Here is a 121,926-nt window from a genome sequence, read left to right as displayed (position 1 = left end):
TCAAGAAGTCTGCGGATTTGGAGTGAAAATTTTAGAAAGATGGAAATTACACAGATATTTCCTTAGATGCAAAAATTGTGGTGGCATATATCAAATTGACCCAAGTAAATAAGATAGACAAAACACAATCTAATCTTTTTCATATATTCTCATGCAAATAAATGCACCACCCATCCATTTTTTCTACAAATTGAAGAGCCATTGGTCGATATGTTGCCTCTCGGCGTCCACGGCAAATGTGCATGCATGTACTCCCTCCGATCCTAAATTCCTGTCTCAAATTTGTCCAAATATGAATGTATCTATTCTTAAAAAGTGTCTAGATACATGTAATATTTTGACAACAATTTAGGATCGGAGGGAGTACAAGAGTAAATGTCAGCTTTGCTAATGAAACATGAAATCACATGGCCTCGTTTTATACATTGTGGTGGGAGTTGGTCTTGAAAAAAATGCTTAAAACCACACATAACACTATGATTAGGTATGAGGGAATAGTATAATATACAATATTCAATCATTTTAGCCATCTACGACATGTGGGCTTCATCCAAAAAAGGCACTTTGGGTAGGTTTCAAAAAAAAAACTCAAATTTTGGCTTAAACATTGTAAAAAAATTAGTTTGTTGTAGCATACAAGGTGAGGCCGAGTTTATGATCTAATACGTTGGGAAGTGAGAGGTGGAGATGCGCTAAACACATGGGCTGCATCCAGGCATCTATGGATATCCGTCCCTCCGTTCTGTAAAAGAGCTCATGTGTATATATATATTTTTCTCATTTTTCTCTAATATAATTAAACTTTTATTGGTTTCTGCACCCGGCTAATAATTGCTCATACTCATTTGTTTCTAAACCAATATGAATGGGTACACATTATAAACGATAGTTGTCTTGATCTAAGTGCACAAATCTACTACTAGCTAGGTGCACACAGAGATGAAAATGAAATGCTAAGCGCACATGAGTAAAACATGGTAGTAATGCATTTAATGTGCGGATTTTCAGATGCTCAAAATGTTTTTTGGTGCAAACGGTCTGCCCACTTACAATTCGTCTTCACCGTTGTGCTCATCTTGATCTTGACGAGTGTTTGAAAATTACGTCCCACTAGATTATGTTTTCACAAACTATTTTTTGTTACCATGCTTGCACGAGTTACAATCTTACTTTCAAAGAGTTACTGAGACGGTGATACTCATGTATTATTTGGTGACAGTTTCGAGTTACAACTATAATTTATACGAAGTTGACACATGTCACTAATAAAGTGTCAACTACGTAGTATATTAGTGGGTGGTAACAAGTTAGATCCTCTTTGGCCATAGAAATTTTAGAAAAGAAAACGCTAAGGATTTTTCATACATACCCTTTGGATCAAGTATTGAATTAAAAGATTCTCGTAAGATTTTTTCTCTCTCTCATATCTAGAGGGAATCTTTAGGAACATAGATGGACGAGGTCATCATAGATGTTTTTTCGCTACACTCAATTTGCATTGTAGGGAACCTGGTAGAGATGCTCTTGCTCTAGCTGAATACCTAATCTCGACATTCATGTGTTTCATCCAGACACTTCTTTGAAACATTTCTGTGTATTTTGACATTAGTGTTTTCCGTGTTCCTGCAAACCGAAATGGCAATAAAATGGCTATTTCCTTGCGACGTGTACGGTGTACTCAACGAATGCCACGCTGGGACCCACCACAATAGACCGCTTGAGTCTTGAATGGGTCCGTACATTCAGGAATCAGGAACAGGATGCTCTGTAGACTGTAGTCTGTACTCCATAAAGAGGATTACCGCCGGCGGCCGGGCTCTCCTGCTAGATACGCACAGAGCTGAGACACCAGCTATCTAGCCACCGGCCCAGCATGGAAACGGAGCAGCCGATGAGGATAAGCTGCAAGGCGAACAGGAGCTTGAACGCGGCCATCCGCGACGGTAAGGTGATTCTCGTCCGTGCCGACCCCAGCGATAAATCTCAGGTAACCAACCTATCTGTGGCCTAGCTATCATACAAAATCGATAGATCCCGTCGATAATCATATGGGCCGCGGATTATTTCTCGCATGATTAGATAGATCGCAAAGGAATTTCTCACTTGGTCATGGGATGCAAAGTCCCAGATTTGGCTTGTTTGGGCGCGCGCTCCTCTAAGCCCGGCTAGCTCGGCTGATACAGAAGACTCACCGCCGGCCTAGCGGAACCGCAAATTCATCCGTTTCTCCATCTTGAAGCTTCTTCCTTCTGCGCGCCTGATCTGCTCGCCTCCCCCACTAGCTACGCAGTAGGCAAAACATCTCCATCACGGCCGCTTCTATTGATCCATCTGCTCTGCTAGCCCCCAAGTCCAAACTGGCCAGTCTTTCTTTCCCCTCCAGATCTCAACAGAAACTGGGTTTAGTTCTTCAACTTTTGATGCACTCTATTTAAACCTCGCTCACTAGTCTAGTTGCTCCACCAGAACCCATATATAAGCTAGCTAGTGGATCCAGGAGTACTAGATGATGTTCCGATTCGTGCGCGTGAGATCTTCTCTTTGGTGTGTCTGTTTTGCATATGAACAGCACTGGATCCAGGACTTCGACAAGGTCGGGAAGGTGACCGATGACCAAGGCCGCAGGGCGTTTTCATTGGTGAACAGAGCCACAGGGCAAGCCCTGGTGAGCAAAGGCTTCAACATGGAGCTGGCCGACTACAAGGGAGGCCATGAACGCGTGAAGCTCTCGATGCTATGGTCGCTGGGCGTGAAGCTCGACGGCGGCTTCAGCGAAGTAAGGGTGCTCAGAAACTTGGCCAGAACGCTCAACGCCTTGGGCGGAAGTCCCATCAAGGAAGAAACTGACGTTGGGATCTTTAATTCGGAACCGCATTATGCTCATGCCCTCTGGGAGATTGTTCCCATTAACAAGGTGTGATCCTGAGCTACCTTAGCTAAGTACTGCTTGTGTAATAAACGTGTTCTCGCACTCACCCATGTTCACAGCAAGCTTCGTTTTGGACATTGATTGATATATGGTCTGGAAGATGATACTCCGTATAACTTTGACCACCATTTCCATTGTTATATACTCACTCTGATTCTAAATTTTGACTCAAATTTGTCTAAATATGGATGTATCTATTTTTAAAAAACGTTTAGATACATGTAATATTTCGACAACAATTTAGAATCTGAGGAAGTATGAAACCTAAATAAAATTACAGTTTCTGTTGGAGTACTTTTTAAGCCCTGTACTATGTGTTGTCTTCTTCTGAAATACTCCCTCCGTTCCTAAGTTTCTTTAAAAACAATGACAAGAGTAAATTTCACAAAACCACACCTTTTGAGGCTAGATTTTCAGTCAGGTACAACTCTAGGGGTTTGCAACAGAAAACCACAACTTCAGGGGTAATCATTTTCAGAAAACCCAAATCCGCCTGATTAGCAATTTTGACAGCAAAACTGACAAGTCGAGTCCACATGTAATGTCTGATTTGGCATTTTTTTCTGAATACATTTATCAACCACCCCCCTGGCTTCCTCTACATTCTTGATATGAATCCTCGGAGCCTCCCCATGGCCATCTTCCTCATGTTCGGCAAGGTGCGCCGCAGCCGCCATCGACGGCCCATTCACACGGCCCGCCGCCCCCATTCATCACGGCCTGCAGCCCCCATCCTCACCGCGCGAGACCTTACATGTGGACCCGATTGTCCATTTTGCTATCAAAATTGCTAATCAGGCGAATTTGGATTTTCTGAAAATGATTACTCCTGAAGTTGTGGTTTTCTGTTGCAAACCCTTAGAGTTGTGCCTGACTAGAAGTCTAGTTTCAAAAGGTGTGGTTTTGTGAAATTTATTATTTTTTATTATTTAAAACAACGATAAGAATTTAAGAACGCAGGGAGTGCCTTTAAGCCGTGTAAACTAAGACCGATCCAAAGTGCGTCGGTCTTCTCTTTATTAATCAAACAATAACCTATGGAGTACGAGTGGCGCTCTTGTCAGGGCATGGGCGGAGCCAAGGCTCGACCACCCTCTGAAGTTGTCCAGGCTCCACTAATTAATCTCTCTTTAATCAAGTTTTTTTTTGAGTGGCTCTCTTTAATCAAGTAAACAAGATGATTAACGTAGTAAAAAGAATTGGACAAACTTTAGGTTTTTTTAGGGGGATTGGACAAACTTTAGTTTACGATGCATTTTGCCCCGGCTTTCATAATGGGCTAGCACCGCCAGTGAGTCAGGGGTACGCGTAACAAGCACAGGCCCAAGCTCGGTGTTTTCTTTCGCGCAAAGCCCAAGCTCGGTTAAAAACACTCGCAAGTCATTGCCAACAGCCCAACCCATGGCCCAGACGATCTGGAAGAAGGCGTAGCCCATAACTCAAGCAGCAAGGAAGCGGGCGATGCCTTTGCTCGGCCCAACAGGAAGAAGAAAATGCCGATCCGCTCGGAGGCCGCGAATACGAATGGGTCAGTTGACACTATGTAAACTTAGAGCAGGCTGCCATGGCGACGTAGGCTACCGTGATTCACGGATCCAGCCGATACTTCGTGTAATCAACTCGCTCTTCGTCCGAAAATGCCTTCGCGCTCCCGAGAGTCTGGCATCGTGGAATCAGGTACGCTGATCCTGTTGCCGCTTTAGGCTCTTTCCGTTTACACATACGCCTAGAGAGGATTTTATTTTTTGTGTGACCACGGACCACATAGTCAATAGAGAGGATTTGTTTTGATTAATAAAGAGAAGACCGATGCACTTTGCGTCTTAGTTTAGACGGCTCGCCGTCGGCAAGATTCCAGGACTTGTCGGCCATCCCGTTGCACCAAATCCTGGTTCTGGTCCTCTATCGGAAGGTACAAAAGCGGGTGGAGAAAATCTTGCGGGGCTTCCTTTGGTCTGGCCGAGCTGAGACTCGTAGCGGACACTGCCACGTCAGTTGGTTCAAGGTTTGCAGGCCACTCTGCTTTGGTGGCCTTGGCATTCCGGACTTTTCTTGACTGGCTGTCAGTCTCCAAGTACGCTGGATGTGGCGGATGCGAACTGACCCTCTTCGTCCTTGGCGTGTACTGGACTTACAGTTCTCTCGTTTGGAGCGAAGTGTTTTTTTCGCCTCCACCAAGATGGTGGTCAAGGATGGCGCCTCTGCTCTGTTTTGGACAGACCGTTGGTTGGACGGTCGTGCAATTTCGGAACTGGCCCCAAACCTCGTTCGGTTGGTTCCAAGGCGTACCCAAAAAAATCGCACCGTTCGCGAGGCCCTTGCTGATAGAAGTTGGATCCGCGACATCCGGGGGATTATTGATCCTGTTGCCCTTTTGCAATACTTCCGAATTTGGGAGCGGTTGCGTATGGTCCAGCTTTCAGATGCGGCTGATACCCTGTACTGGAATTGGACGGCTGACGGACGGTACTCTTCTAAGTCATGCTACCGCGATCTCTTTCATGGGGGTGTTTTTTCAGACACTTGGAGGCTGACTTGGAAGTCTTGGCCGCCGCCACGTGTCAAAATTTTCATCTAGCTCACCCGCCAGGCGGAGAGGAGGGCACGCCACGGGTTGTCTCATGCCCCACGGTGCTTGCTGTGCGACCAATCAATGGAGACCATGAATCACCTTATGGTCGACTGCCCCTTCTCCCGCTCCCTGTGGCATGAGGTGCTTTCTTGGATCCGATCCACCGCCGCCCCTCCTGCGGCTGGTATCCTCTTTGCGGATTGGTGGCACGCGACAGTCAGCACCGCACCTTCTTCGGCTCGGAAGGGCACTGCTTCAATCATCATGCTCACGGCCTGGTGGATTTGGAAGCATCGCAACGCGGCGGTCTTCGACAGCGTGACTCCTAGCATTGCCTCATTGACCAAATCCATCAAGGCGGACGCCAGGCTTTGGGCTCGGGCTGGGGCGAGTGGGCTTGGAGCGCTACTCCCATCGGTCACTGGTTCCTAAAGGTGTTGCGTTGTATTATGTGGGTGTTGCCCTCTTGGGCTTGTAAATAATTCTTTCTCTCTTAATATATGCATCGAGACGCAAAGCTTTTGCATTTTCTCGAAAAAAAAGATTCCAGGACTGTGGGCACTTACAATGCATAGTATCTTAAGCTGTATCTAAGTGCATTAATCAGACATGTGTTAGATGCTTTAGGATCATCTAGGTGTAGATCTACACGGTAGTGTTCTTTCTATGGGATTTGATTTGAGTTTTTGGGGAGAGAGAAAGAGAGATGGAGAGGAAGAAAGGTACCTTCTCCCTGACTTGACGAAGGGGTACTGGTCGACATCGTGAGACTTATAGTGTGATCCTGAATTTTATCTTTCACAACATAATACTTTATCTCTATTGGTTTGGTAGCATTACTCGACTTGTTGTTGTGAGTATAAAATACCGTGGGCTGGTTGTCGCAGTACATCTTTAGTGGTTTGTCGATACAATCCACCACTTTCAAGTCGGGTATAAATTTCTTTAACCATATCGTCTGCCCCGTGGCCTCATAACATGCTATAAATTCTGCATACATCGTGGATGATGCAACTATTGACTGTTTGGAGCTTCTCCACGAAATAGCCCTGCCTGCGAGAGTGAATACATATCCAGACGTGGATTTTCTATCAACTCTGTCTCCCGCAAAGTCTGCATCTGAATACCCTCTTATCTCTAGCGAATCAAATCTTCTAAATGTTAGCATGAGGTCTTTTGTGCCTTGCGCATAAGGCAATGCTTTCTTTACCATTTTCCAGTACTCTATGTCTGAATTTTCTTGATATCTACCGAGTAACCCGAAAGCTAAGTCAGGCGAGTGCACACTTGTGCATACTGTAGGCTTCCAACAACCGAAGCATATGGAACCGCTTTCATTTGATCGATCTCGTATTGGCTTTTGGGACATTGAAATTTTCCAAAACTGTCGCCCTTGACTATATGAGCAGGTGTGGCATTGCTCGCATGCATATTGTATTTCTTTAGAATATTTTCTAAATATGCCTTTTGCGATAGTCCTAGAACCTCATTATTTCTATCTCGGTGAATTTTTATGCCCAAAACATATGATGCCTCACCAAGATCTTTCATATCAAAACTTGAGGACAAGAACTTCTTTGTTCTAGTACTAGACTGACATCACTGCTTGCAAGCAAGATATCATCCACATACAAAATTAGGAAAATATATTTCCCACTTTTAAACTTTGCATAAACGCAGTTATCCTCAACATTCTCTTTAAACCCAAATTTCTTAATAGTCTCATTGAACTTTAGGTACCACTGTCTACAGGCTTGATTTAATCCATAAATGGATTTCCTTAGGCGGCATCCCATGTTTTCCTTGCCTTCCATGATAAAACCCTTAGGTTGTTTCATGTAGACTTTTTCTTCTAAATCCCCGTTTAGAAATGCCGTCTTTACATCCATCTGATGTAGTTCTAAATTAAAATGCGCCACTAGTGCTATTATGATTCTGAAGAAATCCTTTCATGAGACTGGTGAAAATGTCTCGTTGTAATCTATTCCTTCTCTTTGTGCAAATCCTTTTGCCACGAGTCGTGCTTTGTACTTTTCTATATTCTCTCTAGAGTCATATTTGGTTTTGTAGACCCATTTACAGCCTACCGTTTTGGCTCCTTTAGGAATTTCCTCTAAGTCCCAAACTTCGTTGGAACTCATCGATTTCATCTCGTCTTCCATGGCCTCCAGCCACTTCGATGAATGAGGGCTACTCATGGCTTCTTCATATGAAGTGGGATCATTCTCCATATGAACTCTTTCTGTATTATGAACTTTATAATATTTAGGAATGGCTGATCTTTTAACTCTTTGAGGCCTGCTAGGGACCTCAATTTCTGGCACATTCTGTATCTCTATATGTGGCGTATCTTCTGGAGGTGGCTGCCGCGGCTCCCTTTCATGTTCAACAGTGCGTTGAGTCGGCTCCTGACGGACAGGTTCCGGACCTTCACTCATTGTTGCCATGGGTGGAGTTGCAACAGGTGTTGGCACCACAATCTCAGGAATTGTCGGTGCGGCAACAACAGGTAGTGAAAAGAATGGCTCATGAGTCATCAGATTAGGTGCATGCACCCTCTTCTCCTCAAGATCAACTTTTCGAGCTTACCGTGCTCCCCCTCATCATGTTGTCCTCTAAGAAGACGGCGTGTCTTGTTTCTACAAACTTTGTGTATCTGTCTGGATAGTAGAAACGAAAACCTTTTGATTTTTCAGGATAGCCAATGAAATGGCAACTTACTGTCTTGGTATCCAATTTTGCAATATTTGGGTTAAATATATACTTTGGCCTCAGCTGGGCTCCCCCACACCCGCAGGTGTTGTAGAGAGAGCACTCTTCCTGTCCACAGCTCGTACGGTGTTTTGGGCACCGACTTGCTTGGTACTCTATTGAGAATGTGAATGGCGGTTTTTAATGCCTCCATCCACAATCCCAATGGTAATGTGGAATAACTCATCATACTGCGCACCATATCCATAAGGGTACGGTTACGCCTTTCAGCTACTCCATTTTGCCGAGGCTCGTCCGGTATTGAATACTGGGCAACTATGCCAGTCTCCTATAGGAACCTTGCAAAAGGTCCAGGGACTTGGCCATATGGGCTGTGCCGACCGTAGTACGCCCCCCCACGGTCAGATCTTATTATCTTTATCTTTTTATCATGCTGATTTTCAACTTCAGCCTTGAATATTTTAAATTTATCCAACGCTTCTGATCTTTCTTTTATTGGATAAATATAACCATAACGGGAGTAGTCGTCTGTGAATGTTATGAACGAATCATAACCATCCACACTTTTCACAGGAAATGGTCCACAAATGTCAGTGTGAAAAATTATTAGTGTGCTGGTGCTACGTGTTGCACCCTTTTTAATTTGCTTTACATACTTTCCTTTAACGCAATCTATGCATTGCTCTATTTATGAGAACTCTAATGGAGGAAGAATTTCGGTTTTGATAAGTCTTTCTATTCTCCCCCTCGAAATATGGCCTAAACGACAGTGCCATAGTTTCGATGATTCATGAGTCCTCTTTCTTTTCTTTTGTGCTTTCTCCGATGCGGCAACGTGTTCATTCACATTACACACAGAATATACTTTTTCACGTATGGATAATAAATAAAGCTCATTCTGGAGGAAGGCAACACCCACACAATCATTATTAAACCATATGGCACACTTGCCATGTCCAAAATGACATTCATAATCAACTTTGTCCAAACGTGAAACACTAATCAAGTTTCTGTGTAATGAAGGAACATATTAAACATCTCTAAGCAGAATCGTGAATCCATCGGCAAGCTCCAAAGGGAAATCACCGACAGCTTCAACGTCCGCTTGGACTCCATTTGCAACTTCAATGCATCTTTCGTTTCTTTGCGTAGTCCGCGTTGAAAGAAATCCGTATAAAGAATTTGCAACATGAACAGTTGCACCTGAGTCAATCCACCAAGTAGATTTCAAAAAATGTATATACAAGGATTCATTTACAAAGGAAATGTAGTTTATACCATTCTTTGCCATTATTGACTTTAGCCATACGGGGCAATCTTTCTTGTAATGTCCAGTCATTTTGCAGTGGAGGCATGTATCTTTGTCCACTGAAAAAGACTTTTGCTGATGCTGATGTTACATGGGAGCTTTACCATGTGGCTTTGAAGGAGAACTTTGGTTGCCTTGAGTGTTGTTCTTTTTCTTGTTGTCCCTCACATAGTTCTGGGAACCACCATATGAGTACTTAATTCTGTCATCCTCTTGTACACACATGGCTATTGTCTTTTCTATATCCCACCGCTCTGGCTGCATGTTGTAGTTGACAACAAAAGTGTCAACTCTTTTGGCAGTGAAGCCATAACTAGATGAACAAGAAGTGCAGGCTTGATCTCTAGATCAGCATCCATGGGTTTCAGCTTGGCTGCCATGTTGCTCATCCTGAGGATATGTTCTCTAATGCCATGTCCTCCTCCTGTATACTTTTCTGTCACCAGCCGTTTTAGCAGCTGGGTAGTGTATACCTTTGAAGAGCCAGTGAACTGGCTCTTTATCTTTTCAAGATACTCACCTATGGAATCACACTCTGCAATTGAGCCCACAATAGCGTGCTCAATTGTGTTCTTTATGAAAGCCATGCACTTTTTGTTGGCGATGAGCCACGTTTTGTTTTCGAGGGTGTATGACATTTCGAATGGAGCATACTGCCTCTTCTTTTTCTCCCAAGCATCATCATCATCATGATCCTCTTTGACTGGCTCTGCCGGCTTTGTGGGCTATGGAGTGTCAACCACCCAGTCCACCTCAGCACAGACGAAAGCTAGGTCAACTTTTTTTCTCCATTCAGTGTAGTTGTCACCTCTGAGGGTTGGAACATCCTTGATGCATCCCATCAAGTAGTACCTTCCTGAAACCACAATGACGTGAGAAGATAACAACAATTGCATGCATTAATCCAACGTTGGTCAAACTTGATACATACAAATGTTTGTGCAATTTAATCTACATCACCGTTGGGCAGAAAATAGAAATAAAAGCACATATTAACTATTAATCATGATCGTGCTATTAATGACATTGGTCAAGGAAAAATAACACGATCACAATTACATAAACCCTTTAATCATGTTCTTTTAATTTAAACAACACTTTTAGACTGTTTGCAGCGGAAACTATGAACAAAAATTATAACTTTATATTTTTCAGAAGCAATTACTTTACACTTTTCTGTTTCCTAAAACAAACATCTCGTTGGTTCAGTTTGAATAGGAAAAAACTAGACAAAAAACAGCAAAAACTGAACTAAAACTGTTAAAGAAATGCTTCTGTAAAAAACAAAAGGGGTTTTTAGGCCCCTGTGCGCGTCCGCCCACGCCCGGCCGATCCTGGCCGTCCATCCGATCCGACGGCCGTGCGCGCCTTTCGGCCCGTATAAGAGCCGGTCGGCCGAAAACCCTAGGGAAACCCTAGGGCATTCCTGCCTCGTCTCGGCCGAGCTCTGCTCTTGGCAGCGGCAGGCTTTCGGCCGGAGGCCGTCCGCCGGTGCCGGCGAGGCGTAGCGCCGGCCACCACGACGACTCTTCCCCGCCGCCCGCCCCCCCCCCCCCCCACCTCTTTGCTTTGATGGCGGTGCCGCCCTTGGCCCCGTTGCCGGGGCGCGCGTGCACTCGTAGGTGCGCGCGTCGCCGTCAAGTGGCTCACCGGCGGCGCCCTTTTCCAGCGTCCATGCATCGACGGCGGTGAAGACTGTGCTCCTGACAACGCGCGGCCATGGAGACAGGGGGCCGACGGCCTCCCTCTTTGGGGTAAGAACTAGGGTTAGGGTTAGGGTTTCCTTTTCCTCTTCTTTTCTCCTTTTCTGTTCTACCCTCTAGATCTACTTCTCTAACATGCTCTGATACCAATGTTAGATTCTTTAGGATCATCTAGGTGTAGATCTACACGGTAGTGTTCTTTCTATGGGATTTGATTTGAGTTTTTGGGGTCGGGAGAGAGAAAGAGAGATGGAGAGGAAGAAAGGTACCTTCTCCCTGACTTGATGAAGGGGTACTGGTCGACATCGTGACGGCGAGAAAGAGCGACGGCGAGCTGGTGACGGTGGCGGGGAGCGACGGCGGCGGCGGAGCTTCCCGTCGCTTCTGCGCAACCCTAGATCGGTGGGTGTGTCGGTGGGGGGGTGGCTACGCAGACAAACCTTGTAGTGCGTGCCCCGGCCCCCCACCTCTTTATATGCGCAGCACGACAGGGGCCCGCCAACCATATTGGGTTGGGCGCCCCTGATCAGGGCGCGTTAGATCTAAGCCGGTGGGCCATTGGGCCCACACGGTGGGAGATCACTCTAACAACATGTAGATACAGTTTGCACAATGAATTGTATCTTAAAGTTGTATCTAAAAAGATCTCATTTAATATATTTTGTGATTGATACTAGCAAATCAACATTGTGGCATGTTTGTGGCCTGTACTAATGATTCAACTTGGAGAAGCCAAGGAACTATCACAATTGTAGTTTGGTTCCAGCTTCTGTTCATGTTGCTCGACTGAACAAACATGAATGAAATCAGTGAGTTAATCTTGTAATTCTGGCCAGACTGATATATGCACATATATACAACTAGCTAGTGTTCAGGTATATAAAACTGCATGCATATACGTCTTGGAATTGAATGCATCAAAAGTTGAAAACACACATATGAATTTCAGGCCAACATTCTGGAGCAAAGATTTGATTGGTGATGATCTACCGGCGGGCAGTGCAGCAACAGCATCTGAGTGGAAGCAGAACCCCTCAGATGTGGAGCCGCCAGAGCTAGCTAGCTATCCATTCGCCCTTCCTTGCTCCCTTTTCCCAGCGAGATATGTAGAGCAGAGTTGGTGTACGTGGAGCCGGCCGGGAGGAGGAGTTCCCGGCGTCTTGGGGCGAGGAGCAGCATGGGCCGCGGGCAGGGCAAGGCGGTAGTGACGGTGTCATGGAGAGAAAGAGATCGAGGTGGCGGCCGCCGGGCGCCGGCCGGCATGGCGGCAAACGGCCGGCCGCGCCAGGGGGAAACAGGAAACGATGTTGATTGCAGGATGAGGACATGACGACCATGGCGGTTCTGCAGTGAACGGGAGCACGGGATCGGCCAAGCAATTAATTCGCTTCGGTTACTGTGATAGGAGTGTATCGAGAATGAGTAAATTGCGTTGCGAAAACCACCGTTTTTAGTAATTTTAGCGCAGAACCACCATATTTCAGTGAAATAAATTATTGCACGTACCACTGATTATGTCGTATGTCGTTTGAGGCGTAGAAACGTGTTTCTGACAGCTTGGGCCTGCATGTCAGGTTGATGGGCGTTAGGAGTGTTTTGACCACGCCGTTAGCCTCGTGGGGATCCGCCTGGACCAGTTCTCCTCCACCTCCGGCGACCTAGCTGCCGCCGCCGACCTAGAAGACCTAGTTTGCCGGAGCTGCGGCGGTGGAGGAGGACTGGATGCCTCCATGGCGGTGGAGCTTAGGCGTAGCAGCCGGCGGGATGGAAGCACGCGGCGGTGCCGGCATCAATTTCAATAGAGAACGGATCACATGAATTTTCAATCGAGAACGGGTGACTTATCAATTTCACAAGCAAATTTCAGTCTAGTTATTCAGCACAGCATGCTCACGTCTCTTTTCGCAAGCAATTTTCAATCGATTATTCATTGCAGGCCCGGCTTGTTGGGGCCGAAGAGCGAGGTGGTGTAGATGGACTCGCCGGACAGGTTGTGGTTGCCGCCGGCGCCGAGGGACTCGAGGTCATCGAGAGACGCCGGAATGGCACCGGTGAGCTGGTTGGAGTTGAGGACGAGGGACTCGTGCGCCGTGGCATGGGCATGGGCAAGCGAGGTGGGGATTCTGCGGGCGGCGGGGCTAACGGATGGCGCTAACGACGGTTCGGACCGGTCAACCCGACACATGGGCCTGACCTGTTAGAAACAGAATCAGTGGTATGTGCAACAACTTCACTGAAATGCGGTAGTTCTGCATTAAAATTACCAAAATCGATGGTTTTCACAACGACTGTGTCAAATGTGATGGTTCTGGGCAATTTACTCTCAAGAATAGGATACGGTTATCGTCTCTCTCATCATTAATGAAGCTGCCACGTCTGAATTTTGCCGGCTCCTTTAGATACGGTCTGATGTCACCGCGTTGGGACTGCCCTAATGCTCGATTGGACCCCACCACGTCTCCACTGCCCAACACCTTTTTACGTTCCTGTTTCTCCCTTCCCAAGTAAATAAATTTGTAATGCTCGATTGGACCCCAGCATCTTAACTAATTACACAACTTGCGCAGACACACTGCTTGTTTTAAACACACTCACCGCTTAAACTTACCTAGATCCTGCTGGAGGGAACATAATCAATATATAGATGCATGTGACAGTTGAATTAATTTGTATCCCAGCGCCACCCACGCATATGCATCTAGGTCAATTTCATTAGTACAAGTTTTTGCTTTCGCGATTTTTTTAGTTTATTTTGTAATTGGATCAACGAACCTGCTGCTTGCCCTCCGAGAGGTTAGTTTCTCCCAGCGAAAACCTAAACTTTTTTCCCGGGACCACTCTGTGCAACCCTCTTTAACAATAAACGATCCGTTGTTGTATCCATTTCGATCGTAAGCAAAAAAAACTTGTAGAGGTTGTAGCCTGTAGGTGTCAAGCTGTAATATTCAGTACATGGCTCGTGCTATTCATTCCAACTTTGAATAGAAGAGTACGGATATGTGAACCCTGCAATGTATAGTGTGTTTTATCTCTTTTCAGCCTGAGCCAATTTTTTCACTATATACGGAGTATATATATTTCTTTTCTTCTTGCGAGGGCAATTTGTCCTGGATGCTGAAGTCTCCAAAATCATGTGCATACATACTCAGGCATCTTTCTCTTGGATTATGTGATACTGCTCTTCAGATAGTGACTTTCAAATGCTATATTTGCCTGTGCCGGCGCCGCCGGTTCGCTCGGCAGTGCAAGGGCATCTTCTACCACGCGACCCAAACGGACCCAAACGTATGAGTATTTGTCGTCGTTTGGGTCGCGGGACGGACATAATCCAGCCTCCAGTCCGTTTGGGTCGGGCAGTGCGGCCAGCTGGGCGACCCATTTTGGTCCGACAAACACATCAACTCCAAAATAGAATTCAAACAAATGTGCTGAATTATTACAAATCATACAATACAAATAGTACAATTAAACAAATATTGTTTCAAATATAGTTCAAACACTCAAATAAATAGGAAAAGTCACTACTCATTTCTTACATGTTGTCACATATGCTCAACCAAATCATCGTGAAGATGGTTGTGGGCTGTCCGATCTCGAATTTCATGATGCGTGTGGAGGAACTGTTCGAATGAAGTCGGTCCATGGTCCATGTTAGGGCTCAACCAAATCCCCACGGAAATCCCACTCCTTATCAAAAATGGAATCATCCCGCTCGTCCTCGACAATCATGTTGTGCATGATCACGCAAGCGGTCATCACCTCGGCCATGATCTCCACATCCCATGTTCTCGCAGGATGGCGAACAATGGCCCAACGAGCTTGCAGCACCCTAAATGCCCGCTTCACATTCTTCCTGGCACTCTCATGCTCTTTGGAAAACCTGCACCTCTTCTCTCCTTGAGGCCTGCGGATGGTTTCACAAAAGTCGACCACTCAAGATAAATGACGTCGACCAGGTAGTACCCCTTGTTGTACTGGTGGCCATTGATCTCATAGTTGACCACCGGAGCTTGGCCTTCAGCAAGCTTAGAAAACACCGGGGAGCGTTGAAGCACGTTGATGTCATTGTGAGAGCCCGCCATCTCGAAAAAAGAGTGCCAAATCCAAAGATCCTGAGATGCAACCGCCTTAAAAATCATGGTGCACCCACCGGCATGTCCTTTGTATGCACCCTGTCAGCCGAACTGAATGGACAGTTCTTCCACTCCCAATGCATACAATCGATGCTTCCAAGCATCCTCGGGAACCCCCGGGACTCATTGACAAACAACAAGCGGGCTGTGTCCACGGCCATCGGTGCTCTCAGGTATTGAGAGCCAAAAAATTGAACCACCGCGGTACAGAATCTATACATTGATTCAAGACAGATGGTCTCGCTCATGCGCAAGTACTCATCGAGACTGTCGCCAGCAACCCCATATGACAGAATCCGAATTGCCGCCATGCATTTCTGATAACTGGAAAACCCAATCCTACCGCAGGCATCCGGCTTGCAAATGAAGTAATCGTCGTATTCGACCACGTCTTGCATGATACGCTTGAATAGCGGCTGCCCCATCCGGTACCGGCGTCAAAACAGGTGGACAAGAAACACATGATTTGTGCGATGAAAGTAATCATTGAAAAGAAGAAGATGGCCGGCTTCTCTGTTGCGGGCCAGCGCGTAAGCACGGCCCCTGATCGATCCCCGATGAATTGGACGCCGGATCTGATTATTCTGACGGTACCAGAGAGCAGCACTCATCAGCAACTCGGTGTCGCCGTCGGAGTCCTCGCCGTCGCTGTCCATGAAGTGCCGGAAGAAGAACTCGGAGTCGATGTCGGCCATGGCGTCGCGACGGCCTGCGGCTGCTGCTGCTGTCCTCGTTTCCCCCCCGAACGGCAGCGAGACGGACGGTTGCGGCGGAGAAATCGGGCGGCGGCGACAGGCAGCAGCGAGGGCGGCGGCGACGGGGTTGAGAGCAGGGGACTGGGGATGGGGGCGTGGGAATGTGATCTGTGGCTGACAGGCGAGCCACTATGACGCTAGAGCGGACGAGACGACGCTCCGTCCGCGGCTGGGGCAACGCAAGCCCGGCCCAAATTTTGGATGGAGATGGGTCAATTCGGACGAAAACGCGGACGCCCGTCAAAATGCGTCGCCCCGCAGGACCATCCTTTTGGTCCGCTTCCCGCAAACGGACCATGCCGGCCCAAATGGGTCGCCCCGCTGGAGGGAGGGAGGGAGAGAGAGACCATGAGAGATGTCAGGAGAGAGGGATGGGGCCCATGAATCCGTGTCGGATTGACCACGCCACACGAAAAATGCACTTAGATGAGACTGCAGTGGACATTTTAGCATTCAAACAAAGCATCACGAATATCACAACAAACAACAAGAAAGCATTTTGCCTACAGAAGATACCTCAACACTCGAAGGAAAACGCAATTGCTTGTAAAAATGGATAAAATCATGCAAAAGAAGAGTTGCTCACTCAAACATGATTAACCGAACTCGCCAAAATCCTTATGCAACAGAGGAGACATTGCAAGTATTTTTGTGAAGACATCAAAACCAACAAAGCTACGAGAGCTGGATACGTCTCTGCACCCCGTCGGTCATCTCTCCACATAGGACATTGCTTACACCTGGAAAAAGCCCTTCTTTTTTCGTCTCCGAGTTCTTGCAATTTGTGTACCTGCAGGTGAAAATGAAACAGCAGCTCAACAAGAGGGTTGAACACAAGAAAGTGAGAAAACAAAGAAAGTGAGAAAACAATATTATACTAACTTACTTCCATAATACTGAACACACATTCTAAAGGCCCAAACCTGAACTCAGAAGCATAGCATTGTTTCTTCAAAAATCATAATGGAAGCAACAATAATATCACGAAAGTAGGATCATCAGAAAGTTTTCGTGTGGATCTGATGACATTCTGAATTAGTTATACTTTCAGTTCTTAAAGTTTTAAGGGTTAATGTGATATGACACTATAATCTTCGTGAATTCAAAAAATGCCACTACAATTGTCATCTTCCGCAAGATGTCGCCGCAAATCCGCAGATTTTTCCAAAAATGCCACTACAGTGGGCTGGAAGATGCCACTACGTAATGAACTAACGATGTTATTGACTGATATTGCTTTGAAGTTTTTAGTAAACCACTAAACGGTATAGCGCTTGCGGACGGGATAAGCAGAGCACGTACGTACGGTGTCGGTACCTTTTATGAGGTGTATTCCGGCTTGTCTGGCTTGGCGATCATTCCCCCGTGCGTCAACAAAGCCCAGAGCTGGGTGACGAGTTCACCGCCGGTGGCCAGCTTCTTGATATGGGCGGACACGTTATCCGAGGGCGCGACGCTCAGCAGCAGCTCCACCCACATCTCCGACAGCATGTTCCACCGCACGGCCTCGTCGGGCATCTCGTCGAATATCTGGTAGCCGAGCCTTATGCCGTCGGCCAGGATGTCCTTTTCGTACCCGCCGCCACCATCTAATTCTGCATCGCCGGAATGCAACCGGGACAACTCGTGGAACATGTCCTCGCCGGAACGGCAGCCTTGTTTTCCGTCATCCTTGAGAGCGAGGAAGCCCTGTATCTTGTTCTGCAGGGCTCCCATGAGTAGCCGCGCGTCGTAGATCTTGTCCGTCACCAGCTCCGGCGCCTGGTACAGCAGGTAGGCGCAGTAGTCGGACACCGTGGTGGCCACCTCGTGGCTGCCGGCGGCGGCGTCGTCCGGCTGCCTGGCGCCGCAAATGGCGGTGGCGACGTGCCAGACGAGGATGCTGCCGACGGCGCCGTACGTGTAAGTGGAGGTGGACCAATCGAAGCTCTGCAGCATGCCGTACCTCTGCAGCGTCCGGTCTCCGTACCTGAGATTGGACAGCCACTCCGAGCGGAGCAAGCGGTGGATGGCGCGCTTCACGGTGACGGGAAGGGTCTTGCGGGACACCGTCTTCATCCCCGTGAGGACACCCTTGATCCATTTGTGCAGCGGCACCCGCGCCAGGACGCAGGAGCGGTTGCTCCTGAGGCAGCCGTGGAGGAGGGAGTACTGCCCCACGGAGTGGCTCCAGTACCTGGTGGTCAGCGTCGCCCGGCACATGAGCCACAGGAGCCTCTCCATTATGGGGTGCCCCTGCCACGAAGGCTTGCACACGTACCGGCATAGCATCTTCACCTTGTGCCAGTCGGACAGCACCAGCGACAGGTACTGGTAGAGCTCCAGGACGAGGAACAGGGCGATGACGAACCTGGCCAGCCAGATGTCGATGCCCGTGGCCACGAATCTCGTGCTGCTTAAACCCGGATGATCAGGGTTACGGTAGCGCAGCATCGCCGGGGAGAAGAAGGTGGAGAGGCTGAGCGCCATGGAGGCGACGAAGATGACCGTCTCTGGGAGCAGGGACTGCTTTGGCGATGGGTAACGTGCGTAGAAGAAGTCGAAGAGGAAGCCCAACTCCGTCTCGATCACCCGGAACATCCTTTCGTGGTCGTCACCGCCAGCGAGGCCGTTTCGAGCGAAGACGAGCGTCCTGATATCGTCACGCTCGTGGATCATCGGGCTGTTGCTCCCGCCGAGGCGTCGCCGGAGCAGCTTGAACAGAGCGAAGGAGAGGCACAGGTCCTTGAGCTTCGAGCTTGAGCTTGAGGAGGAGGACGAAGCCTTGTTGCTTACCAGCAGGCCCCCGTCGCCGTGCTGCCATAGCCTCTCCACCGTGACGAGGTCGTCCGTGAGCTCCAGCTTGTACTCCGCGCAGCCTTCCTCCACGTCCTTGTGGCCGGCGACCACGTAGCGGTATCCCCTCATGGTCTCCGGGTCGAAGTCGCTGACGCTCCTGACGTGGTCGTGGGCCATGTAGTTGGAGATGAGCCAGTTGTCGGCGGTGAGGACGCGGTCGCGGCGGGCCGTGAGGAGGCTCCAGAGGCGCATCCCGAGCTTGGCGAGGTTGAGCACCCAGAGCAGCAGGAGCAGGACCTTGAGCTGCAGCGGCAGGGAGCCGACGTAGGAGAGCAGGAGGAGGAGCACGTAGATGACCTGCGTGGCCTGGTTGAGCACGGCGCGGGACTGCTGGTCGGAGTCGTCCACGCTGCACGAGAAAATGCCGTCGGCGCAGCCCAGCAGGAAGCAGGCCCACACCACCACCAGGTCGTTGCGGAAGGAACCCGACTGGATGAGCCCGATGGTGTAGGACACCGCCGGGTAGCACAGCATCAGTACCAGCCACACCACGAACCGGAAGGCGCCGCTGCGGCTCGTGCGGCGGCCGGAGCCGAAGAAGACCAGCGTGGCCAGCAGGGTGCAGCTCACCGTGACAAGCACCTCCACGCGGACAAGGATGCCCACCGGGGTGGCCGCCCACGCCGTCGCCGCGTCGGTCGCGTTCCGGACAGAAAACTTCTGCTCCATCTCGCCTGAGTTGAATCTGATTGTCTGTCTTGTCCGAAAAAGAAGAAAATGAAGGCAGTTATTGATTCTTAACGTCACATGCAGCCTATACGTACATCCGGACAAGACCAAAGACAAGTCAAATTATATACTCCCTCCGTCCAACAAAATATGTCTCAAGTTTGTCAAAATTTGGATGTATCTAGACATGAATTAGCATTTAGATGCATTCAAATTTAGTCAAATTTGAAACATCATTGGTTGAACGGAGGAATAGAAGAGTGAATTCCATTTTTTACCCCCCCTTTTTTCAATCTTGTTGATACAATATACCCATTTAAAGGATTTTTCAAAATCATACCCCATTTAACTAAACATTTGACACTAATTACCCCTTTTTGCATTTTCCGCCAAATCCCACGTTTTATGACAAGCGGGGCCCTTTTTCAGGCTTAGTTGGCGTGCCACGCTGGCCTTCAGGGTCCGGTTCGGTCGGTTCTGGACAGGTGGGTGCCGGTTCGGGCCGGACGTGTACCGCACCAATTACGGCGATGCGGTCGGCATTCCCGCCTCTCCCCGACCCGAGCGGATCAATCGCTGGATCAGACAGAGGCAACGGGGTTGGCGAATAAGGCAGGGCGGAGGCACAGGACGGTGATCGCCATTCGCCGGCGACTAACTTAATAGAGAACCGGTTTGTATTCCGCCTCGTCTTGCTATTCCATCGACCGATCTCCTCTCCCGTCCTTTAGCGGTATGTATGAGATGAGATTGGGGTTCTTGGGGTCATGGATTGAGGGGAAAGAACATACTGTTCATACGAGATGTGATGTGGTGACTGCAGATATGGGTAATTTGGTGCATGCAGCAGTCACATGTCCGTGGGATTAGGAGATAGGATGTCCGTGGGATTAGGAGATAGGGTTTATTGTATGAAGAAACATACTCCGTATGTAAAATTAGGAGAAGAAGTGTGTTTGAATTGTTTTGTTGAATTTCGTCCATACGTAGATCCATGAATTATGTTTGATATCTGACAAGGACATCATGACAACTTCTATGGGAAAAGGTAGCAGTACTTCCGAAAAGCTGATGGTCCATGCATGATTAGTATAATTGAATATTAGTACTGACAGCAGCATATGTTTTAGGTGCCTTCGTATCATTGGTATTTGCTTTCTACTAGTCTCTCTTTTCACACGGAACATTTATTAACCTTCGTGTATCTGCATTCCAGGTGCAAGAAAGCCAATCTGATTCTTCAGAATCTAAAAACTTATCTGCTGCTGGCCTAAAAAAAACTTATCTGCTGCTAGCTGGCATCTACTCAGGAAGTGACCACCGATTGTCAGGTAGCTAGACACAATTGATCTGTGTTGTTTCTATTTCCTCCACCTCGTCTCCTAGCGTGGAATATATGAATGTTCATATATTTAAGAAACTCATGCATGCATGGTGAGACATCAGACCTGAGGCATGTCACATTAATACTGGTTCTACATATAGAATTATCTCTCCATCACCATATATTTAGTGCTATCGGTTGGCAATCAATTTGCTAATTTTCTTTTATATTTATCCCTTTTTTGAGCTATTAATTTTTGTTATAAGATTTATTTTGAATTTTAACTATTCATGGATTTCACAAAGAGTGCACATAAAATCAATTCTTCAATTTTCCAATATTCTTATTTCAAATTTCACTAAAATGTAGAGTTGTATTAAGTTTAACTTTTCATTTCCATATAATACTATTTCATAGATTTTAGCTATTTACAAGGTTAATACAGAGTACGCAAAAAAACAATTTGTCAATTTTCCTCTATTTTTAAAAAAATTCTACATTAATACTTCCTCCGTCCCATACTAATAAGTGACTCAATTATTTGCCCAAATTTGGATGATATCTATACCCAAAAAGCATCTAGATACAAGTAATATTTCGTCACTTAATATGGGACGGAGGGAGTAGGATTTTACCCAAACTGCATTCTCACACAAAGGTAATTTCAAAATTTAGCTGTAGATGGATTTATATGCAAACGAAATTGCTTATTATTTTTATTTTTGTTCCATATTTCATATATAGGTCGAGTTGTATTTTCTAGACTAAGCAGAGTTGTACTCTTTGTTCACCTAATAAAGTTGTATTTTATGGTAGTATGTGTATTACAATATTGATACATTTAGCTTATTTGGACGAACATATGTACGCTAAGTTAAAATGGGGTCCATTGGCTATGTAGAAATCAAACATGCATGGTTAGCACCAGCCCGTAGCGTATGAATTTCTTTTATTTTCCTCTTCTTCTTAATTTCCTAGGTACCCTATAGCTCTTGGACACGAAGACGGCTTTTTGTTCTGAACCTGATTCTCCCTTTCTAATTAGCACTCTCCGTTTCAAAATAGTTTTGTTTACATTTTTAAAAATACTTGTACATTTAAATTTTCAAAGCCTAATAATCAATGTGCTTTCAATCTGTCTAGGCAAACAATTTTAAGGCTATCACCCTATTGGATTAAAGAAGATGGTGCTAACTAGAAATTGGAGAATGATTGAATACATGATGCAATAAATTGCGTTCGAATATAAGATAGAGATCAAGCAATATTTTGTCTCTTTGTCTTTTGCTAATTTAATAACTACTCCATCTGTTCCTAAATGTTTGAAATTCTAACTTTGTCCTGAGTTAAGCTTTTTAGTTTTAATCAAGTTTATAGAGAAATATATCAACATCTATAATATTAAATAAGTATACTATGAAAACATATAACATGACGTATTTAATAAAACTAGTTTAGAGTACTAGATGTTGGTAGATTTTGGAGTAATAAACTTGGTAAAAATTTAATTTTTTTAACTTAAGGCAAAACTAGGATTTCATTTAGGAACCGAGACAGTACAATTTTACGCGCGGTCAATGCTGGAGTTGGAGATGAGAGATTATTTGCTATTCATTGCTGACGTCATGATGTGATTATTTGGGATTTATTGCTGACGTCATGAATGATGCGATTGCAGACGTACACTGCTCAGATTTATTAGCATTGCCACTAGTTTGTACGAATATCTACTAACTTGTCTTGTTCATTAATTTGGTGGCATGGTACGGCCTGACCTGGTACGTCCTGTCGTCCATCGTTGCCGGTACGAACACAGATATTTCTTGCGCCGTGAGTTTGTAGTTTCTCTTAGTTTCCCCGTCCGACGGAAGATGGATAATGTGCATGCGTCCAGTGGCACCCCCCACAGGCCCACAGACGTTGACCAATCTTCGAATGAAAAGAAAACTTAGACTCTATCCTAAATTCTTGTCATTGTTTTAGTACAAATTTAAATTAAAATAATTGTTTCCCGATCCTCTCAAAAAAAAAAGGGAAAGAGAAAATTCCGAAGCTAGATTGGATTCATGCAATGCAAACCCTAGGCGACTAGGGCTCTTCCTACCGCCGCCGCTCTCCGTCGTCGACGGTCTACTCCCGCCGGTTGCCGCTCCGGCACCGGACGGCTACCTACCCATCTAGGGTTCTCTTCCTCGCGCCTGTTTTCGGTGTTCAGTTCGTTGATCGCTCGGACGACGTGTCCGTGTTGGTTCTCTAATATTCCTGTTACTTGGGGTGCTTTTGCCGTCAAGTTTTTAGACGATTCCAATCGGATCGATTTTTGTCTAGGACGTCTTCGGTCGTTCCTGGATTTTACGCCGTGCACCATCGCACGTGATGAAGCTCGTCAGTTGGAACTGCCGGGGCATGGCGAGCCGTCCGGCAAAGCGAGCGCTTCTGGATGTTCAGAAGCAGTGGAGCCCGGATGTGTTTTTCTTGTCCGAGACTCATCTGAACGAAGCAAAGGCCAGGAAGTTGATGAAAAAATTTGGGTTTTGAAAGATTAGCGATCCATGAAAGCAATGGAGCTAGCGGAGGCCTGCTACTTCTATGGAAGAAGCCGGTGAATATTCTGGTGCAAGACAGTAGTCCAAACTTTCTGGATGTTTTCGTAGAGTCCAGATAATGCAGATTGGAGATTGACTTGCTTCTATGGGGAGCCAAGCTGGGAGAATAGACACCGGACATGGGAATATATTGGTGATTTGCATAATAGATACGACATGCCATGGGTGGTAATTGGTGATTTTAATGAAATCCTTTATTCCTCTGAGAAAGATGGTGGTAATCCTCGACCTAACCACATGATGGAATCTTTTAGGAACTGTTTGACAGAATGCGGTCTTGAAGATATGGGCTTCCATGGGGACCCCTTTACTTGGCGTAGAATCCGCGAGAGCGTCTTGATCGTGCAGTCTGTAATGCTGCTTGGGCTGAGATTTTTCTGGGGGCTACTGTGACGAATTCAGAACATATTAAGTCGGATCATCGGCCGATTGTTCTTAGTACTGAAGAAGGAGAGGGTCCGATAATGACTCGTGTCCAGGGAGCGAAATCTTTTGAAGCTCGGTGGCTGCAGGAAGAATCGGTGGAAGAGATTGTCCGTTCTGCCTGGGAACGTGCGTCGCTTGCACCAAGCTTCGCAGCGAGGACGGATGCTGTCCATGTCGATCTGCATGCTTGGGATCGGGCCGTTTTAAAAGCTCCTCAGAAACGAATTAAGAAGCTGAAAAGGGAACTCGAAAATATTCGTAGGGGGCCAGTCTCTGAGGAGACGATTTTCAGGCAAAAAGAGATTCAAATTTTAATTGAGAATTTGTTAGAAAAGGAGGAAATTTATTGGTTCCAACGGGGCAGAACGGATTGGTTGAAACATGGTGATCGAAATACAAATTTCTTCCACAATACAGCCAGTGCAAGGAAAAAGCGAAATCACATTAGACGCTTGCTGGATGATAATGGACAGTGGAAGGAGGGGACAGACCAACTTGGTGGTCTGATTGCAGGATATTTTGCTAATCTATTTACTGCAGAAGTTTTTGATCCTGATGAGGAGGTTTTACAGAAAGTAAATTGCAAGGTATCGACGGCAATGAATGAGATGTTGCTGCAACCATACACGGAGGAGGAGGTGCGTAAGGCGCTCTTCCGTATGGGTGATTTTAAAGCACCCGGGCCTGACGGGCTACATGCAGCCTTCTATAAACGTTTTTCCCCTATGTTGGGGAACGATTTAACCAAAGAGGTGTTAGCGGCAGTGGCGCAATCCCACGAGGTTGGAATTCGATGACAATTGTTATCTACCCCTTAATAATAAAAGCAGCAATGCTTTCTTCGTCGTCGTCCGTTAGGCAAATTTGCACTTTAGCCCTTCCATTTTCATAGAATCAACCCATAGTGCAGATTGCGGATGGAACTGGGCTTTTCTGCACTGCGTCCCCTCCTCCTCCCGTGGCCGCCTCCACTCCACTCCTCCTCTTCCTCCCGTGGCCGCCGGCTCCCATGGCGCTCCTCCAGGACCGGAGGCATGGAGGAGTCGAGGAATAAGGACATCAAGAAGGGCTCATCGTCGGGTCCGACCTTGTCGTTTTCCCCAGGGCTTCTCGCTGGGATGCAGGCCGTGGAGCTCGCCCGCCCGGGAGGTCAACCGCCTCCTCGAGGAGATCGCCGAGGAGGAAGACGACGAGGAGCCGGAGGCCGCCGCCGGCGAGGACTGCGCGGCGGACTTCATGGAGCGCGCCAAGGCGCTCGCCGGCGCGTGCCGGGTGCGGGATGACGGGTCGTCGCCAGCCGCCGCGAGGTCGTGCGGCTGCATCGAGCAAAGCGCGCGCAGCACCACCAGCTCCAGCGCCGGGCCCGCCTCCATCGGCGCGCCCCGTCACAACACCATTCGTTCTGATCTGAGCTCTGGATTGCTTAGATTTGCTGTGTATTCTCAGGTTAAAAAGAATCCCTTCTTTTCCTTTAGTGTGCTACACTACATCCTTTGATTTGTAAATCACTACCACTGCCTCTTTGTGTAGTAGATGTAAGATTTCTGTCTGTAGAAACTTAACTTGGTTGGATTCAGATTAGTGTTGTTGTAAAAACTTAACTTGGTTGGATTCAGATTAGTGCTGTTGTTTGATCAGCGAGACAGTGTCAAGTTTGTTTCCTTCAAAGAAAAAACAAACCCCAGGCTGTTGTTGAACTTGTCAGCTCTTATCATCATCATCATCATCATGTAAAAAGTTGAGTGATCTTAATGATCATATTATCCTACTGAGATCAAACAGACTTTTAACTGATCTATCTGATTGACAAAAAGAAGAACTGGTCAATGAATCTGCAATCCAGTTGTTCCAGATGACCCCAAAATTTTGAGGGATATCAAATTGGTGGATGAAGTCTTGGAGAAGATGTGCAGCAATCAAATGGTTGACACATACAGAGACAGAGATTTCAATGGCCAGAGATATGCAGGCCATCACCACCAAGGGGGCCGTGCTGGCTGGCCACAGCCTGGGATGAGCTGTTTTAGAACTTTTGTCAGTTACTATGGGCCATTTTGTTTATACATGGAGCATTATTCTATGACTAATCGAACAACAAATCCTTAAGCCGCATAGATAAATCTCACAGGAGCATTATTCTTTCTTTAGACAAAAAAAGAAGGACGATGTGCTAGCTGCTGCCTGCTGCCATTTGCCCATTTGTAGGAGACAAAATCTCATTTTCTATGCTCTCAATTTGACTCCAAACATAAAAGGGATTGGAATGTAGATTTGGAGCAAGGTTTAGGCCTTGATTAAATAGGTGTGTACATGTAAATGCAATCCCACCAACTGCAAATGATGATACGGATTGTCTTGGCTGACTTGTTGTTGAAACTAGATAATACTCCGCACATTGCGGCAGAACTTTTTGCCCTTTTAATCTTTTATAACATGTTGGCCGTGGCAACGCACGAGCACTGTACTAGTGATACCTAAAGTTGATAACCCAGAGAAGGTAACTCAATTTCGTCCAATTAGCTTGTGTAATGTTGTTTATAAAGTTATATCAAAACTTATAGCAGCCAGACTGAAGATTTTATTGCCGGAGATTATTAGCCCCACCCAAAGTGCTTTTGTTCCCGGGCGCATCATTACTGATAATATTCTAGTGGCCTTTGAAACTTTGCATATGATAAAGAAAAAGAAGACAGGCAAATTCGGATTATGTGCTATTAAACTAGACATGCATAAAGCATATGACCGGGTTGAGGGGGTCTTCTTGCGTGCAATGCTGTTGAAGCTTGGTTTTGCTCAGGCTTGGGTGGATATGATTATGGCATGTGTTTCTTCGGTGACATATAAAGTGAGATTTAATTCTTGTGAAACTGAGGAGTTTGTACCTTCCAGGGGACTCAGGCAGGGAGATCCTCTATCCCCATATTTGTTTCTACTATGTGCAGAGGTCTCACAAGTCTTACTGAACATGCTGAAGCTCGAGGGTATCTCCTCGGGGTTAAGGTCTGTCGTAATGCTCCTTCTATTACGAACCTTTTATTTGCTGACGATTCTCTCATGTTAATGCGGGCAGATCAACAAAATGCTGAATGTTTGAGAGGTGTTCTAAATGACTATTGTTCAGCGTCGGGACAACTTATCAGTGAAGCAAAGTCTAGTATTTTCTTTAGCCCCAATACTCTGGTTGAGGTGAAGGAGAATGTGTGCAATATTCTGAATATTATGACAGAAACAATTTCTAAGAAATATTTGGGGCTCTCATCGATGATTGGTGTTGACAGAATTGACTGTTTCCAACACCTTGTGGATCGGGTAAGCCAAAGAATTAATGGCTGGAAGGAGAAGTCTCTATCCTATGGTGGAAAGGAAATTCTCTTGAAATCGGTTGCTCAGAGTATTCCTACATATGCGATGTCGGTCTTTAAGCTCCCCAAACAAATTTGCAAGGGAGTAACAGATGCGATGTCTCACTTTTGGTGGGGAGATGATGAAGACCACAAAAGGATTCAATGGATGGCTTGGTAGAAGATGTGTGTTCCTAAATTCAAAGGTGGTATGGGCTTTCGTGATTTATTCTGTTTCAATTTTGCTCTCTTGGCAAAGCAGTGTTGGCGGTTGATCACCAATGATGAATCACTATGTACTAGGGTGTTGAGAGCTAAGTATTTTCCGGATGGGAATCTACTTGATGTACCACTGAAGAAGAGAGCTTCATATTCTTGGCAAAGTATATGGGCGGGCATTCAAACTTTTAAGCGTGGTTGTATTTGGCGAGTTGGTAATGGAGAGAAGATCAATATCTGGACAGATCCATGGATTCCGAGTAGTCCCACACGTCGGATTATTACCCCAAGAGGTCAAACTTTGATTACTTCAGTGAGTGACCTCATAGATCCGACTACAGGAACTTGGGATAATGCTTTGATTCATGATATTTTCTGGCCGATTGATGCACAACGAATTCTGAAGGTGCCCATCGCAAGAACTTTTGTGGAAGATTTTGTTGCTTGGCACTTTAACAAGTCAGGATTGTTCTCGGTCCGTTCGGCTTATCACATGGAATGGGATCATCAGCATGGTGAGAAGTTACGAAGGACTAATGGAGCTGGGGCTGTGCAAACACACCCAATTTGGAGAAAACTACGGAGATTAAAGGTACCACTAAAAGTTAAATTTTTTGGCTGGAAGGGTCTCTACAATACTATACCATGTCTTGCTACTTTGGCAAATAGACATGTTCCAGTTAGTGCTCAGTGTCCTGTTTGCCCAAATGAAGTTGAGGATCTTAAACACGTTTTGTTCACATGCTCAAGGGCGCAGGAGGTTTGGCATTTTTTGGGAATTAGTGAACTGATCGGTGGTACTGTTGCTCCCTAACCGTTCCGGCTCTGCGGTGCGGTGCTTGAAGAGCTATGGGAGGTGGGCAATCTCAGAATATTTACTTGATCCTATAACTAATGGTGAATTAGTAGTTGTGGCCTGTTGGTACATCTGGTGGGAAAGAAGGCAGCTGCGGCAAGGCGAGTCGATTCAACTACCAGGGCGATCCGCCATGTCGATTCAGGCTTTGGCAATTAATTATGTGCGGGCTTATTCGAAGCCAAGTGGCATCCGACGCCATGGATGGCAGTGGCCTCCTCAAGGTATGCAGAAGCTTAATATTGATGCATCTTTTGATGCGGACCTGGAGGATGGAGCCATGAGAGCGGTGATTCGTGATGCTTCTGGAGCGTTTATTGGCGCGACTAATAGTTACTTGTCAGTGGTGTATGATGCGACTATGGCTGAAGCGTTGGCGCTCCGTAGAGGAATTCAGTTCACCCAAAGTCTGGGCTGTTCGAATCTTTTGATTCAGTCGGACTGCAACGACGTGGTGCAGGAGATGACTGTGCACAATGGCCTTCGTCTTCAGCGGCGGCTATCTACATCGAATGTATTGAAGCCCTTAAGGATCTAGGTAATGTTATCATTGAGCATTGTCCTCAAGAAGCTAACATAGTTGCTCATGAGCTAGCTAGAGTAGCAAGAGTTGATCCACTTGATGTTTGGTTGGACAAGTCCACTAGTTTTCTTATTCAATCTCTTATTGATGATGGTACTCTGGTTTAATTCGTAATAAAACTTGCCATGATGCTTTTAAGAAAAAAAAACTTGAACTAAAACAACGGCAATAATTTAATATCGGAGAGGGTAACAAAATAGACTCATTTGCTGTTCTACGTTCAATTCATGTTTTATATTGCTTCCCAAACTTCCTCCGCTTGCTCCACCAGCGGATATTTTAGTTAAAAGTTCTAATGTACTTGGAAATTTAGCTGACCGTCTATTATGGTTCATCCAATGGCCGGAGATGGATGGTACCTCCTGTTACAATCACGTGAATTTCGAGCCGACGAGTCGAGGTACCAAGGCGCAAGATCTGCAGTGATTGCTCATCTTTCCCTCGTGAATTTCTCTTACGCAACCGGCCATCGTTTGAATCCCGGCGAGTTTGTCAGCCGGCGAAAAAAGCCAAGCGTATCCAACGGCGGCGAGCACAGACTTCACGGCGCCAAGAAGGAACAAAAATAGATCTGAAGCCAAGATAGCTAGCAACTGCGTCTTGCGGTCAACTCCTTGGGCGTCAGCGGCTTCCCGTACAGCGAGCTAGGGCATCGCCAATGCGCTGGGAGGTTGGCCTGGGAACCAAGTCCATCCTCTGGATCTGCATCGCGGCCGATCCACACAGAAGCCAAAGCAGTCGACGGCCGGTGGCGGGATAGAAGCTGCACGCACCGCACGGCGGTGGTCCGCAGCAGATCTAGGCACAGCCGCCACTCCTGCTACCAGATTCAGAACCACCAGACAAACGAAGCTTGGTCGTTCCCCTTTCCCCCGCTACAGTAGGGAGAGGCGAAATTTCTGAACCCTTCCCGGAGACCCACCTCGCTCGCCGTTGGGTCGTCGATCCCTCGGTCTCCGGCGGCGGGAGGCCGGGGAATCGTCGATCCACGGCTTGTATTTAGTGTAGGGTTGTCTAGGTTGCTTGCCGGCGGCGCAGAGGAGGCGGTGGTGCGGTCGGCGCGGCGTTTTGTGGCGAAGCTCGTTCCCTTCGACGGCGGCGCTCTTCGGAGCTTCGCGTGGAGTCTTCGTCTTCCCCGAGCTCACGGGTCTTCGGATCCGTCGAGTTTGTCAAGCCCTCGCCAGATCCGGCGTGGCGGTCGGTCCGGAACTCGTCGAATAAGGAGGGGGCGGTGGTGTTCGGCTTCGCGTTGAAGATGGCGGCTCAGGGTGTAGGCTCTACGGGGCCGGTGACCGGCGACTACCCGTCCGCGGAGGGGCTGCACCTGATCCAAGCCATCAGGGGGTGCAGCAGCGGCGGCATGCGCCGCCGGCTCGTCCTGGGTCGTCTTCTTCGGCGGGATCCAGAGGACTTCGATGTAATTTCTTCTTTGTGCTGGGTCTTTCTGTAAGAACGGAGCTTAATATCACTTCTTCTTTTCCGAAAAAAAAAAAAAGATTCAGCACCACCACATCTTCGTTGGCCGGCGACCTCAACACCACCGCCACACTCATGTTGGCATTGAATCGGAGGGTGGACAGGAAAACGCTGGCTTTATTGAAGGAGAAAAAAAGAAGAAGGGAAGAGACGGCTGGGTCTAGACTTGGCAGATCTCATGGATTCCTGTTGACGACAGCCAGCAAATGGCTCGAATCGACCTCGCCATGGAAGTAGCCAACAACTCCCCAAGAAAAATAGCTGCCGAAGCAACAAAAAGAAACCTACGACTATAGGCAACAGAGAGCGCACATACTCCCTTACCCCTCACACTCCGTCCGTCGTTTCCGGCGGAGGGAGGAGGAAGGAGAGCAGGTGAAACGCACGGCACCTGGCCAAGCAACAAGGCTCCGGAAGACACGAGAGAGAACGGCAGGTCCGGTGAAGAGAATGTGAGCAGCAGAAACTGACGCCTCAAATTTTTGCAAAAGGTTGGTCGTGCACTCGTGCTTACCAACTAATTGGACGTCGACCGATGAAAACAAATAAATTTGACTTTGTGGTTTCACTTGGGCATCGTCGAAAATCTCAAAATAATACGGAGTCAGGCTGGCTTTTGACCGCCGTAGCCCGCTTCATAAAAATAATACGGAGTAATAATTTTGTAGTCTCTCCGATCGGTATTACTTGTCTCAAATTTGTCCAAATACGGATGTATTTATGTGTAAAAACGTCTAGATACATGTAATATTTCGACAAGTAATTCCGGTCAGAGGAATAGTACTATACTACTATTAACTAGTAGAAGTATTAAGTCATGACGTGGGTTAAAATACTCGTCCTAAGGGCATGTACACTCGTTCAGACAGCAGACCTCACATCACAGACAGCTGTAAAAACACCACGTACATTAGTGTGTTGTTTGGCTATCTTAGCACTCCAAATTACCAAGTTATGTTGATCAACCGCAAATTAAATCTAGTCAAAGCTCTGCCCAGCTAGCTGATCGTCGGTGGCAAAGTTCCTGTTGGTCTAGTAGAGATTAATTGTGGCCAAATCAACGGCTATACGAAGCTAGCCAGATTTCATAGGCTAGGAGCTGATTGATCCAGCTGAATCGATGAGCTCTGTCCGCTCTTGCGGAACAGCGAGACAAGCCTCCCGTCCGCGCAGGTGGAGGAGTTCACAGCCCCTCGTAGTTTGCTCGGCGGCCATCCAGTGGCGGATATGCAGAAAAAAATGAACTGGTGCACAATATATTGAATTGAATGTGTTAGCCATTTGAACCAAAAGTCCGAACTAATGAAAAGATGTTAGACAATTTACTTTAACACTTACCCTACATCTTTGCCTTTTTTTTTTGCTATTGTGACGTTTGTTTGGGGAGTCACAAATATTTCTTTAAAATACTGCGTTGGCCTGGAGTTGAAATTCAGACCTCCCGCTCTGATACCATATTGAATTGCATGTGCTAGCCATCTGAACCAAAAGCCCGAGCTGATGGAAAGAGGCTGACAATTTACTTCAATACAATAGTCTTTTTGTTTTGCTTACGCTATGAATTTTCAGGACATGGTGCACTTTTCTTGATCTAACCTGGTGGACATTGCAACCTTTTGTCCTAATTGCTAGTAAAAAAAAATCTGAAACCTGGTGCATGTGCACCAGGGAGACTATATGTAGCTCCGCCCCAGCGGCCATCCAAGCAGTGCCGGTAGAAGATTAGTGCGTCGTGGAGAAGAAAACACAGTTTGATCTAATTTGTTGTGCGCTACTCGAAGGAAAAAGGAATATTGTGTCCCGCGAAGATCAGATCCACGACAACAGACGCTCCGCGTACAACGGAAACGAGGCTGTCGGTAAGGAGCGATTTGCATGGAAATCGCCTATCTATATTTCAATCGACGGACTCCTTCTCTCTCCTCCCTCTCACTCCTCCACGTCAGCCAAAATCGGGCTTACAGACAGGCACAGAGTACAGACGGTGCATTGTACACGTCCTAATTGTATTTCCGGATCTGAGTTTCTCGTAATTATTTGAAGCCTCAGGGGCTTGCGTGCTACAATGTCAACTTTTCACCTCCCGACCGTTGGCCTGGTCCTGACAATGATTGTTTTTCTTGCTTTTTTGTTTTGTTTTGGCACGGACGCAATAATAATGTATTCTTGTGAGTTTGATAGTTACAGTTGCACGAGCATTTCTTCGGAACTGAGACAAAAAAAATCGTTGAGATTTGTAGCTCACTCACTTAATTCTTTTTCCAATTTTTTTTTTGACGGTCAGTAGATCAACGTTGAAATTTAAGAAAAACATCTAAGTTAATGGTCTGTATAATGCCATGGTAACAACCGTTTCGATGTTGATGCATCGCCTCTCTCACCAACTCACCAAATTTTTGCATGCTACACCTACAGCTCACATTGCTACAATAATACTACGTACCCCTAGGCCCTAGCTGACACACTAATACTTCACCAAATTAGGAAAAAGTACAGTATTACGGATATATAGAGAAAAGGAATCATGACGTTAAAAGTGTACTGATAGTGATATATAGGGCCGGTCTATTTGACTAATAAGCTATCCCAGACCTTACACGTGCGACTCTGGACCTGATGGGGTGGGTGTGCCTAGCACGATGAGATTGCTATGCTTCGTCAGCTCCGGCCTCGTAAGAGAATCCTCGGAAGTAAAATTAGTATCATTCACCATTTTACCTAAGAGCCGATGGTGATGACTCATATGATGGATTGTATACTTATGTCCAGCTTTATGCTGTTTGTCTGTCTTAAATTCTTATGACGTATAATGTTAATGAGGTCGACCGATCCTTAGCTGGCTTTTAGTGGACTCTTCGTGAACTGCGTATCAATTGTTTTAAAATAAAAGTTAGCTAAGACTTGACTTTCACCGATACTTCAAAATGCCTTGAAACTACAATTTGTGCCTACTTGGGTTCGTACCTCATATTTCAAGCGGTTTTTCTAAGCTTGCCAAAAGAGTGAAAAGGTTCATGAATCAAGATTAGGCTATATCTCGCACACTTGCAAAAATTCATCTAGCCTGCGCTAAAATACAAAAAGGAAATCGGCGCGTGGATAGTACAAATAATATGTACTTATCTTTTTTCTCTTCTTCTTTTATGCGTAGGTCGCATGTGGTCATATTTCTAGGCACACAAGATATATGTATATGAGTTAATTCATATATTTTTTGAAAACTAGGTAGTCCTATCTAATCTTCCTTCACCGGTTCCTCGATTAAAGGTATAAATTCGATTGATATTCTAGAGTCACCTTTTCTAGGATAGGTGGAGTTGCTAAGTTGAGGTCTCATGTTGATGGCGGGTTTGTCGGCATGGTCAATGCATGCTTGGTGTCAAGCTTTTTAGGGTTGACGTTGTTATTTTGTGTATCGGTGATCGAGCACTGAGGTGATGTTGTGATCGATGCACTTGGTTGGCACAGTTGAGTGGAACACGTACCTAGGATTTTGTGACTTTTTGTTTCGATAGGTTTACTTTGGTTGTCGTGGCTTGAAATCTATGATGCTTTTTTGATCATGTATGTTTTTGGTTCGGTTTTCCTCTAGTTAACCATGCAATATTATATGAGGCAATTTTACCTCCATTGTGAACTGTATCGATCCTTTATCTATATCTATATATACTACTATTAAAAGTATGAGTTATGGCAGATCAAAATGATCTTAGCCATTGAACAGGTAAGATGCAACATCCCACGTTGCTTCAAGGATTTATGTTGAACAACATGTTTTTATTACACACCAACACCAATGCCGTTGATGTATCAAATTCTCCTAAACCCATCAATTATATATGGAACCAGTTAATTGGAAATCAATCCTAATATGTAGTTCATTTTGCAACTAATCTAGAAAACTTTTAATCGATTAACTATGGTAATCCTCACTTATCCAGTCCTCTGCACAAAATTTTACTGTGATATTACAAAAGATGGACCACATTTTTTGTGAAAAAGCAAAACATGTAGCCATTAGTTTGGAGAAACCGTTTTAATTAACAGACAATGGCCTGTAAATGATTAATCTTTATAGCTAAATGTATCTGACTTGCTAGGCATTATTGTTTCTTACTTTATAAATAATAAATCTAACATATTACACATACGTGGAATGCAATTCAGATGATGCCGTAATATTAAGCACATATAACGACTGTGATATTTTTATATGTAGTTGTATCATAAATGGCATCGATATAATTTAACAGTATAATAGCACTTGCACTGATCGTCCGACGATCTTATGTGTACAAATATAATATCACATACAAACCAAACACATATAGTTTTAATGTTAGGTTTTTACAAATAGTATAATAGTAGTACTTAATTATGTGGGTCTGGAAAATTAAACGCTGCTAAAGACTTCTCCCACGCGATTAATTGCACGTGGCACTCTGCTAGTAATCTTTTTTTATAACAGAAATAGTTATCTCCTTTTCTAATTGTAATTCACTTTTGGAATGTTTTGGAAAATTAATCGCAACTAAAGACTCGAAGGTAAGCAATATAGTTTTGGCAAGGCGGTGAGCCATGAAACATTACTCTTTTCCCTATATTTAATATTTAGAAGCGCGCACATTTGCATATATACGGTTTTGTTATTTATTTTAATAACTATAGATTTACAGATTTATCTCTTTTCTTCAGATGCATAGATTTATTTGATTCCACGTATATCTCGTGACGATAAACCAAAGAGAACCCCTCGAAGGACCACATATATTCAGTATACCCCCTCAAAGTTCGCCGTCTCCGCTGCAGCCCTCCACGTCGCCAACAGAGACACCCAACCGCTCTCTCCCCCTCACGAGCGCCACCCGCGTTCGAAAACTGAGCTCAGAAGCCCAAGAAAAGCGACCCCTCGGGCCTCACTGCCCCCCCACCACTGCCGCAGACGAGGAGTCCACCCCCGATCCGGCCTTTCTACCCCCACGCCCCCATCTTCTCCTCTCTCCCAGGGTGCATACGGCGGTCGGGTCGCCGGAATCGGTGCTGGTTTGGGTGTCTTCGAGCAGGGTTCAGGGTCATGGCGGCGGAGATGGTCCCTGCGGTGGCGGAGAGCGGGAGCGGGATGCTGCGGAACCACGGGTGCGCGAGGGACATCGACGTGTCCACCCGGAGGGCCGAGGAGGCCGGTGAGTTATTGGGCAAATCACATGCGTGGTCGGATCGCGCTAATTGCGGGGCGAGAATTTAGTGTTCTGATGTCCTTGGTTTTCTGTGTGATTTGGGATCGTGAAATGAGTAGTCGAGTGGGGAAACTCTCATCCTGGTATTGTGGTGGACCGATTTCGACGTGTTGGCTTTTGGTTTAGCCTTTTAGGCGAGATGCGCCAGTGACCAGATGCCGTTTAATTCAAATTTCCTGCTGCAATCTGGGCCGTAAATTTCTAGTGGATACTAGATAGTAGTAGTTCAGACGTTTCTCAAACAGTATTTGCTTAAATTGAACTTCCGTTGAGCTCATAGTTGTGTTTTTGTATGCCTTTGCTCAAAGTGAGTGATTAGTTCATGATAATACTATGCTAAATTGCTAATTGTATTATACTGCTGTGCTGGACTGATGGTTGATGAGGTAATGTTTTCATATTTTTGTGGCAAGCCAACAGTGATCTCATTGACCTGTGTTTAAAATAGATAATGTATGCCTGTTATGGTTTTAGGATAGTTCTTATGATTGCTACAATATAGCGTGTGGCACAATGTGAATTTATGATTTACTGGGGTTGACAATGCAGCAATTAGACGGCACGATGCAGCCAGTTGGTTGAGAAAAACTGTTGGGATCGTGTGCGCAAGGGACCTGCCAGAGGAGCCCTCTGAAGAGGAATTCCGGCTTGGGATGAGAAATGGAATTGTCCTTTGCAATGCACTGAACAAGGTCCAGCCTAGTGCCATACCTAAGGTGGTTGCACTTACCAGCTTCATTATTTCTAGTTTATCTACCATGTCTGCTAATATATGACGCCGATTCTCTTGGTGTTGTTATACCTCTTTTAGATTGTGGAAGCCCCCGCAGATACTGTTGTGCCCACAGATGGATCAGCTTTGTGTGCATATCAGTACTTCGAGAATTTGCGGAACTTTCTTGTCACTGTACAAGATTTAGGACTCCCTACATTTGAGCTATCTGATCTGGAGAAGGTACTTATTTTGTTGTATATAGAGAGCTCATGTCGTAAACCTTATCTTTTAGCTTAAACATTGAATAATCTTTAGGAGGATTTATAGGCAGATTGATAAGGTACTTCAAATGAATGTGGCCTCTGCAAAATTAATATTTGGGTTACTTTTGCCATGACAAAAATTAATATATTTTATCTGCCATATAGGGTGGCAAGGGTGTTCGAGTTGTGGATTGTGTTCTTTCTCTGAAGTCATTCAGTGAAAATAAGACAGTCGGGAGACAAACTCCATGTAAATATGGTGGCAATTTAAAGCCTTCAACATCTGGAAAATATTTCATACTCAAGAATTCTGATGCCTTTATGAACAAGTTAATTAGAAGCCACACAGCAGAGCCAATTCAGAATATTTTTTCAGCTGAGCAAAACATAGCAACTGATCGTTGTCTAGAATCCACTGAGATGGTAAGTACTATAACATAGTATTGGTTCTCATTTCGCATTTACTCATGTGGCCTATTTCATAATGACCTTTGTCTTCTTCTATAGGCTACTCCAGATTCCCTCGGCATGCTTGTGCGTACGCTTCTCTTGGATAAGAAACCAGAAGAAGTCCCATTGGTGAGTCTACTTGCTTGAATGTTAGCTGATCACCGTGCAGTCATGATTGTGGACATCAAGAATGACACCAAAATCTTGGTTCCTTGTAGGTTGTTGAGTCACTTCTAAGTACAGTTATTAAGGAATACGAGTGTCAGGTTTCAAACCAGCATTTGGTAGGTTCCATTCCGCTACTGACATGAAAATGCTGCTCTGCTATTATCCAGAAAATCAGCTCGTCCAAATTCTCTGTGGCATTTTTTCTTAGTTGTATTATGTTGAACTTTAATCTGAGGATGAGGATTTATAACTCTACCCATTTACTAATTTGGACAAAAACATCACAGATGAAATGCATAAGTGACCCTAAAGGGACAGGGCCATTCTCCACACCTGATACTCTGGCGCTAGACCAAACTTCCAACAGTAATCGAATTAAGGTATATTATTTTTGTCATCTAGTAGTTGGATATACACAGTGAGCACTGGTTTTAAATTGGATGTAAACCACAGTACGTTTGGGGAAAATATACTTCTATATGGCTGGAAAGGTTAAATACTACTAAATATTTTTCATTGTTTGACCAATGAAATGAAGATGGATGAAGAGGAGTTAAGTTGCTTGAAGATGAAGAAAGATGTCGGCTCTGTAGTTCTGAATGGTGGTTGTACAGATCAACAGTTCCAATCTGGGGCAGAAATAAAATGTGATCTACAACAGAAACATATCCAGGTAGTTCATTTTATTTGACGTTCTTTTGATCTTGAAACTGAGCAGAAGCACCTGTGCTTGCCGAGCCCAAACGTTCCAGGCTGCCCACCAGTGCCTGTTGGTCGATTTTTATTATTTGATCTTGACTAACCCCCTCACATCCATCAATCATCATTATGATCCCTGTAGGAACTGAGAAATAACCTTTCTTCTGTCAAGTCTGGAATGGAACAATTGAGATTACAGTACTCCGAAGATTTTACTAAAATTGGTAACCTATAATTAATTTCGGCATCTATATTTTTTCTCCAGATGCATTTAAGAAACACCATATTATTTACTATATTGTAACAGGAAAGCATCTAAACATCCTCTCCAGCGCGGCTTCTGGCTACCATAAAGTTCTCGAGGATAACCGCAAGTTGTACAACCAAATACAGGATCTCAAAGGTACTATTTTGGGCACTGAAGGAACAATATATTAAGGATAATAGTCTACATCGTAAATTTTGTTTTCATTTATCTAGGAAATATTAGAGTATATTGTCGAGTGAGGCCTTTTCTATCTGGACAAGCAAGTTCCTCAAGCAGTATTGCTAGAATGGAAGAAAGAACTATCACTATAATCCCTCCCACAAAGTATGGAAAAGATGGGAGCAAATCTTTTACTTTCAACAAGGTCTTTGGCCCGGCAGCCACTCAAGGTTATATAACTTACTCCCAATTAGCTCAACTTTCTTGAGGATGGAATCTCATGCTTTCCTTTTATTAATGCAGGGGAGGTCTTCTCAGATATGCAACCTTTAATTCGTTCAGTTCTTGATGGTTTCAATGTTTGCATATTTGCTTATGGCCAAACTGGATCAGGGAAGACCTATACAATGGTAATAAGGTTTGCTAAGAAAACATCTCAATATGCTTAAGGAAAAAGAAGAAGCTGATTTCATTTTTGTGATGTTACGCAGAGTGGACCAGATGTACTGAAGGAGGAAAGCATTGGTGTTAATTACAGAGCATTAAATGACTTATTTAATCTTCAAGCACAGAGAAAGGGGACAATCAATTATGAAATTTCTGTGCAGATGATTGAGATCTACAACGAGCAAGTGAGGGATCTCCTTCAGGATAAAGGAAACAGAAGATATCCTTTCTACACTAGAAAATTCTCCGATGTTTCCTTTGATCTTAGTTTTTCGGAAAATGTCTTGAATCTCCTTAACTTTGAGCTACATTAGAAATTAGAAATACTTCACTGAAAGGGCTTGCTGTTCCAGATGCAAGCTTAGTTCCTGTCACATCAACCTCTGATGTTGTTGAGTTGATGAATCAAGGCCAAAAGAATCGTGCAGTAGGTTCAACAGCCATCAATGACAGAAGCAGCCGCTCCCATAGGTGTGGCATGACACACCTTGTTCATACTGAGAATTTCTTACCTGTATATTTTAGCTCTGTACTCAATTACTAATGACTGAAACTTATGTGCAGTTGCCTGACTGTTCATGTCCAAGGACGTGACATGACATCTGGGGCAACTTTGAGAGGTTGCATGCATCTTGTGGATCTAGCCGGTAGTGAAAGAGTAGAAAAATCTGAAGTTGTAGGAGATAGACTGAAGGAGGCACTGTACATAAACAAGTCACTTTCAGCACTAGGAGATGTGATTGCGTCTCTTGCCCTGAAAAACTCGCATGTCCCTTACCGAAACAGCAAGCTTACCCAGCTTTTGCAAGATTCTCTAGGTAGTCTGCAAAGTCAAAATCCTAACTTATCACTTTGTTAGTACTACAATCTCTGGGATAAATATCCATTTGCAATGTTCAGGAGGACAAGCAAAAACACTGATGTTTGTGCACGTAAGCCCGGAACCAGAAGCCGTGAATGAGACAATAAGCACCTTGAAATTTGCTGAGCGAGTTGCCTCTGTTGAGCTTGGCACCGCAAAAGCAAATAAGGAAGGTGGTGAGGTTAGAGAGCTGAAAGAACAGGTGTTTGCTTATTCCTGATTTCTGGTTTCTGTGAATTAGCTATTGGCGCCACTACCATTGAGATGTATAAGAACTTCTGTTATTTTTGCTCATTTCAGATTGCTTGCCTCAAGGCAGCATTGGCTAAGAAGGAAGGAGAACCAGAAAACATTCCGAGCACACATTCAAGCCCAAACATATGTAGAATTAGCAGAGGCAATGCAACACCTGCATTCCCCAAAAACAGACAGCCAATGGAAGAAGTTGGTAACCTAGAGGTAATTCTTTTCCAGCTCATGCGAGCTCTTCTATTGGAAAACTGAAAAAATATACTTCTTTTTACAGATTTTAGTTGTGGCTACAACCTTGAGGAAAATGACTAAATATTCTGAAGAAAGGGACATGCATCACTGATGCACTCAAATATCTAGAGGCCTAGGCCTATGACCTTGGGTAAAATGACTAAATATTCTGAAGAAAGAAACAGTGATCACCCATTCATGAAATATCTAGACGCCTAATCCTATAACTTGTCATTAAGTGGACATTGTTTTTATCAATAGAAGTTTCAGATATAGAACAGAGACGAAAGAAGTGATTATAGCCTTAGAGGTCTCCTACTGAAGAGAAATTCTAGTATCAGTAGGCTTTTAACATACTTGACATGCAAAACTTAATATATATTTTTCCTTTTTTAAGGTCCGGAGCACCCCGATGCAAAAAAAGCTAAAATTTGATTTGCCTGGCTCTGGCATCCTTGTCGAGAACAACTCACCTAACTGGGTTGACAATTGCAACGGTCTCCAGAAAGAAATTGGAATAGGTGGTTGGGTTGATAAGGCAACAGTTGTTGATAACCAATTTCAGAATGGCAATTCCATTCCAGAGCTGGAGCCTGATCTCACCACCCAGCTCCCGACTTGCTTCTATCAAAGATACACTCCAGGGAAGCAAAGGTCTAGGGTTGATTCAGTACCAGGCCAAGACTCGGATGAATTTGATGCTGCTACTAGCAGTTTCTCAGACCGAGAAAGGATGTTGTCCGCGAGTGGCCTGAAGGTTGTTGGTATTTCCAATGGAGGCCTTTCAAGTAAAAAGAAGCCTCAAGCAAACAATGCTAACAATATGGCAATGAGGTGAACTGAGCTGCCATTTTTTTCCTCAAATTAAACTATTTTGTGCACATGATTGGCTAACTTTAACCTGCTGTACTGATTTTGAACTACTCAGGACTACAAATCAGGCATGCAAGTCACCACCACAATCACAGAAAAGGCTACAAACACCAATCAGGAGTTCTGCTCAAAAGACACCAATCAGGAGCTCTGCTCAGAAAGCACCGATCAGGAACAGTAAGCATCTTTTCAGTGGTACAGACGGAAGAACTCTGAATTGTAGAATCAGCATAGCAAAGTAATCTATCAATGTGAAGTGGATTTTGTTTCCACCATCCTCCTCTGGACCAGCATCCATTTTAACAGAAAGCTTTTTATAGAAGTATCTTCTGGAAACTCTCTGGAAGGATCCACACTGTCCAGTGATTTACATTCAGTGGATGAATCATTTTATTATATCAAAGATAGATAGAAGATCTCCATGAGGACAGAAAGAAGACAAACAGGATGGAACGGATTTGAGACGTGTATCTTCCACACTAGAAATTACTGTTGTACCATTTGTTCATGAGCCATGACATCACCTTCTGCTTAGTTGCTTCTGATAGTCAGGCTATTTATAGCATTTTTACTTGTTTTCTTCACTAACATGTATCAAGTTAAAATGCCAATCTCAGGCAAAACTTCAGGAGCAAGAATGTGAGGAAACTTCTGCTTAGTCAGGCAATTTATAGCCTTTTACATTGTCCTGACTCCTGTGCTCATAAATAACAAATGATTCTTTGCTAACAAAATTACATAATTGTTTCTCAGAAATTACACTACAAGCTCCATTATGTACAGAAGAAACATGCCTATTTGACAACATGACTGCTATTTTCAACTAATCAGATGCATGAAGAGTATATACTTCAGCAATGTCATGGAATACAACAGCCAGGTGGATCTTTCATCCACACTTGATTCTGTTACTACCCTTATACATACTGTTCACTAGGGTCATACTGTTGGTACAAACCTTGGCCTTACTGGGGGGCTATGTGTACCCCTTCTTGAGGCCCTAGAGAGTCGCCCTACAGATGCTAGCTTCAATGCTGCCTTGATCTTGACCCACTTACGTGGCGAAAGAGGCATTGATGCTCCTTCGCTGCTAAAAATCTGAGAAATAAAGCTCTGTACGAGCTGATCATTTTCCGCTGAGTCAAAGCTGTTTGTTCTTGATGGCTGAAAGCAAGGGACAACTTGATGTGGCTGCATTGTTGTTTGGCCATTGCACGGTAGGTCAGGTTGGTTGCTGAAACTCTCTCCTGCAGATGTCATCCAGAGTAAGTCAGCATCAAGATGAAGTAATTAGCAGTGAAGGAAATGTGTCAAAGTAATTACTGATGCTTGTAAGCTGGAAATGAGGCTGCAAGGACGTATCCATGGACGATAAACTACTGACCGAGAGGCTCTGCAGGTGCAAAAGGATTTGATTATGTTCAGTTTATCCTCTAAGGATATGCGAATGAATCATCCAGTTTCAATCTATAAGATAAAATCCACACTTTTGTACAAGAAATGTAGCCTTACACTATATGATTCTTCAGTGAAATGAGACTGCTTAAATCCATACTGGCCAGATTGCATAGCAACCTGATCTGCCTGAATGTTGCCATGAACAACAGCACGAGTAGAATCTGGATCGAAATCTCTTCTTCCGTTGTTTGGTATACGCAACTGTGTGATTCTTGGTCCAGGTAATGAAATTCCTTGACTTGAACTATATGGAATAAAGTTGTTTGCGACTAATTCATGGTTAAAACCATTCAAACTCTGGCCCAGCAGAAATCTTGACATATCCTCTGAAGCCTGCTTGCAAATTGATGATGCTATATTAGAGTAACCTATATATGTTTCTTGTGCTTTACCATAATTTATCGTTTGAACCCTTTCAAAAAAATAAATATGGTTTGAAGTATTACTACTTACATCAGTGCCTCGTTGGAAAGAACAGAACCTCTCTATTGGTTCAAAACCTTGACTATTTGGGACATCTCCTTGAGACAAACTGTATTTACCTGCCAACGAATAGAAATCGGTGATTGAACATTGAAGTTCCTAATGAATTGTTACACCCTAGTGAATGGAACTCATAGATCAGGCAAGATCTTACCATAATTCAGCATCTTCTGGTTTGAAAGAACATTACTCAACCCAGAAACACTCTTCGTGTGATAATTATCAAGTGGTTCAGGATAATTGTTGATCATCCTATGAGCATACTGAATATCCTTCATATTCTGATAGGCCAGTTGCTTCAGTGTCTCAACTAAATTCTGTGAATAAAGAAAAACAAATCGTTAAAGCATTGGTGAGGAAATCTCTACTATTTGAAGCAAGTGAGAAAACAGTACCTTCTCTGCTTGGTGAAGCTGATCTAAGGGCTTGTAGCAATCACCAAATTTCACCCCAACAAGCTGAACTATGTCATCAAAGAAAAGTTCCATGTTCTTTTCCTTAATTTCATACAAGCAGAGTCTGTTGCTGACTTTGCACGTCATGGCATGTCCTATGATTCTTTTCCAAGCTGCCTGGGACATCTTGCTGAAAGTCTAGAGGTAGAGAAGAAACCCAAAGATCTTCTGTCAGTCCAACATCAATAGCTTGTTTTATGTAAAAATCAGGTGGCGAGAAATCTATAGAACCTTTACCTGCAATAGCTTCTGTTCATTCTTCACATAAGATTGTAAGAACTTCTGCACAGTGTCAATTCCACTGTTTGACAAGGCTTGGTGGTAAGCCCCGTTCCTGCCAATCTTTTCCAAACGCCAAACTTCGTCGTGCAGCAATGGCGGGTAGTGCTTTTCAAAACCTGCAAAAAACAGTAAGGTCCATATGATCGAATATCAGTACTCGGCTCTAAATGAAATGAATAATCTGAGCGTCTGGCAAATAACTATACCCTCAACCCTGCGCTCCTTCACTCGAAAAGGATCAGTGATTCCTTCAAGAACTCTCTCTCCGGAAGGATTTACAAGCCTCAGCCCCAACCTGAACTTCTTAGTGCTGGTGAAGCTGGAGTTATCAGTGAAGTTAGCATTTTCAAGGGAAGCCACCCCTTCGCTGAGCTTCAGCGTCAGATCACCGGTGAGGAGCTTCCGGCTTTTCTCTCGCCCCCAGACTATATGTTTACTAAATTCTTCAGGGGTCCAGCATTCCTCATTCTTGGCATTGAAATTGCCATGGAGGACTACAACCTCAACTCTAACTGAACAAAGATGACCAGACCTGACGATTCTTGTCTGATCGTTTTCAAGTTTTTCGACCAAGGCCACCTTAAGAGCTGATCCATCCTTGGCTTCTAACTTCATCATGGTGTAAACAGGTTTTAGGCCATTCAGGAACATGAGCTGGTATGTTGGACGCTGGCTCCGGCCTATTAGTAGCCTACAAATAGATTAAAGAGCATTTAAATTGAGCAAATGAAATTATATTGAAGCATCTCAACATGATTGCTAGGATTGCTGAGACTAACAAACAATTTTTGGCAAAACGGAATCTAATTTTTATCCTAACCTTGGGGGTGCTGCTTGTGCATGGAAATGTCTGAACATTGCTTTCTCTACCTCCTCTGAAACCTGAAATGCTCCAACGTCAGAAAGGTTCTAAAATTTCTAATTTTCATGCTGATGTTTTAAAATACCTACCTAGATAAGATTAGTATCTTTGAAGAACCATATAAAGATAGGAAGAGGTACTAAAATAAATCCTCAAGAAATAAAGACCAGTACTTACCACTCTCTGAACCATATGACCAAAAAATGGTAGGAGCATGGTCATGAACTCCTCCCCAACAATCTCTCTGAAGCCAAACACTCCCCCCTCCATGGTTCCAGTCCTCCCCCTCACCTGCCTGCAAACCAAAACGAATCAGCTCAGGATCGATCATGGAAAATATAAGTTGACCAGGCGTTGACTTGTGCCCCCCAAAAAAGAAGAACTAAAAGCCAAAGGAAGCAACTCACATGACAAGTGATCTCCATCGCTTGGAAGGACGGGAGAGCTCGCCGCCATCGCCGGTTGCTTCGTCGTCGCCGGACCAAGGAAGGAGCCGCTTGGAAGAAGCCATTGGGAGAAGATAGGAATGAACAAGTCCATTGGCAGGGAGGGTGATATAGAGGAAGAACGGAAGGAGACGAATACGGAGGAAGCAAAGGAATGGAGGGAACCTGGGAAACCTCCAGGAACGATCTGGGAAACTTCCTCCCCTGGTTGCACTGGCTGGGTTCTTGTTTCTCTTAGCTGATAAGACGTGGCAGGCGTTTGAATTTTCGATGCTAACAACACTTTGTACTTGTCAACGGTGTTCTGTGTTGTGCTTTGGTCCTCTGTTCTTGTTTTTGTCAGTGGCCATGCGTTTCCAACATATACCGTTTTATTTTCTTTCGGGTGACATATTATCTTACAAATGTAGAAAAAAGTTTTAGCTTCTCAAACTTGCTTCGTAGTACTTAAGTTTCCACAAAAAAGAACTTGTTTGTACCAGTTCTGGACAAGAAGAGAAGAGAGGGTTGAGAGGGAAGAAGAGAGGAAGCTGCTGCTAAATCTGAGTGCTGACTGCTGACAGAGTGACAGTATGCAAGCCCTCTCACATCATCGGCCTTGACAGTGGCGAGACCGCGGAGTTTTGTGCGAACTGGGACGCTGTCCGGCTGTCCCGGACGAAGTGACAAGACGTAGAAATTAGAAAGATTAGATCGATCCACCCGTAGGCAACTAGGCATATATGCTGGGAATTTTCTGGGAAGAATCTTGGCGTGAGAGGCCGACAATTAAACGGCCGCCGCAACCTGTCAAGGAGTACGAATTAATCTGAGATCAGTGAGCTCACTTAGTCAACTAATATGCTTATACTGTTTTGGAGCTTCCTACGAAGAAGATTCAGTTAACTATAAACTGCCAGGAAGGTGAGATATCTGTCGAGTCGTCGATCGCCAGCTGGCAGGCAGGAATCTCTGTGCTATCCCGAATGGATGATTCGTGATTTTGCTGATTGATCATTTGCTTCGAAAGTTCAGAGTGAACCCTTTTTTATCAACAGGAGAAATAGAGGTACCAGGCTTACGTCAACTATGTAGTGACGTCCACTTGTGCGCACAAGAAGATACTGCAACTTTATACCATGCACGTATCCTTCATACAGAGTTTTTTTTTCTGGCACCTTTCCCTCATGGTAAAAGTAGCCTATCTTCTCTCACCTTTAGAGCCCAAATGCCTGTTCAATTTGTTTTTAAACATTCTGACGGGAGCAGTTGCCAATTGACATTTTGATGAGGACTATTACCTCTTGCCATGTGTTTATGACAAGTTTTTTTAAAAAAAAATCTGGTGAAAATGATGTCTGTGAAATAACCTGAGGTCAATTTGTTTTGTAATTTCAAGCCAACTTTAAGAAAATTGGAATTCATTTTTTTCTATAAGGGCTTTAACACCCAAGAAAATGTTGAAGAGGATTAGTTTTTACTCTCTCCGTTCCATATAAAGTGACTTTCTATTACATGTATTTAGACATTTTTCAGATATAGATACATCCATATTTGGACAAATTTGATCACTTAATATGGGACGGAGAGAATACTTTTTACACATCTAAAAAAATCTACCCTCTCCATTTCTAAATGTAAGAAGTTCTAAATTTGTTTTAAGTCAAGCTTCTTAAACTTTGACCAAATCTATAAAAAAATCTTGTAATATCTACAACTTTAAATTAGTTTTATCAAATTAACTATGATATATATTTGTATAAACTTGATCAAACTTTAATAAGTTTGACTTCTTGCATTTGGGGACAGAAGGATTATATTTTAGCGGCAAGACATGATATCAAGTCCTTTTTTTTTCAGTAAAAGAAAAGAAGTCGTTGTAGCTTCCTGGACGAATTTCCCGACCACCGTACCAGCCCGTTTGGGAGCCCATCTATCTCTCCCTCTTTTTTTCCCTTCCTGGGCCGTACGTACCCCTCCCTCCTCCTGGCCCATCTCGCCGCCGAGCGCCCCACCACCCCTCGCTCGTCTTCCACCTCGCGCGCGAGCGCGACTGACTCCAGCAACGCAAGCGCCGCCGCCGGTTGAACTCCCCTTCGAGTCTCTCGCTCCCGACCGTTCCTCCCCCCATCACCCCACGAACCGATTCTGCCCTTTTAGCTCCCCGTTCCATCTCCTTAATCCTTAATCCCCCCCAATTCGTAACTGACGCAAAAATCAAGGTAGGGCGGCCGCCCTACTGGGTCCTCCGCCCATGCGATGATGATGAGGACGATGCGAGGAGCGGGGCTGCTGGGTTTGGCCTCTCGGGTCGCGGGGACGAAAGGTTTCAGCACCGAGATATTCGTGAGTAGTAAGTGAATAATCCCTGTGACATTTACCGTACCAGTCAGACCCTGTGTGGTTCGCCGTGTGGAATGCTTCGATTTGTGCGGGAAGCAGTGCGTGATGCGTTGGTGCTGTACGATTATAGTGCTAGTGATTTTCATGCGCAAGTTTTTCTTTTCCTTGCTAGGTTGGATCATTTTTTTTATTGCCATCATCTTGCTTGTATGCGCCTGAATACAGGCTACAAAAGTAGTTGGCCATGATTCCCGTCTTCTCCTGGCTGTGAAGCTTATTGAGTATGAACGACAAGGTAGAATAGAATTTGTAGCCACAACTTGTGGGAAACAGAACTAGGGCTCTTGTGCTTTCTGTTTGCTCCAGAATTTTAGTTGCTCTCTTAGCGAGGTGCTTTTCCATCTTGGAATGTGGTTGTGCTTCATAGATGCTGCCCATTATTTGATATGTTTGAAAACGTGCTACAAAGAGTAATATTGTGGTAGGTGCTTACAACTTGCCCCTACATTTGTTAGAACATTGCCATATTCGTCCTACTGTTTGTCCACCTTGAAACCGTACGATACATCATTCTGTCTGGTATACAATTTGTTCATTCTTCTATTTTGGTTTTTGCAGAGCTATCATTTTACACAACAGAGGAAGAACTTAAGAACATATTTTCACCATTTGGTGCCATAGAGGAAGGTACTATATCTATGCTACTTCAGGAACCGTTTCATCCTGTTTGCGACAGGGTAATTAATAAAAATCTTCAACGTGGTTCTTTTTGCTGGTTTGGATTATTTTTTTATGTTCCATGGAAGTATTTTAGTCACATTTTGCTTTTTGTATCTTAACTGAATATAAGCTCGATTGATGAGAGACAATCAAACTGGAAGGCCGAAGGGATTTGGTTTTGTAAAATATTCATCCCAAGTGGCAGCAGAGAAAGCTGTCAAGGCGATGGATGGAAGGGTATGTGCTCCTCTCACTCACTCTCTTGGTTATAACATTCCAAAATTAGTCACTGTTGACTTGTTATTGATACAATGGCAATTCCACACATGGAGAGTCACCAGGGGCTATTTCCAACATTGATTAGACCATGGATAGTGGGCTAGCCAGGCTTGGTCGATCCTCAGCTCTACTCTTTTTTTTTCATTTATCTGATAGGTAGATATTGAAATTCCATAAAATAGAATTGTCACGATAATTTACGCACTTCACTGCAATGAAAGTACTTTGCTAGGCAGATGCACTAGATTCTTGTTACTATTGTTGACGCATAGAGGTACCTAACACACTTTTGATTCTGAAAATCTGTATACCTGTTTTTAATAGAATTGAAGAGATACCTAAGTTTTTTCTGCTTTAATCATTTGATGCATACTCCCTCCGTCCACAAATAAGTGTACTTCTAGTTTTGTCCTAAGTCAAAAGTATCAAAGTTTGACTGACTTTATTGTAAAACGTATGTGGCAACATTTATGACACTAAATTCGTATCATTAAATCCGTTTTGAAATGTAGTTTCATAATATACCGATTTGATGTCATATGTGTTGTTGCTCTTTTCAACAAAGTTGGTCAAATCTTAAAAAGTTTTGACTTAGGACAAAACCTAGAAGGACACTTATTTGTGGACGGAGGGAGTATGCTTCTATTTTGTATCATGATTTATGAGAACATCTTTTGTGCTGCAGTGGGTTGAGCTAACTCATTCTGTGGTTTAGACTTGTTTGGTTCTTTCTTTACGGGTTATTAGAAATATCAATGTAACACTTTTTTTTTTGTTATTGTTGTTGTGCCACTTATGGCCCTCCATTCTCTTAGGTGCTTAACTAATAAAAATGCACTAGATAAGGCATTTACCTGGAGCACTGCTAAAAAAACTGATAATTGTCAGTGGAACCCTTTGCAGGTACAATTAACACTTTGCAGGTACCCTAACTAGAATTCAGAAAATTGATCTAGCTTTTTTTAACAACTGCATGTTAATACGGTACAGAATTGTAGCAAAAACACTACATATATAAGCAGGAGTTAAATGCATGTTTTGTATGGTGACGCAAATACTAAATTGTACATTTCCTGCTAGAATTGGTCAGGCTCGTTAGCATTTTGTGCAATCCAAAGTCAGAAACTGGATGTAAATTGGCAAGTTCCCAGTGAAAGCTCTCCCATTCAGAGTTATGTGTTGTCTTTGTAGTTATTTTTGTCTTTTAAATCCAATTGTAATGTGTTCCTTGCAAAATCGCTTCAAAATTGGCCAGAATAGTTGCTTTCTTCTTCATGAGTAGATAGAGCTCCTGCTGGTTTTCTCTACAACAAAAGAAGAAGAAGAAAAACACCAGAACTGCTGTAGCCATATCCATTATCATTTAGTTTACTGGCCTTCCTGAATTCTCCAATTCTACCACTGAGTAATGCTTCTATTTTTTGGCATCATGAGCATCTCATTCTGGTCACTTTTGGGTCGGCATATTCACATTACCTGATTGGTGCTCTGTAATGAAAATCTGCATTCTCTTAACCGAGTCTTTATTTTTGTCAGATTATTCGTGGCAGAATAATTTTTGTGGAGACAGCAAAGGAACGCGACACTGGGTAGTGCAGATTGTGTCTCCAAGATTACAAAAGTACGTCCTGTTTGTTGGGTTAAAAGTACTTGTATCTTCCTATCTGGTTCATAAGAACGAGAGACCGATCAGCAACAGCGTGTTCCAAATTTTACTCTGAACAAGTGCATTTGTGAACGAGAGAAAATGTGTAGTTGAGTTTCTTTGCTTTGTACCAGAATTTAGGACATAGGAGTAATGCGTATACATTTTAGTTGCTTCCAGATGCTAACTTATGATCCAGAAATTATGATTCGAATACGATGAAGAAGGAATTTGGGCATTTGCCTTTGAATCATGGAGTCCTGAGATTTCTTTGGAACGAATCATTCTACAGTTCAAATTCTGATAATATGATAGTTTTGAAAGCTCTATGTCCCCTGATAGCCTTTGATGTTATCCTTTTTTGAAATTCCGTAAGAATTAGTTCAACACAACATTTTCCTCTTTAATTGATCAGAGTTATTAAGGATTAGAACTGCTTCTCGGTAGAGTGTAAAGTTGTGGGCACAGAACTCTACTAAGCAGTACTAACCACTTAACCAAGGTTCTAATGTCGTGACCTCCATCTATAAAAATGTTTGACCTACAAGCATTTCAATAGATAGAGAGATCTCCGTGTATTTGATATAATGTGTTTCCTCATGGAAGACTGGAAGAGGATGCTATTTGTATGCTAGTATTGGATGTTTTGTGTTCCTGCCTTACTGGTTTAGTCTCACTTTGCGGCTGATGAAGTATGTTGCGTTGAACTTATTTTATAATCAGTTTTGAAAAATATACACGAAAATAGGAAAAAGTTTATTATCCAAACAATAAGATAAAGTGGAATGAATGAGATTACAAGAATTCATAGGTTTCCTCGTTATGCAACAATTGCACACAATTGACCGAAACATAACACTCCTGTACATGTGTATGGTGTAATAGGTGCAAGCCTGAAACTTAGAAAGTTTGAACATAAATATATAGAGTTCAAATATGTTAACTTTAACTATACTAAGTTGACTTGAAAGTAGATTTGTATGCAGATTTGCCTACTTGCATTCTAATGCAGGGTAGTACACACTTAGCCAGTTTGCGATGTATGAATCGCATGAATATTATCAATCTCGTAGTCGAGAAAAAGCTCTCGAACCACATTCGTAATAAAAATTCACTGGTCGACTCACTTTTAATTTGAAAAGTGGATAAGGCTCTCATGTAACAAGAATTCAGTGAGTGGATTAACATTTTATTTTAAAAAGTGAAACCATCCAAAAAAAAATTCATATGTTTGGCTTTGATGAGGCTCTCAACTTGAAAACTGGATATTTTTAACTCGAAAAATTTATATTCTCAGCCGTTCATCCAAATATTTTTAAATTTAACATCAAAAATTTAAATTTAATGATATTTCGATGAACGGCCGAGAATTTAAATTTAACATAGAAAATTAAATTTAACTCGAGAATAGGTTTTAACAAGTGAATGTTTACAAAATCCCCAAAAGGGTGAGAATCCAACAGATATCCGCTTTAAGAAAGTGCAGGAGAGTGGAATCGGACATGTGGCCCCACCAATTCATTTTACCAAAAGAAGAATATTTTCACAGATAATAATACTGCCAGCAGTAAACTTGTAAACGGAAATCAGCTGATGCTCTCTCTCTATGAAAAGAGCTCTCCCCTTCTCTTCCTCCTCGCTGACTCAACCAGGATTTCCGTTACACATTTTCACCGGGAGAAAGAATAGCCGTTACAGCATTGCCTTTCCGGAAAGGGAAGGAAACCCTCCCCTCTCTCTCTCCTCTCCGGCGACCGCCATGGTGGACACTCGCCCGAGTTCCGCCGACGACAGTGGCAACGGCGGCGGCGACGTTGGGAAGGGCCAGCCGTCGTTGTCGCCGACCTCGTCTCCCACCAATAGCACCAAGGTGAGCTCCTCTCCCGCGCGAGGATTCCGTGCCGATTTTTGGATGTTTCTGGTTTGACCCGCCCTGGCTTCCGCAGGAGAAGGGGGGCGCGGAGAAGGGGGTGCCGTGGGCGAGGCTTCTGTCGCAGAACTCAAAGGTGCGTGAATTCGAGTCGTTTATTGACTTCTTTGGTTCTCCCCCATTCTCCTCGAGATTCTGTAGGCGGCAACGGTTCGCTAGGATTCCGTCGTCTTGTGCTCTGTTTTGGAGCGAATGCTCTGTTTCTTGATGGTTCTTGGCGTTCGTTGCCATTCATTTCTACACTTTAGAGCTCCCGTGCATCGGCTTTTGATGGTTTGGCGCCTCCTGGCTGGTTCACTCGTGAAACGAATCTAGTGCAGTTTCTTGATGGTTTCTGGAGCTTGCTTGCGTCAAGCACACGAGATTGTACTGATTCTTGGGGTCGGCTGGCTGCAGATATCTAGCATTTGACGATTTCCATGGTTTGGCTTTCTGCAATCTATGTAACTTTTTTGTTGCCTTTGGTTCTGTTATTGGGCTGGTATTATCCATTTTTACCATTTTAATGCATGCTATTGCTAGCCTGCTGTGAAGATTTGGTTCTTTATGAACTTCACAAGTTACCTTCTTTCCATTTTGTGAATGTCTCTAGCACTATGAGTCTCTGTTTAGCACGATTTGATAATTGGTAATATGAATTGTAAAAGTAACAAGATTTTCTGTTCTTCACGATTGTTGGGCTGGTATTTGTTTGTAGTCTGTCTTGCACTCTTGCTGTGCCTCTGTGCATCATGTCATTTTTTTTTGCGGATGTTAAAATTTCTCGATCTTGTTGCGCCTTTTTTAGGAGTATAATGGCTCTTAGGAGTTGGGCTCATCGAAATATTAAAGACCACCATTTCTGATTCAGAATTAACCACTCACTGAAATGTGAACTGTTAGTGGACTTCTGGCAAAAAAAAAATTCTCAGTTTGAGGATTGCAACTTAGAGTTGCAAGCCGTTCTGTGTAGTGTAGTGTTGCAAATTTGGTCTTAACATCTTGGTAGGACTTATTAAGCTTTTTGAATTTGAAATACATTGTATGTGCGCCATCTGTTGACTCTTATATAGTTATATATGCATTTCTTCTCTATTGTCATATATGTGTGAGTGTAAATCACCTTTTGTTTTAGATAAGGGGAGAGGTTTATGGCCTCCCAGCCTCTCCATCGAGCTAATGCACACAGACGCATGCATGAACCGCCTTAATCACTACCTAATATCAACCATCACTGGTTGCAGAGTCCTCATCTTTCCATCAGTGCAAGTCAGTTTCTTGTCGGGCGAAGGGAAGATTGTGACCTTTATGTGAAAGACTCTCTTGTTAGCCAGGGCAGTATTCTATGCAAGTTGCGGCGTGTTGAGGTACTGGTAACCTTGTTATGGTTCAGCAATGATAGAGTTAAGGCATGTTGCTACATTTCCTGGCTTCTTTCATAAACATTGTGCTGTCTATTCTTCCAGCAAGAAGGTCTATGTATGTTAGAAGTCACAGGGGGAAGCTGCCAGGTTATAGTAAATACTAGGAGATTTTATGAAGGAAGATATCCTCTTATAGGAGGGGAGGAAGTTGTCTTTGGTTCATCGGGCATGCATGCCTATGTATCCTTTTTGTCATACTTTGAAAGTGCACTGTAGTTTACCATTTTCTGTCCTCTGTACTGACTCTATAGATTTCATTCACTACTAGTAGTAGTAGGTACCCCAACAATGATGAAGTCTGTGAGATTTTTTAGTTTAATTCTTTTCTTTAAATCTTGAGAATGAACCTTAACCTGCTTGCAGATTTTCCAGCATCCTTTAGATGTCAACCAGAACAATTGCAACAGACCCCCAAGCGATTATCAAACCCCTAATGATGTACTAAAACAAGGAATTCTTAGTCCAGATGCTATTCAAGATACTCTGGAGAATTTCCCGCATTATCTTAGGTAACATGCAAGCTGTGGGTTAATGTTTAAGTGATTAGTTTCAACAGCCACCCATTATTTACGAGCCTTTTCTCAGCATGCTATGTCAATGAACATTTTGCATTATTCTGTTTAAGCTGTTGTTATTTCCCCCAAAACTGAGGGCAAACCTGCTTAACATATTTGTTTAGATCACCTTTTTCTGATTATTCATCTGTCCTCATTTTATGCAGTGAGAACACAAAGAATCCACTCTTATGTGTTGCAACCGTTCACCTGGAAAAGAAGTTCCACCCAAGCTTGTCAGCAATTAACTCTACAAACCAGCGAATTCTATTATCTGGTCCATCCGGTATTTTTCAGCATTTCTTTGTTTTTTTCTCAAACACAATTTCTTTGTTTCTGGGATTAACTAAGGCCCAGGAGATGTGCTAATGTACTGCACTGTTGGCAATTTCCTAATGTTTGGTTGCTTACCTAACTACTTTGCACAAACATGCTTCTAGGGTCTGAAATTTATCAGGACAAATTGATAAAAGCCCTTGCAAAGAAGTTTGATGCTAGCCTTCTCATTGTTGATTCTCTTCTGCTGGCTGGTGTAAGTTTGCCATGAGTTGCCTAGTACTAAATATCAATCTAACATCCTAAGAAACTTGTGCTGTTTGAATATCAAAGGGACTTTATGCATTATTTGTGGAATAAAATTCTATTCAGGCACCTTCCAAGGTTCCAAAAACCCTGAAGGATGTAAATATGAGCAGACCAGGTACACCAACTTCTAGTTCAGAATCTTATAATGCGAGGGCATCTTGCCCAAGCAGGATTCTTTCACAGCAACATCAAAGAAACACCTTTTTAGAAATCGTTTTTGACCCTTCCATTTTATTTCTTTATCTGCTAAACTGTTATCATAACCTTTTATTGAACCTTTATCTTTTTGTGCAGGGGATAGGGTAAAGTATGTTGATCGATATCAGAGGTATCTTCACCCACGGCAAAAAAGATATCAGAGGTATCTTTGTAGCTTTGTGTTTTTGTTTCACATTGACATAGTTTTTGTGTATCTTGGATCTTCCTTGATCTTTGTCAGTTTTGGGTGATATTTTGTTATATGAATTCTGAAGTTAAATATCACATATGCAAGAAAAATCAAAATTCCATGTGTCTTCGAGCTCTAATACTAAAAAGATTCTTAATATGAGTGAGAACTAATCATGTGCAAATGAGTTTAAACTGACCAATGGCTACTTCCTAGGGTGCACTTCGCACACTTATATGGCGTGGACTCACATATACAATATGGTGTACTCACTCTTTATATAGAGAACAAAAAATCTCGAGCCATGGTGATCACTTCATTATATTGTTAACAAAGTAATATTTTTTGGCATTCTACAGTGTAAATTTGTCTTATTCGCAGGGGCCAAGTAAAGGTGATCAGGGCAGAGTGTTGCTTGCCTTCGAAAATAAAATATACCCAAAAGTTGGTGTCAGATTTGACAAGAAGATTACTGACGGTAATGATCTTGGTGGTTTATGTGAGGAAGATCATGGTTTCTTTTGCCCTGGTTAGTCCGAACTTTGCAATTATTATTTTGGTTACCTATAAATGCTCTTTTGATCTTATTTGCGATACAATGTTTCACTACAGTAAATGAACTCCGCCCAGAAGTTGAGAGGTTTACTACTGACGAGTTAATTGAGGTGCTGAATGTTTTAGGTGGTTATATATTTCTGAGTTTAATCTTCGAGCCTGCAAAAATACCATTTTCATTGCCTTCAGGTCATTTCAGAAGAAAGCAAAGCTAGCCCTTTGATTGTGCTAGTTAAGGATGTAGAGAAAGCATTCACCGGAAGTACAGAATTGCATGCATCTCTAGGGAATAAAGTTCTATCTGGTGTTCTGATAATTGGATCTCACACTCAGACAGACAGCCAGGAAGATAAGGTATACTACACAATCCTCTTTAGGATAAATTGAAATTTAGCACAAGGTTAAGATGCCTTGAGTTTTGGCGTTTTTGAGGTAGACTTCGAAAGAAGGGTGAGATAGGTTGAAACGCCTGAATGGTGTGGCCTGCTCTGGTCTGTTTTTATTTAAATGTTTTTCGAGATTGGTGACCAGCTTGCTGCTTGGTACTCTGGTCTGTTATGTAGCCACATCAAACAGGACTTTTTCTGGGGTTTGGTGGCAGCCAGGCCCTAATTGACATGTACTCGGTAAACTATGCTCCTTCTTTACATTATTGTCTGTGGGTGTATAAAAGTGCATGATGTAGAATGCTTGAGAGCTACTCTAATGTATGCATGAAAAAATGCAGGGCTTATTTGGAAGTAAATTGCAAGAAAGAAACAAAGAGGCTACAGACTCAATGAAGCATCTAAATAAGCTGTTCCCTAATAAAATTTCTATTGAACTTCCGAAGGTAGTGTCAGCTGTACCACTTCTGTTAACCATTATCTTGCAGATAATACTTTGTCTAACTTAGAGAATCATGTTTTTTCCCACTTCTTTACAGGACAAAGGGAAGCTCTCAGATTTGAAGCAACTACTAAAACTTGATGCTGAAAACCTTAGATCTAAAGCCAATGTTCTTAATATTCAAAAGGTAAGATACAATAGGGATTCTTTGAAGAAGTTCACATGAATTTTTATAGTGGGACACAACAAGTATATCTGTAGATTTGTTTGCTCGAGAAACTATTTGCATGGTTTCATTTCTAACTTGCTATCTGATTGAAATTTAACCTTGTGTAGTTTTACTCCCTTGCAATCAATGTTTTTTTTTCTATTTGCTACTTTCATTATCATGCATTCCACGGTTCCACCATTCTTTTTGTCTTCAGAACTATCAACTTTGCTAGTAGCACTTCGATAATGATATGATTATTCCATTGTGTTATTATGTAGTTTCTAACTGACCGTGGAATAGAATGCAACAATGTTAAAGAATTAGTCATCACGGACCGATTACTTACTGATGGTGGTAAGTTGTTCCTTCCACTGTCAGTTATGGGCCAACTGTTACTATTTTTTTCAATAATAACATATTTACTGAAAACTTATGATTTTCCAATTATTTTAGATGTGGATATGGTTGCTGGTATGGGTGCTACTCATTACCTTAAGCAGAATGGAACCAATATATACAAAACACTTGAAATTTCAGTACAAAGGTAAATAGAAGATGCCAATGTTCTATCGCACTTCAAAACAAACTTGAATTTGGTGTCCCTGTGGAACGCTAAGTTAACATTGTGTTTGCAGTCTCAAGTGTGGACTTAGCTTTGTACAGAGCAGGGACAGTGGTAGCTCAAAGGAAGCACTGGAGGTGCCCCTCATCCCTCTGTTGAGCTATGTAAAACTCCCTGATGCTTAAATTCATCTAATCTTAAGTTGTTTTTCAGGCTGTGGTCACAGAGAATGAGTTTGAGAAAAACCTTCTATCAGATGTCATCGCACCTAATGATATTGGAGTAAGCTTTCGTGACATTGGAGCCCTGGAGAATGTAAAAGGCACGTTAGAGGAATTGATTATGCTCCCTCTAAAAAGACCTGAATTGTTCAACAAAGGGATGTTAATAAGGTACTCATGTATATCCAATAAGGCAATTTGGTCTCGCTATATTGCATTGAAGCATAGTGTTCAGAATTCATCAAACGTAAGTTCAAGCATGATAAAGATAATTCAAACGTAAGTCCATCCATGGTATTAACTACCCAGTTCTCTTTTATCCATCAATGCGTGTATTTTCTCTCTTCAATTTTGAGGATGTCATAACAAAACCTAGAAAACATCATTCTACAGAACCAAAGTAGAACTAAATATTGTTCACCAAAAGGATTTATAGATATATGTCATCCTTGAATGTTCGAATTATAAATTTGGTTTTCTTCCAAAATGATTGATATTTGTGGTTAATTTATTAGCCAAAAAGATATCCATAATTTTAATGATTTGTTCACTGATATGCAGTAATTAGAAGTGTAGGATGGCTTTGTGAAAATTGTTGTTGTGGACTTCTTTAAAATATTTGAGCTGTGCATGATACTTGTGATGCTGAGTTATGTTGAGATAAAAGAAGTACTCCCTCTGATCCATAATAAGTGTCGCTGATTTAGTACAAAGGTTGTACTAGGCTTAGATCAAAACCGCGGCACTTATTTTGGGTCGGAGGGAGTAATATGTACAGCTGAATGAAAAAACGATGTTCTGACAGTAGCAGTTGTGTTTGGTTATGTTGAGATCTTGGAAGTGCCACCAATCAATTTCATTTTGTCAGCCTTCAAAGGGAATATTGCTCTTTGGACCTCCTGGCACAGGTAAAACCATGCTTGCAAAAGCAGTAGCTACTGAAGCAGGTGCAAACTTTATCAACATAACAATGTCAAGCATCACGTCAAAGGTATGTACAATCAAAATAACAATTGGTTGAATCTACTTTCCTGTCAAATTTTCTAGTGAATTTTAATAATTTTTTCATTGGCTTGGGGAAGGCGAGAAATACGTAAAGGCCATTTTCTCTTTGGCGAGTAAAATATCCCCTTGTGTAATATTCATTGATGAGGTGTGCAGGCAAAGGAATTTATAATCATTATTCAGTCTTTTTTGTTCTCTAAATGTGTTGTCCTCACATTTCTGACTTTCTTTTACAGGTTGACAGTATGCTAGGAAGGAGAGAAAATCCAGGAGAGCATGAAACCATGCGCAAGATGAAAAATGAATTTATGGTAAATTGGGACGGTTGCGTACTAGAAATAAAGAACGTGTATTGGTTCTTGGAGCCACAAATAGGCCTTTTGATCTTGATGAGGCAGTCGTTCGAAGGTTCTCTCGCAGGTAACCTCTATCGTTCCCTTGACCTGACAGTTTTAGGTTCTCACATTGATACTCATTGGTTCTGATTCTGCTGGCAGATTAATGGTGGACCTTCCTGATGCATCAAATAGAGAGAGGATTTTGAGACTGATATTGTCAAAAGAAGCGTTGGCACCAGATGTGAATCTTGAGTCACTTGCCAAGATGACTGATGGATATTCAGGAAGTGACTTGAAGGTAAGTTGATGTCGGTGTGACTTTCTTATGCTCTTCAGCAATGAGAAGGTATCAGCAACTTCTCATTGACTTTCCTTTTCCCCAGAATCTCTGTGAAACTGCTGGAAATCGTCCCATTCGTGAATTGTTGGAGAAGGAAAAAAAGGTGAGGTCATAATCCCCCGCCCCACAGCACACACAAACAAACATTTTTCTCTGTATGCGCTCACGCTGGTGTGGCTGAACCGCTGAAGTCCTACCGTTCTGCACAGGAGAAGAATTTAGCAAAAGCTGAAGGTAGGCCTGAGCCTCCGCTGCTTGGAAGTGAGGACATTCGTGCTCTTAGAATGGATGATTTCAAATCTGCCCATGAGCAGGTGAGAGAACTTTTTCTTTCTATCCATGAAAATGTCTTTTGCTGTTATTTGAGCAGCCGGTAAAACCAGTGGCATGGTTTACTGTAGCAGTGCGCTAGCACACCATCTGACTCAACAAACAGGAGTCAACTTATTGAATGGAACAACGAATATGGCGAAGGTGGGTCAAGGAGGAATAAAGAACTGCCGAGCTACTTCATTTAGGTAGACATAGAAACCACGCCATCTGTACAGTTGCTATACTGCCATCTCATCCTTGGGATGCCAAAGATCAGTCGGAATTTTCTCCGCTCCTCCCTGCAGGGGCCGCTGCCTCTGACATTTGAAATCATATTCTTTGATCTTCTTACTGAGATCTATTCATTGAGCTATAGGAATAGAATGAAAAAATTATATGGAATGATGCCTTGCCACCTAAAGTTGTATGTAGTGTGTTGTGGTGTGGTAAAATTTTGATCTGTACAGTGCCAGTTGTATGTAACTTCATCCATTCTTTGTATGTTCAGTGATTTTGTAGTAAACTGGTTCCCGTTGAGATGTTAATACTTTCAGTTGAGAGAAACAGATTTGTGCATTTCTGTTTAGAGGCATGGCTGAAAATTGGAATGCATATCAAATTACTGTATAACTGTGCTCATGTCCAAAACTTGAACCGCATAGTTATGATTGCACTTGTGCAATTATTTGGAAAATATATATATTGCTCAAAACATTTGCACTACTACAAAACGAGCCATAGGCGACCCCCATCAGTGGCGTGTGGAGCAAATCCGCCACTGATAGCCCTCTATTTTTTGTGTATGTATTTTTTGTGCCAATTCGTGTGTATCGTTGTAATGATTCTCATGTGTTAAATTTGATCTGAGAACTGCATATGTAATAATGATTCCATGTGTTAAATTTGATCTGAAAACTGCATATGGAATAAATAATTGCATCGACTGTGTATACAAAAATAATATGTAATTTTTTTTTCCTAAACGCCCATTAGTGTCGGATCTGCACTGACCGCCATTGATGGCAGAAAGTGTTAGTGGCGGGTGTGCCTTGAACGACACTGATAGGTCACCCATCATTGACGTGGTTTGAACCCGACACTGAAAGCATGACTATCAGTGGCCAGAAGTCAATGACGGACGGACAACACGCCACTGATAGCTTTTTTTGACCGACACTGATAGCATCTTTTGTACTAGTGTTGCATGCAATTAGATACAAGTTTCATTGAGAGGAAGGGAATGCTAACATCTAAAAGATCAGTCAATAGAAAAGAACTCATCGAGAGGATGAGCCTAGGAAAGTTGGCCGCTTAGCATCATGAACAACACTGTTGAAGTAAATTGTCTAGCCTCTTTCCATCAGTTCGGGCTTTTGGTTCAGATGGCTAGCGCATGCAGTTCAATATGGTATCAGAGCGGGAGGTCTCAAGTTCAACTCCTGACCAACGCAGTATTTTAAACAAATTTTTGTGGCTCCTCAAACAAATGTCAAAATAGCCAAAGAAGACAAAGACGTAGGGTGAGTGTTGAAGTAAATTGTCTAGCCTCTTTCCATCAGTTCGGACTTTTGGTTCAGATGGCTAGCGCATGCAGTTCAATATGGTATCAGAGCGGGAGGTCTCAAGTTCGACTCCTGGCACAGTATTTTAAACAAATATTTGCGGCTCTCCAAACAAACGTCAAAATAGCCAAAGAAGACAGACGTAGGGTCAGTGTTGAAGTAAATTGTCTAGTCTCTTTTCATCAGATCGGGCTTTTGGTTCAGATGGCTAGTGCATGCAGTTCAACATGGTATCAGAGCGGGAGGTCTCAAGTTCGACTCCTAACCAACGCAGTATTTTAAACAAATATTTGCGGCTCTCCAAACAAATGTCAAAATAGCCAAAGAAGGCAAAGACGTAGGGTGAGTGTTGAAGTAAATTGTCTAGCCTCTTTCCATTAGCTCGGGCTTTTGGTTCTTCTCATCGTCTGACTCAAACGGCTCCAGCCGCCTCACAGACTTCAGAACAGCCGGACTCAAACGGCTCCAGCCTCACAGACTCCAGAACAGCCGGACGGCGCGAGCCATTCTAGAGGGTAGTGCAGATTGTGCCTCCGAGATTGCTGAAGTACGTCGTGTTTTTTTTTTTACATTAAACTAGATTGCATTCCGACAGTATATACATACACATAAAAGTGACTTTCGGGGATTGAACACAGCTAGCATGCCCTTGCTGGGCTGACCACCAAACTGAGCTTGGTTCTCAAGGTACGTCATGTTTGTTGGGTTAAGACTTAGAGCACTTGTATTTTTTTAATCTGGTTCTCAAGAACGAGACCGATCAGTAATAGTGTGCTTTTGCCAGTTTTACGGCCTTCTGAACAAGTGCAATGTTACCGGGATAAAAGATGCAGTTGAGTTTCTTCGGTTTGTACCAGAATTTAGGACACAAAAGTGAAATGCTTGATAATCTGGATGCTAAGTTATTATGATCAAGAATTTATGATTCAAATCCGATAAAGAAAGAATTAGGGCATTTGCCTTTGAATCATGGAGTCCTGAGAATTTTTTTTGGAACAAATCATTCCAGAGTTGAAATTTGAGATAATTTGTTAGTTATAAAAGCTCGGTGTCCCCTGATAGCCTTGATGTTATCCTTCTTTGAAAATTCATAAGAATGAGTCCATTTTCGTGGCTCAGTCCTGAAACGTGTTGTTTTGGTTTTATAAAAATATAAATATAAAGTTAAGATATACTCTCTCTCCTTTTCATAAAGGTTCCACCCCGCCCGTCGTCAGGGACGGCGTGGATCGAGGAAATTAGAATGTGGTCGAGGCGGTGCTCGCCATCTCTGATGACAAGGCATGCCATGAGGAAATCGGAAATTTACTTTTTTTCATTAGTTTTAATTAATTTTAACATCTAGTTAATCAAATCATGGCCTCTCTCTTGTCATTCCAGCATGAAAAGTTCATAATAAAATATACTGATTTAACTCAAAATCCGGGATGTTAAGCTACCATCGTTGTGTCTAGCTTTCAAATGCATGTCTTCTCATATTCACATCTCAAACCAATTATTGTGTGATCATTCATTTGTTAACATTGACTATACAATACCTTTTCAGTCACACGAGATATTAGTTATCAAGATTAAAAAAATTATATACCATACATTGGGTTCTCTCTCATGTCAATCATGACATGGATTTCAATACTCTCGTGATGTCACTTTACTTCATTGCAACTCATTTTTCTTTCATGTATACGCATCAGGCAGGCGTGTGCGTGTTGCATGTTGAGACACGTAGCACTGCGCGGGGTACCTACTAGTTTGATATACAATGATGTTTTATCTTGGAAGAGGATGCTATTATTAGTATGTTATAATTGGATGGTTTGAGCATTATTGGTTTAACCTTACTTCTAAATTGTATTGTGCTGAGTTGTTTTATAATCAGCTACAAAATATACACACGAAATCATGAAAAAAGATAGTTAGCTAAATAATAAAATAGACAAAAAAAATAGATGAAACAAACGTGATTATTAGAATCAAGGCAACGCCAAACACAGCCAGTCATTGAATTATTATTTTTGTGATTGGACGAGGGAGAGGGAGAGATAGAGAAAGGAGGGAGGCAGATGTTTCCTCGCTATTTGACTGAAACACGACAGTGTGATACATATGTGTGACGTAAAAGGTAGCAATACAAGCTTAAAAATTAGAGAGCCTATATGAATATAAATATATAAAGCTAAGTAATTTGACTGAAAAAAGAAAAGAAAATGTTTTCACAGATAATAAATTGCAACTGGAAATCAGCTGATGCTCTGTATATATAAATAAACTCTCCTTGCTGACTCACCAGGAATTCCGTTACACATTTTAACCGACAGAAAAAATTGCCGTTACAGCATTGCCTTTCCACAAAGGGAAGGAAACCCTTCTCTCTCTCCTCTCCGGCGACCGCCATGGTGGACACTCGCCGGAGTTCCGCCGGGGACAGAGGAAACGGCGGCGACAGGGGCAGGGGCGTTGGCAAGTGTCAGTTGTCGTCGTCGCCGCCCCCGTCCTGCTCTTCTCCCACCAAGCGCACCAAGGTGAGGTCATCTCCCGCGCGAGAATTCCGTGCCGATTTTTGGTTGTTTCTTGTTTGACCCATCCAGGCTTCTGCAGGCGAAGGGGGACACGGAGGCGGGGACGAGCACTGAGGCGGCGGGGAAGACGCCTGCGCCCTTGGCCGTGCAGAAGACGCCGCCGCCGCAGTTGCAGGTGACGCAGCCGCGGAGTGCGGTGCCGTGGGCGAGGCTGCTGTCGCAGAACTCGAAGGTGCGTGAATTCGAGTTGTTAGTTGACTTCTTTGGTTCTGCTCCATTCTCCTCGAGATTTTAGACGGCAACGGGTTCGTTAGGATTCCGTCGTCTTGAGCTCTGTTTCGGAGCGAATGCTCTGTTTCTTGATGGTTCTTGGCGTTCGTTGCCATTCATTTCTACTCTTTAGAGCTCACTTGCATCGGCTTTTCATGGTTTGGCGCCTCCTGGCTGGTTCACTCGTGAAACGAATATAGTGCAGTTTCTGTTTCTTGATGGCTGGTTCACTCGTAAAGCACACGAGTTGTTGATTCTTTGGGGAAAGACTAGGCAAAACAATGTAGCACTTGTTGCCTTTGGTTCTTGGGGTCGGCTGGCTACAGATATCTAGCATTTGACGATTTTCATGGTTTCTGGCTTTCTGGAATCTATGCAGTTAACTTTCTTGTTGCCTTCGGTTCATTTGTTGGGCTGGTATTGTCAGCATTTTCACCATTTTGATGCATTCTATTGCTAGCAGTATGAGTCTCTGTTTAGTTCTTTCGAAGAGGACTCCATCGTGATTTGGTAATATGAATAGTAAAAGTAACAAAATTATTCTCTGTTCTTCATGATTGTTGTTTAGGTTTGCAGGTATCCATTTGTAGTTCGTCTTGCTGCCCGTCATGTCAATTGTTTCTGAGGATGTTAAAATTTCTTGGTGTTGGTGCCCCTTTTTAGGAATACAGTGGCTCTTAGGAGTTGGGCTCATCAATATATTAAGGACCGCATATTTCTGATTCAGAATTAACCACTCACAGAAAGGTGAACTGTTAGTGAACTTCTGGTAATATTTTTTGTCAGTTTGTGGATTGCAAATTTGGTATTAACATCTTGGCATTTCGAATTTGAAATACATTGTATGTGCACCATCTGTTGACTCTTATGCATTTCTTCTCTATTGTCATTTATGTGTGGGTGTGAATCACCTTTTGTTTTAGATAAGGGAAGAGCTTTATGGCCTCCCAGCCTCTGCATCTAGCAAATGCACACAGCCGCATGCATGAACCGCCTTAATCACTAGTACCTAATATCAACCATCACCGGTTACAGATTCCTCATCTTTCCATCAGTGCCAGACAGTTTTTGGTCGGGCGAAGTGAAGAGTGTGACCTTCATGTGGAAGTTAGCAGGGACAGTGTTATATGCAAGTTGCGGCGCGTTGAGGTACTGGTAACCTTGTTATGGGTCTGCAATGATAGAGTTCAGGCATGTTGCTACATTTCTTGGCTTCCTGCATAAACATTGTACTGTTTATTATTCCAGCAACAAGGTCGATGTCAGTTAGAAGTCACAGGGGGGACCTGCCAGGTTTTAGTAAATACTATAAGAGTTCCCAAAGGAGACACATATCTCCTTGTAGGAGGGGAGGAAGTTGTCTTTGGTTCATCGGCCTTTGTATCCTTTTTGTCATATTTTGAAAGTACACTGTACTTTTCCATTTTCTGTCCTCTGTACTGTCTCCATAGATTTCATTTACTACTATTAGCAGTAGGTACCCCAACAATGATGAAATCTGTGAGTACCCCAACAATGATGAAATCTTTGAGATATTTTAGTTCTATTCTTTTATTTAAATATTGGGAATGAACCTTAATCTGCTGGCAGATTTTCCAGCATCCTTTAGATGTCAACCAGAACAATTCTGACAGACACCCGAGCGATTATCAAACCCCTAAGGATGTACTAAAACAAGGAATTCTTAGTCCAGATGCTATTCAAGATACTCTGGAGAATTTCCCGTATTATCTTAGGTAATATGCCAGCTGTGGGTGAATGTTTAAGTGATTAGTTTCAACAGCCACTCATTATTTACGATCCTTTTCTCTGCATGATATGTTAATGAACATTTTGCATTATTATATTTAAGCTGTTGATATTGCCCCAAAAAACTGAGGGCAAACCTTCTTAACATATTTGTTTAGATCACCTTTTTCTGATTATTCATCTGTCCTCATTTTATGCAGTGAGAGCACAAAGTATCCACTCTTATCTGTTGCAACCGTGCACCTGGAAAAGAAGTTCCTCCCAAGCTTGGCAATTAACTCTCTAAACCAGCGAATTCTATTATGTGGTCCATCTGGTATTTTTCAGGATTTCTTAGTTTTTTTTCTCAAACATCATTTACTTGTTTCTGAGATTAACTAAGGCCCAGGAGATATGCTAATGTACTGCACTGTTTGCAATTTCCTAAAGTTGTATATCCTACTTAACTATTTTGCACAAATATGCTTCTAGGGTCTGAAATTTATCAGGAAACATTGATAAAAGCCCTTGCAAAGAAGTTTGGTGCTAGACTTCTTATGGTTGATTCTCTTCTGCTGGCTGGTGTAAGTTTGCTATGAGTTGCCTATTACTCCCTCCTTTTCACAAAGGTTGGCGTATTTTGTTTCGTCAAGACAAGTCTTTGACCAATGAAAACTCTATTGATATGCGTTTTTTCATACATGAAATTTATATCAATGGATTCGTCTTTAAATGTTCTTGCTAATGATCATGATTTCGTATCATATAACTTACATATTAATGGAGGAAATCTTGGTCAAAGCCTTGTCATAACGAAACAAAATATGCCAACCTTTGTGAAATGGAGGGAGTACTAAATATCAATCTAACATTCTCATAGATTTATGCATTATTTGCGGAATAAAATTCTGTTCAGGCACCTTCCAAGGTTCCAGAACCCCTCAAGGATGTAAATATGAGCAGACCAGAGACACCGACTTCTAGTTCAGAATCTGATAATGAGGGGGCATCTTTTCCCAAGAAGGATACGTTCACATCAGCATCCAAGAAACACCCTTTTAGAAAAGGTTTTTGACCCTTCCATTTTATTTCTTTATCAGCTAAAATGTTATCATAACCTTTTATTGAACCATTATCTTTTTTTGCAGGGGATAGAGTACAGTATGTTGGTCGATATCAGAGGTATCTTTGTAGCTTTGTGTTTCGGTTCCACTTTGACATACTATTTGTGCATCTTGGATCTCCCTTGATCTTTGTGATTTTTGGGTAATATTTTGTTGTGTGAGTTCTGAAGTTAAATGTGATATATGCAAGAAAAGTCGAAATCCTATGAGTCTTTGAGCTCTTAATACTAAAAAGAGTCTTGATATGAGTGAAAATAGCACATAATGGATGATTATCATGGAACTAATCACGTGCAAATGAGTTTAAATTGACTAAATATGTACTTCCAAGGGTGCACTTCGCACACTTATATGGCATGGACTCAAATATACAATATGCTGCACTCACTCTTTCTAGAGAGAGAAAAAAACCGCGAGCCATGGTGATCACTTCATTATATTGTTAACAAAGTAATATTTTTTGGCATTCTACAGTGTAAATTTGTCTTATTCGCAGGGGGCCAAGTAAAGGTGATCAGGGCAGAGTGTTGCTTGCCTTGGAAAACAAAATATACCCAAAAGTTGGAGTCAGATTTGAAAAGCAGATTACTGACGGTAATGATCTTGGAGGTTTATGCGAGGAAGATCATGGTTTCTTTTGCCCTGGTTAGTCTGAACATTACAATTATTATTTTGGTTACCTACAGATGCTCTTTTGATCTTATTTGTGATTCACTGTTTGACTACAGTTAATGGACTCCACCCAGAAGTTGAGACGCTTACTACAGATGAATTAATTAAGGTACTGAATGTTTTAGGTAGTTATATATTTCTAAGTTTAATCTTCTAGAGCCTGCAAAAAAATTGTTTCCGTTGCCTTTTCAGGTCATTTCAGAAGAAAGCAAAATTAGCGCTTTGATTGTGCTAGTTAAGGATGTAGAGAAAGCATTCACCGGAAGTACAGAATCGCATGCATCTCTAAGAAATGAACTTCTACCTGGTGTTCTGATAATTGGATCTCACACTCAAACAGACAGACAGACAGATAAGGTATATTAGACAATCCTATTTAGGAAATAAATTGAAATTTAGCACAAGGTTAAGATGTCATGAGCTTTGGTGTTTTTGAGGTAGACTAGGAAAGAAGAGTGAGATAGGTTGGAAGCCCTGAATGGTGTTGCCTGCTCTGGTCTGTTTTTATTTAAATATTTTTCGACATTGGTGACCAGCTTGCTGCTTGGTACTATGGTCTGTTTTGTAGCCACATCAAACAGGACGGTTTCTGGAGTTTGGTAGTGGTAGCCAGGCCCTGACTGACTTGTTCTCGGTAAACTATGGTCCCTCTTTACATTATTGTTTGTTGGCGTATAAAGATGCATGATGTGGATTGCTTGAGAGCTACTCTAATTTATGCATGAAAAAAAATGCAGGCTTTATCTGGAAGTAAATTGCAAGAAACAAACAAACAGGCTACAGACCATACTACTTCTGTTAACCATTATCTTGCAGATAATACTTTGTCTAACCTAGAGAATCATGTTTTTCCCCACTTCTTTACAGAACAAAGGGCAGCTGTCAGATTTCAAGCAACTACTAAAACTTGATGCTGAAAACCTTAGATCTAAAGCCAATGTTCTTAATATTCGTAAGGTAAGATACAACAAGGATTCTTTGAATAAGTTGAATGAATTTAATCGTGGGACATAACAAGTATATATGTATATTTATTTGCTCGAGAAAATATTTGCATGGTTTCATTTCTAACTTACTATCTGATTGAAATTTAAAGTTGTGTAGTTTCACATATAGTGAACATTACGGAAAAGCATATTGTGCACCAAAATTTGATACAGGGTAGCATTTTTACTGTTTGCATGTTTTATGTCTTTCATGTTTTTTCCCTTGCAATCAATGTTTTGAAAATCCTCATAGAAACCACCTAATTGTGCAACAAAATTTGATAGGTTAGCATTTTTAGTACCTTCATTATAATGTCTTTCACCGTTCTTTTCTTCCAGAACCTTCGCTAATGATATGATTATTCCATTGTTTTATAATGTAGTTTCTAACCGACAGTGGAATAGAATGCAACAATGTTGAAGAATTAGTTATCAAGGACCAATTACTTACTTATGATGGTAAGTTGTTCCTTACATTGTCAGTTATGGACAACTGTTAATTATTTGTTTTCAATAATAAACATATATACTGAAAACTTATGATTTTCCAAATATTTCAGATGTGGATAAGGTTGCTGGTATGGCTGTTAGTTATGACGTCAAGCATAATGGAAGCAATATATCCAAGGATAACAAACTTGTAGTTTCCGTAGAAAGGTAAATAGACGATGCCAATGTTCTACCACACTTCAAAAACTTGAATTTAGTGTTCTTGTGAATGCTAAGTTAACATTGTGTATTGTGTATTTGTGCTTGCAGTCTCAAGCATGGACTTAGCTTTGTACAGAGCAATGACAGTGGTAGCTCAAAGAAAGCACTGAAGGTGCCTCTCATCCCTCTGTCTACCTATGTAAAAGCCCCTGATGCTTAAATTCATCTAATCTTAAGTTGTTTTTCAGGATGTGGTCACAGAGAATGAGTTTGAGAAAAAACTTCTATCAGATGTTATTGCACCTAATAATATCGGAATAACCTTTGACGACATTGGAGCCCTGGAGAATGTAAAAGACACATTAAAAGAATTGATTATGCTCCCTCTAAAAAGACCTGAATTGTTCAACAAAGGGGAGTTAATAAAGGTACTCATGTATATCCAATAAGGCGATTTGGTCTCGTTATATTGCATTAAAGCATAGTGTTGAGAATTCGTCAAACGTAAGTTCAAGCATGATAGAGTAAGTTCAAACACAAGTCCATCCATGGTATTATTAACTACCCAGTTCTCTTTATCCATCAATGCGCTATTCTTTCTTTTCAATTTTGAGGATGTCATAACGAAATCTAGAAAATATCATTCCACAGAACCAAAGTAGAACCAAATATTGTTCACCAAAACGAGTAATAGATATATGTCATCCTTGAATGTTTGAGTTATGAATCTTAGAGTTATAAATCTGGTTTCCTTCCAAAATGATTGATGTTTGTGGTTAATGTATTAGCTAAAAAGATATGCGTAGAGTAACTAGATGTGTAGGATGGCTTTGTGATATTGTTGTCGTGGGCTTCTTTAAAATATTTGAACTGTGCATGGAACTTATTATGCTGAGTTATGGGGAGATTAAAAGTAGTACAGCTGAATGAAAAAAGATGTTCTGGAGGTTTACATTTTACACTGTTGTGATGTTTGTTACCTAGCAGTTCTGTTTGGTTCTGTTGAGATCTTGGAAGTTCCACCAATCCATTTCATTTTGGCAGCCTTTCAAGGGAATATTGCTCTTTGGACCTCCCGGCACAGGTAAAACAATGCTCGCAAAAGCAGTAGCTACTGAAGCAGGTGCAAACTTTATCAACATAACAGTGTCAAGCATCACGTGAAAGGTATGTACAATCAAAATAACAATTGGTCGATCTGCTTTCCTGTTTCCGTAAAAAAATCTGCTTTCCTGTTAAATCTAGTGAATTTTCATCATTTTTTTCAGAGGATTGGGGAAGAAAAGAAATATGTAAAGGCCATTTTCTCTTTGGCGAGTAAAATATCCCCTTGCGTAATATTCATTGATGAGGTGTGCAGGCAACGGAATTTATAATCATTATTCAGTCTTTTTGTTCTCTTCATGTGTTGTCCTCACATTTCTGACTTTCTTTTACAGGTTGACAGTATGCTAGGAAGGAGAGAAAATCCAGGAGAGCATGAAACCATGCGCAAGATGAAAAATGAATTTATGGTAAATTGGGAGGGGTTGCGTACTAAAGATAAAGAACGTGTATTGGTTCTTGGAGCCACAAATAGGCCTTTTGATCTTGATGAGGCAGTCATTCGAAGGTTCTCTCGCAGGTAGCCTCTATTGTTCCCTTGACTTGACAGTTTTAGGTTCTCACATTGACACTCATTTGTGCTAATTCTGCTGGCAGATTAATGGTGGACCTTCCTGATGCATCAAATAGAGAGAAGATTTTGAAACTGATACTGTCCAAAGAATCGTTGGCACCAGATGTGAATCTTGAGTCACTCGCCAACATGACTGATGGATATTCAGGAAGTGATTTGAGGGTACGTTGATGTCGGTGTGATTTTCTTATGCTCTTCAGCAATGAGAAGGTATCAGCAACTTCTCAGTTCTCATTGACTTTCCTTTTCCCCAGAATCTCTGTGGAACTGCAGCAAACCGCCCCATTCGTGAATTGAGGGAGAAGGAAAAAAAAGTGAGCTCATAAATCATAATCCTGCGCCCCACAGCACACACAAACAAACATTTTTCTCTGTATGCGCTCACGTTGGTGTGGCTGAACCGCTGAAGTCCTACCGTTCTGCACAGGAGAAGAATTTAGCAAAAGCTGAAGGAAGGCCTGAGCCTCCGCTGCTTGGAAGTGAGGACATTCGTGCTCTTAGAATGGATGATTTCAAATCTGCCCGTGAGCAGGTTAGAGAACTTTTTCTTTCTATCCATGAAAAAGTCTCACCGATAGGTCTTTTGCTGTTATTTGAGCAGCCAGTAACCAGTGGCATGGTTTACTGTGGCAGTGCGCTAGCACACCATCTGACTCAACAAACAGGAGTCAACTTATTGAATGGGACAACGAATATGGCGAAGGTGGGTCAAGGAGGAATAAAGAACCGCCGAGCTACTTCATGTAGGTAGACATAGAAACCACACCGTCTGTACAGTTGCTATACTGCCATCTCAGCTTGGGATGCCAAAGATCAGTCGGAATTTTTGCCGCTCCTCCCTGTAGGGGCCGCTGCCTCCGGCGTTCCCCCCGTGTAAATACGTTGAAATCATATTCTTTGATCTTCTTACAGAGATCTTGGCAAAATTTTGATCTGTACAGTGCAAGTTGTATGTAACTTCATTCATTCTTTGTATGTTCAGTGATTTTGTAGTAAACTGATTCCCGCTGAGATGTTAATACTTTCTGTTTAGAGGCATGTCTGAAAATTGGAATGCAAATCAAATTACTGTATAACTGTGCTCATGTCTAAAGCTTGACTGCATGGTTATGATAGCATTTGTGCAATTATTTGGAAAAAAATATATATTGCTCAAAACATTTGCTTGTTGAAAGTAGATACAGGTTCCATTGGGAGGAAGAGAACTCATTGAAATCATTTCATCTTTCCCATTATGATGAGCGTAGAAAAGAACTCATTGAGAGGATGGACCGTTTGAACATTTATCCTACCTAAGCTGACGGTTAGACCAACCCAAGTTGGACTGAACATCAGATGAAGATGCTAATTCTCATCGTCTGACTCAAACGGCTCCAACCGCCTCACAGACTCGAGAACAGCCGGACGGCGCGAGCCACTCATCGCTCCAGGGCCCAGCATCGACTTCACCTTGGGAACGCTCATCGAATGCAGTGGTGGCGTTGGCGTCTTCCGATTCATCTCCTTGAGCACTGAGCGCACAGTGGCTTTCGCAGCAACATCACAGGGTGCTGTGCCGTCAGGAACATTACCCTGCGCAGTCGGGGAGCTCCCACTGGGCCCAGCCTCTGCGTCCCTGGATGACTTCCCCTTGACTGCCTCGAATTTCTGCATGTCGTAGAGGAGCTCCTTCTGGAGCTGCTTGTCCGCCACCAGTATCTCGTCGATCTCGTTCTTGTAGTCCTTGAGCAGGGCGCGCAGACACTCCATCAGGCACCCAGTGAGGGGGCTGTTCTTGCTCTCCAGCAGCCGCTTGAGCTCAATGAATATCGGTACCGCGATCTGGATCAGGTTCTTTTTCGCCACCTGGGTAACTGCCCTCCCTTTGGCCGCGAGGAGGGCACTGGCTGACCCACCATCTCCGCCTTCATCGTCCATCTCAGAATTATCTGTGCAGATGTTGGGATGGATGCGCATCTCCTTGCAAGCCAATACTTGTAAAGCATCCTGCAGGAGAACTATGTCATCAGAAAATGGAAAAAACCAAATTAAACACAGGAAATTAAATAGCTAATATCCATTCTCGTGTAATTTGTGACAATATATCGGTACATACCTGAAGTACAGCCCTTCCAGCTGCATCGTCAACACTAAGTAAGCCATCACAAACAGCTGCCAAGATCTCAGCACATAACTTGGCTGATGTAGCTAGAAGGTGCTCCGGCGCCATTTGTTTCAACAAGGAGACATATATGTGCATTCTTTTTGACCTTGACCTTTCATCAGTGCCGCTGCAACAAAAATGGTCGTTCTGCTAAATGTTTGGTAAATATGAACATGGCTTGTTCAAAGTGAACATCACACATATGTTTACCGTATTGCAAAAAGGGTGGGTCCTTTGTCTGAACCTTGAGACTCGCTATATCCACCATGTCCTGTGCAATTGTTCAGGACAAAGATAGCTTCTATGAAACTGTTGTATGCAAGAAGTGGCGCTTTAGCTGCAACATTTATGTTCATGTTAGGTAGTGAATTTAAACAACAAACATAACAGAACAGAAAGAGTAAAACCTTTTAGGATACTCCCAAAAAGGAAGTCAGCCAAATGCCTAATCTTCTCTGATTCATCAACTAAAGATGGCAGAAACCGAAGGAAAAGCACTCCTCTCCATTTTACGTAGTCTCTCTGACAAAAAGAATAGCCTCAATGAACCATCAACATAACATTTAGATGTAATACAAAAGGATGATAAGAACCTGCAGCAACTTTGAGAGTAGGATAAATGTTTGTCTCCGTACAACTTCACAGGGATCACGCAATGATTTTGTTATTTTCGACATATAACTGTAAACAGAATAAAAAGAGGAGGTAGTTAAAGTTCACATGTATTAACTATTTGAAGAAAAAATCTTGTGCAATGTAACTGATAAGATACTATAATTAGTCCTGACATAAAACAAATACATTTTTATCTTTTTGTAACTGAATGTAAGAGGAAAATAGAAAGTACCGAAAAATTAGAACTGCAATTCATATATTTGAGACATCATAATTACAGCCTCCATTCCTTAATATTGAGTGGATTAGATTTTTCCGCTTTGTAGGGTGGATTGCTAACCCCCGCGTTTGGTGTGGCCCCGGCAAACTGCAAGAACCAATCGCATGCAGCAGTACACATGGAGATTGCAGCTACAGCTCCGCATCCACAGCGAATTAAAAGCCCTAACCATGCATCGATCTCTCAATGCATCCAAATTTTTATCCACCCAACATCAAAGAATGCAGAGAGTACTATTTTGATCTTAACTGCCAGGCACCATAATAGAAATAGGTACAGCTCCAGTTCCAACACAGGAAAATCACATGTGAACATGTGTGCGGGTGCACGCACTATCAGTAAAGCCACTTCAAAGTTTTAAAATTTGTGAAAAGTTTTGGGGATCAACTTCATGTTACACCATTTGAACTTGTAAATATTCATTAAAAAATGTGACCACCTGTGGCCTAAACTAAAAGACAAGAGTTAAGTGAATACTATTGCAGTTTAAAGCGTTAACTCTTTAATTTTTTGTGCAGGCCATTGGTTGTCATTTATTTTTTCTTGAAAATTTGTGCACATCCATAATATTTTCATAGCTCTTGAGAACTTCAAGGTGCCTCTATAGATATCGTGTGCGGGTAGCCTCTATCGTCATCATGTGCGCCCCAACACATGTACTCCCTCCGTCCGGAAAATAGTGACTTTACAAACCCAACTCACTTATTTCCGGACGGAGGGTCTACTAATCTTGCTGAGTTTTCAAGATGCGAGCTTTCCTTTTTTAGGGATAAATATGGAGTTAATTGAATTAATATTGGATCAATACTGGAATATTTAAGTTGGAAAATGGCTGAGCGTAAGAAAAAGAAAAGAGAGAGGAAGGCACATAAGTGCCATGCTTCATTGTGTGAATTCTGAAATATATGTGTAAGCTTCTCAGAGTGTGGACACTAATGATAGATGCACCATGGAATGTGACTGTCTCTCCTAACATATGAGAACATGCATATCTGCTTGAAAGAACACTGCAACAGAATTCTGGAAAGGTAAACGAGGTTAGTACCAGTGGTTATATAATTATTGGGAGATGTAACCTTACCAGTCAACTAATGCAGTATAACGGACATAAAAGTCTGCCATTGCAATCATGATATTATTCCGAAGGGTAGCCATATCACTCCGCTCAAGCTCCTGATATATACAAGCAACATTGAGTGTTTATCTGTTAAGAGGAGTCATGAGAGCAGTTGCAGGCTACGCACCTGAACAAAAAGTGGAATATATCGTTTTGCTAGTTTGTCATCCACAAGGCATATTTTTGCCATTGTATCCCACGACTGTATATATAAAGATGGGGCTAACTCTTTGAAAGACACGGCTCCACCAGCAAGGTTTTTTGGCCTTGGCTCAGAGTTTCCAGAGGTTATGATTGTGTGCAGCAAAGGAATGATGTGTTGCACACTAGTATCGGGACAAGCTAGGATCAGTGAACCAACGGTGAAGACAACAACAACAGCCTGCGCCGCCGACTTCAATATGGATGCCTCTGCTCTTCCATTAAGTTTTCCAGTCAGAGGTGTATGGAAACTAAAACCCCTGGAAGCTTCTGATGTCCCTTTTATGTAGCCATCTAGAATGTTAACTGCTTTCAATATAAGTTGCTGCGCCCACTTCAGTACTAGTGCTTCACCTTCTTTGGTTGTTTTTGCTTTCCGCTTGCATAAAGTTTTCAGCGATTTTACATGGGCATCAACCTGTATGTGCATGTAAATAAGACATTATGGTCAAAATATGGAAATGGCTTCTTTTCAGAGTGATGTGGTGCAGAAAATTGATATGCATTTATTCAATAACCCAGAAATCCGTCATGAAAAGAATTACATAAATGGATTAGGAACATTTGTTGCAGACATTCAGAGAAAAACAGATTTATGACCATAGTAAATGGATAATCTTTCCATTCCAGTCAAAACCCGTAACAAGTGGGTTTTTACAGGGGAATTTTATGACCGTAGTAAGGTTGTTACAGGTGCACTGGAAGCATATACCTTTCAGAAAATCAACATGGCATACTATGGATTAGTATACTTGGGTGTAGATATTTCAACAGTTCTGCCTGGTCAAGAACTATAATATGTTTACCCACATTCAAGACCTTATCAAGTGTAAAAGTGCAATAGTTTACAATAAACTGAGAGTACATATTCTGTCCCAACTCCCAACAGAGCGAGAAACAGAGGGTACAATGCAATGGGATCTAGTGTATTTATGGCTATCTGGGTTTAGGGGTATTTAACCAGGATTTAATGTTATTAGAACTTAATTCCAGACTGGTCCCTGATATAACTGCATAAGGTTTCACGGTTACATAACAAATTAATTGGTACTAGTGTGAATTTTCCTTGGATTCAGAAAATGATTACCTCACTCAGGTGCATATCAAAATCCTCAATCCGCGTGAGCAGGCTGTGTGCCAGCTCTGCTGCAGGTTCCACAGGTAGCTCCATGGAGACATTTGAAATAGTTTGCAGGAGAGAAACACGATCCACAGCCCAGAGCGCAGATTTTGGTTCCCCTTTAGAATAAGCTTTACCTCTGCCTTCTTGGCCAACATTATCAAGGAGTTTCCAGTGGTGAGAGAGGAACTTCCAGTTAACTGATTTAGGTGCAAATGACGAGACCTCAGCAAGAAGCCACCAAGCCCCAGTTGGTGCAGTCCATTCCTCAATTGGCTTAGAACTTCTCGACCACAAGGATTCAGATATTGTTACGATGTTCTGGAGTGAACTAGCAAGCAATGGTTTCAGCTTTTTCTTCTTCCCAAGGCTTGCACATATCCTTTTTATGCATGGAGCAACCTCTCCATCACATATGCTTTTCAGCAAATCCAGTGTCCCTTCTGGAAAAACATCCTCCAAGTTGACCGAATCATCATCTAGGTGCGAATTGGCAGCTCGGCATACCCTGTTCAGAACCAGTTCAAGAAAGAAGTTCTCGCATTCCTCTTGGATACTAGACTCACTGTCAGTCACCAGAGATGGCACAGCCTGAAGCCACTCTTTTGTCACTCTCTCATCTGGGAATTTCCGGAACACCTCTGAGATGGCGGCAAGAGCCGCCTTGCGGATGCTGACTAACGGATCAGAGCACGCAGCCCCCATTGCACTGAGTAGCGACTCATCAACAGGCCTGCCAATCAAGCCAATTGCCTTTGTGATGAGCACAAGTGCAGCCTTCCTCACAGCAGCCTTATCATCAATGCACCGTCGCCTCAACAGCTCCCCTAGACCCATGTTTCCGATCATCATCACCTCCTGCAACCGATCAACCTCCACACCTCTTTCAGATAAAATATCAAGCGCATGGGCTGCATTTGTCAAGGCCCGAGCCCTGACACCTCCCACCATATCCGAACACCTCTCTACCAATACCTGGACACACTTCAGACCCCAAGAGCCCTCCTCCAGACCAAATTCATCCGCTTCTGATTGCAGCAGCACCGGCAGTATCGCCAGGACCATATCCACAGCAAACAGCCGTCCCTTTGCCTTACCCCTTGCCATTGACACCATATACGCAGCGAAGTCCTCCCTTTCCCGTGGCTCCATTGCCCGCACCACCTCAACTATCGCCTCAACCGCCAGCCCTCTCGCGTCCGACTTCTCTGGCGCCTTCATAGCCAAATACCTGGGCAGGTATCTCACCACCTTCCTGTTTGCCTCCTCCCCTCCCACTGCACCCAAAGGCACAACCTTTGTAACCAAGAATTCCACTGCAGCCGCCCGCGCAGACGACTTCGTGCCAGAGATCGCCACAGGAGCCAGCGCACGCACCACATCCTGCACCGCCTCAGCCTGGTAGTTAGATCCGAGGACGGCAGCGAGGACATCGAAGGCCGTGAGCTCGGCAGCGGTGTCGATGAGTGACCTCCGCGCATCAGGGTGCGACCCAAGAGGAAGCCTCCCTGCGGCACTGGCGAGCAGGGAGAGAGCCTCCGGGAGGAAGGACGGGGACCGCGGCGCCGCCGGCTGGCGCTGGTTCTTGCGCTTGCGGGGTTTGGCGTTCCCGGAGCCGGTGCTAGGGTTGTGGGCGTCAGCGGTGGACGAAGCCGCCTTTCGTAGGGCGAGGAGGAAGGAGAGGAACGGGAGCGGGGAGAAGAGGGAGACGATGGGCGAAGCGGGGGCCAGGAGGAGGCGGAGGTAGGCAGTGGCGGCGGGGAGCGGGTGGGCGGAGAAGGAGGAGGTGAGAGGCGCGAGGACGGAGGAGGCGGGGAGGCCGGCGGCAGCCAGGCGGGGGAAGAAGGAGGCGGGGATGGCCGCTGAGGAGAGGAAGGTGAGCGAAGGGAGAGACAAGGGCGGGGAGGCGGAATCCGCTGTGGAGGAGGAGGAGCGGCCGTGGAGGGCGGCGAGCTCGGATAGGAGGGCGGAGAGGGAGCCGGAGGGGGAGGGGGTGTCCATCTCGTCGACGTCCATGTCGTCGGAGTCCATGGATGGCGGCGGAGGGGTGTGCGGAAATTTGAAATCTGTTGTGGGGGAAAACGAAGAGGAGAATTTGGGTGGAACCCGTGGAAGAAGGAACGGTGGAGTCTAGGTTTATTTACCGTTGGAAAAGGAAAATTCATCTTTTTGTAAACGCCATCTCACCCTAGAGTCGCGGTCTCGTGGAATTTCAAAATCCTACGAAATAACCATGGCTTCCCTCGGGAGTTATTGTTTCCACGTAAATGCTACCTCAGAAATTTTTGTAAGCCCACCTTTTATGGCAAGTTTTGAAACCAATGACCTGTCGCTGAATCGACATTGTTGCGAGAAGCACTAACTCCAATAAATAGAGTCAATAGGCTATGATGTCAACATCCAAAGAGAACAAACACGTGACATCATTCTTCTAGATGAAAAGGAAAGATCAAGTACTCGTAGCACTTTATATATTCCTAGTTTGTTTCAAGCATTTACAAGTAAAATGAAACGTAATGGATGTACTTGAAGCTTCCCATTTTTTGTTAGAATGGACAAGTCGCAAATAATTAGTTGCTAAAATAATTGTTTCTATATTAATTGAGGAAATCACTGTTTACCAAAATACCCAAGCATGGTATTTAAGGTTGTCTCGCCTTACTTCAAAACTCAAGGCACTTCCTATGCATCTTAGGGTGTATTTCCTTACACTCACGGCCGTAACTTGCATCTCATGAAGGATGCAACAACTGGATTGCGGGCTCTCTGAATGCAGTCTCGAATTGAGGCCCATTGATTGTTTGCGAGAGCTCACCTGATGGCCGACTCGAGGATGGGCAGTTGATTCCTAGTGTCGAGGACGAGAGGCAGTTGATTCATACAGTCGAGGACGAGTAGCAATCATGGCACTACAGTCCGATCGTCGTCGGCACAAATTAAGGAGATTCCCATCAGCCATCAGCGTGGGCGGAGCGGATGCGAAACAGCCCATGGCGTTGCGGGTGGAATCATCGGCGGTGAGGGCGCCAAAGGTCTCCTCGGCGAGGGCGGAGCGGCGGGTGGCAAAATAGGTAGTGACGAGATCCGGGCAACAGAGGTGGCCGATGGAATGATGATCGAGGGAGCACTCAAGTGGTTGATGAGGCAGGATGGAAAGAGGCAGGAAAGAGTCGCTGCAGCACAAAAAAAAAGGCGCAGATGTAGGCTGAGAAGATCCCTTTTGCATCTGAGCTGAAGCTCATCCCCACAGTTTAGGAAACCGAACGACCCAATATTTGCATGTTGGATGCAACATGCAGGGTTGGATGACGAGCAGGCTTGACTCGGTTTAACTCGTTGAGATAATGAGGTAGCTCGATTCGACTAGTTATGTTAACAGTTCAAAATCAAACTCTTCTCGAACTCACGAGTTAGCTCGTTAAATTCATTAAGCTCGATAACAAATTTGGACATGTATGCTCTATAAATTTGATTATCTCAACATATATTGCGTTGGTCTATTCATACACTTAATAGTTCCAACTTTACATGACTCGTTAAACTCGCTTCCGTTAATGAGTTCAAATCCAAAGTCGGCTTAAGCCGTTAGGCTCTACTCGTTTAACTCGCGCTACATGTCCATCTCTAAACCCTGGTGCAGGCCGACCGCTCGAAGACTTACCTATCAAGCCACATCTGGCGATTTTTTAGCTGACAGCTGATGGATTTTGACAACCGAAACCTTTTTGCCGATTAGAATTCAGTCGAACTATGCAGTTGACAGCATCTGGCAGCAATAATAATCCAAGGATAGTGGAAACGACCAAACACTGTTTGGCAAACAGAGCATCAGAGAGAATCAGCTAACCAAAATTCCAGATTACTTTTATACAAAATCACAGGAGTTAATCAGCAGGCACGGCTCCAATGGGTATTCCAAAAGTTCCCTATAAACATCATAACTTACTACAGTACCCATGGAATCAAACATGTGAAATCCATGATCCATGTAACATCGGCTCTCCATGGTTGAAACAAAACGGCGCACCTATCCCAAAAATCACAACACTGACTCCATTCCCGCTGCTACACACAAACCCATGATGATCAACCTAGCAAAAAAGAACGCTAATATACACCTGCTGGTTGAAGGTCCTGCCGGCATGTAGCTGTGAATTGTCATTGAATCAACACATACACAAGGTAAAAGGAAGATGGATGGAGTAATAAACGAACAAGACAATGGTAATTATGGTGGAGCTTTCACTTCAGCACTATCATGGCTTCCCCTGATCTGGCGCGCTCCAGCTTGGACATTTCTCCTTGAGTGCCTCATACAGTCAATCAGGTGAAGAGGCGGGGATAGACAATATGTTCATTCTCCTCGAGTACCTCATGCGGGCAAAGATGAGTGCACAATATGCTTGTTCTTCTAGCATGTTCTAGAAGAGCTCTTCAGAGTTGAATTTGTTCCACGCCTCCTGTATCATGCACGTAGAGAAGGGTATTGATAAAAATTCAAGTGCAAGACTTAACAGGTTATGATGGAAACACAAACACAAAGCCCTCCCTGTACTGGTAATATGAACAGATCTATTACAGGAAAACCACTGCCAACATCCCTTTTTCAAAATAAAGAAACAAATATGCAAATACAAGCATTTAATATGCAATTACATAGAGTTGACAGAAATAAGCTAAGTCCCAAAGTAAGTCACAAACTAATTCAGCAAGTGTATTAAATTACCAGATGTTTCTCTGGCAACGTGTCTTTCTGAGACTACAACATGACATAGTAGAAGGTCAATACTAAGTTAAAACTAATTCGGGCATAATAGCAGCTTGCGCCAGGTTCATTACAGGCAACAGATTGCGGTCCAAGTTGACACAAACCATCATTGGAATGAACATAATATGCTACACCAAAAGAAGTGAGCCCCAGTAATGCCCATGCTTACAAAAGTCATTTTTGGCTCAAAGGACCACATATATTTAATAACAAAAACTAAGCCATGGTGAACAGTGAAGGGTCATAAATAATCATCCATGAAAGATGGTCAGTACCTCCATTGCTCAATCAAGTATATATTTTTTGTTCAAAAATAAATCACGCACAAGTAGTGACAAGATCTTCTATTTATGCAGTTTTAGAGTATTACCACAATCTAAAGAAAAGCAAGGATGAATGCCAGCATCTTTATTGATGTGAAACAGATGAGTTACTATTCAGGATATCCAAAGAAGAATACATACCTTGAGGAGATCAAAAACCTTCTCAGCAATATATTTCTGCTGTAGATTTGCACCCTTTTGCTGCACCTTATCAGGATGAATGCACAATGTTGCCTTTCTGTATACCTTTTTAACCGCAGCCGCAGTAATCAGATCAGTCAGGGATACAGGCTGCCATCCACATTCTGGCCAAAGTACCTGCATCAGAAAGAGTGTGAATTACTAAGGAAACAGCAGACGGAAACAGAACGTCTCTTCTGGCTTGCCCTATAACCCAATTTCATGTGCATAGTTAGTAGTCCTGCATGCTTTGTTAGGTAGGTACCCAAGAGCTGCTACTATAAAGCAGCTCAAACAAAGCTGCAAGGACCAAAAGGAATGTAGCCACATACATGTTTCTGGCGGGAGATAGGGAGAGATTACACTATCTACATGGATGTGTTTCAAGTAATGCTCGCAGCAAGCCAGCAACAGATTTAAATAGTTTGGTGTGTGGTGAGAAGTAAATTGTACTTCTGTTAGTGTTCTACCACATAATACTGGAAATTACACAGTTTCAACCAGTAAATGCGAAAGGCAGATCACATTGTGGCTACAAAGATGGTATTGCGCACCACATTTACTAAGATGGTCTTGAGATATCTAATGAATTATGCTGCCACCATTGCCAAGATCATTCCATGCCAGCTTAGGCTTTCGGGTGAACCTATCGGTGCATACAGCTCAACATGGTATCACAGCATCCCCACTCACTGAAACTTTAGTTGTTCAAGCTGCTGCCACTGCCCACCGCTTCGTGCCCATCCTCTCCCTTGGACCACCCCCCTCTCAGCCACCACAGGGATTCGTGCTGCTGCCACCCTCTCCGCCATTGCTGACAGGCAGAGTTCTTCTACCACAACAAACACTTACACCAATCGGTGCACTAGGACTGAGGCCTCTACATCGTGGGTTGCCGGTGACTTAGGTGTGGCAACTCCTCCCACTGTGTCTGCATGCAAAGACGTCCACTCACGCGGTCACGCCGAGCCATTCATGTCCCCATATGCCCGTGGTAGGCATGTGGGTCCCAGTCACGGCACACAAAATGGCACGGCCACCACTGATTGCTGCCATCTCAGGCCACCGCCACGTTCGTTGTCAGCTTCAATGCAGTCGTGAAAAACTCAAACAAGCCCCGTTCACCACATTTTCTCAATTTATCATGTTCTGCCCACACAACGAATCCTAGTTGCATCTTTTCCAGCTGCCTCCCACGGTCCCAACACCCCTTGGTGCCCACTCGTGCCGCCCTCTCTGCCATCATTGTAGGGCAGAGTTCTGGTCACTGCTATCTCATTAGCTGAGACACATTCATAAAACACACAAACAAGCTCGGTTCACTACAGTTCCTCAATTAATCATGTTTCAATGTCCAGTTTTCGGACACAAGTTTTTTTTCCCCCTTAAAGATTCTTGGTATCTCAACATGAGTGTTGGCAGCACACAGGCTAAAGACTGGAACAGAGACTAGTTCACTGGTGATCCTGATTCCAAAGTCCAGAGCAAACCTATGTTCTTCATACTTGCTGTGGAGAACCATCCCACAGATGCTCTGTTCATTTATGGAGACGATGACAGGTTGCTCAAAGTATGTGCATCCCTTGTTTGTCATTAAACTTCTTAGAGTACATTTGCCAATGTACAATGTTGCACACTGCGGAATGCAAGATTGTAGAGAGGCAAAGGTACTCTAAGAAGCTGAATGAAAAACAAGTGATCAACATACTTAGAGAAAATCTGTCAACTTCTCCCGCAGAGAATCCATGAAATTGTTTTTCACAACAAGCGTGCATATGTTTGCTCAGGAATTTGGAATCAGGGAAAGCAGTGAACCCGTGTCCATTCCAGCCCGTGTGCTGCCTCAAATTTCACTTGAGACTGATCTCAAAGTACAGAACAAACCTATGTTCTTCATACTTGCTGTGGAAAACCATCTCACAGATGCTCTGTTCATTTATGGAGACGATGACAGGTTGCTCAAAGTGCGTCACTTGTTTGCCATTAAACTTGAGTACATTTGCCAATGTACAATGTGTACAATGTTGCACACTGGAATGCAAGATTGTAGAGAGGCAAAGATACTGTAAGAAGCTCAACGAAAAACAAGTGATCAACATACTTCGAGAAAATCTGTCAACTTCTCCAGCAGAGAATTCATGAAATTGTTTTTCACAACAAGTGTGCATAAGTTTGCTCAGGAATTTGGAATCAGGGCCAGCAGTGAACTAGTGTCCATTCCAGCCCGTGTGCCGCCTCCAGCGATGTTAAGATATCATGAATCTGGCAGTGAGAAAACTTGTGCACCAATTATTGGAAAGTGGAATAAGATTGGCATGCGAATGATTAATAGGGAACACTGGTCAGCGGGGCTTGTTTTGAGTTTTTCATAAAGGCGTGCTGAGGAGAGACAATGACCAGTGAAGTGGCAGTTTGAGATGGTAGGCTGCAGCAGCGACCAGAGGTGACCAGATGTCAAGATGAGTTGAGTCGTATACACCGACCAGTTAATGTAAAAACCTAAGCCAACAAGGAAAAGTAGGCAATACTTCGACGGTAAACATTTCCAAGAATCAACTAATGATCAAAACTATCTGATGGTCATTCCGGTGAGTGTAGCTACATATTAGTTTGGTAAACCTGCAGTCAGACTTGGATTGCTGGAATCATAATGCTCATCAAAATAATCTGAGAACAAAACTAACTATGTGTAGACCGTGATGAATTAACAGATGCATGATCACAATATCAAACCAAATGACAGAAGTAACATATTCAAGTAGACAAAACAGAAACCCAGTGGAGTTTTCTGTTTAAAATAAGGATAAAACCCAAACAATGGACGAAACAAAAGAATTGCATCGGATTTTAGCAGTTCAAGGACTCACATATTGTAAAGTTGATAGTAATGCCCGCAAATTGCCTTCTTTTCCGGCAGCCCATCGCTTAATCTCAAAGTCCAGTGTATCAGAAATTCTCTGGAATTAACAGAGACAGCAAGGAACTAGTCATTAGCAGTCAATAAAGAGCATCTAATATAATAAAATATTACGCTTCAACAGACAGGCAACCAGGAAATTGCAAGGAGTGTATGAAAATATACAAAAATTATCAGTATTATGTTCTCTTCACAATAGATCAAGAGAGGAAACTTCGGCTATAAAATGTATCATGGCAGAGTACTTACATCTCTTTCTGCCTGCTCTCTTTGAACATTCATATCCCGCTCATTCTTCTCAGCCAGAGCTTTTGCCTGAGTACACAGTAAAGTTAATAAATGGCACAACCATTCTACAATAGAAAAATGTTTTTTAAAGATCAAAACAGGAATATACAATCTGCAACATTTTTTAACAGTGGAGAGCAATCTATGTAAACAAAAAATTAGTTAACAAAATTACGGCAACATTACCGCTCGTTCACGTGTCCGTTGATGCCGCTCAAGCCTAGCACGCCTTCTTTCTTCACTCTCTCCTTCAACTCCTTGAAATTCATCAGATGACATGGGAGCTAAAAAGAACATGAGTTAATCAAAATGGAGATAATAACTGCCGAAAAAATGAGTAATCTTGTTAGGGATGATAGTACCTCCTCCAAATATTGCAGATAGGTCATCTGTAATATTTGTTGTTGATGATGCCTTTCGCATAGATGCTGAAGAAGAAGTTGCTGTCCCTCTACTTTGAGTTTGAGAATCAAACAAAGGATCCTGAAACTTCCACAATCAGAAAAACAATAACAAAAATTTGCCCTAAACAAGACTGTTGCATAAGGATTTTTGTAATTACCACAACTGGAGCCCTTTGCTTCGGTGCACTGTTGGCACGGGCGCCCATACCAAAGAACGACTCAAGATCATCAGGTTTACTCTGCTTTTCTCTTGCCGCCGCCGCCGCCGCTGCAGCCTGCCTCTCTCGAGCCTCGGCAGCTTGCCTTTCTCGAACCTCAGCAGCAGCCCTCTCCACTGCTGCTCGTTCAGCTCTTCTCCTTGCATCTTGTTGAGCTCTCTCGACAGCAGCTCTTTCTGCTGTAGCCCGCTCCCTGGTTTGAGTAGCAGTTTTCTCCCTGGCTTCAGTAGCAGCCCTCTCCTTTGCTTCAGCAGCAGCCCTCTCAGCTCGGTCCCTAGCACCCACTGCAGCCCTCTCGCGTGCTTCCTGTTGAGCTCTTTGCACAGCAGCTCGCTCAGCACGCTGGCGTGCTTCCCTCTCTGCTTTTGCACGAGCTTCAGTAGCTGCTCTTTCCCGTGCCTCCTTTGTAGCCCTCTCCACAGCTTGCCTACCCCTCCCTCTTTCTCTCTGTTGCTCAAGTTCCCTCTCTTCTTCAAGTCTTCTTTGTTCTCTCTCCTTTTCCTCCTGCTGTCTTATTTCTCTCTCCTGTTCTATTTTCTCCAGCCTTTCTCTCTCTTCCTGGTCCTGTGCATACGACCTTGCTTCATCATCCTGTTCCTGCTGTTCTCTATTTCTAAGCTTTGCATCGCGTTCTCTCTCTCGTACTTCCTTGGCATGCTTGAACTTTGCCTCAGCTTTATCCATGGCTTCCTTCATAGCAGCTGCAGATGCTGCCGCTGATGAACTTCGCTCAAATTCTTCCTCGTTAAAGGGGTTTCCGTTGTCATAGGACTTTTGAGGTTTTCCCATGGCAAAATCTTCTAATTCATCTATCGAAGAACTGCCAGCTTGCCTCAACGAACTTCTGTTATGGTTATAGTTTTGGCTAGACTGCCGTAGATAATCCTCATCCCTTCTTTTTGCTTTTGATCCATGTGGATTTTTCTTAACTGCAAGAGATGGTGGTGGTCTCGAAGGTGGCGGGGCACTCGTTGGCTGTGTGAACAGGGGAATCTCAGAAACTGTAAGCCATATCTCATCTTCAGACTCATCAGATCTTGGTGACTGGTCAGCCACACCATTCCCACTGTGTTTCTCTGAAACTGGGGCGCTAACATCAACATGAACATCAGAATATTGTGCAGACTGTGACTTAGAAAAAATATTTTCAAAGTCCTCCACAGAAGGTTGTTGGGCTGAGTTTCTTTTGGGAAAACTTTGTACAGGGCTTGAGTCTCGGGCCTTGGTTGAGCCATTGCTACCTTTTGGGCCATCATTCACATTTGAGGTAAACAAAGGTTCTGATTTTGGAACCTGATTGAATGTGCTAGAATCTTCAAATATACCACTTTCAACAGCAGTATTACCACAATTTTTCACTTGAGATTTTGGATGCCCATCAAATTCATCCAAGGGGTCGGTAAATACCCCAGAGGATGGATGGGCTGAAGTAGAAGTTGTTTCAAGAACAACAAAAGGGTCACTTGCGGGCTTAGATGTTGACATGGATACCTTCTTTTCATTACCAACAGCATTTTCCCTGAGATTCCAAAAATGAGGAAGTTATAAAGTGAACACATCTATAGGAAAGTTAACATGTTTTAGAATAAAAAAGTTATTTATTCATGTAAGCATAACACTCAATAAGTTCATAACCAATTGAGTCAAACTATAAGTCCTGCTATCACTCTGAAAACGCAGAAGCAAAAAGGAATGCACACCAAAAGTTTGATATAGGGCTCACAAATTCAAAAACCAATGCATCAAAATTCACATTAGTTGTCATCTAATCTGAACAACCAAGTTACGAGCCAAACATTGGTGACCACATAGCTACTTAGAGATACCTTGCATCCATCATGAACAACACAGTGCAGAGTGACCAAGGAGCTTTGCAATATTATTACATTTTATTGAACGGTTCAGCTTATTTTCAAATAGACAATTCCACTTTGGCGAACCACATCCAACATAATGCAAACTGGGTTAAATACTACCGGTATTAATTATAGTTTTTCCATTCAACCAAATTCAGCAGACCCCTCACCATTAACTACTGCATTTCATCTAAAAGATGGATTTAATCTACCCCACCTACAAGTTTAGAGTTCATTAATGTCAACTGATAACGCTCAACTCAAAAGCCAAACAAACCTATCATGCACTAGACACTACTAAAAACATGTCTAACCAAAACATCCGCTTGAATCAATCAAACTTGCAATGCACGGGGCCCTAGCACATGCACTAAGTACTATTGTGCTATGAGTATAAGATCAATTTAAATTACCTACACCAGACCAAAAATATCAACATAAATGTATGTACCATATCCTATCCCGTATCCGCCCAAGGTATCCGGTATCCATATCTGACCGGACAACTAATTCTCTTCCCGTATCATGTACTGTCAGATTCGGAAACAGTAACGATCGGTAATTAGCCTAACCATTTTTGCCCTTATACACAAATAGGTAGTGGCCCAAGTGGCGCAGAGCTCTACGATACACCATAAATGCATTTGTAACTCAACTAGTGTAATTTAAAGATGCAAACCTAGCATGTACTGAAAATTTAAAGATCCTACTCACGCAGCATTAATTTAATTTATCAACTTCCATATGAACTCTCGTTACCGAGTAGGCAATTACCAAAAAAAGCTTCGGCTTCACCCTTCTCATAACATTCTACTCAACGCAACATTAATTTGCCAAGTTCCACATGATCCTCTCGTTACAGAGTAGGCGAGTACGGACAAAAGCTTTGGCTTCGTCTGTCCCAGAGTACTGAAATCACTACTAGAATACACTCCTAGATTGCACATAAAAATTCTACTCAACACAACATTAATTTGTCAAGTCCCACATGAACCTCTCCTTACCGACTTAGGCGAGTGCGGACAAAAGCTTTGGCTTCATCTGTCTCAGGAAACAGAAACCACAACTACCATACACTTCTAGTCCTAGATACGTAACGTCCATTAAACATGCACGTCGAATTGCACGGGAAGTGCATACCTTCGCGGCACAGGGTTGCTCCCACCAAACCCAGCGAACAAATCATCAAACCCAGTTGATGCCGCTGCTGGCGCGGGTTTCCTATATTCCTCTGGCGCCTCCCTCCCCTCCGCCTTCCTTCCGAATCCACCGAGCAGGTCGTCAAATGCAGGGGGCAGTGCATGGTCCGCCGCAAACACGCTGTCATACCTCGCCGAGGAGCTGCTCTTCACCCCGGGGACCCCGTCAAAGATGTCATCATCGTAGACCGGCTTGTCGAACACGGGCATGGACGAGTGCTTGGGCTGGGACGGCGCGGCGGAGGCAGCAGAGGGCTCCTTGAAGGAGTCGAAGATGGAGTCGATGGAGGGCGACGGCGTGGACTTGGGAGGCGGCGCGGAGGGCGGGGCCCCGAAGAGGTCGTCGTAGGAGGGGACGGACGGCGCGGCGGCTGCGGCGGATCTGGGGTTGGTCCAGGCGGATCCGGATGAAGCCGCGGTCGAGCGGGCGGCCGACATGGGCGCGGCTTTCCCCTGAGGGCGGAGCCCGAAGTCGCGGGCCAGGAGGCCCTGGAAGTCGTCCATGGCCGCCGCGACGTCACGCGGATCGCTGGATCTGGGGCGCGAGCACCCGGTCGCGGCGCGCTTCTGTTGCCCGCTGGTTGTTCGCCAAAGGGAAAAACACTAGCGGCTAGGGTGTGTGCGCAGAGCGAAGAGGGAGGGCAGGTGGGTCTGGACTGTGGGCAGGGGGGACGGGATACGATGGTCCGAGATATCTACCGATCGAGAAAATGGTGAGGGGGATGCCGCGACAGGGGACGCCGCCGGAGACGGAGAGGTCGCCGGCGACGGGAGAGGGGAATACGAATGGAGAGAGAGGTGGTGGTCTGGTGTCTCACGCCGTCACGCGGATGTCTTGGTGGGGTTTCTGGCGAGCGGGCCCGAACGGAGCGGGTGTATCATGGGAGCCCGCAACATCGCTTTTACTTGCGGGCCCTAGGGTAAAAGGCCAAGAAGAAGCTACGTCTACACGGCGTAAAGCCCAGTTGAACCACTGACAGGTCGGTCGTAGTTCTTTCTGGGTCCCACGTGTCGGTGGGTGGAATCTAAGGCGTTGGCCTAGCGTCGCGAGCGCGTCGGTGGTGGCTTTCTCTCGTGGCCTGAGATACGGGCGAGCCGGACCGGATGAAGGAAGGAAGCGGGGATTTGGCGGGCGGGCCCGGCTGATGTTTTTTTTCGAGGGGGCCCGGCTGGTGTTGGGTACGTGGGAGCACGTGATTGGTCATCGCGGTGTGCCCTGTTTATGTTGGGCATCGAGGAGGACGGAGTCGAAGTGGAGTGACCACCTTCTCTTCTCGCTCGTGCAAAAATGCGACGGGGTCGACCGTAAAAACGAGAGCCAATTAGGCTAGGCGAGCAGGACACGTTCACGGCTGCCGAATTTGACGACGAAAACCTATTTACTCCGTCAACAAAACATGTTTCAATTTTAACTAAATTTGTTTTTTTAATGAAAAAGCACTTTAATCATTCAGAAACTGGAAGATTCTTACAGTCAGCTTGCCATACATGCAGGCATCAGCCGGTAACGAGCCCAACAGGACATTCTGAGCTAGACCTTCTCTACTAATCTTAGCTAGTGTGTGGGCAACCGAGTTCGCATTCAGAAATCACAACTTTGACTTTAACTAAATTTGAATACATCTATACATCAAATCACATCTACATACATCTAAATTTTAGCAAACTTGAGACATTTTTTGTTGGACGGAGGGAGGGAGTATATTATTTACTCCATATATTTTTAAAAATCACAACACATTGTCGTCACTCTAGAACGCGGATTCACACATTTCTGTTGCCAGCCACGTATGATATGGACCGAGTGAAATGTTTTCCCTTTCAGGCCTGTTCATTTCGACTGATCCCTGCAGGGATTGCGAGGGATTCTGGGGAAACTGAACTAAATTTTCAAGTTCCCCTGTCAATCCTCACCGGGAAGGATGGAACCGAACTAGCCCTCATGTGTCCTTGTAATTTCGCTTTCAAATTCTCCTACTCTTCAGCTGTCTCTCTCCCATCTTCACTTCAACTTCAAATTCCCATGTATGTCCGGATGGCGCATTCTTTGGGCCACGTATTAAAAACGTATTATGAAATGCAGATAAGCCAGCGTTGACGAAATTTAACATGTCTTATAATCCATCCGTTCAGAAATAAGTGACTTAGATTTGTAGAAACAAAAGAAGTATGACACCGATATATGAAAAAATAATAAAGTTGTGTCTAAGTGCCTATTCAATGCTTAATAAAGAAGTTTTAAGATACGACCCGAAGTTGCCTAACTACGCATCGTGGTTGGCATGTTTTTCTATGGTTCACTATTTATCTCTTGCCAACGTTTCAGATGGTGGCTTATGTTTTTGTTCTCTCATACAGACATGCATGATTGTCTTTCTTTTCTTTTACAACATAAAGAATCGGTTCCCTTGAATTCCTGCGAACACTTTTTGGAAACGAATAGGTCCTTAACCACAATAAATAAATCCGAGAGCTCAAGTCTCTCCTCCAATTCAAAAGACCAAGTGCACCTTAGACGCGGCTAACACAACTATCCTGTAATCGCTATTACTCCCTCTGTCCCATATTAAGTGGCTTTCTATTACATATCTAGACGCGGCATAGACCCATCCATATTTGGATAAATTTGAGTCACTTATTATGGAACCGAGGAAGTATTATTTTTCTTTTCTCGCTCTTGATTTTCGCTTACTCCTTTCAGACTACCTTGAATTCGTCTTCATCTGCACTAAAGCGTAAATGAGTAATACGCCAACCGTCTTTATAAGCGCAAAGCAAAATATATATCCTGTAGCCTGTAGGCCGCGCTCAGCGGCATCTTCTCCTAATCCAAAAGTGTTCGTCCTTCGCTTGTCTTGTCTACACGTACGGAGCCGAGGAGGAGATGGACGCCATGGCCGCGCTTGCGAGAACGAGCCCTACCCTCGCCGCCACGGGCCGCCGGAGCTCCGCGCGGCTCCGTCCGTATGCGTCCCTCTCCTTCGCCGCCGCTTCCTCGAGGCCCCGCGGCCGCGTTGCGCTGAGCACGCCGGAGTGGAGCGGGAGAGCGACCAGGGTAGCTCGCGTCAGCCCCCGCCGCATCGTCGCGTCCTCGGTTGGTTTCCTCGGACTTTTCTCCCCCAATTACTTGCTCCTGCTCGATGATTCAAATAAGGGAAGGAACATAATTTTGCTGTTGTTCTTTGGCGTTGGAGGATTAGGGCCGGCTAGGAGCGCAATTCGATTTGATGTTGTGGTAGTTTATGTTACTGTTGTATTGGCTGAGCTCGATTTTGGAGTAACTGAAAAGATGGGCTACTAGTTTGTCCAGTGTTTAATACTGGTGACTATGCATCATAATGTGTTAAATCCCACATTTCGCTCGGTCTAACCTGAAACTGTAGTGCCTGTCTCAGGTGTTCCATATGATATTTTGTGATAGGAACAAAAAATTAAGTGAAATTAAGATGCTTAGGACTGACAATGTTGACAATGCATAACACTTCACATGCTACATTGTGTAAATTGTTGTTAGAAGTCCTTTTGGTCAGGGTGATGGATATCCTTGATGCATCTTTTGGCCTGAATCTAAACAGGATGTGTCTTCTGTTTAGTAGGTACTGCAGTACTGGTACTGCTAGCTGGTTTCCTTTTTTACTCTGCTATGGAACTTTCAGTGGATTCCTGGGAATTTAGTGATCTGAACTGTAGAGTTATCAGGATTCCAAATATTTGAGTTCTCTCATTTGATAGCTCTGTGGTGCGATTGTGAGATTATTTGACTTGGTTTTGTGGTATTTACGTTACTGTTGTATTGGCTGAGTTCAATTTTGGAGTAACTGAAAAATATGGGCTACTAGTTAGTCAAGTGTTAATTACTGGTGATTATGCACCTAATGTGCCAAATCCCATATTTTGCTCGTTCGAACCTGTAATTGCAGTACCTGTCTCAGGTGTCTATATAATATTTGTGATACTAAGAAACTTTTAAGTGAAATAAATATTCCTAACTGGAATTTTTTTTCTGCAGGATGTTGAGCAGAGCTACATTATGATCAAACCTGACGGCGTTCAACGTGGTCTGGTATGCATTTCTTGACTTTTGTCACTGTTTTGGTTTCTGTTATCTGTTTCAGTTCAGATCAAACACACAGCATGTGCATATAGGTTGGAGAGATTATTTCTCGGTTCGAGAAAAAGGGCTTTTTGCTGAAGGGACTAAAGCTTTTCCAGTGCCCCAAGGAGTTGGCTCAGGTTTGCATCTGAATATGTATCAAAATTTTAAAAGCTTATGTGATTCATGGAAGTTGCTTAGCAAGGAAAAATGTTCTCTGTAATTATGAACAATACCATTCTTATGAAGGAAAGCAACATCTTTCTTTCATGATACCAGTTTCTGGAAATTATATGACTGATCATGCACGGTTAGAACGCCTGTCATCAAATGTATTCTTTCCTGCCAAAACATCGTGCGCCAGCTTATTGTGTTGCTGGTAGGATAGAATATTTGCCGAAGTAGTGGTCGACAGCTATTTGATAATAGATTACTTAATCACCAGCAACAAGTACTCATAATTTTTCAGTCATGTTCCCACCCAGCAGTTCGACAACATCTGTAGTCAAGCCAGGCTTTCTGTAGTTCAAAATAGCACATGGTATTGGCTTTATTCTTACATAGAGAAATAAGTGTTGAGAAATATATTACTATATGCTGATCAGTGATTGCTAAGTCACTGAATTCATAATACTTTGGTATGCACTGACTCTTGTTCTCTCCTCCTTTTTCCAGGAACACTACAAGGATCTGAAGGAAAGACCTTTCTTTCCGAAGCTGATCGACTACATAACTTCTGGTCCTGTCATTTGCATGGTACATATATTTGTAACGAGCTGAACATATTTGTAACTCCGCACTTTGACCAATACATATTTTGCATTTTGTTTTTATTCTGTCCTGTAAGGCTTGGGAGGGTGATGGTGTTGTTGCATCCGCTCGCAAATTGATAGGAGCCACTAACCCCCTTCAAGCTGAACCAGGGACCATAAGGGGTGATCTTGCAGTTCAAACTGGAAGGTTGTCTCCCATGCTCTTTCATGTCTTCACACTATCCTCTGCACTTCATGTGACACATTTTTTTATGTCACCTCCATTTATAATCGTATATCTACACTGAAACAATTATCATGGACTCTTGATTGTCAGGAATGTTGTCCACGGAAGTGACAGTCCTGATAATGGCAAGCGTGAAATTGGTAAGTTTTGCAACAATACAGTGTGTCTTTAGTTTGCTATTCCATCATTTGGTTCTGGACTCTGGAGTCATGGGTAACAACAATTTGATAAGAACCACAGAATTTCAAGGCAGTAATTTTGATATCAAATTTTAAGCACTGTTCTGAATATTTTTATTAATACAAACATCATTATGTTCATAGTGATATGATGGGTGCATTAGCTCCAATAAGACTTGGTTTAGATCTGCTATTGTTGACAATATCAAATGCTAATAACTTACCTTCCTATTTGTAGCTCTATGGTTCAAAGAAGGCGAGCTTGCTCAATGGGAATCAGTTCAAACACCCTGGCTTATAGAGTGATCTTCGCAGATCACTGCAAGAACCTGACTGATGCTTATTTGCTCAACTTGATTCGAGGGGCCATGTATGAGTTTACTTCTGCTGAGTAAGTAAGTGCCTTATCAAGGCCCCAAATTTTTCACCATTTCCCACCTGTATGTTCTTTCTTTCTTTGTACCAATATTGAACAGCTCTGAACTTTAACCTTGGTCAGTTAATGCCTCCTGAGAATTTTCTTTTATTCACATCATCACATGTCAAAGTCTTGACAAAATCAAGGCAACAAAGTTCTATGGCATTGTGAAGGCAGCACACATGGATTATGTTAAAAAGATGGAAATTGCAATATTTTTGGATCTATCAGTTCATCGTTGCATAGTGTGGTCAACTACATGTACAATATACTATATATTCATTTTTGGCTATGGAAATATATGAATCCGAGTGAGTCACAGTTCTTGAACAAATCTGCTCGCGCACACATATCATTTAGGTGTCAGCATTGACAACCTTTTTTTTCCTTTTTTGAGGAAAGGACGATTGACCCAGTTTTGTAGGACATTTGTGGAAATGATCATTTATTCAGTGAAAAACCATCGAGACGTCAAGAAGAAACATGTTCTCACAAGCCATGCACAATGAGTCCAGGCTTTCCATGTCCATGTTTGAGGCTGCCTCCCTCTCCTATCTCCTACTAGTTAAAACTTAAAAGGCACCGTAAAATCTCTCATACTATATTATTCATGGCCTCACAACACACGAACACATATCAGAAGAGGATACATGATTAATGACCAATGTATATGAAGACGTGGTTCCCTTGCAAAAATAAAAAGAACAGAAGGTAGAAAAATATGTAGGTGTTTACTCAATCAGTTTTTTTTCCTTGAGGAGTTAACTAGCTGGTACAATTTCAGAATCTTGTGCTTGCTTCTTTTTGTTGAGAAGTTCCTGTGCGTCCTTCATGATGGATGCGAAAGTCGTGACAGGAATCACTGTGTCAAAACATACCGAAGCGGCGATCTCATCTAGTTGACGTGCCAGATCTGGATCTTCAGTGGTCAATATCTCGGATACCATTAAACACAGTGATAGCAATGCTTCCTTCAGTTTCCTGTCCTCATCTTGGTTACACTTTAGCTCACCGGGAGAAGAGATATCCTTGCTGGTACTATCTTGTGCAGCACGACCTGTTTCTATGTCGATATCGGGTGCCGAGAACCGATTGTTATCTGCTTCGATTCCTGTTTCTAGTTCTACCGTGGACCCATAGCTAAGCAATTTTGTCAGCACCTGCATCAAATAGGAATGATCTTTTCAGTTTGCCAGTCTTGATAACTGGTAATAATATAGCTAGGATCAGTCTATCCGACATGATCACAGTGATAAAAATTAACCGAGCAATCAAAGAATGTGAGATATTATTTTCCACAGTTAAGTTGACAGAGTCAGAGATTACCTTTGGCATGGCATCGGTCAAGGCTTTCTTCAGTCTGTCAAAGCATTCCTGGTCCTTGGTGTAATGACTGCATAGATGCTTCAGGATTTCTGCTGCACTCGTTCTGCATGAGTTGTTTCTGGCAACATGTAGGAGTATGGCACAAAGATCACTGGCAACATCATCGTTTGCCGACAAGATAATTGTGGCAGTGATTTTGCTTTTGAGGGATAGCTCTGCCAGTTTTTGGCCAGTCAATTCTCTGATAATGATGTGCTTCTTGTTCTTGTCATGAGCAAAGTTACTTGCGAGGATCTTAATGTAGTTCTCTTCCTTCTCATCCTCAAAGGAGTCGATGAACTTTTCCTTGGTTGATTTATCCAAGGATACATCGGTGAGGATGTCCACTGCTAGTGTGTGCCTCCATCCTCTCCTGCACCTGTCGCACTTCAGTACACTCTCCATGGCGCAAGTTGCTTCACTGGAGGTTGATATTTCACGCCGGGCCTTCTTGCCGGTCTTTCCAGGAGCAGTGATGGCTTACGAGGGCTGCTATCTCGAGCAATTGATAACACTCGTCTGTTTGGTGAAATCTGTCGGTGCCTAGAGGCGCCATGATACTAGAAAGAAAACCTTGGGTGTTGCTCATGACTCTCCAGTTGCGCTCTTGCACGGAGAGACACCAAAGGATAAGCCGGCCGACCCGCAGCAGCTGAGAGGTGTTGAGCATGGAAGATATGCAGTGAATCCCTCCCGGGAACTGATCCAAGCGGATATCTCCGTCAACGACAAGTTTTCCCACTATGCTCGCGGCACACTCTTTCATGCCTTCATCATACGGGCTTCCGGAATCCAGCGTGCCAAGCAGCTTCTGGAGCACGTGGTTGGAGGATGCCAACCCAATCAGCTGTTTGGTCAGCATTTTGTGCTTGGACGAATTAACCAGCTCGTTCATAATCTTGAGCCCGGAGAGGTAGCTGACAGGTGACCTAGACTCAATCAGGTCCACGGCATATGTGGCAAAATTCCTCCCTCTGGCGAATGATGGGTCCTTCTCGCATCCAATTCTGGTTTCGCGCAGGTATTCCCATACTGCATCGATTTGACTGTCCAAAGCTAGCGAGTACAAGACTTCCAGTGCCGGCTTCAGGTTTGCGCCTCCATCCCTCGTATTGCCGTAATCATGCTGTATTAGACGCCACAGGGAAAGCGCTTACTGATGTACAGCCCAAGCATATACAGACCCACAAGAGGAAGCAATATAATGACGAACAGCAATATTTGAGCTACTGCCTTCGCCAAACCAATAAGACCCCATATGATGTAATAAGCCGTCTGACCAGCGCCGCGGCAATTGTCCGGTGCCTCTAATTGCAATATGCTGCTGTAGGCTGCAGTAGTGAATAAGCCTTTGTAGGCAAACCAAATATTGCTTAACTTTTCGTTCAGAAAGACATCAAATACCCTGATGCAATGTACCAGTTAACAGCAATAATTAATTAATGCAAAGTGATGCACGTACATAATAATGCATAAAAAGATTGAAAACAATACTCCCATATTAAGTGACGAAATATTACATGTATGTATCTAGACGCTTTTTGGTTATAAAGACATCCATATTTGGGCAAATTTGAGTCACTTAATATGAGATGGAGGGAGCAATATTTTCAGGTCTTGCTAGATTTTAGTCGTCCTAGATTGCTGTCCGCGGGATTATATACCATTGGATGTTGATGTGATGGTTTTCGGTATTGTTAGACTTATAACCTACATATACTGCAACCAGATTTTGTAACTTGCTGTAGCAACTGCTACACTACAAATTCCTACAGTTTATGCTCGCTCTTGCTGTCTTCCATCCTACTTCCTCTTTTCCATAAAGATTGGCGTATTTTGTTTCGTTAAGACAAGGATTTGATCAATATTTTATTGATACATCAGTACAAGGTCTTGTCTTAACGAAAAAATACGCCAACATTTGTGAAATGGAGGAAGTATTACACAGTCAAACAAGAGCTGTGATCTCTGCCACATGTGTATTCCTGGCTACTCTGGCATCTGGATCTGCCTCGGATCGCTGCTATAGTAGCTCAAAGCCTCAAAGAGCCCCTCAAAGGCTGCATGGGGCCACAAGAGGGGCGCTAACACCTCATTGACCATCGACGTGTATGATCCAGCCTCTTTGACGACCCCCACCTCTGGATCCAACCTTCACAACCACTGTAGTAGAAAAAGACAGTGAAGTGAAGGGAAAGGGTAATCTCTTCGGCTTCCTGCCTCCATCTCCTTACCCACTAGATCATGATGGCGCGCGTTGCCGCGCCCGTCAATTTTGACAATACAATGATAGGAAGAACACAAATATTTGAGAATGTTGTGTTTGTTCATATTTATGAAAGCTTTTGGCAATTTTCAATGACACGAGGCATGATAGTTATATTTGCACCAACTGACTCATATTGAAGACAATGACTTACTCCTTCCGTCCCAAAATAAGTGACTTGAATTTGTATAGATTCTTATACAAATCCACGTCACTTATTTTGGGACGGAGGGAGTACTTGGTTGTGAGTGTGTTTTTTTAGCTGGTCAGTACCTCAACTTCTAAATGTCAAGTGTGTGATTTCAGTGGAGAGAGGTTGCTGAAAATAATAGAATTTTGGATATCATTTTTCTTTTTTGTTTCGCCTTCCTTTTTTCCATAGAGTAGTCTGTTCAATCGATTTGGAATTCTTGTTCCAAGCGAGCTGTCAGTTGGAACGGTCAGATTCACGAACGGACCGACTGCAAACGCTGGGGCGTCAGAGGGGAAGGGAAAATAAAAAGGCTGCCACTAACATGCTCAGTGGGAGGCTAGTACCACAAAGTGTAATAGGTAACTGAAACAAACTGAATTTTTTAGCACTCAGCTAGCCGACTGTCTTAACTATGACAGGTACGTGGATTCATTATATTCTCTACATAAATACAGATTTCTTGATGGGCCTGCCTTAAAATCAGAGCAATTTTGGTTGATCACAGACTACAGAAATATATGTGCACCTCAGGTGTATTTTGGGGGCAATGTTGCAACTTGCATGGATTCTTTTTCTCCTCGAGAGAAGTTAAAGGGTATGCTCAGCAAGGCAGTAACATGACATGCCAAGAATACAATCAACATTTTAGCGGCAATATCATTTCCCAAGCAAACCCTGGAGTTGAGTTTATCCACATCATTCTGTAGACCATCCATCGTTTTGTTCTGCCTGCAATTCCAATATGCACAAGTACAAAAACATTCAACAGGGCACACATGCACATAGCCGACAAGATGAAATGGATTAATCGTTGTAAATTTCACACTCAGAAGATTCCTTTTAGTTAAATTTTCTCTTAGGGAGTGTCAAGAAAGTTCTCATAAATGAATACTTGCAGATTATGAATAGATGGTTCGTAACCTTTATTGATTTATTTAGTCACTATACTTGGCTTTATCTGTTAAAACGCAAAAATGATGTGTTCTTTTGTTTTCAAAGATTTATATGCTCTTATTCAAAACCAATTTGGTTTGCGTTCTGACAACGGCATCGAATATGTTAACCAGGAGTTTGGGTTGTTTCTTGCCTCTCATGCCATTGAACATCAAACTATCTGTGTGTATCACTCCTAAACAGAATGGTATCGCGGAACGTAAAAATCGACATTTGCTTGAGGTTGCTCTCTCTCTCTCATGTTTATAATGAATGTGCCTAAGTTTCTTTGGGGAGAGGCAACTAAAACTGCGACCTACCTAAAAAATTGTATGCCATCCCGTATTCTTGATTATAAGACTCGCCCTGAATGTCTCTTGAAAACAAATGAATTTTTGGTCTCTCCAAAGGTCTTTGGGTGTGTTTGCTTTGTTCATGATTATAGAAACTCTGTTGGAAAACTTGACCCTCGTGCAATCAAGTGCGTGTTTATGGGCTATTCTTCGTCTTAAAAGGGTTATAGATGTTGGTGTCCCTGAGAGCGTCATTTCTTTGTCAGTATGGATGTGACATTCCGTGAGCATGAATCTTATTATGGCCCTACCAATGACACTGGAATTACACTGTCTCCACCTGAAGTGCAACAAGAGGGGGAGTGTAATAGTAGAGGCGCTGAAACTCTTATGGGCCCTATCCTTGTTCCCACTTCAGGTGTACCATGCATTGATAATAATATTTCTAGTCCGGGGGAGCATACAAATGATGCAAATGGTGGTAGTGATAATAATTCTAGCCAGAGAGACATGCAGGTTGCAACTGAGAACTCATCACTACCTTCACAAGATGTGGAGTCTTTGATGCATGAGGACCCAGGTACCAACCTACACTTTCTTAGTCCAGTTTCTCCTACTAGCACAACAAGTCAAGGTGATAATCAATTGACTACTCTTGATCCTCAGAATGAGTTGCCGATTGCTCTTAGAAAACCAACTAGATCCTCAAATATCCCACCACACCTAAAATACTATATTGGATATAAAAATAATATTGCCAATTTCATTTCTTATAAACATTGCAGCCAGTCCTTCCAAAGTCTTATTACCTCTCTTGATTCTGTACCTGTACCTACTAACTGGAAAGAAGCTAAAGAGGATCCAAAGTAGAAGGAAGCAATGCTAGAAGAGATGAGAGCTTTGGAGAAGAACAATACATGGGAGCTTGTTGATCTACCACCAGTTAAGAAATCTATAGGTTGTAAGTGGATTTGCACGGTTAAACATACTCCAGAAGGCAAGGTGGAAAGGTACAAAGCTAGTCTTGTTGCAAAAGGATATACACAAACATATGGGATTCATTATGATGAGACTTTGCACCAGTGGCTAAAATGAATTCAATCCCAACACTTCTATCTTGTGCGATCAATCTTGATTGGAACATTTACCAGATGGATGTAAAAAATGCCTTCCTACATGGTGATCTTCATGAGGAGGTGTATATGCACATACCACCTGGGTTTGAGACCGCGAAAACCAATGGAAAAGTGCTTCGCTTGCATCGCTCCTTGTATGGGCTGAAACAATCACCTCGATCTTGATTTGATAGGTTTCGACGAGCAATGCTCAAGAAAGGTTATTGTCAAAGCAACGCTGGCCACACCTTGTTTTACAAGTGTGAAATGGGTAAGATTGCCATCCTTATTATGTATGTGGATGATATTGTGATCACCGGAGATTATTATGGACAAATTTCCCACTTAAAGGGTCACCTTGCACATGAGTTTGAAGTTAAAAGATCTAGGGAATCTGAGATACTTTCTTGGAATAGAAGTTTCCAGAGGGCCAAAAGGTATCTTCCTCTCCCAAAGGAAATATGTTCTGGATTTATTTCGTGAGGCCGGTATGCTTGGATGTCGGCCTGTTAGCACTCCAATTGAGCAAAGCCATCGCTTGATAGGTAACATGGGAAGGCCAGTAGACTGGGAGTGCTATGAAAAGATGGTCAGGAAGCTTATATATTTGTCTGATACTCGATCGGATATTGCATTTGCTGTGAGCATGGTCAGTCAGTTTATGCACGACCCACGCTCATCTCATATGGATGCTGTTACTCAAATCTTGCGCTACTTAAAGGGGTGTCCTGGAAAAGGTTTGTTATAGACTCGTCAAGGAAGCCTTCAAGTTGAGTGCTATACTGATGCTGATTGGGCTGGCTCACTCGATGATCGACGATCAACTTCTGGGTATTGCACATTTGTTGGTGGAAACTTAATCTCGTGGCGCAACAAGAAACAAACACTGGTCGCTAGGTCTACTGCAGAAGCCGAATTTCGATCTATGGCACACGGTGTGTGTGAAGTGTTATGGTTGAAGATACTTCTCACAAAGCTCAGGCTATTCCAAGGTATGCCATTAATGTTGTACTGTGATAACAAGGCGGCTATTGATATTGCAAATATTCCAGTCCAACATGATCGAACTAAGCATGTGGAGATTGATCGTCATTTTATTAAGAAGAAGTTGAACAGAGGGATAATATGCATGCCATATGTGAGTTCGTCTAGCCAAGTCGTTGCTGATGTTCTTACAAAAGGATTGCTGAAAAATCTTTTTCTGTCTTCTGTAACAAGATGGGTCTTTATGATGTACTAGATAAATGTCCGTGCTCCGCTACGAAATTGAGAATTTGTATTATGCATGAGTTGTTTAAATATGTGTCGCACATATTTTTTAAAATTTCTGATAAATAAGAGTTATCTCAAAATATTATTTTTGAATTTTTTTTAATCTTGAAAGTCATAAAAACCAATCAAGCATAATTAAAAGATCGTGATACATATAGAATGATTGGCAATTAGATGATTTCATGGCCATTAAGGGATAGTTTTGTTGTAGTGAACTCAGGGCCATCAACTCGAATCTTTATAAGTAAAATAAAATAATAAAGATAAAGATTCGTGTATGTAGTGCTATGTGAATTTGTAGTTCTATAGGGACAAAAATGTAAGATGTAAAAGACATAAGAGAAGGAATAGAGAGAGCAGGATGGCGAAAAGACCCATCCACCCCCAACTTCTTGCTCATGGCTCTCTCTTCTCAATCCCTAACACTAAAATCCTCAAAATCTACATACGTACAACATTTCCTAGGCACAAAAGCAATTTACCGACAGAAAAATTAATGAAGGCACACTAGGAAAACTTAGGAACTAACATCAAACTTGGAAGCGAAGAAAACATCTAGAAAGCTGTAAAGATGCCTGAACAAAATGGATTGGTGAAGATACTAACCCAACTGTCTGTGCGAGAGTAATGACGGTGAGGCACCAGAAGTCCTTCTTCCCCAGCACGGAGACGAAGCCACCGAGGAGGATAACCGTTGTCCATGTAACCGCCAGGAAAGCCAGTCCCCTCAATGCCATTGAAAGGTACCCCATGAACACCGCATAGCTATTAATAAATTCTATTTCCGCCGCCTCACCTCCAAATAAGGGAACCAGCAACCTTGGAAGTTCATCACAGATGTTAACCTCGCCACTATGGCCAGCCATTCTTCCCTCAAGAGTACGTCGAGGTCGATCACAACACAGCACACTGCGTGTTGGAAGTAATCCAAGTCGTTGTTTATGGTTTGAGTTTGAGTCTCTTTATAACATGAGCACGTGGAGATGTGCTTGCCGTGTCCGACGGCAACGTACTGCAGGTCGTCTTGTAATCTGGTCCCTATGTCCAACAAAAGATGTTTCAAGTTTGTCAAAATTTGAATGTACGTAGACATGACTTAGTATATATATACATTTAAATTTGGTCAAAGTTGAGACATACTTTGTTGGAAGGAGGAATATATAAATAAAGGAGAAAAGGCCTTGGGAAAGCTCACGGCTGGGAAAAAGAAAAGAGGAAAAGAAATCTTGTCTCTCTGTGTGTGTTGTCTTGGTGAGATTCGGACGTCTTGTATCGAGTTACAGGTGCATGTTGATTGAGATCTAAAGTTAACAGCAACCCTATATCACTATATATCAGCAAAGTGAAGATGCTAGCAAACTTAACTCACATGACTTAGAAGCAGGTGAAATGACGGGAACACATGAAAGAGCTGCATGCACCAAAATGACGGGCTCCGGCGATTGCGGAGGCCACCCCAACGGGCGTTTCTGGGCGCTCTCGCAGGAGCAGAGCGACAGCGAGGGGATCATCGATGAGAAAAAAATCGCCCAGTTCGGAGCTGTCTCATTAGTCTCTTGTGTGGCATATGTGTTTCTCATAGTTTAGTCTTATAATTGATATATCTTCTAATAAAACATTGACTCGTCTCTTAGCGTTTGAAGTCCAAAGAAGCTATAAGGGAGCGCTACAGCTCACCATTTAAAATCTTGACACTCTTTTTACTCAAAGCGTCTCAAGTAGAGAATCAGACGGCCCCTATACATTGACAGGAGCTATAACAAAACCACTAATTAACTTGTTGACACGTACACATAAGGCTTAATTAGGACAAAAGCTGATAATTATTGAGCTCAACTTTGCGTGCCAGGAAGATAATACTCATTCCTTCCCAATATAGAGGTTGCTTGTCCTTGCTTTAGTCCTTTTTTCCCAAGAGGCAAGCAAGGCATGAGCATCCCCTCCCCCTCCAGCTCCCCTCGTGAATAAGTCCTCTTTTTTCTTCATATTATAATTAAGGCCTATGTTTTTTTTTCTTAAGTCAATTTTTTAAAAGTTAATTTCTCTGAGTTTACTTGAAAGATCTCAACATCTATAACACCTAATAAATACATTATTATGAAAGCATATTTTATGACAGATCTATTGATTTGGTATTGTGAATATTGATATGCTTTTTTACAAATTTGTTTTTATAGAAAACTGTAAGGGAGACCCATGCAGTATAATAGGAACCTAAATTCACATCCATGAGGATTTGAACTCAAGTGTTGCGATTGTGCACCCACTCCCCCAACCAAGTGAGCTTTTTTTTTATAAATTTGATCAAATTTTATTTTTTCAACAATTCAACTTAGCATAGAAGTCACTCCCTATGATCCATAATAAGTGTTGCTGATTTAGTAAAATTTTGTACTAAATCAACAACACTTATTACGGATCACCGAAGGGCCCAAAGAATAAGTAACAGAAAACTGCACAATATTTTTATGAATTGTCTACCAGCCACTTTGCACTTTTCCTAAATTGTTTTGGTCTCTTTTCCCGATTCAACCAATGTACTTGCTAAGGCATTAAGAAATGAAAATCGTCATGATTAGCGGCAACAGAGTGCCATTGGCCACGCATGTCGACAGCAGCGCGCGGCATGTTCAAAACCGTGTTGAAGTCTAAGCCAGGAAGACGCAGACGAATTAATGTAGCGCATGCAAGCCAGGAACATAATAAATGATTAATTGACTCCTTAATATGCCTCACAATCAAAATGTCTTCTGATAAACAATTTAGAAAAGAAGATATAAATATTTTTTCCCGACAACTTTCTTTTCTGGATCATTTGTACTTTTGATACTTTAAAAATCCGATGCAGAATCCAGGGTCAGAGACATATATAACCATTTTTTCAAAAGAAAAAAGAAAACTCGATGAGTGTGTTGGCACTTCATAAAACACCGTGTACCGCGGCTTGCATGGCAAATGATGGTCGCTGCCGTGGAGTTGGTCAGCAACAAGAGGGGACATGATAGTGAAAAGAAAAACTTGGGTGTTGCGGAGAACCAGGCTCAGTTTGGATGGTCACCACAGCTAGACATGCTGCCCACCCACCAGGATTCAATTCCTGAAAGTCGCATCTCTTGCCGTTTAATGTAAAAAAAAGAGAAAACTGCTCTAAGGGCAACTCCAGCCACGTGACCCGAACGGACCAAACGGACGAGTATTTGTGATTGTTTGGGTCGCGGGACGGACAGAATCCGGCCTCTAGTCCGTTTGGGTCGGGCAGTGCGGCCAGCGGGGCAACTCATTTTGGTCCGGCAAACACATGAACTCCAAAATAGTGCCCATTTCAGATACAAACATAAAGTAAATAAAATTCAAACAAATGTGCCGAATTATTACAAATCATACAATACAAATAGTACAATTAAACAAATATTATTTTAAATATAGTTCAAACACTCACATAAATAGGAAAAATCCCTATTGATTTCCTACATGTTGTCATATATACTCAACCAAATCATTCTGGAGTTGGTTGTGGGCTGTCCGGTCTCGAATTTCATGATGCGTGTGGAGGAACTGCTCGAATGAAGTCGGTCCATGTTGGGGCTGAACCAAATCCCCACGGAAATCCCACTCCTTATCAAAGATGGAATCATCCCGCTCGTCCTCGAACAATCATGTTGTGCATGATCACACAAGCAGTCATCGCCTCGGCCATGATCTCCACATTCCATGTTCTTGCAGGATGTCGAACAATGGCCCAACGAGTTTGCAGCACCCCAAATGCCCGCTCCACACCTTCCTAGCACTCTCCTGCTCTTTGGCAAACATGCACCTCTTCTCTCCTTGAGGCATGCGGATGGTCTTCACAAATGTCGACCACTCAGGATAAATGTCCGTCGGCCAGGTAGTACTCCTTGTTGTACTGGAGGCCATTGATCTCATAGTTGACCACCGGAGCTTGGCCTTCGGCAAGCTTAGAAAACACCAGGGAGCATTGAAGCACGTTGATGTCATTGTGAGAGCCCGCCGTCCCGAAGAAAGAGTGCCAAATCCAAGGATCCTGAGATGCAACCGCCTCTAGAATCACGGTGCACCCACCGGCATGACCTTTGTATGCACCCTGCCAGCCGAATGGACAGTTCTTCCACTCCCAATGCATACAATCGATGCTTCCAAGCATCCTCGGGAACCCCCGGGACTCATTGACAGACAACAAGTGGGCTGTGTCCGCGGCCGTCGGTGCTCTCAGGTATTGAGAGCCAAAAATTTGAACCACCGCGGTGCAGAATCTATACATTGATTCAAGGCAGGTGGACTCGCACATGCGCAAATACTCATTGAGACTGTCACCGGCAACCCCATATGACAGCATCCGAATTGCCGCCGTGCATTTCTGATAACTGGAAAATCCAATCCTACCGCAGGCATCCGGCTTGCAAATGAAGTAATCATTGTATCCGGCCACGCCTTGCATGATATGCTTGAACAGCGGCCGCCCCATCCGGTATTGGCGTCGGAACAGTTGGGCAGAAAACACAGGATTTGTGCGATGAAAGTAATCATTGAAAAGAAAAAGATGGCCGGCTTGTCTGTTGCGGGCCAGCGCGTAAGCACGACCCCTAATCGACCCCCGACGAATTGGACGCCGGATCTTATTATGCTGACGGTACCAGAGAGCAGCACTCACCAGCAACTCGGTGTCGCCGTCGGAGTCCTCGCCGTCGCTGTCCATGAAGTGTTTGAAGAAGAACTCGGAGTCGCAGTCGGCCATGGTGTCGTGGCGGCCGGCGGCTGCTGTCCTTGTTGGCCGCCAAAGGGTGGCGACAGAAACGGTTGCGGCGGAGAAATCGGGCGGCGCCAACAGGCAGCAAAGAGGGCGGCGGCGACAGGGTCGAGAGCAGGTGTCTGGGGATTGAAATGGGGATGGGGCGTGGGAATGTGCTCTTTGGCTGACAGGCGGGCCACTATGACGCTAGGGCGGACGAGACGACGCTCCATCCGCGGTCCGGGTCGACGCAAACCCGGCCTAAATTTGGGACATAAATGGGTCAATCCGGATGAAAATGCGGACGTCCGCCCAAATGTGTCGACCCACTGGACCACGGGTTTGGTCCGTTTTCTGCAAACGGACCGTGCCGGCCTAAATGGATCGTCCCACTGGAGGTGATCTAATGTCCTCCGACCACGCTCCCGCATCTCTCCATCATACGGGCTTCTGGAATCCATCATGCGCAGCAGTTTCTGGAGTACGTAACCGGAGGATAGTGACCCAAGCGGCACCTTGATCCAACGTGCTGCTCTTTGCTTACGGAAATGGTCAACCCGTGAGCAACTGTGTCCGGAATAATGGACCCAGAAAGGTAAGCTGGCTGGTGACTTGGACTCCATCAGGTCCACGGCATATGTGATCAAGTTCCTCTGGCAAATGTAGGGTCCTTCTCGCACCCGTGTCTGGTTTCGCGCTGGTACTCCCACACGGCGCCGTGCCTCGAATTCTTTTCCACTGACTACCGATTTGGCTATTTCCTTTTGAGCTTTCCCGGCGAGTAAAGACGACCTTGGAGTCGTAACAGAAGACCACACCCTGGACGAGAGATAACGAGTACAAGACATTCAGCACCGGTTTCTGGTTTGCGCTTCCGTCCGCCGCGTTGCCGTAGCCCGGCTGTATGTATCAGACGCTACAATGAAATCCCAGTCGAGATTACCGCCCGAGCATGTACAGAGCCATAAGAGGACGCAATACAATGGCCTCTTAGAATTTGAATTTGGTGGGCCTGATCAGTTCAATCCAAAGTTTTAATAAATTTTGAAAATCTCAAAGTCTCATTCATAAAGTGTGATGAGGTGAGTGGCAATAGTTACAGCTTGCTAGTTTAGAGTGAATAAGACCAACATATAAAGGATGTTGCTTCTCACCTAGTAAGCAAGTGAGCAAAAAAAATCCCCGCGCGCGTTCCTCCTCCTCCCCCTCCTCTGCTCGCGTCGCTTTTCGTGAATCGATTTCGAGGCCGAGCCGTGCGGGGCCGGGGTTCTTAACTTTTTGTCACGCGCGCGAGGTATTTTGGAATCTGTTACGGACGCGTGCAGATTTTGTGAAGTCGGTTCGGGTTTTCTAAACCGAACCGACCTATACTTGCGTGACTATATATACCGCCGCCCCGTCCCACGCCACCCAACCGAGTTAGGATTTCGCCTGTCTCTTTTCTTGCGCCGTCGTCGTAGTCTACTCCATCCCGAGCATCGGCGCGCACCAGCGATCGGGAGAACAGGTCTCCAGAACCTTCCGTCTTTGCGATCCTATACGGGAGAGGGCGAATAAGGTTTTTGGGAAGCGCTCCAAGCGACTGCTCACTTCCCTACAACCACGGGTCATCTACCTTCTTGAGCCGGCGGGTGTGCAACTCGCCGCCGTCTTCGTCGTCAACAACTTCGTCAAGCGAACGCAACAGCAACGGCTTCCTCTCCACCGCAACCTATATTCGAGATGCATGTGCTAGTTGCTACTGTCGTCATGATCTGTATTATGGAATTACTCAATAATTTGTTATTCTCAAAATTGATTAATTTTCCAACAATCCAAAAATCTTATTGTAGACAATTTTCTGATTTAACTATGTGTTTAGTCGATGCACTGAAGCCGGATAAATTTTCCGGGATGTATTTTCAGAGATGGCAATTAAAGGCCATGCTCTGGTTGCAGACTCTGAAAGTATTCTGGGTGACAGATGGCAAGCCAGAGGGAGATTTATCTGAGGAAGCTCAGAAAAATTTCCAGGATGCCAATGTTGCCTTTAGAGGATGCATTCCGAGTGTTTTTTCTGACCGTCTATGTGATGTGTACATGCACATAGAAGACAGGAAGGAGCTGTGGGATGCACGGGATGCTAAATTCGGTGTAACCGATGCAGGCAGTGAACTGTATACCATGGGAGTCGCTGAACGACTACAAGATCGTGGATATATAACCGTTCTGTAGTCGAAGAAGCGCATGAGATACAGGTCATTGTGAGAGAGCTCCAACTTCTCAAGTGTAACTTGCCCGACAAATAGGTGGCTGGGTGCATAATTGCAAAGCTGCCTCCCTCGTGGATGAATTTCGCCACGTCTCTGAAACACAAGAGACAAGAGATATCAGTTGAACAACTGATAGCGTCCCTTGATGTTGAAGAGAAGGCTCGGGCTAAGGACACCACAGAGAAGCCTGTTGAAATTCCATCTAACGCCAATATGGTACAGAGGAACTTTCGCGGCAACGGAAAGAAAAAAGGAAAAAAGCTTGTTGTTGTCAACAACAACAAGCCTGCGCAGACTACTGCCTTCAAGAAGAAGAAGAAAGTAAAGAAAGTCAAACTGAATTGTTTCACCTGTGGAGAGCTCGGCCACTTTTCCAAAGACTGCCCTGACCGTGCAGATCGTAGAGGGAAAAAGGGGCAGAAGACTGTCAACGTCGTGACCGCCAGCAACACTGAGACGTACGGTATTTTACCTACTGTTCTTTTAGTATTTTAATCCCCATGTTGGTGGATTGATACGGGTGCTAATGTTCATGTATGTTCTGACATCTCTTTGTTTACTTCTTACCAGCATGGAAGGGATTCAACCGTATTGATGGGAACGGGTCGCATGCAGCTGTTCGTGGTGTTAGTACGGTCGATCTGAAGTTTACTTCGGAGAAAATTGTACGGCTAAGGAACGTGCAGCATGTCCCCTCCATGAACAAGAATCTCGTTAGCGGTTTCCTTTTACGTAGAAATGGTTTTAAGGTAGTCGATTTTGGCATCATAACTGAGATAATATTCATGATTATATATATAATCAATATTTTAGTCGAGAGCTAAAATCCTTTCGAATAATAAATATATGTGTGGGTGAACTATAAAAATGAGTAACACACAAATGTGTGTGTAAATATCCCTATAATTAATTGGATAAAAAAAAGTAACAAATGATGGCACGTATAGATGCCACACATAGCACCTTGGACGTGCATGCCTCGGGTCTAGATCGAGCGAACAAAAGGCCTGGATGCATTATCTCAAGTGAGCGGTTGGTTATTGATCGAACATGTCAACGCCACGAACCGAGGTGAGGAAAAGCAGTGCCACTCCCTCACGAACTGCAGAACGTGGAGATGCTCCTTCGTTCCATCAACTACCCTGGCCGGCTGCCTATAAATAGGACACCAGCCCCAAGCCAAGAAAGGGAAGGAGAAATCATCGAGCAGAGACGAACCTCTGCTGCTCTCCATCCACCGGCAGAAATCCATCAACAGAGGCCAAACGCTGCTGCACACATACGGCAAGCCGCGGCTCACCTCATTCGCAATACAGCTCATCGTCCACCTCGCGCACAACAACCGCAAGGAACTGCTGCTGCTCGACACATTCGACCTCGACATCTGCTGCTGTTCGGTTGCTGCAGGCCGGCGCCAGTACATCTCCATCGGCATACGCGCCGCCGGCTGTTCGTCGTACGTCTACGGTCATCGTCTATGTCAGCTGCTCGTCTCACCGCTAAGGTGAGAAATTAGGAGGCAATACTAAGTTTATAGCCGGCCTCTTAATCAAAGATGTTCCCTATATAGACGTTCTGCTCTACCATGTTTCACAAATCTACTCTTGGTTCGGTCTCATGGGGATCTTGATCGCCCATGTTGATACAAGCCAAAGAATTTACTTAATTTGCATATAAATATAGTTCACTCTTGATTCGGTCTCACGGAGATCTTTTGATCGCTCGTGTTGATACAAATCAAGAGACGTATCTAATTCATCCATAAATATAATTTACTCTTGATTCGGTCTCATGGGGATCTTGATCGCCCATGTTGATACAAATCAAGAGACATACTTAATCAGCCCATAAATATATTTCACTCTTGATTCGGTCTCATGAGGATCTTGATCTCCCATGTTGATACAAATCAAGATAATAATCAAATGCCTAAGTAGAGTATATAATATTTTTTCTCTCTAACTTAGGAGCTTTGTTCAAATTATGATGTAGGGAAAATATGTGTGGAATCATGACTTGTATACTTGTATTATGTACGCGGGTGTTTTATCAACTCATAGCCATGTGCGCATATATATATATATATATATATAAAATAAACAGGGAACGATCTGAACTTCCTCGCCTGCACGACTGAACTTCTCCTGCTGCGGATGTGAACCTCCCCTCCCTGCACTATACTCTGCACGAGCAGGTAGTACAGGTTGTTCGTGCGGACGGTAATTTTAAATCTGCTCTTAAACCGTAACGAATTAGCAAAAACTTTATATACGAAAAAGTTGCACCTCGTTCATAACTTTCCAACGCTGTATTACTCGCATCATTCTGACAAGCGATTCAAGAACAATCATAAAAATACCGTCTGTCCTTTTTAGATTGATCCGATTTTGGTATTTTTGAAATTATTCTTAAACCGTGAGAACTTTGGAAAAACATAACATATGAAAAAGCTGCGGATTTTCAGTAGCTTTCCAACGGTATATCGTTTGTGCAAATCTGAAAAAGTTTGAGAAACGCGAAGAAAAAATCAGTACATCCTACGTGGCAACACGGCGTGCATGTTCTGAACTTCCATCGCTACACGAGTGAACTTACGTTTTATAAACTGTGAACTTCCTGATGGTCACTGAACCTCCGTCGGCTGTAATATTTTGCCCGCGCCGGAAAAGAAGGAGTTGTCCGGGCGTGAATGTACTGAACTCCCATGAAACTAGCTAGTGAACTTCTCAGTCTAAACAAATGAAACTCCCATGAAAGGGCATCTGAACTTCTCAGTCTAAACAAGTGAACTCCCATGAAAACTAGCTAGTGAACTTCTCAGTCTGTACAAGCGAACTCCCATGAAAGGACATCTAAACTTCTCTACAAGTGAACTCTCATGAAAACTAGCTAGTGAACTTCTCAATCTGCATATGTGAACTTACCTAAAAGCACATGTGAACTTCCCAGCGTACCACGCCTATAACTGTGGTCTACGGGCGTGAACATTCTGAACTTCCCTCGATACACGAGTGAACTTCCGTTTTATATGCATTGAACTTCCTGAAGGTATCTGAACCTCCGCCGGCTGTAATTTTTGTCCACGTCAGAGAATAAGGAGGTCCACAGGCGTGAACGTTCTGAACTTCCATCCATACACGAGTGAACTTCTATTTTATAGAATGTGAACTTCCTGACGGTCTCTGAACCTCCATTTTATAGACCGTGAACTTCCTGGCGGTATCTAAACCTATGCCGCTTATATCTTCCTCGTTTATAACCTGTGAACTTCCTGACGGTCTCGAACAGCGGACGGTAATTTGAAATCTGCTCTTAAACCGTAGGGAATTAGCAAACACTTTATACACGAAAAAGTTGCGACTAGTTCGTAGCTTTCCAACGCCATATCATTTGCATAATTCCGACAAGTGCTTCAAAGTATATCATAGAAATACCGTCCGCTGTTTTTTGTTTGGTCGTAATCCGGCGGACGGTAATTTGAAATCTACTCTTAAAACATTAAGAATTAGTAAAAACGTTATAAACAAAAAAGTTGCGCCTGGTTCATAGCTTTACAACCCCATATCATTTGCATCATTCCAACAAGCGGTTCAAAATATATCGTAGAACTACCGTTTGCTGATTGCCTCCGGCACCGCTTGCTTGCCCGCGTCGGAGAAGAAGGTTCGCTCGCCTGCGACGGGAGGTAGCTCGCCGGTTCCGTCGCGGGCTCCCTCGATCGGCCTCCGCCGCCGCTTGCTCGCTCGCGCTGGAGAAGAAGGTCGGCCGCGTCGGGAGGAGCTCGCTGGTTCCGTCGCGGGCTCCCTCGCGTCGGCCTCCGCCGCCGCTCGCTCGCTCGCCCGCGCCGAGTTCGGGAGTGAAGGTTCGGGGACTGTGCGTGGCTGCCTAAAACATGAATAGTTCCTAGTTAAGCTCAAGTAGGAACTCTTAAAGTAGGTTCCTGTTTAGTCCTAAAGAGTTCCTACTTAAGTTTAAGTAGAAACTATTTTTGTTTTCGCAACAAACTGACCCGCACGTCCTAGATCCGCTCCCGACCCCGCACCCCGACCCGCGCGCCGCCGGCTCCGTGCCCCGACCCGCGCGTCGCCGGCCCTCTACCCCGACCCGAACCCCGACCCGCGCGCCGCCGGCTCCGTGCCCCGACCCGCGCGTCGCCGGCCCTCTACCCCGACCCGAACGCTGCCGGCCCCGCGCCAGTCAAAAAAACAGCGGACGGTATTTCTATGATATATTTTGAGCCACTAGTCAGAATGATGCAAATGATACGGCGTTGGAAAGCTAGGAACTAGGCGCAACTTTTTCGCTGATAAGGGTTTTGCTAATTATTTACGGTTTAAGAGCAGATTTCAAATTACCGTCCGCTGAAATACGACCAAACAAAAACAGCGGACGGTATTTTTATGATATCTTTTGAACCGCAAGTCGGAATGATGCAAATGATACGGCGTTGGAAGGCTACGAACTAGACGCAACTTTTTAGTGTATAAAGTTTTTGTTAATTACTTACGGTTTAAGAGCAGATTTCAAATTACCATCCGCTGTTCGAGACCGTTAGGAAATTCAGAGGTTATAAAGGACAAAGATACAATCGGCGGAGGTTATAAACGGAAGTTCACGGTCTATAAAATAAGAAGTTCACTCTTGTATCTAGGAAAGTTCAGTACATTCAAGCAAGAAGACCTTCTTCTTCTCCGGCACGGGCAAAATATTACAGCCGACGGAGGTTCAGAGACCGTCAGGAAGTTCACAGTCTATAAAACGGGAGTTCAGTCATGTATCGATGGAAGTTCAGAACGTTCGCGCCCGTATACCTCCTTCTCCGACGTGGGCAAAAATTACAGTCGGCGGAGGTTCAGATACCGTCAGGAAGTTCACCGTATATAAAACGGAAGTTCACTCGTGTATCGGGGGAAGTTCAGAACGTTCCTCGCAATCCCAATCCCAACCTCCGTCAGAAAGTTCATAATTTATAAAAAAAGAAGTTTACATGTGTATATAGGGAAGTTCAGAACGTTCACGCTCGTAGACCTCCTTATTCTCCGGCGCGGGAATGATTATAGGCGGCGGAGGTTTAGAGACCGTCAGGAAGTTCACAGTTTTTCGTATATAAAGTTTTTGCTAATTCGTTACGGTTTAAGAACAGATTTCAAATTACCGTCCGCATGGACTACCCGAACTGCGTGCGCGTGCAGAGTATAGCGCAGGAAGGGGAGGTTCACATCCGCGTGTCACCCTTTTTATTAAAAACTTTGCCCCGGCCGAATTAAATGGTAATTTTGCAGAAAAACCCCTAGAACTTCAAATGCTTGTATCTTTTAAACTGTTTGGCCAATTTTGACAAACCACACCTTTCTGGAATCCTTATCACCTGTAGAATATTTTGACATAGTTTAAATTTATATTTGAATATGCAAAACCTAGTAATTTTGCAGAAAGTCTTGTAATGCCATTTAATTCATATCTTTTGTTTTAAAAATCCTTTTTGCATGGAACCAACTCTCAAAATTTTGTTTTGATGCCCTCTGTCCAGTAGGGCTAGAGTAGTAATATTTTAAATTACTTTATTGTAGGTTTCCTTTAAAACCTTGTTCTATGCTTTTAAAACCCTTATTTTAGAACCTTGCTTTTAATCTATTGTAATAAATTTTTATTGCTAAATCTTTTTGGACCAGAGATTAAATCTTGTGAGTTATGCAAAACTGAGACCTTTTTTGATAAATAAAATCAACCAAGCCATGTCAGATGTTTTTGCATTGCATCATGGCATATTCTTTTGCTTGTGTTGTATGTTTATGTATGCCTTTGTTTGCTTTGTTTAATTTACTCGGAGAGCGAACCGTGTGATTGTGAAGAGTGCTTGAACATCAACTCCTATCAAGGCAAGTTCATTTTGATCATTCACCTACTATTCCAGTTTTTAAATCCTTATGCATTAGTGTTGGTATTACAAATGCATTGATAGGATTATTTATTGTATCTATGCTAGCTATGCTTGTCCTAGTAGAGTAGGATTCCCGTGCCATTACCTTCCACCAATAACCATCGTGTGTAGTTGTACGCTTAGCAATGCTATGATTATTACATGAGGGAGGGTTTCACAAAATACCAAAAGATTGTTGTTATAAAGTATTTTGGAATCTTGGCAAAAGCAACCCCAATGAACCATCCTGGGTGGGCGGCTTTGAGTTTTCGGATATCGTGACGTTAGGTCCATCTCTATGGGGCCCGCTGAGTTGTCTCCCCGTGGATTCGGGGAGCGTCCATGGTCGTCTCCCCTTGGATTCGGAGAGCGCCTGCGTCGCAATGTGGAATGCCACCCGGGGTAATCAGAGACTAGACTAGTTTCCTGTTTATTTGCTTCCAGTACAACCACATGCTAATATGGGCTCTAGCTTGACGGAGTAAGTTGTTTGAACCTAGATCCGAGGGAGCGCGGGTCCCTCACGTGGTTTGGGGGATTACTTCTGAAAAGTCATGTAATCGATGCCGTTGCTACTCTACCCTGAGGACAGCAATGGATTAACACGTCGATTTCTTGTGGGTAAAGTGTACAACCTCTCGATAGTGTCAAACTAAGTACTTAGCCGTGTCCCCGGTTATGGACATTTATGAGTAGCTAGATTTGGAAGCTGTAAGGAAGGTCTCACTCATTCCAACTTCTTAATTTAAAACTTAATGGTTTGAACTTGGGATAGGAGCATTGATGTGTCTACTCAATGTCCAATAGTTTAATAGGAGCATCGGTGTGTCTATCCGGTGTCCAATAGTTAACATTATTGTAACATTCATTTGTAGTAGGGTAAATGCTTCCACGCAAAAAGTCTAAACTCCACTTTGCCAAATATTGCATGTACATTGTTAGGTCTGTTATAACTCTCAGGTGAACTTGCCAATATATTCCATGTATTGACCACGTAGTGGCTGCAACTAAATGATGCGGGTGGATCTGATGACGAGTGAGGTTCGTCGTTGTTTATTTGGGTTACGAGTCTACATTCCAACATGCTTCCACTGTGGTGTTGATGTGGCTCCAGTTTTATTTACTTGTTTCCACTGTCAAACTCTAAGTTATTTTCGAGCTAACCTGAGGGGTTATGCAACTTTGTAAGTACTATGAGTTCTGGATATGACGATGTAATAAATTTACTTGACCTTTGTATCTGGTATTTCATCATGAAACTGTGTGTGCTAGTGAGTCGATCCAGAGACTAGCACTGTAAGCACAGAGATCATACCCTATAAGGGGAAGGTCGCTTCAGAACTAGTAGGGTGGCACGCGCAAATTGCGCGGCTAGATTTTTTTTTATAATAAAATGACATTTGTATGCACTTTTTTTATATAGATTGATTCTATATACAACTTAGATTTATATATTTGTATAAAATTAGATTTTTTTCATATTTTGATTTGTTTTACTTTTTATTTTTTTACATAACCAAAATATTACTCCCTCCGATCCATAATAAGTGTCTCAGTCTTAGTACAAAGTTAGTAAAAAATTGTTCTAAACCTGAGACACTTATCGTCATGGATCGGAGGGAGTAAGCTTTTTTACTTGTGGTGATACCGATATTCTGAATAATATATAAGACTGAATTTTCCGAACAACTGGTTTAAATTTATAATACATTATATTATAGTTTAGACCGTGAATACATGTTTTACTAATAGAGTTGTCTTTTATTAACATGGCCGGTAACACAAAAGTGTCGATCTTTATTAAATCGAAAGTTGAGTTGAAAAACAAATGAGAGGATGTAGACATACTGTTGCTCGATTTTGTCGACTTCGTAAGACTAGTATCATGGTCAAATAGTTGGTCTTAAAATATTGTTATTCTATTAGAGGTTGTGTGATCGGTCGGATCAAGAGTTATGGAGTACCGAACTAATACGTATGTAGTTACATTTTTTGGGTCCATACAAACTAATATTGAATTGCTTTTGTATTTGAATAAATAAATTATAAGGCAGTTTGAATAGCACCTTGGCTCCTTTGCCCATTATATGGTCACAGATGTTGCTGAGTGGCTGCAACCATCAACAACTTGTGCTTAGACCGTTTCAACTTAATACACGGCCTTATCGGTGTGCTTGAGAACTTTTTGGCACAACCACACATAACCTTGCGGTGTTGTCAATCACATGATAAAGCAAAGAAAATAGAGAGATAGAGATAGAGGACAACCAATGTAGTTTTAGATAAAAATATTTGGTGCTTTGGACATTCTATATTTTGCCTAACACATCCTATTAAGCTTGGGTGTTTTTTAACATACGTATTAACTGCATCCGTTTCGAATATGAGAACCCAGACTTGATTGTCGAAAAGCTATACTTTGCAGTAGCAAGGCAAATACAAACCAAGCCAAGTACAACGTACTAACCTCTAGAGCTCTTTTCCAGCATCTGGCATGCATATATGTGTCATTTCATTTTCATTGATCTAAGGTTTTAGATTATCTGATACTCAATATGAATGCATACAGTACCATCAGAAAACAGGGGTAAAATCATAATCTATTAGCAAAACCAGGTTGGTTTGTGGCTTCTCGAAACTCAGCTAGAGTTGAGTCCTGACCGAATTTGTATGTCTGCATCACTCCATCTAAAAGGTATAAACTGTCAAATTCTGGTACCAGTAAAAAGATGGACTTAAAAGTCAAAACTCCACTACAGCTGTTGTGGTTATAGATTCTAGTTGTGGTCTACGCTTGTTGGGCTGGTTTGGCATTTTTTTTATCAATTGGTATTACCGATTCGCTTCTTCTTTTTTACCAAAGTGTCACCGATTGGCTTTCATCAGGATCTGAACCATATAATTCCTATAGTTTTAATAATATACTCCCTCCGATCCATAATAAGTGTCACTGCTTTAGTACAAAAGGATCAGAGGGAGTATTAGATTTTGAGGTTACCTCAGTTACAGTGTGTTATATTATTAAGAATTTAATTTGCATCTCATGTATATGAACTATATGATATTACGAGCAAAAATATCGTAGCCCCACGCAATCTTTGTTTAAGATAGTTTGCCCAGTTGTCAATTAATATTATAGCAATGAAATAATTAGTAAATGTAAATGAATCAAGCCATAAAACATAGAGAAGTTTCTAAAACATACAAGTTTTATTCGTCTTTACTTTGGCTTACAGGATATGTTACTTGATTCTAAGTTTAATATAGAACTGGGTGCTAATTCATATTTAATTTAGAATGAAAATTCACAATCTTCCGCACACCGACCTTTCTTATCCGAATCACGAATTGAGTCAAGGATTTTCCATAGTGTAACATCTGAACAGGTTCTTAGAATTACGGAGATATGTCGATTGTGCCTCGTTAATTAAAATTGAGTCCACCGAATTAGCAGATAGATGTTTTATTTTTAGCCTACCTCTCAACATGTATAGTGTTTTATATTATTAGAAGGATTTTATTTTTTCTCATATATTAACTATATGCTATTACGAGCAAAAAGATTGTAGCCTCACACATTTTATTTTTAAAAAGATAGTTTGCCCATGTACTTGTCAATTATAGCATTGAATTAATTTGTAAATGTAAGTGAATCAAGGCATAGAACATAGAGAAGTTTTTGAAAACATATAAGTTTTGTTCGTCTTTACTTTGGCTTACAGTATACATTACGTTTTAAGTTTATTATGGAACTAAGCGCTAATCCATATTTAATTTAACAATTAAAATTCACAATATTCTGCACACCGACATTTCTTATCACTTGTATTCATCATCTTATTTTCGTTCATTTATCATTATTATCTCCAACATGCATATTATGTACTTTATGACATTTGTGTGTTTTGGCCCATATAAGCGTCCCTACATGACCTAATTGACACAAATATGCAATGTCGAAGGATCTCTCAACTACTGCCTTTCTTGTTTTTAGCTATTGTGATGCCGTCCGTTGGTAGATTGTTCTGTTAAATTGGTCAAAGTTTAATAAGTTTGACTTGAAAGAAAATTAGAACGTCTTACATTTTAGAACAGAGAGAGACATAGAGTTTAACGTGAACATGTAATTAAAAAACTTTTAGCTTTCAAGTTTCGAGTACGGATTAACCAAACATTAAGAACCTGGTGTACTTCAGCTTTGCTTTGCCGATGCATGTTGCTGTAAACTACCACATGATATTCCAAGATCGAACCTAATAGTCTGGTAGATATTCCAAGAAAGCTGACCTGCAGGTTTTGACTCCAAAGACAGGGCATGCAGCGGCGGCCGATGACTAACGTATTAGTACGACCATGCAGATCGAGCCATACTCTCGATAGATGCATGCAGCCGGGTGCACAGTAAATCGATCATGGCTGTTTCGTCCGGTGGTGAACGGCGCTGTCAAGGAGTTTACTCCCGTCGGAGGTGTGCTTTCTGCCCCGGTGATTATCCTGATGAAGGGCAAAAGTGGTGGAGGCATCCCCAGCTCTTGCCGCCGCGCGCATGAGGCACCCCAAATCTCGCCTCAATGCAGATTAATCTTGCATCGTAATCAGATCTCGCGAGGAAGTTGCTCATCAATCAGGGAATGGACGGACCAAGAATATGTCGATGAAAGCGCGGGTCCACATGTCGGCACGGAAATTTTAGAATAGATCTTAACCGTTGAAATCTTCTTAGATATAAAGATCAATTGGATCAACGTCCAGATGTTTTGCTTTTTTGTGAGATTTTCTAGGCTTCTATCTTTTTTCTAGTTGATCCGTCATGCATTTTTAGTATATAATAGATATATGAATTAGAAAGAAAAAAAATGGTTCCTCAATTGGCATGAGAGTTTAAAAATGGTCATTGAACTCAAATTCGTATACATTTAGTAACTCAACTGGCAGAACCAGATAGTTTTCTGTTGAAACTAATCTTTTTATTAGCGTAGTAGTCGACTAAGTTCTAGTTATTTGTACACAAGGAGTCATGGCGAGCGGCCGGATCGGCGACAAGGCGAAGCACAAAGAGTTAGTGTGAGCAGATCGGCAAGCCAGGAGGTGAGTTCCCGTATGCAGGTGTACTAGTATCAGGTCGTGTGTGTTAAGCTGCATGCATGCATGGTGCTTGGCCTGATCGCGTGGCCGTTGAGAGAGTGCTGTGCATGTGTGTGTGGCCGTTGGGATAAGGCTGGGCAAGTGCTAAACGTGCGCGTGTGTAGCTAGCTACGGGTGAGTGAAAATCGGATCAGTTAGTTGTGGCTGGCTTAGCCGGTGTGTGTGCGTGTTTCCCTATGAAGGCACTTGTAATCAGTTGAGATTAAATAAGAGGAGAAGAAGAGAAAAAAGCACAAGTTACGGTGCTGTGAAATTCCTCGCGCGCGTGTGTTGTATCCACTAATTAGCTTGTTGATTAATCTCCTGGCCCAGGTCTAACATTTTCGTCATCTTCCCGGTCCGACCAATATTGACTTGTTTTGACTTCACTTGGCCTGGTTTTCCTCGGGATTTCGCCACGTATAGGATGCGACGTGATGCCTAGTTCTCTCACATTAAGGAGGACACGAAAACAGGGGTGGGGCGGGCACGGCCGCAGCGGCGACGCGCAGAGGAGAATGGGGGTGCTGCCGCGCAGAATCGGCGGAGCGGCGACGGCGGCCGTGGAAACGCGAACAGAAGGAGGGGAGCTGGGGGGAGACGCCCTCAGCGGATCTGGCCCTGGGTGGCGGCGTCGATGGGCAAACCCTAGAGCGGAATCGGGAGAGGGAAGAACAACTCGAGACCGATAGGGGTCCGCCGGCCACGCACCTCGCCGGTGAAAGCAAACTCCGAGCAAACCAGCCTCTGTATCCAGCCGGAACGAACTGCCCCCGAGAAGACAACCAGAAGGACAACCAGAAGGCATCGAGCGCCTTCCCAACGCCTGAGTAACGCACGGCGGTGAGACACCTTTTCCTGGGCACTATTCTGTTTAAATTGGTGCCCTCAAAACTACAGAAATGTAAACTCCAGTACAAATCTAGGTGTGCTAAAGATCAATTTGGAAATATTTGTTGATGTCACCTCCATTTATAACTGTATGTCTGCACAAAAACAATTATCATGGACTCTTGCTTGTCAGGAATGTTGTCCACGGAAGAGACAGTCCGGATAAATGATAATGGAAAGCATGAATATGTAAGTTTTGCAACAATTCAGCGTGTCTCTAGTTCGCTATTCCATCATTTGGTTCTGGAGTCATGGTAACAACACTTGGTGAGAACCATAGAATTTCAAGATATGGTAATTTTGATGACAACTTGTAAGCATTGTTCTGAAGACTGAAGTAGTTATTTTTTGTTTTTGTTTTTTTGCGAGAATGAAGACTGAATTAGCTGACTTGATGATTAGCAGCAGAATCAAGAATTTTCTGAATACAAACATCACCATGTACATGTAGTGATATGATGGGTGTATTATATTGAAAGGGACTTGGTTAGACCTGCTATTGTTGAAAATATCTAATGTTAAGCTGTCCTATTTGTAGCGCTGTGGTTCAAAGAAGGCGAGCTCGCTCACTGGGAATCAGTTCAAACACCCTGGCTTATAGAGTGATCTTCACATACCAATGTAAGAACCTGATCCTATAGTTGTTTTCTCAACTTGCTTCAAAGGGCCATGTAGTGGTTTTACTTCTGCCGAGTAAAGTGGCCTATCGAGGCTCCAAAGTTTTCACCATTGTCCAACTGTATGTTCTTTCTTTGTAGGTGTAACCTTTGGTCAGTTAAATTCGTTTTGAGTAATTTCTTCTATTCACATGTTAATCTCTTGATCAAAATCAAGGCAACATAGTTGGCATTGGCAGCACATACTGTTCTATTTACACTTGCAGGCCATGGTATGCTGAAATTTGTATATTTTATTGCTAGCACGGAGATCATCACAACTTTATTTGGATCCATCAGTTCCTTATTGCACGGTGTGATCAACTACACAATACTTTCTGTTAGTCATGTTTTGCTATGAATTTTTTTTTTTTTGCGATGGTATGGAATTACATGGAGGTGCAATGGATTAATACCGCAACAACGACAAAAGGAAGCAAGGGAGAGGTGGGCCGTGTAATGCTCAGTCAACGTATAAATTAAATAGCAAAACTGTAGGTCTGAGAGCAGATTTGTGCAACTAGTATACGATCAAAGACCAAGCCTTAAACTTCAGGTTTCTCACACAGTGCACGCATGGCAGAAGATATGGGTTGTTTTGTTCACGGCATCACAAACACAAACTCAAACACATAAGCTGTAATTTTTTTAGCACAAACATTGGACTCACAAGCCACGACACACGCAAATGTGCATCACACACAGTGCACAGTCTGAACGCTTCAGCTGAACAATAAAGTCTGGACTTGATCAGGATTCCCCACTGATACAGGTAGAGGGCACCATGATCTCCGATTCTTCCGACCTGTAGTTGCCAACAAGTTCCTGTGCTTCTTTCACGAGGGATGCAAGAGTCCTCGCAGGCTTCATGGGTGCGCCGTCATCCTCTCTGGCGAAAACCGTCGAGCCATCAACAAGAAGCATGCTTCTCGAAGCGGTGAACAGCACTTTCACCAAGCTGTCCAAGTCTTGTTTGGGGTAGCTGCCTCTGTGTTTCATCATTGAGATTACCATCCTGCTGGTAACCTTCAACATTCCCAGGCAGCTGGCCGTGGGGTCACTGTTTCTTACTACCAGCTTCGATGGAAGGCTAGATGATTCAATTGCATCAATATGAAGAGCCAAGTCTTGA

General features: G+C 43.2%; 10 protein-coding genes, 1 long non-coding RNA gene, 1 other non-coding gene and 2 pseudogenes across 14 annotated transcripts; 6 read left to right on the top strand and 8 right to left on the bottom strand.

The window, feature by feature from the left end:
• Positions 1–1,763: 1,763 nt before the first annotated feature.
• On the top strand, positions 1,764–3,090 carry LOC100834526 (ricin B-like lectin R40C1). The gene is made up of 2 exons (XM_003575603.3): positions 1,764–1,987; positions 2,570–3,090. Exons 1-2 carry the CDS (start codon positions 1,874–1,876, stop codon positions 2,918–2,920), a joined length of 465 nt encoding a protein of 154 aa, XP_003575651.1. The 5' UTR covers positions 1,764–1,873; the 3' UTR covers positions 2,921–3,090.
• An 11,786-nt stretch (positions 3,091–14,876) lies between these two features.
• LOC106866657 lies at positions 14,877–16,053 on the bottom strand. The gene is made up of 2 exons (XM_014902254.1): positions 15,953–16,053; positions 14,877–15,129 (listed from the first exon to the last, which is right to left on the bottom strand). Exons 1-2 carry the CDS (start codon positions 16,051–16,053, stop codon positions 14,877–14,879), a joined length of 354 nt encoding a protein of 117 aa, XP_014757740.1.
• A 532-nt stretch (positions 16,054–16,585) lies between these two features.
• Positions 16,586–19,640, bottom strand: LOC104584850. The gene is made up of 2 exons (XM_010240611.3): positions 17,431–19,640; positions 16,586–16,903 (listed from the first exon to the last, which is right to left on the bottom strand). Exon 1 carries the CDS (start codon positions 19,618–19,620, stop codon positions 17,434–17,436), a length of 2,187 nt encoding a protein of 728 aa, XP_010238913.1. The 5' UTR covers positions 19,621–19,640; the 3' UTR covers positions 16,586–16,903; positions 17,431–17,433.
• Positions 19,641–35,253: 15,613 nt separating this feature from the next.
• LOC100832573 (kinesin-like protein KIN-14Q) lies at positions 35,254–41,756 on the top strand. The gene is made up of 19 exons (XM_010240610.3): positions 35,254–35,634; positions 36,238–36,404; positions 36,500–36,643; positions 36,832–37,089; positions 37,174–37,245; positions 37,335–37,400; positions 37,572–37,664; positions 37,823–37,957; positions 38,126–38,207; positions 38,291–38,386; positions 38,464–38,640; positions 38,714–38,820; positions 38,902–39,077; positions 39,167–39,328; positions 39,422–39,675; positions 39,758–39,921; positions 40,020–40,178; positions 40,600–41,036; positions 41,131–41,756. The coding sequence occupies exons 1-19, from the start codon at positions 35,526–35,528 to the stop codon at positions 41,315–41,317; spliced, it is 3,045 nt and encodes a 1,014-aa protein (XP_010238912.1). The 5' UTR covers positions 35,254–35,525; the 3' UTR covers positions 41,318–41,756.
• Positions 41,731–45,373, bottom strand: LOC100832263 (calmodulin-binding protein 60 D). The gene is made up of 11 exons (XM_010238883.3): positions 45,023–45,373; positions 44,793–44,910; positions 44,574–44,635; positions 43,960–44,444; positions 43,709–43,869; positions 43,412–43,609; positions 43,171–43,333; positions 42,987–43,075; positions 42,588–42,866; positions 42,399–42,468; positions 41,731–42,322 (listed from the first exon to the last, which is right to left on the bottom strand). Exons 1-11 carry the CDS (start codon positions 45,124–45,126, stop codon positions 42,015–42,017), a joined length of 2,037 nt encoding a protein of 678 aa, XP_010237185.1. The 5' UTR covers positions 45,127–45,373; the 3' UTR covers positions 41,731–42,014.
• A 2,973-nt stretch (positions 45,374–48,346) lies between these two features.
• On the top strand, positions 48,347–59,823 carry LOC100831972 (annotated as a pseudogene).
• Positions 59,824–63,113: 3,290 nt separating this feature from the next.
• Positions 63,114–71,446, top strand: LOC100831663 (annotated as a pseudogene).
• A 149-nt stretch (positions 71,447–71,595) lies between these two features.
• Positions 71,596–78,056, bottom strand: LOC100822261 (condensin-2 complex subunit D3). Of its 2 annotated transcripts, none has more exons than XM_003575580.4 (8): positions 75,893–78,054; positions 74,732–75,223; positions 74,569–74,660; positions 73,186–73,273; positions 73,000–73,114; positions 72,803–72,929; positions 72,545–72,719; positions 71,596–72,435 (listed from the first exon to the last, which is right to left on the bottom strand). In XM_003575580.4, exons 1-8 carry the CDS (start codon positions 77,954–77,956, stop codon positions 71,794–71,796), a joined length of 3,795 nt encoding a protein of 1,264 aa, XP_003575628.1. In that variant the 5' UTR covers positions 77,957–78,054; the 3' UTR covers positions 71,596–71,793. The 2 variants fall into 2 exon arrangements, with proteins under 2 accessions (XP_003575628.1, XP_024318695.1); XM_024462927.1 differs by having other exon boundaries at positions 72,133–72,446; positions 75,893–78,056.
• A 1,704-nt stretch (positions 78,057–79,760) lies between these two features.
• Positions 79,761–88,923, bottom strand: LOC100845320 (auxilin-related protein 2). Its single transcript, XM_003575572.4, has 8 exons — positions 88,020–88,923; positions 84,964–86,542; positions 84,764–84,884; positions 84,588–84,685; positions 84,363–84,428; positions 84,064–84,153; positions 81,158–81,334; positions 79,761–80,385 (listed from the first exon to the last, which is right to left on the bottom strand). The coding sequence occupies exons 1-8, from the start codon at positions 88,580–88,582 to the stop codon at positions 80,347–80,349; spliced, it is 2,733 nt and encodes a 910-aa protein (XP_003575620.1). The 5' UTR covers positions 88,583–88,923; the 3' UTR covers positions 79,761–80,346.
• On the bottom strand, positions 82,654–83,006 carry MIR7731 (microRNA MIR7731). Its single transcript, NR_127016.1, has one exon. It is a non-coding gene; the product is annotated as a microRNA MIR7731 (primary transcript).
• Positions 88,924–90,962: 2,039 nt separating the features above from the next.
• On the top strand, positions 90,963–93,655 carry NDPK3 (nucleoside diphosphate kinase 2, chloroplastic). The gene is made up of 7 exons (NM_001302878.1): positions 90,963–91,172; positions 92,088–92,141; positions 92,225–92,311; positions 92,847–92,927; positions 93,019–93,131; positions 93,261–93,310; positions 93,588–93,655. The coding sequence occupies exons 1-7, from the start codon at positions 90,963–90,965 to the stop codon at positions 93,653–93,655; spliced, it is 663 nt and encodes a 220-aa protein (NP_001289807.1).
• A 358-nt stretch (positions 93,656–94,013) lies between these two features.
• On the bottom strand, positions 94,014–102,623 carry LOC112268933. 2 transcript variants are annotated; one of them, XM_024455219.1, is made up of 4 exons: positions 102,574–102,623; positions 101,811–102,242; positions 95,094–96,537; positions 94,014–94,927 (listed from the first exon to the last, which is right to left on the bottom strand). In XM_024455219.1, the coding sequence occupies exons 3-4, from the start codon at positions 95,535–95,537 to the stop codon at positions 94,529–94,531; spliced, it is 843 nt and encodes a 280-aa protein (XP_024310987.1). In that variant the 5' UTR covers positions 95,538–96,537; positions 101,811–102,242; positions 102,574–102,623; the 3' UTR covers positions 94,014–94,528. The 2 variants fall into 2 exon arrangements, with proteins under 2 accessions (XP_024310987.1, XP_024310986.1); XM_024455218.1 differs by lacking the exons at positions 101,811–102,242; positions 102,574–102,623 and having other exon boundaries at positions 95,094–97,523.
• LOC112268934 lies at positions 97,674–101,218 on the top strand. Its single transcript, XR_002960493.1, has 2 exons — positions 97,674–97,950; positions 98,047–101,218. It is a non-coding gene; the product is annotated as an uncharacterized LOC112268934 (long non-coding RNA).
• A 2,443-nt stretch (positions 102,624–105,066) lies between the features above and the next one.
• LOC100831363 lies at positions 105,067–105,957 on the bottom strand. The gene has a single exon (XM_010240609.1). It carries the CDS (start codon positions 105,955–105,957, stop codon positions 105,067–105,069), a length of 891 nt encoding a protein of 296 aa, XP_010238911.1.
• Between the last annotated feature and the right edge of the window lie 15,969 nt (positions 105,958–121,926).

Source organism: Brachypodium distachyon, chromosome 4, assembly GCF_000005505.3.
Source record: "Brachypodium distachyon strain Bd21 chromosome 4, Brachypodium_distachyon_v3.0, whole genome shotgun sequence".
Taxonomy (NCBI): Eukaryota; Viridiplantae; Streptophyta; class Magnoliopsida; order Poales; family Poaceae; genus Brachypodium; species Brachypodium distachyon.
Note: the sequence above shows the minus strand (reverse complement) of the source record. Positions and strands in the feature narration are given on the sequence as shown.

Coding starts and splice junctions, on each gene's coding strand:
- LOC100834526 (XM_003575603.3), top strand. CDS start 1,874: ATGGAAACGGAGCAGCCGATGAGGATAAGCTGCAAGGCGAACAGGAGC. Junction 1,988..2,569: donor ACCCCAGCGATAAATCTCAG/GTAACCAACCTA, acceptor GCATATGAACAG/CACTGGATCCAGGACTTCGA.
- LOC106866657 (XM_014902254.1), bottom strand. CDS start 16,053: ATGGCCGACATCGACTCCGAGTTCTTCTTCCGGCACTTCATGGACAGC. Junction 15,130..15,952: donor CTGATGAGTGCTGCTCTCTG/GTACCGTCAGAA, acceptor AACCATCCGCAG/GCCTCAAGGAGAGAAGAGGT.
- LOC104584850 (XM_010240611.3), bottom strand. CDS start 19,620: ATGGAGCAGAAGTTTTCTGTCCGGAACGCGACCGACGCGGCGACGGCG.
- LOC100832573 (XM_010240610.3), top strand. CDS start 35,526: ATGGCGGCGGAGATGGTCCCTGCGGTGGCGGAGAGCGGGAGCGGGATG. Junction 39,676..39,757: donor GCTTTTGCAAGATTCTCTAG/GTAGTCTGCAAA, acceptor TGCAATGTTCAG/GAGGACAAGCAAAAACACTG. Junction 39,922..40,019: donor TTAGAGAGCTGAAAGAACAG/GTGTTTGCTTAT, acceptor TGCTCATTTCAG/ATTGCTTGCCTCAAGGCAGC.
- LOC100832263 (XM_010238883.3), bottom strand. CDS start 45,126: ATGGCTTCTTCCAAGCGGCTCCTTCCTTGGTCCGGCGACGACGAAGCA. Junction 44,911..45,022: donor CGATGGAGATCACTTGTCAT/GTGAGTTGCTTC, acceptor TTTGGTTTGCAG/GCAGGTGAGGGGGAGGACTG. Junction 44,445..44,573: donor GCACAAGCAGCACCCCCAAG/GTTAGGATAAAA, acceptor ATCTATTTGTAG/GCTACTAATAGGCCGGAGCC.
- LOC100822261 (XM_003575580.4), bottom strand. CDS start 77,956: ATGGACTCCGACGACATGGACGTCGACGAGATGGACACCCCCTCCCCC. Junction 75,224..75,892: donor TTGATATGCACCTGAGTGAG/GTAATCATTTTC, acceptor ATGCACATACAG/GTTGATGCCCATGTAAAATC. Junction 73,274..74,568: donor TATACTGCATTAGTTGACTG/GTAAGGTTACAT, acceptor TTCTGTTTACAG/TTATATGTCGAAAATAACAA.
- LOC100845320 (XM_003575572.4), bottom strand. CDS start 88,582: ATGGACGACTTCCAGGGCCTCCTGGCCCGCGACTTCGGGCTCCGCCCT. Junction 84,154..84,362: donor GAGAGCAGGCAGAAAGAGAT/GTAAGTACTCTG, acceptor TGTTAATTCCAG/AGAATTTCTGATACACTGGA. Junction 80,386..81,157: donor AGGTTTTTGATCTCCTCAAG/GTATGTATTCTT, acceptor TGCATGATACAG/GAGGCGTGGAACAAATTCAA.
- NDPK3 (NM_001302878.1), top strand. CDS start 90,963: ATGGACGCCATGGCCGCGCTTGCGAGAACGAGCCCTACCCTCGCCGCC. Junction 92,928..93,018: donor CTGGTCCTGTCATTTGCATG/GTACATATATTT, acceptor CTGTCCTGTAAG/GCTTGGGAGGGTGATGGTGT. Junction 93,311..93,587: donor TAATGGCAAGCGTGAAATTG/GTAAGTTTTGCA, acceptor TCCTATTTGTAG/CTCTATGGTTCAAAGAAGGC.
- LOC112268933 (XM_024455219.1), bottom strand. CDS start 95,537: ATGGAGAGTGTACTGAAGTGCGACAGGTGCAGGAGAGGATGGAGGCAC. Junction 94,928..95,093: donor TGACCGATGCCATGCCAAAG/GTAATCTCTGAC, acceptor TATTTGATGCAG/GTGCTGACAAAATTGCTTAG.
- LOC100831363 (XM_010240609.1), bottom strand. CDS start 105,957: ATGGCCGACTGCGACTCCGAGTTCTTCTTCAAACACTTCATGGACAGC.